This window comes from Drosophila persimilis, unplaced genomic scaffold (assembly GCF_003286085.1).
Source record: "Drosophila persimilis strain 14011-0111.01,24,50 unplaced genomic scaffold, DperRS2 tig00000002-arrow-pilon, whole genome shotgun sequence".
NCBI classification, from domain to species: domain Eukaryota; kingdom Metazoa; phylum Arthropoda; class Insecta; order Diptera; family Drosophilidae; genus Drosophila; species Drosophila persimilis.
The window spans coordinates 6405949-6541083 of record NW_020825289.1 but is presented as its reverse complement, the minus strand read 5'-3'; the positions used below and the strand labels follow the sequence as shown (position 1 = coordinate 6541083).

Here is a 135135-nt window from a genome sequence, read left to right as displayed (position 1 = left end):
ATATAAATACTCCATCGATATTTTGTTATGCGATAGTCACGCACCGACGCGATTCAGACGATACTTTTTGTTTGTTTACAAAAATTTACAATTGAAAATATTAATTATTAACAAAATGCCACTAACTGCAGAGAGTGCAGCTCAGCAGATTCAGGTAAGCCAAGATAATGACAGAAAGTAATAAAATTAACTTGATGCATCTCCCGTAGGATCGCCTGAAAGATATTCAACAACAGATTCACATTGTTGATGAGGAGCGTCGCCGGGCAGAGAACTCCATCTCAACTCTTGTACGTTCCCTTCAGACAAACAATGCAAAGGTGAAACCCCTGCTAAAGGCCAGCATGTTGGAGACCTCGCAGGAGGAGGCCACCATTAGAGCCGCTCTAGCAAAAATCCACGAAATTCGGAGCATTCGCAACGAACGTCGCATTCAGGGTGAGTTCAAGCGGATATGATACCATGTTTCTGGTTCTAAATCATCCGTTCACACAGCTCGGAATGCTGGCAACAAAGAAGCCATTCGTCGCGGAGCACTCATGAAAATGGTGCAGCTCTCTGCCCAAACTTTGCCTTTGTTTGTGAGCAAACCAGGCGAACGGGCTCCAGCCTTATGTGGAGCAATTCCAGCCGAGGGAAACTACGTGGCCAAGGTGAGTTAGTCCTTTATTGAGAAGGGAATGTAATGATTTATAGTCATATTGTCTGATTATTTCCCGAAAGGTGGGCGACAACGTAGCCGCTTTGGCAAAGGGTATCGATGAAGAGGAGAACTGGATACTGGCGGAGGTGGTTCAGTTTTTGCATCGCCAAAATAAGTACGATGTGATTGACATTGATGAAGAGCAAAAGGATCGCCATGTTCTCAGTAAAAGGAAAGTTATTCCGCTGCCACTGATGCGTGCCAATCCAGAGACTGATGGTCACGCTCTGTTTCCCAAGGACACTGTAGTGATGGCGTTGTATCCACAAACAACCTGTTTCTACAAAGCCATTGTCCACCGCCTGCCTGCGACTGCCACAGAAGAGTATGATGTTCTCTTCGAGGACTCGTCCTATATGAACGGCTATGCGGAGCCTCTGCCCGTAGCCCAGCGATATGTCATCGCGTATCGTCCTACGAAGAAAGGCGCTGGCAGCGGCAGCGGTAATCTCTCATCGGCATAAACGTAATTTTTCCGTAGCTTATATACAAATAAATATAAATTAAATGCAAAGATTCTGGAATTTGAATTTCCGTATATTGTGACCAGGTCTTAAAAATACTTGTGTCAATTTCATCAAACTATTAAATTTAACTATTAATCAACGGTATATAGAAATCCAATAAAAGCAAGTACTAAGAATAGGCCAGTCAAGTAGAAAATTGATTCATCAATCTTATAAAATTATATGGGCATGGCTAAATGTTCTATAAAGTTGGGAATATTCGACAGAATATCAAAATTGAGGAATATGTATAATATAACTTGAATTCGTCAGTATATTTAAGGTATATTTTTAAAGTAAGACGGTCTGTTTCGGTATATTTGTGAGGGTCAGACGGTATATTTTATCGGTCACACTGATCAATCTGCAATAAAAAAAAAAACTGTTTAAAATGTCTGAATTTAATGAACCAAACCCGACTCTGTCTGAAAATGACACGGAGGAATCTCTCAATACCGCTAAGGAGACAGCAGAATGCTTCGATATTGATAAGGTGGCCGAGCTGTTCGCCAGCAGTCTCCTGGAAGAAGATGACGTCCTCTTGGATGCCTATCTGGCGGCCTACGAAGAAATTATGAGGTAAGCATAGCCGGGAGGTCCTTAAAGCATCCACTTTTACCTTTATTGGGATGATTGCAGGTTCTTTCAGCTGATGGGCAGCATCTTTGGTTTCGTGAGCAGTGATGTTCGCAGCAAAATAGACATTCTCTACGAGCTACGGAAGACTGATACTGAGGAGCAGAAAAATTTCGAGACCTTTAAAGCAATGCTGGTTTATGAGAGGGACGCTAATCTGCTGACGAAAAAAGGCTATGTGTCGGGTAGCCGCACTCTACTGCGTCTCCATCGTGGCCTTGGTTGGTTGGACAGCTTTTGTTGTTGTAAACATTTGGCACCTTTGCTGATTGTCTTTGTTCCCTTATCTTAGAGTTTTTCTACGAGTTTCTGAAGCGCCTGCAAGACCTGCCGAACGACGAGAAGACTGCTAACGTGTGCAGAACGGCCTATGACGACACTCTTGGTAAGCATCATGCATTTTTAATACGAAAGGGCGCCCGCCTGGCCATGTATGCGATGCCATCTCGTGGGGATCTGCTCACTCGCGTCTGCCAGGATGTGCAAAGTGCGATTGCAAAGCTGCCGGAAATGCTGGCGAACACCCGGAGGGCCTACGACCGCACGGAACAGCTCTACACGCTGCACGATCTCCACAATTTGCCCTAAAGTTTACCCAAATTGTCTGTATATATATCGTAAATTACAAGTATTCGTTGCAGCCTATTTTATTTGTGTGCTTTTAGCATTCCAAGTCCGTATTAACCACTCGTGTGCCTTATCCCCTATGGCCTGTGGAACGCTCTGTGTATCTATTCCCTTTGTTCTTAATTGAAGATCATAAAAATTTTAGTCATGAATGAAGAACCAATCTGGTATTATCTGGGTCTATTGAACTGCTGGCCAAACATCAAGTTTCGTGTTTGGCCCCAAAAATGATAGTAGTAGCATAATAATTGCGCACGATAAGATAAGGATACAGCGCCGCCTCGAGGGAAATGCTCTGTCATAAAGGCCACGTTTGGAGCTATGATACCTGGTTTTATCACACCGTGGGCCAAAACAAAGGCGCATAAAAGGCATTTATCCAGTTTTCTCACAGAATCCCCCGAAGATTTATAGAGGAAGCTAAAAACGACTGCAGACTACATTAATGGCCCCCATCAAAAGCGCAGGCCAACTTAACCATCGATTACGTCTTAGTCACTATCAATCTACGACTATCAAAGAGCTAGCCGGCGGCCGGAGAACTGGCCAAGTGGTTGACTACTTTATCGCTTGTCGCATGTTGTGCCTAGTGCAAAAGCTTATAATATAAGATGGTGGCTCCTCGGGCCAACATTCAGCAGACTGACGTCACAGCTCCCGACACAGTCTGGGAGCATTTAAAAGAGCTGTCATGGCCAGAAGTGGTTCACTTGTAGTCCGTCAACCGTTCTGAGCAATGGATGCCTCCAAGCAGACGAACCTTAAACGGGAGCCAAATCCCTTCCTCAAAGCAAACATCATATCCAAATGGCTTTTCCTGTGAGTTTCCGTGATGTCTCTCTTTTTGTTGTGTGTTCTGTGGGAGAGTGTAAATCCCTAGTCGGAAACAACGAGTATTATATCTGCCAGTCAATCATATACAAGGCCATGGTCAACCAGTGAACGCGTGGATCGTTTGATTTAATTGTTGTGATAGCAGAAGTTGTGTGTTTTTGATAAGCTCTCAAGTGGTATAGTGACTGAATAATTAAGATATTCGGGATGGCCAGCAGCGATAATAACCAACCGAGTGGATTATATATCAGTGCCCCCAAAATTGTGCCGCAGATTTGTTGTCCGATCTTAAAGAATTTCGAGAATATATATTACGAATAGCACTACACACGCATTTCCTAGGCTTATGATGGCCCGTAGATAGGCACGTAGTATTGCTAGGGCTCAGTGTCTGTCATCCTTAAGTCCCCCTTCGAAGATAAATAGATTATATATTTCCCTAGCATATGACATATCGCATCAACTTATGAGTGTGCCTTTCGTCTACTCCTTTCTCAGGTGGATGGGCAATGTGTTCACCAAGGGAAGACGCGAGCAGTTGGATGCCAACGAGTTGTACGAGCATCTGCCCAGCTTCGACAGTGAATCACTAACCAGGCATCTGCAGCCTCACTGGGAGCAGGAGTCGCGGAAAAAAAGCCCCAGCCTTATGCGCCTGATCTTCCGTGTCTATTTCTGGCAGTTTGTGCCCATTTGTGTGCTCTACTCAGCGCTGGAGATAGCCATACAGTGAGTTATATGAATTTATCAAAAAAATATTGCTTTTACAGGGATACTTCTTTGCAGTTCCTTTCAGCCTTTGCTGCTGGGCGGCCTAATCTCGTATTTTGCCCAGGGACAGACGACCATCAGCAAGGAGAGCGCCTATTTGTATGCCATGGGAATCGTTCTGTGCTCGCTAATCACCTCCTTGGTCTTTCACCCCTTCATGTTCTACGTGTTCGCCGTGGGTACACGGATTCGCCTAGCCTGCGCCGGCCTCGTCTACAGGAAGTGCCTGCGCGCCTCGGCCAGCAGTGGTGAGGGGCTGGGCTCCCAGGCCATATCCGTGATGTCCATCGATCTGTCGCAGTTCGATCTTACCTTCTACTTCTTTCACGATCTGTGGAAGGGACCCGTGGAGGCCTGTATCTTTGGGTACATTATGTACCGCCAGATTGGCTGGACATCCCTCATTGGCATTGCCTTCATTGTGGTCTTGATTCCCCTCCAGGCTTGGGCGGCCAAGGCAGCCGCTCACTTCCGATCGCAGTCGGCCAAACATCGGGATGAGCGCGTCCAGTTGATGAACGAGATCATCAGCGCCATTCAGGTGATCAAGATGTATGCCTGGGAGAAGTCATTCGGCAGATTGATTGCCGCCGTGAGGCAGTTGGAGGTGAAGGCTATTCGGGGATCGATGAGCATCTATGCGGCACTGCAGTGCACCAACATGATATCGAAAATATCGCTCTTCCTCAGCCTCATTGCCTATGTCTATGTGGGCGACGTCGTCACCGCCAAGAAGGTGTTCATACTCTCATCCTACTACAGTCTATTGAACGATTCCCTGCTCCACTATTGGCCCATGGCCATTACCACCTGGGCCCAGACTCTGGTAAGTGCTAACCGCGTGGTGGACTTTCTGCAACAGACCGAGAAGCCCACGGAGGAGGGCTGCTGCCAGGACAATCCCGGACTGCAGCTGGAGATGCAGTCGGAGAAGGAGAAACCATTGAAGCGCGGTCGTTTGCATTGCGTAAAGAGCGAGGTGAAATCCCTTAGCTTTAAGAATGTGAGCGCCAGTTGGGAAAAGCCCAGCACCAAACAACGTCGGAGGCCACATATCCACGGCATCACCTTCGATGCCAAGTCTGATCAGTTTGTGGGCATCGTCGGCAACGTGGGATCAGGCAAGAGCACGCTCCTCCACGCCATTCTCGGCGAAATCGAGCTAATGGAGGGACGGGTGGAGATCCACGGACGGATTAGTTATGCCGCCCAGCAGCCGTGGGTTTTCCAGGGCAGCATCCGCGAAAACATCCTCTTTGTAGAGTCTTACGACGAGCAGCGCTATCGTTCGGTGATCCATGCCTGCCAGCTGGAGCGTGACCTGGAGCTGCTGCCACGTGGAGATGCCACCGTTGTGGGGGAGCGTGGCATCAGCCTGAGTGGAGGACAGAAGGCTAGGATTGCCCTGGCAAGGACTGTCTACCGTCAGGCGGACATCTACCTCTTCGACGATCCCCTGGCCGCAGTGGATGCCCAAGTGGGGAAGCTGCTGATGGACAAGTGCTTCAATCGGCTGCTCAGTGGAAAGATGCGCATCCTGGTCACCCACCATGTGCAGCTGCTCAAGCATGTAGACCACCTCCTCCTGCTGGAGTCGGGCGCTCTCACGCAGCAGGGCAGCTACGATCAGCTAAAGGATGTGATCAGCCATCATGCAGCCCTCGATCTGGAAGCCATCGAGGCGGACAAACAGCAGGTGAAGCGAGTACTCAGCCAGGTGGACAGGACCTCGAAGATGTCGACCAAGAGCAAGGAAGATGATCCGAGCAGCGAACAGGTAGAGGATGCGCATGCCGAGCGTCAGCTTCAGGGTGCCGTGAGCTTCGAAACGTACAAGTCGTACTTCCGGGCCCTGGGCGCTCCGTTCCTCGTGTGCCTGGTGCTGGCCATGTTCATACTCGCTCGCGGCTGCCAGGCGGCCATGGATATCTTCATCTCGCGCTGGGCCACTTGGGAGGAGGATCGCACCTACGACTCCGTGGACGAGTACGACGTTACGCGTACCAAAATGGTCACATGGTACACGGTGCTGCTGCTGTGCACACTCGCCCTGTATCTGCTCCGCACCTTTGGATTCTTCTTCATGTGCTTACGCATCTCCTTGCGGCTGCACGATCAGCTCTACCAGGGCATAATTCGCGCCTGGATGCACTTCTTCAATGTGAATCCCTCAGGTCGCGTGCTCAATCGATTCTCCAGCGACATACAGAGTGTGGATGTGACCCTGCCGCAGGCCATGATGGATTCTCTGCAGTTCTTGGTGGATGTGGTGGCCGTTCTGGTGATTGTGGCCATTGCCAACTATTGGCTGCTCATCCCTGCTGCCGTGATGGCGCTGCTCCTGTATCTCTGCCGGGCCCTCTACATAGGAGCCAGTCGCAGCCTGAAACGCATCGAGAGCATGAGTAAGTCGATATTGGATTACGGATCGATTCCCACTAACTCATGATTCTTTTCCTCTGCCAATCCAGCTCGGAGTCCCATCTACTCCCATACGAATCAAACGTTCCATGGCCATACCACCATACGATCGATGGACGCCATGCCGCAGCTGGAGCAGACCTTCTATGGTCACCAAGACACAAACTCCTCGGCCCTGTTCCTCTACGTAAGCGCCAATCGGGCTTTCTCCTTCTGGACCGATCTCATCTGTGTCGTCTACATCCTGGCCGTCACCTTCAGTTTTTTGGTCATAAACCAGAAGTTCTACAGTGGCGATGTGGGCCTGGCCATCACTCAGTCCATGACTCTAGTGATTATGTGCCAGTGGGGCATGCGGCAGACGGCGGAGATGGAGAACAATATGACTAGCGTGGAGCGGGTGCTGGAGTATGCACAGATGCCATCGGAGCCCCCACTGGAGACGCCTGCGAGTGTGAAGCTTCCGGCGGAATGGCCACAGGCGGGCCATCTTCGTTTCCGCGATCTGCGCATGCGTTACGCCCCCGAAGACGAGGACATACTTCGAGGCCTGAACTTTGAATCGCAGCCCATGGAGAAGATCGGCATTGTGGGACGCACAGGAGCGGGAAAGTCCTCCATCATTCAGGCCCTGTTTCGTCTGGCTGTTAATGAGGGCACCATAGAGATCGATGGACAGGACATTGCCCAGTTGGGTCTACATGATCTACGCAGTCGCATATCCATTATACCCCAAGATCCCGTTCTGTTCTCGGGCACACTGCGCTTCAACCTCGATCCGTTCGGCGAGAAGAGCGACGCGGCGATGTGGAGTGCCTTGGAGGACGTGAAGCTGAAGAAATATGTGTCCAGTCTGGATGGAGGTCTGGCCTGTCGCATGCAGGATGGTGGCTCCAATTTCAGCATGGGTCAGAGGCAGCTGGTGTGCCTGGCCCGTGCTATACTCCGGCAGAATCGGGTTCTCGTTATGGATGAGGCAACAGCCAATGTGGACAGCGAGTAAGCTTGTTTTCAGATGTGACCCAGTTAACATAACTAACTTTTATTCCGTTTGCCCTCCTTAGGACGGATGGCTTGATCCAAGAGACCATTCAGACAAAGTTTGCCCAGTGCACAGTCCTAACCATTGCCCACAGACTGCATACGGTGATGGACAACGACAGCGTCCTGGTTATGGATGCTGGACAGATTGTTGAATTCGGGGCACCACACAAGCTTCTACAGCGTCCCGGGGGGGCCCTGCTCAAGCTCGTCAGTCAAAACGATGATGCCACCGTGAAGTACCTGAAGAGGATTGCCGCTGAAAGCTACGTCCGCAGGAACAAAGATGGTTCTCTCACAGAAGTCGATGAAACATTGGTCGAATGAGCATGTGTACTTTCAGGCAAAACAGGAACTCAATCAAACAGCGAGTCCGTCCGGCAGTGACCAGAAAGAGACATAGCGTTCAGAAATTGGACTGCCGTGAGGGGCGGACGGTCCTTCCGGTTTTATTGATGTACGAAAAGTGTACGGATAAACTGTATTTACATAGCAGTATAATTACGCTATTACTAATGATAGTTCGGCACTTAAAACGAAGAGACTCTGACACACGCACACACAAGATTACAAAATATATAAATATATATATCGTATATGTAGTATATAGTATTTGTACGCAATATATCAAAAGTGTAAACTTGAAAGATGGCTTAGGATAATGGTTAACATTCCGGCCTGTTGAACGAATACATTTAAAATAACATTAGTGATATACGACATGTACTAGTATAATGGGTAGGATAAAACTAGAATCAGATCGGCTCTGATACTCGTACGCTCTCGAATGGAAACAATACACTTCTTTATGAATGCTATACAACGCACTATGTACACAAAACGGTTATCAAAATATCTAATTAATAAGGTCAGACTACATCAATCGGCTCGAGGTCCGCCGCCTGTTATTCGATGCGAATACGTGTCGGTGATCTCCGCAGCGAGGCGAACTCTTTGACGACCAGTCGACTCAGCAACAGCATGGCAAGGATGTCGGCTATGATGAGCATGTAAAAGACATTTTGCCAGCCAGTGGTGGAGATCAGGCCGGCCAGCAGCGGCCCCACAGCTGCACCAATCGAGCCAGTGCCATCGATGATGGCCGTCACAGTGGCCAGAGCATTGGCATTGCCCTCCAAGGAGCTGTCCTGGCCGCGCTCTGCACTCACCGAGGTCGTGATCAATGCATACGGGCCGTTCACAAAGATGCCGACCACAATTAGCAGCAGCACACTGATGGACACTGACAATGTGCCGTACTGTTGATACATCAGTAGCTGAATGGAAATGGAAATTAATCTCAATACTCGACTGAATAGGGTTGTTCATGCAGATACTTACAATGGGCGAAGCTATGAAGAGCATGCCCATGCAGATGGTGGCCGACATTCCAGTCAGATCGGATAAGTAGCCCGCAGCTATGGCCCCGAAAATGCCACCCACATCAAAGAGTGTAGACAGATCAGCGGACAAAGTGGGACCCAGTGTGCCTGCCATCGTAAGTACATATATTAGTTAACGTTTCTATTGTTTGGGGACACTGTATGTATACTCACTGGAAGACTGTATGTACAAGGGCAGCCAGTACATGAATGTATAGCTGACCAGCTTGGTGAAGAACAAACATAACGAGAACTCCGCAACGCCAGGTATATATAGAGCATCGATGAGGCTGATGGGACGACCAGCTCCGTGCTCCCTCGGATGGTTCTGCGACTGGGAACGAGCCAAGATTGGTGTGCGTTCCGTTGGCGTCGATCTGTAGCTGATTTCCTGCAAGAGTAGGAAAGATTCGATTTTGATTGATTCGTGGATATTTGTGGGTCAAAGCGCGCAAATATTACAGAAGCCATTAGGGAAAGCAAACACTGAATCATGCACTTACGGTTTCCGAAATGCCATACCCAGGCATGACTACCAACTACAGCCGAGCAAACACGCGAACATGGATACACTTAAGAAATTAAAATCTCCAAAAATAGGGAATTCGGACTATCTGAACATGCGGAGGAGGCTATTGGTTCTCGCTTGAATCAGGATAATTGCCGAAAGGGAATACTTACGGCATCGTTGTGGCGCACTTGCTCCTCGTCGCCATGCTCCTCGTCCGAGTCGTTGGTAACACGACGCTCGTGCGGCACGCTGTCCGGATAGCATCCCACAATCTCCGGCTGATCCACCAGGAACAGGAAGAGTAGAAAACCAATGGCGCCAATGACTATACCAGGCACCACAAAGGACATGGCCCAATCGCTTTCCACATAATGCGCCGCTATTAAGGTGCCCAATATGTTGCCAATGGACGTGTGACTATTCCAGATGCCAAATATGAGGCCGCGCTTTGATTTGCCAAACCAGCGACCCACCAGCGTGACCACGCCTGGCCATCCCGTGGTCTGGAATATGCCGGCACCGATCTGGATAAGGATAAAGTACCAGAGACTGTGTATATTGGAGGTGCGGGCAATGCCAAACATGTACGTGAAGATGCCAGTGAGGATCATTCCCATCGACAGAAAGTAGCGCAGGGAAACGCGCTCTGCCACAAAACCAGACGCAAACATGGCAATGGCATAAGTGAAGAGAAACGCCGAGTCCAGCATGCCGAACAGTTTGGTGGCATCGGGTCCATCTATGGATATCAATTTTTGTTATTTGGGCATAAATGCAATTCAACAAACTCACCAAAAGGAGCATAGCCACAGTCCTGGCCTTCGTGCAGTTGGGCTGCCAGCGCAGAGGAACAGTTTCCCTGGAGAACCGATTTGACCACCGAAATCGGTTTTCGGCACATGTGATAGCAGGCATAGGCAAGAAAAGTCAGCACAAAAATTGATACCTTGTAGCTGGAAAAGATTATCCTTGTGAATACTTGTTCCTCTTCGGACAGTGGAGCATACTTACAGCAGATCTCGGCGGGCGTGCAGGCGGGGGCAGCATTGTCGCGACAATTTCTGCACTATCCGTATGCCGAAGGGTATGTCGTTGTAGTTGTTGCTCATTTTACGCGTTCGTCCGCCTCCCAGTTTTGGTCGCATCGACTGGCACAGGCGTTGTGTGGAGAAGCAGCTGCACACGTCCAGCGAACAGAGCGACGTGATGTCTTCGTTCTAAAATGCTACCTACAAGAACAGAGCGAACAATCGCAGGCTGGCATCAACAGGTAGTTGGGTGACTCAACGGCAACTGTCGGCAGGTAGAGTGGGTTGGACTCGGCTGTCTTTGTGGTTTTCTCCCGGGGCCCATAGAGTTTCGGGTGAAGAGCGAGTTTTATATTACACTTATCGCAAACGGAGCCACATATTAAAATATGTACATGTGTATGTATAGTTTTTCTTGTTTGCGTCGTCGTTTGGCCACCACACCAACAATCGCTCAAACAATGACACCCCGAGTCATTCTGTGTGACGCTCGTATCGCAATTTAAAATGTGTTTCCGTTCGGTATACAAAATTTGCTGAGTTGGCGAATTTCTGAGCGTTGCTAAATTGAGTTCGATTTGTGCGTCTTTCTGGGGTCCCGCAGTCTATTGTGTTTCTAACAGATAACAGACTCTACGAAGTACAAGTACATATGTATATTATCTTCTGCAGCATTAATATCTAAGCGAATGTGTACGCTTGGCAACTGCAGAGATTTATCTTGCACAATGGATGTTCTTTATACGCGTGCAGCAATAGTTTTTGTTATCTTCCGCACTTGAGGGTATCCGTGGGTCGTCGACATGCGGTAGAAGATTTTCGGTTGGTTTGTTGACAGCCCCGGAACAGATTTGAAAGCTAACAAGTTGACATCGGTTGATAAAGCCACGTTCAACATTTACAATTGTCGTTAATATCTACCGTTGAACAAACATTAAACAGTTGAAGTACACATTATGAGAAAATAACAATAACAATAAATAACTTAACCCACTCAGTCCCCCTCTATTTAAACAGTATTCTGTTTTAAACGTTCCTTGAATATCCAGCATTTCTCTTTGTTTACAACAAAAGTGAGTAAGTTAACTTTCACTTGGTCTGCGCTAAAGTTCTTCAAATTTCATAATTTTTGTGGAGTGTATTTTAATACCCACTGGTCTATAATGGGTTAATCGTTCTTTGTTTATTATAAGATAGGAAATCGTATTTCTCGATTTTGATATTCGGTTGAATATTATCAGCTAGTTAGCACCACCAGCCCTAAGCACATAGCTTCATCCGATTTTAGATACTCATTTTTGTTTGTTTATGAAGTAGGATTTAAACAAATAAGCTCAACAAAAATGTATATTTGTTCTACATGGTAACTACATATTTGGTACATATGAACCACATATTTATGGAGACTACATTCACCGAAAAAAACTAGCATCACCACGACTCTCTGCTGGCTTCGGAACCGGTTCATTTACATGGAGCAGGAGTGAAAAAACGAGCTTAAGGAACTTTCTGTAACCTATATTTTAAAAAATATTTAGGAAATTGATTAAATATACCATTAAAAACATACCGTAAACGGTCACCCTGATAGCAATGCTCGATGTCTGTTGCTTCGTTCAGTTAAGTTCAATTTCATTCACTAGTTCTTTAAATGTATTTAAATTTTACATGAAATTTGACATGATTATAATGATTCACAGGGCTGCCTATCGGCGCCTTATTTCAAATTGGCAATCACAGGTTTAGCGAAATTTCACGGATTCATTGCGTTATAATCTGTATAATGAAAACTTTGACGGACAGCATTCTGGATAATCTATTTCAGTGAGGTCTCGATCAGACCGCCGACCTCCTTTAATAGTAAAATTCTTAAATTATTTCCGCAGTTGGGCGAGCACTTGCGATTACCATGAATACTAAGCAGATTTCCCCCTCTTTCACCAGATCTGCCACCCAACCACCCACCGGACATTGCTGCTGCCTCAACCTGCTACAATTATAAAGAATCGAATGGAAAAAATATATTTCTGAGCAATATGATCAGCGCACTTTCGCCGAATAATACTTATTTTGTTACCCATACCACACAGCAATTCCTTCAATTTACAAATGTATATATGTACGTATATACATTTTTCTTGGTATAAGGCGTGAAAGGAAACTGAATGCTCTGATGATGAATCAATCGAGCTGCTTGAAATTATGACCCTTTCCAGCTAGAGCTACCGAATATGTTTCAGTTTCAGGAAAGAACTGAAACAAAAAAATCTACTCATGTGCAACATTTGCTCAGCATGCCCCTCCATTTACTTCATTCTATATATTAGTATAGACTCGAATTATTATATGTAATTGTTATTTTAAATCAAAAGAAAAATACAAAATTCGTAGTATTTAAAACTTCCTGTTAATTATCTCCTAAAATGTGCCCGATACGATTTTCGTCTGTCCATTTTTGCACATTCTGCCTCCTTTTTGGTAAGTACCGGGAGCGGCTGTTATCAATTCTAAACGCAACCTAGCACTGTCCAACTGGAACAATCCCAGGTGATCCACCAGTATACCGTTAGTATCGTCATCCAGGCTCCCACGAGTCGCTCAAGGAGCCCCCCAAGTTGAGTTTCAGGGGGCGAAAGATATCCGAGGATACCATGGACTGTGAACAGACATGGAAATCGGCAACCGTCTCCAGCTTGGGAGAAGCACTCGCTGCTGAGCTTGGCATCTTCGGGATAGTAGTTTACGATTGGCGACGACGCCAAGTGGAGTCGGCTCAGACCCTAGTGCGGGCCGCGTGTCCTTACGAGTATAAATGTAAATTTTTGACGCAAAAAATAGAGCCACCACTGATGATAAATCGCTGCATGTTCTAGTACGGCAGTTACTATACCCTATGTTGTCTAATTTAGCTTACAAAAGGGTAATTGATTCTATAGAGCTGCACCTAGTGATCATATTAGATATTTTCAATAAATCTAAGGACACTAAGAGACGACTTATCAACATCGAGCCAATCACCCAGCATTTTCTATAAAATAGAATTCTAAAATATCTTTCAGTTACTTATTTGTATTTGAAATTCAACGTAATTGTAACATTTCAAAGCTATTTACCAAAAGACGCCACAATATTGATTTTAGATGCAGGAGCCACGTTCTATAATATTTGGAAATCACCGCGCGCCATTTTATTTGCTATTTCAATTGGACGGCCAGTCTGGATGCCGGGAATTACTGTTCCTGAGATCATGAGCTAATTATGCGATGAGACACGCGACCGGATTAGTCAGTGGCGATTTTGTTGACAATAACTCAGCTCAGGAAAAGACGATTGCCCGTGTGCACATGATCCGACTTCCTCTGGTTTCGATTCAGAGCGGAAAATGCTCTTATTTTCAGCGCCAACTCGCTAATTTGTCCCAGGCACACTGCAGCGAGCCTTACATGTGCAAATCGAGGCGATAAATTAGAACCACTCGAGGTGCTAATCAGAACAGACTGAGACTGAACTGGGCAAAACATTTTGCCAATTGTATAAATTGCGATGCCAAGTCCACTGAGGCCAGACTTTACAAGCCACAGTCGTGCTAAAAGCAGTTCAATTGCAATAGAGCAGATTACACCAGCCCTGAGTAGAAAACTCCCACAAAATGCTGTCGAATAAGGTTAGTGGGCCAGAGTAAACCTTCAAGTCGTAACCGTCTAACGGAGATTTACCCCACCAATAGCAAATCTTTCGGTTGATCGCCTGCTTTGCCGCTCTCAATATGGTGTGCGCCTATCCCCAAGAGCGCCTCACCGCCACAGAAAAGATTCAAAGACTGAGTGCTGCCACAGAAGCGGATACCAAAGCCATCATTTCCAGCGAAGCCCTCGACAATCTGTACAGATATGAGCGGACACTGACCCGTCTGAGGAGAGCACTGGACGAGCTTGCCTACGAGGAGGCGGCCGATGACATGGAGCTGGCGGAAATAAATGTGTTCCGCCCGCTCTTCCGCTATCGGTCGCAGGTGGCCAAGCAAGTCGGAAGTACTCAGCAGCAGTTTGGATAAGCCTCACAAGCTCATTTATAATATATAATATAGGTATAGACATTTTCTCACACAGCCTCGTTTCCCTCATTTTCATTATATTTTTGTATAAATCTAAATTAAGAAATAAATGAGTTAGGTAATTTATATTGTTAAACATTTAAATATTTCTTTATTATAGTTTATACTTTATACATGGTAGAACCTATGCCAATATCCACACGTGATTAAGCATATTTACACACACACACACAGATCTCTTTAGCTTCCATTATGTAATGGTAATATTATTATTGTAGTTTTTTTTTCTCCATGCTTCCACATCGAGCACATTTACAAGATTTACTGTCTCAGTGGATGACATTCAAATTCCATACATTGCAATGCATTTTCAGGGAGGATATACATACATACTCGTACATATTTGAATCCCTAACACATAGATACTTACAGACACACACATATTTGACTAAGGAAGACACAAAGAATATTGAATTCTATATCTATATATGATGGACACCCATAAATGGTTACTACTCGTATTATATATATAATCATTTCAAGCGCTCATCGCGACCCTGTAAGACTCCCCTTAAAAAGTAGAAACTCAAATCCTATAGAAAGCATTCGCTTAACATTCATAGCTATTTAAATTTTGGTTTGCGGAGCACTTTCCCCTCATCGTATTCACGTACTCCTTGTAAATAGTACATCTCTGCTAGTCAGCTCTGAAAAATACATATCCCCTCTAACATGCTCATAGCTTAGAAAATTTACTAAAGTTGCTAGTTAAGTACATATAGTGTGTAAGTAGTAAGTATTTTGTTGTTTTTTGGTTGCTGCTTCGCTTGGTTCCATTAAGTTGCTTTGGTTAATCTTCTATCTCCATTGCCGGTCCTTTGATTTTGATTTCGATTTTGATTAGCATTAAATTTGATTTAATTTTTTGATTATCAGGCTTAGGTTATGCATCGGAAATTGTAAATTGCTAATGCGAATTGTGGCTTGTATCTGGTCAGAGGCAGGGGGCGGGACAGAGAGGGTGGTTTGCCTGCTTCGAACTATCGAAACCTGTTTACATATTGGATGCTGAAGCCTTCTGCTTTGGGCTTGGATTACACACATATTCATATATCGATACAGTTAACACATAGACTAACATCGATTTTTGTTTGGTTTTCCCTCGGGCTTACAGCACTTGAAGATTCTCGCAGTGCTTGAACTTGGAGTCCTCCTTGCCCAGTATCCAGGTGAGCATCTGTCGGGCCTTCATGCTGGCCAGCATCACGCTGCGGCTCTTGTACCAGTGCGCCGGAGAGCTGCCGTCCCGATGGCCCTGTAAGTCGATTAAATGTTAGTTATACAATTTCAACTTTATTACTAAGAAGGGAAGGGGAGTGGCAAGCAAGGGGGGACTCGTTCTGAACATGTTTTACATTTTCTTGCCACTCAATTGAAAGGTTTTTGGTTTGGCAGCCATTGCAGAGCTATTCCTTTTCGGGCGCCAATTGAATTTTGCATTTCTCATGTGCTTTGTGCGGACTCTGGCTGGCCAGGGGTTTAGTTCAGGACACAAGATAAAATATTACAAAAAAACAAACAAACAAACCCAAGAGCACACCAGTTTGGCAGTGGTCTAGGCAGTGGTCTACGGAATACTCGTAGGTTTTACACTTGACACATTTCCTTGTTGGCAAATTTGCAAAACTTGTCTGCTGCTAGTGGCTCTTGGCAAGAGATCAGGAACGGGCAGGAAAGGATATTCATATATACACACATAGACAAACATAGACACAGGGAGCTTTCAACCTACATAGACACTATGTATATCATGCTCTACTTGAAATGGGGGGAAGAATAGGAGTTGGGTGGAAGGACATTGATTGCGTTTTGTTGGGGCAGAAGTTGGACTTGAAACGGGGGAAACTGATCGGAGGAGGAGGAGCTTCTGTTTTACTTACCCCATCGTCGGCATTAAGATCAGTCAGAAATTTATCAGTTTCTAGAGTCTCTACGGTCTTGTTATCTTTTATTTTAGATTTATCTTTTGACTTTTTCGGATTCAGCTGCGAAAGCGATCGTTGATGGACATAGATTACATACAGATACAAAGTATTACATAGAACAAACTCTCAGAGGGGATAGTTGGGGATAGTTGGGGGAGAGAAGTAGTCGATGGAGCAGATGAACAACCAACCAGCTAACTTTTACTGCAACCGATACTGGATCTATATAGCTAGTTCTATCCATCAATGGGGGGTTTGTGGGGGGAGGGGGACGCTAAGCAGAGATTCTCCTTCCACACATACCTGCAACATGTTCTGGTCCTTCTTGAGCCGTATCTGGGTGAGGGCCCCGGCCAGCAGCTCGTCGCAATTGTGATTGATGCCCACCGAGACCTCGATAAACTTGGCTCCGAACGCACAGGCCAGACATTTGCCATCTGCGAAACACACACAAATCAAGGACATGGATGAGGACATAAAGGAGCCACTCCATGCATAACCATGATGCCCGGTCACGCCACTTAATTGACGATGCAAATGAATGCAATGGCAATCGCTATCGCTGTGATCCGTGGTCCGTGGTCCGTGGCCCCCGGCCCTTGGCCCTTGGCCGGTGCCACTGGCTGACTAATTGCTACATACCCTGCGCAGAGACGGCGCGTGAGCGGGCCAAATCAATTTTGTTGGCCACCAGAATGATGGGGCGGTGGCGGTGCAGGTCCATGTCCTGCAGTCGCGATAGAATCTGCTTAGCCCTCGTGAAGGACTCCTTGTCAATGCAAGAGTAGACCACTAGAAACGCATCCGCCTCTTCCAGTTCGTCCTGCAAAGCGAATGGAGAAGACAGTGAATCCAAATTAAAACACAGCACTCAACAAGTTTACAACATTCTAAGAGCCCTCCCTGCCCTCCTCTGCCCTGCCCCGCCCTGCCGTGCTGTGGTGCCTTTCCATTCCGGTCGTGACTGCTGAAAATATTTAATGCCGTGTTTTATTGCAGTTAGCCGGAGTGAAATTAAAAGTTCTTAACTGCGCCCCGTCAAGTGCAGGCCGCCTCGGAGAGAAACTCCTCCTTTTCCAGCTGCTCCTTTTGCTCCTTTTGCTCCTTGTTCGCTTTTGTTTGCGTACTTTTGCATTTTATGCTCGTAAAAATTAAAATTATGGCCACTTGCCATCTCTGTAACAAGCTGAGGGCAAAAAAGAAGCCGCCCAGACTTTTAATGATGTTCATTTTATCAGGACCCATACATTAACGGGTCAGCAAGATGGCCCACACTCCGGGCCTGTCTTTGCCGTTTTATCAGGCCCTCGAAACTCCTATTGATATGTACTCCTAAAGGTATGTGGTAATCAGCATCGAAAGCCTCATCGAATGTTAAATCAAGGAAGATTTCTAGTAGTAGTACCTTATCCTTGTTACTCTTTCTTCCTGATCATCATTAAATCACTTTCTGTATTCCTCTTTATCGATCCTTTGGAAGGCTTTCTACAGTTGCCCGTAATTTCCCTAACAAAGATTATGTATTATGCAGAACGAATTACAATATGTTTAGGTCTCTCTTTTTAATCAGCGTCAAAATAGAAAAAGAAATATTTTTCTGCGCCCCATTCTCTTATAGAAATACATATATTTCTTGCTGGAGCTCCCCATATTTTGTGGCCTGATGACGCTGGCAAGTTTCCTTTCTTTTTGGCGCTCTGGTGCCCAACATCCTGGCTTCCGTTTGTGGCTCATAAAGCCACGCCAGGCACATCCGACATTTGTTCATTTTGCACCTCGCCGCTGGCGGCTGCCACGGGGCGTATACGTTTGAAGTATGTTTCCGTAAAGAGTGGGGTCTAAGGTCAAACCTCAAGCAATTTGTTATTTGTTTTTAGCCAACTTTTGGGAGCCATGCACGGGCTTTGGGGCGCCTTTAATTCGCTAGCGACTGTGGCCTCTCGAATTCCAGAATGGATAAATTGTGTCCGCTTCCTTTTGTTTTGTCAACGACTCGACATTGCAATCACCATCACCATCACCATCATCGTGGCAATCGTCATCAGCAATTATAATTATCATCAACGCGTTCATTTATATTGTTAGCCGCCCCGCCGGCAGCCCAGACAGAGTCGGCATTTGGCATTCGGCCAGCAATTTGGCATTTCGATTGCACAGACGCGCACTCATATTGTATTTATATTATGCCTTTCCCTTTGCTGCTATTTCGCCTGCTCTTTCGACTCTTTTTCTTGTTTTTCATGCCGTTGGAAAGGGCTCAGAAATTTGCTGGTGCTGCCCGGCAGGACCTTAAACGAATTCCCTAAATGATTTCAACGAAATAACCATCCTGCAGCATTCCCTGCACTTGTCCGTAACTAGCCGCAGCTCGGAAACTGCACTCCGTGGAAGTGTTCCTACTAGGAGCTAGGTATACAGGGGTATGATGTGTTTTGGCAAATCGATACAACAGGCAAAGACTGTTAGAAATGGAGTAGGGAGTACATAATGGTCGAAACTGAAACGTATTATTTTAACTTGTTTAACAATTTCCTCTTGCAGCCTGGGGGCAAGTGAGCTTAAGCTCCTTCTCGTCTACACGCAATTCACGAACTCATTTTGCATTTTGCATTTCTAATTAATTCACTTTGTGCAGTTTATGCTCGTCCAGTTGGCAAATCATTCTCGGACCGACTCTCGGGCAAATCTCAGCTGTCCGGACGGGCTCATTTGTCTTGCCGTCGGAGGTGACAGCCTTAGCCACAGGCCACAGGGCACATCCCTACTCGGTTTGCGGTCGGAGCCGAGTTAATGGTGAAATATTCACCGACAATTACAAAACACAAATGGCCAAAGCTGTTGACTCTGTGCGTGTTGGACGGGGGTGGGGAGCGTGCTCTGTCCGTTTGACAAATGACTATTCACCTTGCTCTCCGGGCTGCCAGTGAGGAACTTGAGCTCCGACTCGGTGCCATTCAAGATGATGGAGATGTTCTGTTCGCCCTCATCGCACTCTGCAAGGGATAACGTTCACTTAGCTTGGATTTCGATTGAGTAATCGACCTACTGACTACTGACCTGGTCCATCGTAGGCGTTGATGCAGTCCGAGGTGCGGAACTGTGAGACCAGGGCCTGCTTGCCCACGCCCGCCGATCCAAGCATCTCCACGCGATAGAACTCCACCGGCTGGTGGTTTTCCTGGGCGTTCTGTCCGTGCCCGAATCCGTTGCTGCTGCTGCCTCCGCCGTTGTAGCCGGAGCCCAGGCCCTGGCTGCTGCCGCCGCCCGTGTTGCCGCCCAGGCCGCCGACACCGTTGCGGGCGTGCATGGGGCTGGCCGGAGCCAGGCTGTTACTGCGCGACCGTCGACGTCGGAACGAGTCGCCGCGATTAATGATGCCTGATGCGGGCGAGAGGACAAAGAGAAAACGACAGAGAGTCGCACATCAGAATGAGAAACGAGAGGAAAATGTGACAAAAAAAGCGGCGAAACGTCACCCATTTCGTATTCCGAATGCATATTCCGCCATTGTTAGTTCACCTGCTGGAGTCGCGCACGACAGGGCGTATGTGCAACGCGTGCAAAGCCAATGCCACGTTGCGCATACGCCACGTTGCCCAGGCAGAAATTACAGCTTCCTGCCACAAGGGCAGCATCAACAATAGTTAATCTGTCTTTTGTGTCTCGCATCTGTGGCCATGTTAACCCTCTCCCCCCCCACGAAACGTTTCCGTCTGCCACAGTCTGCCCCAGTCTGCCACCAGTTAGGGATTATATTTTTCATTGAACATTTAAAATTAAAGCCAAACATTTCCTGCAGCAAAATTCGAATATTTACAACAGCAAAGAATATACAAAGAATATCTATCGGAAATGTCGGGCGAAAATTGTATTTCCCTTAAAATAAAGCAATTAAAAAGACATTTCAATTTGTGTGGAACAAGGCCGAATGGATACTTTAACCCATGAACGAACAGGTTCGAGCTGTTCAGATAAGCCTCGAGACATCCGCTTACGCATTGCACTGTACTGTATCCCGATTGAAATATGGTATTCCATGTGTAAAAAGTGTAATGAGAAAGGGTACATTGGGTTCAATCAACTCCCTCCCCATTACAGACGAATAAATTCCCGGTAATCTCAACATTAAGCCATACGATGTTCGTGCCCTCGCAGACAATGCCTATGGAAAGGTATTACCCAACGAATGCCAAAAGCCAAAAACCTGCGGTCATTGTCAATTATAATCCCCCAGCCCAGACGGCAATGGGTTAAGGGGATACCCACCTACATGTGTATGTATTTGTATCAATCGGTAGCAATCTATATACGGTATGCTGTTCTGTTCTGTTCTACTCGGATCAGATCTGTGCCTGGCAGTTTATGTAAATGTATATTGTACATTTGAAATGTCATAAATAGATTTATGGCCTGCCTTATTGCGTTCAGCCGTGGCGCGACTCGTTATATGTCAGTATATACACGAAATATATAGATCTTCATCAGAAATCTTTCACTATTCCCTATTCGCTGGCGTTCACTCGTTGCTCATCTGCGGTCGTTAATTGTGCAAATTGCCAAATTAATTGCCAAAATGATTCTAAACATTTACATATTCGTACGAGCGAAATTTTGAATTGATTTTCCCTTCTCTTTCGCTTCTATCTCTGCGGTTTGGACGAGCCGTCATCATTGGAAAGCCATAAAACAGTTTTGGGTGGCCAAATATTGTACAGATTTTCTGGTGGAGGGGAAGGGAAACAATTCGTTTGGAAAAGGTGCAAACGGCCAGCAATAAAAATTGCGATTTAGTTTACTTTTCGCTCAAATATTTGTGCAATGTTCATATTTATTTTTAGCCGACTGTAATTTAATTTGCAATTTTAGATATAATTCCACAATTCCAGCTGACTAATGTGTGCAGTAATGTTCAGCGTTTCTTCTAGCATCCATCATGGGAATGCTGTACTCTCCTTGCTCTTTGATGTTGGTTCCACACGCCTCCACCTCCTGCTTTGCCTGGGAAACTCACTTTGTTTAAACAATGAAATGACCGCTTATGCAAATAAATCGAACGTTTTATTTGTCGATTGATTTAGAGTGGGGCTAGTGTGGCACGATATGCAGCATATGCTGCTGGGATACGTACAATACCTACTCGTGTATGATTAACCGTCTTCAAGGTTGTAAATTGTCTAAACAAAAAACTCTCACTTCTATAAATACACAATCGAATGCTCAGCATTTGGGCAAAGCCATTCGGGAATTGGCATCAGACACATTTGGTTCTTAATCCGTTCCGTGCTGCATTATTCAGTTATGATTCAATTTGCGGGCAAATCCTCACACAGGACCAAAAGGGGCTGGTGGGTGGGAAGTTTTTAATGAACATTTCATTCGTGCCGCTTCATTGGCTGCCATCGGGGACTGACACTCGCTTGGGCGTTTCAATTTATCACACACTCTCCACTATCCACTCTCCACTATCCCTACCCCAGTCGGGGTATCGCCTGTCCAAACATGAAGAGAATCCATGTCCGTCTGTTGGACGGGGCCTTCTCCACTTTGCATTTACCACTCGTCCAAACCGTAAACATAATTGATGGATGATGGCCAGAGCCGGTATATTCGACCTCCTCCCTCCTGCGGCCCGTCATCTCGAGCGTTTTAACTTTAATTAAATGAGCGCACATGACTCGGGTATGACACAACCACAAGACAGCTTCCCTTACAAGGCATTTGGCTTGTATTTGAAAGCAATTTAGCCGAGCAAACACAGACACTTCATTGAATTTTAATATGCAGTGCGTTTCAGAATGTATCCGTCTTCCTTTCCCAGTCTCAGTTCCAGTCCCAGTCTCAGTTCCAGTCCCTGCTCATCCGTGACAGCTGGGAGGGGAGACCCAGCAGAGAGAAACTCTGATACTCTTTGACGGCAATGCACACCGGGGCGAGGGAGAGGGAGAGGCCCACCCACGATCAATGTCAATGGCCGTTCTCTTGGCGTGCATGCAAAATGGGTTTCCCCAAGAATGGCCCCTTTCCGCTGGCCCACTTCAGCTATCATATTTCCAACGTTACTCTCGTGAAACTCCCAGGGATTTGGCTCTGCCTCATGACTAAGTTATGACACCTTCTGTAGCTAAAACTTGGACTTGTCGTCTGTTTGCTGTCATGTCTGTTCAAGTGCTTGCTCAGTTCCCCATTCTGAGCCCTGGCAGTTCGTGTCCTGAGCCTGTATGGGTGGGCTTAAACACGTACTTAGGGTCTGCCCCATGCATTTGTGCATGCAAACACTCGAAGGAGTGGGCCATGGGCTCTGTGGATATAGGACGAACTATTAGGCGAAAGCTCAGCTCAGCTCAGACAGAATTTAAAGGCAATTCCACAACTTTGATGGAAATAACTTGTTTGATATCTGTTTTAATTCTATTACCTAATTTATTGGACAGTAAGTGCATCTATAACTCTATTTATTCAGTAATTGAGTCAATTTTCAAACTTACTTGACCCTTTGAAGGAAACTATTTTAAATAATTCACCTAATTCTCAGGGGAGTGCCCTAAGAGGACTGTTGAAGCGACGAAGAATAGGTAGCATTTCTAAGGAAACTGAAACTTGAAGTTTGCCCAGAGGAAATGTGCCTGCCTTTAAGAGCAAACTTTGCACAATCTTAGACTTTCCTTAGGCCCTGTAGAGAGAGAGCTATCCTGCCACAGTGCGTATGTGTAACAACAACGTGACACAAATATAGAATACAAAAGGCATGCAAAAAGGAAAAACACACACACACAGGGACACACCATAATGGGAAAACTACACATGTGCTATGGGGGGTGTGTTTATGTGTGTGTGTGCCTCCTGGTATTCATATTCTATTTGGAGTGGCATTTAGTGCCACTGATATCTCCTTAACATGATTGTGTAACAGCCTTTTAAGATTTCAATAAGGATTGCCACGCTGCGTGCCTGGGAGCAAAACTAGCAAAACTGTATGCCTCCCAGCATACGCATATCCTGTTCCCTGAGCCTTAAGACCCATCCCAGATGCCCCGTCCGCATTGTTGGGATCATGTGTAATCCCAGTCATCACGGTCCCAAGGCTTTTGTTGACTTTCAATTTCGAAATTAATAAAATGGTCCACCGAGACCTTTGTGGATTGGGGTCCTGCGTTCTACTCACCTCCTTTGGATGCGCTGAATGTGCGCAGTCTGTCCACATCCTCGTCGTCATCGTTGACGCGCAGGTGATGCATGTTCATGGTGGGGACGTCCAGGAAGGCGTTCGATTTTCTGTGTCCTGCAACCGTAAACAGGAGATTAAATTAAGCAAAACTTTTTTCAACTGGCAACTCCATTAAAGGTTGGCGGCTAATTAATTCATTTAGTTTGCAGTTTGGAACAGCTTTCGCGTCGGCAGAGAGCCGAGAGCAAACGGAGAGCACTTAGCATGAGGACACGTTGCTCAGTCGCCGCTCGGAAAAACTGGGTCAACAATGGGGTTCAATGACCGACCAGAGGCGGCGGTCCGCAGCGCTAATCGAATTCATGTTATTGGAAAGCATGTTAGTCATAGCGGAAGTACTGGTGCTGGCCCTGAACCGTGGCTGTAGGCCAAAATTGGCCACGTTAGCGCCTCTTAAACGAACTTAAAGTCCTTTGGCCACCCGCAGGTTGGCCACTAAACCATTTATGGTCAATTTTCCAGCGCCGTGCGGCGAGCAATTTGGTTGAGAGCTTAGTTTATGCCGCATAAAAAACATTGGAGCCCGGCACTTGGCTAATTTGTTGCACAGCTTTTTGATGGCTCTACAACTACCGCAAAATATGTGGCCCTCTCACCGTGTGGCTGTGGCCGACGTTGCGAGAGCTTCCGTCGCTGCGGTGGCGTCTCCGTCTCGCTGAGACGCGGCTCGCTGTTGCAGTAGGATCGCGTCTCCTGGAGCGTATGCTGCTGTTGCTGCTGCTGCTGCTGGGCCTTGGTGCGCTGGCGAACCTGCAAGATGAAAGGGAACTTTGTTAAAGAGCTGAACCACGCTACCATCTGTCTATCCATCAAACCGTCTGTCTATCCATTCACCCAGGGCAATCCATTTGATCTATGGACTGCAGCAAGATGTGACCTTGCCAGAGTGAGTGAGAAAATTGAATTGCACTTCTCGTCTACCCAACACAAATCAAATTGCATTTGCTTGTCCTCGGTAGAGAACATCTCGCAGCCACCGAGCCCTCCGACGCCTTTGCCCCCCCTCCTCAGACCACTTTGCTGGCAAATGCCATAATTTATCGGCTGACTTGCCACTTGGCACAGCCTCGGAGCGACGATTGGCGGCGACTATGCATGTGGTCTGTGATCAAATCCGTTCAAGGGACTCCCACATAAATGTCAAGGTTAAACGCTCTGAATGAGGGCGGTCCGGTACAACGCCACTCGAGTTGCAATCAGCCGAGCACTTGTTTCGCTTGCCTCAAAAGTTTCCCTGCCGCCGCATGTGCGTGGGGGATCCCAAATCCTTCAAGCAATGTCCAAGGGCTTGTCACGTTGACTGCCACGGCAGCGGTCGGAAACGTGCTGACAACGGTCCTCCGCCCTTCGCCCTCCGCCCTCCGCCCTCTAGAAGTGTGTCACTTGTCGGGGTGTGAGCGAAAACTAATTTCAGCACCTGTCCGACAGCTCGACCAGCTTCTTGGCTCTGTTTCTTTGTGGTCCAGTGCGGTGGATGGGGGTGGGCGATATTTATAACAGCATGCAAAATATCCAACTTTGTTAGCGGCTTCCGGTGTTCTTGGCCTACACGTCATGTATCCCCCCTTCCTGCCTTCGCTTTGTACGCTGGAACGTTGAAATGCCGGAAGCGTTTGTTACGTGGCGCTGGCTGTCAAGTGGCCCTGGATTTGGGGCACGTCGAGAGTTTAGTCAGGCGGAGCTGGCAAAAGCCGCCAAATCCACACAGCCAAGAGGGTGCTGGTGGTGGCGGTGGCGGCGGCGGCGGTGGGGGCTGGGCCATTAGACGAGCTGTCAGTGTAAACGTTTCTTGTTTATTTAGTGGCCGCTCTTTGCGCTTTTTATGGTCATGGCGCGGACTGTATGCCACCATACATGTACTTCACTTACATTTCATGGGGCTATCGTGACCAGTAATTGCTCTTCTTTCCCTGCATGGTCTACTTTTCTGGCTTAATCAAATATTACTGCCCTGCCATGCAAACATACGAGTATAAGTTCGAGGACGAAGACGATGACGAGGGCGAGTGTGTGTATGTACATACATACATACATATGTATGTGTATCTTGTGGTCGGTGTCTGCTGATCCATCCGGATGCAGCTTGTCCACGCTCGGATGGTTTCTCGCCTTCTCGTTCGGGGAAATTAATTGCTTCCTGGCTTCATTCGGTTTCGCCCTGCTGTGTGCCCGTCTCGTCCTCAATTTGTCCTAGCTTAATCCCCAATTAGTCCTTCGGAAGCGAACTGATAATTTATTTTCTTAATTGCCGCCATTTGAAGATATTGTGTGTCCAGCATCATTGCGCACTGGCTAAAAATACCAACTACATATATTAAATACCAGCTGAATCTTTAAAAAGTAGGAAGTAGGAGTGATCTCGCGTTAGGCACATTTATTTCTCCACGAACGGAGAACGGAGCAGCATAGCCAGTTATTTTCACTGTCCACTGCACCACATTCTCATCCGCATATGTACATATGTACTATTTATATATTCGCACTCGGCAGCAGCCTATGCAGCCGCTCTCTCTTGTCTTCATCTCGCGTCGTTCTTTCTATGCTTCGCTCTCGCTCTCACGATCGGTCGCGCTCTTATCGAAGCCTTGCTTGTATTAGGGCGCGGGCACTTCGGCCCGCCTGCATTTAGTCTTGATTTGGCACGCTCTTCTCTTCTCTGCTGAAGAAGCTCAACATCTTCTTTTATCGAATATTAATGGTAATTTGCTGTGGCTTTTATTGTGCTATTTTCATCAATATATATCTTTGGGTGCATTTTCTCTGTTGAATATTTTCCATTGGCAATTTGCGGACGATCTTTTGCAAGTGAAAAGTTAGTTTTAAAGCAAAATATTTGCGTTCCTGTGTGGGGCTCATCCGCTTGGCTGAGTTCTTTTGTTATTCTCGTTGGACTATTAGTTTAATACGGATTGTTCCTTCCAAAGTTCATAGCAAATCCGCTGAACAACGAAAAAAGCGCTGTTCGAGTTTTAGTTTGTTGTCGCTTTATCTTCTCATTTAACTTTGTCCGTCTGCAGATGAAAAGCGAGTACTATGCATTGCGATTCCCTCCCAAATTATCAGCATCGACAGAGCTCAAAAGTTGTTCCTTTTTAGTCTGTAGAAATGCTTTCATTTCTCTCTCCCTCTCTCTCCCTCTCTCTCTATCTCTGTGGGTCCTGTGTGTACGTTCTTTTCTTCATAAACAAAAGTCATTTTGGCTCGAGGTCTTTGCTTTTTTTCCTTAGCTGCGAACTCATTACAGCCACACCCACAGTAAACAGGGGAACGCCTTCATGCCATGCCGTGTAAGTTGTGGCAGGAACAGGAGCATCATCAGAACAGTTGCAGGAGCATCCAGCAGCCAGCACCCAGCAGTTGAGGCAGGAGCTGGAGCTGGAGCAGAAGCTGAAAGCTGAAAGCGTGGAGCATGTGTGGCAGCAGCATCATCGCTGACTTGTAAACTTTTTCTATATAAATTACCAGCTTGGGGCGCATCAGAAGCGACACAGACTTTGATGCGATGCTGGCACAGACACACATTGCACAAGCGTTGCTTTTTGTTGCCTCGTTTGCTTACTAATAATGCCAGGGACCAGAGGCAGGACCGGGAACCAGCGCCAAGAAGGGACGTCTGCTTCGCGCCACTCATACGCAACGTATGCCACGCGGCGGCGTCTTTTGTCTGGCAGCAGCAGAAATTGAATTTGGCCACGATATAATTCAATTCACACTTGCGCTAGCTGTCGACACTCGCCTGAAATGTGGAGATGTCGAGCACATGGAGTCGTCAGTAGGAAGGAGCCCTAGGATAAGGAACGATTGAATAGAACATCAAACTGTTCAGTCGTCAACTACTGGAATAGACATACAACAGACCCCATAAGTATAGCAAACAAAAATGGATTGCAACAATAACAATAAGGCTCCGCATGTATCCATTCCGGTGATGCAGGGTGCGGGTTCGCACTTGACAACCACCGAGAGCGCCGTCCAAGTTGCTCTCCACAACCTGGTCGTAATGGATGAGAGCGTGGAGGGAACAGTGCTGGGTGTTTTGCTCTCGGCGGAGAAGAAGTATCGCCTCACCTTCGATACTTTCAAGAAGGAGATGGAGCTGCAGGCAATAGCGGCCTCGACGCTGTGGGAGCTCATCCAGCGGTACAAGATCGCCATGGAGGTGGACGCGGACTGCAAGTGCACGCAGCTGTATGCCGTGGAGCCGAAGGAGGAAACCATCCAGAAGTACTACATACACTACCAGGTCATCGTCAGCTCCAACAAGAGCCTGTGGCGGCAAATTGAATCCTTGCGTTCGTATGTCCTGGCCTTCAGGCGCGAGTGCAAGAAACTGAATCTCGAGGAGCAGACGCCCTTCATCCAGGGCGATGCCTTTCACAAGCCCATCAAGTTCTTCATCGAGCTGGTGGACGAGTTGTTCAACTATTTTTTCAGCTTGCATCTGAAGCTGGACTGCGCCGCCCGCCAACTGGATCCCATGGATCTGGAGAGCCTGGAAGAGTACCAGAAGCTACTGAAACCCAACGAGGACTTTGAGGAGTACTTCTTGTACAATCTCAGCTACTGCCAGTGTCTCCGCATGCCGCCCAAGTGTCCGGAGACCCGTGTGTACACCAACATCGAGAATGCAGCCATGAAAAAGGAGGCCATGGAACAAGCAAAGCGCGCACGTTGTGACCAACGAGTGAACAGGATGACACTCAGGGCCTCTCAGATGAGAGAGTCCGCGGAAAACCCTCCGTCGGTTACCCAGGACACTGAGTTGTCCCCCAATCCCGACGCTCCACCAGAGTCTGGCAACGCGACGTCCGATCCCCTGAGTGCCAAGTTCGAGAGGCAGTTGATCAGCGAGCGTCACACTCGCCAACTGGTCAATCAAGTGCATAATGCCCTCAGTCAATCCTAATACCTGACGACACCACTCAATAACATATTTCTGTATAAGGAGTATGGGCTGGCCAACAACAATCACACTCTAACCCTTAACACTGTAACCTTTCGGGGGACACACTCCACCCCCAAAGGTCAGGGGGCGAACACTTTACTCTAGAAGGTGGTTCAATGAGTTTCATTAAATTGTTTGTATCTTAAGGTCGTAGCTCTTTTTATTTTCCAAGAAATGATTCCAGTCCATCCATATCTGTAGAGCCAATAGCTAAGATACTCCTGTGGCTGCGACTGGGAATATATTCGCCATTCGAGGACAAGACGACAGTGCCCTGTACATATACATACATGGACGTGAAGTGCGAAACGTGCAGCTACTTAAATATTTGTTTAAATATAAAATCAATTCATGTCCTATGCGGCGCAGACATTCTGCAAACAACTGAAGCAAGTGACAGGCAGAAGCAAATGCTAAATTTACATACTCTATGGATATATATAAGAACTACAAATGTACGGCTAGATATATGTATCTGCGACTACTGGTCGTGTACTCACCGATCTGGCACCCGAGGTGATGCGAGCGCTCTGGGAGCGTGTGGCCGGCCGGCGTCGGCGGTAGCCGGGCGTGCCGCCCTCCGGCGTGGCACTGCCGGAGGCGGAGGGCAGGCCATGGATGACCGTCTCAATGCTGGCCCCCGTGGCGCAAATGGAGGCGCTGCGCGTCTTCTTCTGCATGCGATGGTGCATGGGGGAGATGTCGTCCACCATCTTGGCGTTTTGTGGCTATTGTTCGTGGCTCCCCGGTGGCTTTTCTCTGGGGAAATTCTGTGTGCGGCTGCCTCTTTGCTTCGCCTCGAATCGCTTTCGTGAAATGAAATCCTAATTTGCCAAATCTAGAATTTTCTATTTTCGTGCTCTAAGCATTTCGTGGTGGTTCGTGCTGTGGTTCTGCTTGTTGGTCTTGATGGTCTGATGTTCTGATGTTCTGATGTTCTTGATGTTTATTTTTTTCTGTTGCATGTCTCATAATCTGAGATTTGGATGGTTGTGGTTGGTTTTGTGGTGATTATTGTTTGATTTGTTTGTGGTGCTCTGCAAATAAACGGTGGAAAGCGCAAAAACAAATGAACAAAACATTTAAATAAATCATTCAAATCAAAAGTACACATTTCTGAAATAGTTTCTCGCTCGAGACAAATGTTGTTGCTCTTTTACAGAAATAACCCAAAAACCGAAACCGAAAAAGCAAAAGTGGCACTGACTACAGAAATACATAAATACAGAATGTACGGTACGAGTATTTGTAACAACATGCAACATAATTTGCTATGTGATTTTTCATTTCATTTCGCCAGCTCCGCTGCTGGCCATTAAAACATGAGATTTCTCTGTTTTCCGGCCACCGACAGCAGCAGCAGAGTGTGTTATTTTCGTCTCATGGAAAGTGGGTCAGCCATCGCCATAGCCATCCAAACAAAATCCCACTCGCCTTTGCAGTGGACGTGGTGCCCAACAAATCGCCACAAACAAATCTAAAATCCATCAAAGGGGTTCAACCGTTTGGGAATTCGATTTGCTGGGGAGGTTTGCGATTGGGATTGGGGCAAAGGATAATCTGGCAGTGATATATGTGTGACATGAAACACAGGGTATAACGATAAGAGATAACTTTTCGAAAGTATTGTCGTTACTTTAAACATCCCACATAGCGCCCTTTCATAATCATCTGATGGGCTCCGAACTCTTCCACCGCTTGAACCACTCGATGTTGGGGCTTCCACGTAATTCTCATAAACTAAAAATACTTTTATTTAGCCCTTGCATCATCCCCATTTTGATCTTCCACTACGAAATGATTTCCCCATTCGAAACGTAAATAAACTTTGATCTGGAATGCTGCAAGTGTGGCAACTTACGGCGGGCATCTCCTGGGGATGGAGGCGACTCCTTCATTCCGCAGGAGTGACTGCAGTCCCTAATTGACACCAATTTCCATTTGCAAGGGGACAGGGAAGAGAAGCAGAATGCGGATGAGCATTGAGTCCCTTGGCATCGCGTGGGCGAATCAGAATCAACTCTTAGCGGTCCCTAAGCCACAGCTTTGAAGGAAACTGAAATTGAATTTGAATTTGCCAGAAGGTCGGACTAGAGACGCTTTTGAGTGGCGTGGCATCGGATCTGGTGGGACGGCAGGGCATCGGGCCAATCAAAACATATTCGTAATCCATTTAGACTTCCTGCGCGCTACTTAGACATGCATCATTTGCTCCCACCTCCGGCCTGCCCCTGCGGCATTTGTGGCATAATCTAATCTAGCCCTCCCTGCGCTCCCTCCGCCCTCTCTGTGGGCACTTGAGTGCAAGTTTTAAACGAGTTTCCTGGGTCTGCCGCCTGCCGATGACGTGAAGAACTTGCAGTTCCCTCCAGTTGTTTTTGCAGGGCTTTCGATCCATCACTGGAGCGTAATTAACTTTTTTGAATGGAAGGATAAATAATTAATAAACGCGCATTATTTTCCCACAGCCGTTGACACCCTTGAAGCCCGCAAGGATTCCTCTTACGAAAGGGTTAAGAGGCGAACGGCGCTCCTTCTGCCCGAAACAAAGGAATCGGGCCAAGTCCCCCTCGAAAGTAAATAATGCAAAAAGAAGAATAAATACATAAACTGGAAAAATGTTTCCCCCGGCACCGGCACCATATGCGACGGCAGCCTGAGCTGCACTGGCAGAAAAGACTTGGCCCTGAGAGTTTGCCAAGTTGAATGACAAAAAGAGGCTTCATATGAGAGCTGGGAGCGTTCTCAGCCCACCCCAGATGAAGTCCACTCCCCGAAAACGACTGATTACGCAGAAATCCTTCCCCTACTTTGACTCGAACCCGCTTAAAGTCAAGCAAGGATCCTTGGGGAAAGGAAAAGGCAAACTTTCCATGCGACTTCACGCTTGATTTGCCACCGTTTTGTTAACCGATGCATTACCAAAGCACAGCAGACTAGAGACGAGGAGCAAAATCCACCCAAAAAAAAGGGTACTGCTGACCCGTCCAGTCGTGCATGAAGCTTCATGCCACATGATGATGAAGTCGTCGTGGTCCTGGTCCTGGTCCTGGTCCTGGTTCTCTTCATCGTCTCTCAGGGTCTGAGGCCTGTCCTGCCTCGCCTTGTTTGCATTCAATTGATGCCGCAGGGCTTTTACTAACAACAGATTCAGCAGCAGCAGCGGCAGCAATCCAAGGATACCTAGATCCCTGTGTGTGTGTGTGTTTGCTTGCGGTTTCCTACTAATTGGCCACTGGACCTACACACACACACCAACAGGCGAGCAGAAGGAATCCAGTGGCATGTTGGCTTTGGACATTGCAATTAATGTTCGTAGGTATTTTTATGGAGCAAGTACTACTACGAGTATATCTAAAGAGACAGCCAGAGGTCGTTCCGTTTTATGGCCTCATGCATATATGGTGAAGTTTTCCCACAATTTTCCCCCAATTTCCACTGCGTTATCATTGGTGCCGCGCCTGTTGCCAGTTATTAACATAAATTTGACGCCAACTCGAATGTTTTTGCTTGAATTTTTGTCACAGCTTTTGTTTTCCATCGGAAAGCCGGCTAATCACGCCACCCATTGGCTGTGCTCCCGTCCCGTCCATGTCCGCAGATGATGACAGCTGTGCCCGGTTACAGGCAACTTAGGCTATCTATCGGAGAATTGTGGCCTAAAGTGCGCTCCCGACCATGGGTTAACGATAAGCCCCGCCCCACACGGGGACCCAGGCACAGCTAAAAAAAGATCCGATAAAGTGTCAACAGATACCGCATGTATGGCCTGATGGCCCCTGAATGGAGCCTGCACGACAGGGAGCGGATGGAGAGGCCGTGTATTCAATGCTTGAACGTCACCTGAATGGGGGAAAAAGTTGAAGCATTGAGTGGGCACGGGAGAAGAGGCCTTTGAATGGGGAGACTGCAGTCGGAATTGATTTAAAGGGACAGAGCATGGAGCTCGGACCTCTTCAGCTCGGTGTCCGCCAAGTGCTGCTTCTATTGAATGTTTAAAACTCAGCTAACCAAAAACTATAGCTACCATTGAAATGTATGGAAAATAATTTAGAATAATGTAATCTTCTTTCTGCTTAAAGTTAAAGCATTGGCGAAAGCATTTGTTCCCAGGAGTCGTTTTGGTCTCATGTTCTGTTAAATCTGACCTGGGGCCTCGGCCCCGCCTTCAATGTGTTTTCAGTTTGTTTGCTGTGCCAGCGGCTGCCTTTGAACATGTCCTTGACCGTGTACCGGTGTCCATGGACATGTTTCTGCCTCATATCCAAGCCCATCGCGATGACATCGTTGGCTGTCATTGGATGTGGAAGCCGTTTGTTTAAGGTTTCCCTTTGAACATCATCTGCTTGGCCATTTGAATATTTTCATGACCGCCTGACAGCCGCCGCACACACCTGTTGCTGTACGAAAATTAATGTTTGGGGCCCACAGGTGGCCTTAAGGTCAGGGTTAAGCATACTCGCACATATCTGGTTCCCCTTCTCCCCATTTCCCTCGGGAACACTTGCTGCCCAAAGTTCTCGTTGTAGTTCCCATCATAATCATCCTGTTTTACCGCCCCACAACAATCTGAGCGGCGTGTCAACGTAAATGAGCTCTAAATGAAAATGACAGATTTTTATTACGCATACGCCACGTTGTCTTCGAGGCAGCCAAAACATATAATGGGACAGCATTTTGTAGGTGTTTTGTTTTTCTCTTTTCTGTTCTCGAATGAAAACAAATTCAAATGATTAAATAAATTATCTAGCATTTTTCTCAGACAAACGACACTCAGCGTCTCAGGAATTTGTATAGAGAAAATGTTTTTAAATATGTGAGGACCCATGATGAAATCCGCTTGTTGGGGCAGATCAACAATCAACATATACTATATGTATTTTATAGGATTTTAGTTGATCTTTGGGGAAAATCACTCGACAAGTGTCTTAGATTTTCCATATGTTTGCCATAATTTAGCGTCGAATTAATATGAAAAATATTCATTTGCGTGCTGAAAAGATCCCCTGGACTTTTTTTGTCTCTCTAATGTTCAATAAATCGATGATAATATGCTTGCCATAGGGAAGGTGGAGCCAGGGGCTGGAGGAGACAGCCAGAACGTGGCAAATCTGTTGTGGAATTTATTTTTGTGAAAGATTTTCCAAATCGTTGCACAAAACCGAGCTCAAGGGCAGATTATGGGGCTTAATGTTTTCTCTGTCTTTTCCAGTCTCCCCCAATCTCCCCCTTGCTGCCGCCAATGGCGTCCTCTTTCCTTTTGGCTGGAGAAATGGCTGTCTGTTTAGTTTAAACTTCACGTCTCTTACGATGATTATGACACATACATATGGGGGTGGGTGGGTGTATCTGCTGTCTCTCTCTATCTCTGTATTGCCACCTTTGGCGGCTGTTTAGCCCCAGTGCCATACATTGGGGGCCGCTCAATCGCCTCTTATTCTCAATTTAGATTCAAATCAACGCAAAGTCGAGGAGAGTCGAGCGGCAGAGCCTCCGGGCGCAGATGTTTACACAAAAATTCACTTCATTTAGCTAATGCTGTCATTCCTCCGCCTCCGCCGCATCCATTCCCCTGCATTCCGCTTTGATGTGTGACTGCCTCTGTGCCCCATTGGGCCACATCATAATTAACTATCGAAGGAATGTCCTGTGGCATTCGAGTATACACTGTATAGCATTCTATGTACATATGTCTCTCTGGGAGCCTCAGTTGGGCCTCAAAATAAATTGCTGGAATTTACGATTTTCCTTTGTCCTTAAGCTGGTGGTCCTCCCCCTCTGGCTCCACTCCCTAATTGGCCTGCATTTCATTTCACATACTCGTTCCGGGCTTTGTTCGATTTTGTTCGGGAATCCGGGAATTGGTTTTTCTGCTGCTGGGATTGGCTTTTCCTTTTGTAGATCTGGCAGTTAAGTGAGCTGTTAAGTGAGGGAAATTGACTTGAATATAATTATAAGAGGGGAAAAGAGGATATTTATTACAGAGTAGGCTGCGATACGGTTTATTTTTTCCAGACATTACCTCTTCAAGATGCCAATCCACCTCCTTTATGCCCGAATGAAACCCTCTATCTTCCTTCTGCCATTCCTGTGCTTCTGTTTCGATGGAAATTTTGGACCCTCACAGTTGGAACTATTTTCAAAGGAAGGGAAATCCCTGATCTGAAGAGTTCAGCAAACAGAGCTGTGCCCCAAATGTACCAGTGTAGTGGAAATTGGGTAATTGACAAACGACTGCAAAGTTGTGCCAACAGTGAATGTATTTGCATTTGACCAAGTTTGTTTGTGGGTTTCGGTTGCGGTTTGGGTTTCGTTTCGGTATGGCTCGGACTGCTGGAAGCCCTTTAAGTGTATGCATAAATATTTTCGTTAGTTCTGTCTAGTGTGCGGAGTGCTTGGGGCACCGGAAATGTGCTCCACTTGACTCCCATACAGTACTGTACCATCCACACAACTCCACTGCCATCTAGTCCACGCTCCAGCACCAATTGTCACTGGCAGTGGGCTCTGTCACGTTCTGCCTGGTCCCTGTCCCTGTCCTCTCTCCTGGCCAAACATTGTTGGTTCAAAGGAACAGAACACGAGGCTTGTCGTGTTCTACGCGCCCCCAGTCGGTTGCCGGGGGTCGACAGTGTCAGCTACAACAAATTTTTGGGGCTAAGTGGTGGGGTACCTGGTGGCGCGACCTGGCCGGACCGGGCTCAACCTTTTGTCATGTCAGAGCCCCTTCGCTCTGGGTTCAACCCCTCCTCCTGCTCATCCTGGTCCTAGTCTGCTTTTGTTCATCCCATCCCCTTCTCCCGCTGCACTGCAACCCCCAACTCTTCTCTTGACAGTTTTCAGGTACAGCCAACAGCCGGGAAGAGGCTTTTAAGCCTTGTCTCCTGGTGGTCCTCCTTCTGGTCGTTGCAGATTTTAATTGAATTAAGAATTTTCGTTGGATGCATCACAAAGGCAATCTGGCCAATCCATTTCGCTTGAAAGCCTTGAAGCTTCTCCAACTACATTTCCACCATCTTCCAATAGAATAGAATTTTCTGGGAATTTGATTTGCCTTAGGAGCACAGGAGCATTCCCCCTCCCCCCTGTCTGGTCTGCTATACATACATACATATAGAGGGTGCATGCTAGAGTGTGCGTGGGGGAGGCGTGGTCAAACAGTCGCGTGTCAGCCGGGCCCAGACACCACGAGACATTTTAGTTTAATTGGCAAACAGGAAAACAATTGCAGGGACAGATAGACAGAGAGAGCGGGAGCGGTGGAGTCGGAAAAATCAGTGGATTGAAAACCAAGTGCCGCCCTGCAGTAAAAGCATTTTCCCCATTTCCATTTCCATTTACAATGCTGTGGTTCTTGTGGGTGGAATGGAGTGTTGTTAGAGGGGACTCCCATTGTCTGTCTGTGGCATGTCCTCTCCTGATTAGGCACCAGATCGCTGGGGAATTGCTGTGGCGATTTGTATCGCTCCTCCCCCGATTGCCAGCAATGACTGGTTCCCTTTGTGCGATTTTTTGCTTATTTTTGCTGATTGCCAGTGGAAAGTCATTTGATATTATCTGATTTGGTCTTGCCATAATGGTTCGAGCGCGAAATGTCATACGCCGCTGTCCCTGGGAATCGCAGATGGGATTGTTATGGTAATGAGCATTTCAATTTAATCACTAGCTCCATTATTTTTTCAGAAATTAGTAAGACATTTCTTAAATACTTCTTAAGGGCTCCCTATTATTTCTTTGCCTTTGGATTTGGGGAATTTATGTACCTATATGTGGGTTCCCCTCTTTTGAAAGATCATCGAATGGTGACTTCTGATTAAATTGTTCTTTATTTTATAGGTTTGTTGTGCATTTTTGAGATCCATTTATCCTTTGTTACATTCCCCGAATCGATTGTTATTTGCCCATTTCCCGCAGAGAACCCAACGAATGCTTTATGGCACCCTAAAGAATTCGCTCTCAAATAATCCATTGCCAAAACGAGGCCATTTCGCGCGGGGACCCGACCCATCGGGGAATACGGATACAGTGCCATAAACGTTAGGAGGCTGACGACTTACCAGCACTGCATATTTAATGCCCAGGCAATGGGCAATGCGAGAGATCCCGGTCCCGGTCCCGGCTACTGGGGCGAATGAGTGATTTCTGCTCCTTTTACGATGAGTAGCGAGAAAGAAGCGATTTCGAATGATTATCCATCCCCCATCCACATGATAATGAAGGGAAATGGAATTGGGAATTGGGCCGCCAAAGGTGGGGTTACAGTAAACAAATCGAAGTGTGGCAGGAAATGGGGAAAGTGCCAAGGCACACGAGACCGCGCATACGCCGGCAGGCGATGAACGAATTACTCCTTTAAGGGCCTGCGGTTCATACATCATGTTCTGTAGTATCTTTATGGGTCACGACACTGCAATTAGGCGATTAAACTAATCAAAACATACCTTTCTTTCCCCAGTCAACACCTCCACCGACGTATGCCCCTGCTGCCGCCGCGTCCGTGTCCTTTAATGAGCTGCAAATGGCAACGTCCTCGCTTTGTTGGTCAATATTATGGGCACATCCATCCGAGCAATCGCCAAACTAAAAACCCCACAATTAGAAGAGTTTATGCTCTCGCGATATGGTTCTGACGTCGGGGAACTTATGTATTTGATCGATAATTTGTATAAAAAAGGGCGGCACACTTTTTATATATGTAGATACCAGACTAGATACAATATCTATCCATATATACTTCGATAATGAGATAATTTTTGCACTTGTTCACTTTCTTTCTCTCATATGCATGTATTTTGTTGGTTATTTATAGAACACACTGTACTAAATCTTTTAGATATTTTCCACTGGTTGTATTATGAATTTATTAACGGGTCTGCAAGCGTGTATATGGGTATTTCTATAGTTAAATTTTCCAACTTATATTTTTTGGAGGGGGGTTTTCCAAAATCTAACGTTTTCCAAAAACCAAAGTCTCGTCAAACTCTTGCCGTTTCGCGGAAATGTGGCGCAGTTTTCCCGTCCGATCCGTGCCAGAGCAGAGCCGTCGAGTGTTTGATTCGATTCGAATCGTGTCGGCGAAATGTTTTCCTTTCGGCTTTCGTTGCGGTGCTTTCGCCTGTGACGACACGGAAAAGCTCTGCAACGTCACTGAGAGCTTTTACGTGCACTTTGCTCTCTCTCTCTCTCTCTCTCTGGCCTGCTTTCTGGCCATTTGATTTGTTTGAATTTTTTCTTTACGACTTTGCCTTGTTTATCTTTAGTGTCTCTCCCTATCCTCCCCTCCCCCCAGTGTGTGTTTGTTGAGTTCATTTCCTTTCCTTTCGTTTCGTTTCCCACTGCCCAGCCTCAATGGAGCAGAAAAAGGCAAGAGAGAGAGAGCGAGAGAGAGAGAGAGGGTGGGAGGGCGTTTTGTGGGAGGCAATAGAAGGCGCTTTGGGGATTGCATTCCGTTTTTGCGCCTTGTAACAGATATACCCTATTTCCAAAGAGTTGGTTATTTTAGTTGTGCTCCAAAGTTCTGAAAAGCATACGAGTATTCCTGAACAGGATCAAAAGTGTCGATTGATGAATATCTATCTGTAAATCTATGTGGAAATATCCTAAAAAGCCCTTTAATTTGGCACAGAATCTTCCTTTTCCAGGCAGTCGGCTTAGATTTATAGATTTCCTAAATCTGCCATAGAAAAGTCGGTATAACTCAAATATTTATGGGAAAAACTTGAAAGTTTCTGTTAATACAGATAGCCGTTTTTTTTTAGAGTTTCATCGAATCGCTATATCATTAGCTCTTACTAGAAGGGGTATCAAACGGCCCCATACCCAAAGTTATCCTCCCTCTCTGTGTTTTTCTGTTTCCTTTGTTTCGCTGCTGTTTCACTCTCCCTCTCTCCCTCTCCCTCTCTCTCTCGGTCTTTTGTGTTTTGTTGTTTATGGTAGTGTTTCCCCATTCCGTTCCCATTGTCCGTTCTATATGACCCGATTTTATGAGCCCCACTGCTGACAGCAGCCGCCCACAATATCTAGAACTTGTGACGAGCATCATTTAGGCATTTTATTAATGTGTCGATCCGTGCAAATGAATGGAAGGTTTTACCCATTGCTCATGAGCTATGTGGCTACTATGTATGTATGTATATTCGAAAGTGAATCTATCTGCAAGATATGCGCATCTTTGGCATCTGTGGTATTTCTGCTGATGAATGGCTTTGCATTGAGGGTGCTTATTATTCACATGAGAAGATTGCAACTGAGTGTGAGCACTGGGGGGAAAATAATCTCAAGAAAATTCTCTTCGAATGCAAAACCTCCTCCTCTCGGTTCTAGTAGGTGCCACACGAAAGGTGTTCGCTCAAGAGACACATCTGGGGACGGATCCTCACATACTACATTATGTACTTTATAGTTCTTGATTTTTCGAATGGTTTGGCAGGGAATTGCGATATTTCTGGGCACTAGATGATTAGGAAGGGATTCCAGAACCATTTAAAGACTAAAAAACATTCAAAAGGAGTCTTTTAGACATTTATAGGCATTCCATTAGCTCATTTCAGCTGACCTCTGACCTATTTTCGTTATAAGTAGTTTCTTTGCACCTTTAACAGTCTCCTTCCTCATTTCGATTGGTAATTACATCAATGGCCAAACCCATTTGGCAAATGCAACGCGCAACAGCAACAACAACTCGTGATTCTGCAACAACTGCGAAATGCAATTAATCTTCGGTCCCCCCGAAAAACTGTCGGGGTCCGCAAACAATCCCTCGCTCAATGCAAACATCCCCACCACGTCATGGGACATGGGACATGGCCCAAACGTAGCGCAACGCTTTCAAAATACACGGTTTTTTTCCCTCTTCGGTGACGCTACAATATGCCAAGTTTTATGATGATGGAACGAGCAGCGGGAGCAGCAGAGAGTGGCGGCGTCGGAACATCACGAATGTTGTGGTCGACTACCGGATGCCCAGCACCAGGACCTACAGCGCGCATATCCCTACCCTCCTCTAGGTCTGTTGGTCTCCAATGGTCTGCTGTCGTAGCATTTCACTTGCCGAGTATAAGGGCCTCAAAAGAGTGGGTGCAAAAGTCAGAAGCGTATGGGCCCGAAGTATCCTTGAATAAAGTCAAATGCTGTCTGCGACTTGAAGTGTTTTGTGGCTGTTGTTGTTTTTGGTCCTTCTGCGGTTCGTCCTGTATCTAATCAGCATTTGTGTGTCAGTTCCTTTGTGTGCCTGTGTGTGTGTGTGTGGCATATTATCATAAGCAATGATTTATTTATAGAAGCAAACCAGGTGACGGCACACAGATACTCTCCACACACACACACACAAAGATTGGCGTTGTCCTCGCTCAAGTTCGGTTCAGCTGTCAATTGATTTGCTTGACCCACATGGGGCTCGGGCCACGGGCAAAAAAAACTTGAATTTGGATAGACAGCGGCGCACCCACTCAGCGCTCACCGCTCACCGCTCACCTTTCACCGCCCAGCGTCCCCCACCCTGGTGCGGTTTGCCGCCTTTTCACCAATCCGATCAATATTTGGCAGAAGGAAAAAGGGAAACCACTGGGGTAACCCGCCAAAAAGGTTTTTCCGCCGACTTAAAGCTCTGTTTCGGTTTTTTTGGACGCTAAGCTTTTGCCCAATTGTTGCTGCTGTCTGCAAGGCAGGAAGGATGGAAGAAAGGACGCGAAAGGACCCTCAGGTGTTGCTCAATTAAAAGGAAATTCATTTGCACGGATTTCAGCACAAATGAAATTTATGTAAATTAATTTTGAAAAACTTTTTAATTAAGCAAAAATTGTGTTGGATCGAGAGGCGTACAGCTTTTGGTGGCCACCGGCCCAGGAAATCCAAGCTGCCGCCCTAATCTGTCTAATCTATGCAAATGAAATGCGGACACCTGTCCGCCCAGGAGAGTGGGAGGGCCTTCGCTTTCTGCAACTGCCGGCTGCGGTGTTCCTGGTTTCCTTTGAGTCTCTTTTCACGCCGCAGACGCTTAATTACAGCCGAAGGCGGCCTGGGGGCTTAGGAAAAGTACACTAGTTCCACCAAGGAGGCCCGTATAAGTGGGGCATTAGAGGAGGAGGCTACGCCCACTTCTACGTATACTGCTAATGATATTCATGAGTTTGTTTTACCTACTTTCACTACCAAATGAATGTGGTTCAAGAACAGAGAGCGAGATAGGTTTTAAAGGCAGATACATACATGCTCGTATATGGGATGTTGGTTGGATTATGTGGGGCAGAAGGAATATTTAGAGCTACGACTATTTATGTGTGCAAACAATACGATATTCCTCAGCAAATCGCCTCAGGATTGATGGAATGGTGTAAATCCTTAAGAAATTCTTATCCAAATTAAATCTGCCACTCTTTACACTCTTTAAACGTTGGAGCCTCGCCGTCTGCACTGCCATCTGTCTATATCCTTTAACTCTGTCAATTTCTATGACCCAAAACTGAACAAACATCAACTGGCGCAAGCCAAATCCCTCCATGGCACCACTCGACGCGTTTCGTGGCACCGAGAGTGGAAGATAAATTGAGGCTGTAAAAGCAAAACACTTCGCACACAGCCATTGGCCAGGGCAGAGCCAGGGAAAGAGGCCACTTTATCATAAACTCGACTCAACAGGTTCCTACGGTTCCCCCCCCCCCCCCCTCAGGCATCCCGCGTTGAGGCATTTCCCCTTTCAGCCAGTGTCTGTGCTGCCATAAAAGTTGCTGTGCTTTGATTGAATAAAAATTTCATTAAACGCACATTTTCTAGCAGCTTGAAGGCGTTTGCAAGACGCCCCCTCGGCGAGGACTCTCTCTGCGATCCTGGCATCTCTCGGAGGAGAGGAAGAGGAAGCCTGGCCTTGCCTCAGGCAGGATTTCGCTTTGTTGCCGTTTATTTTAATTGCCGGCATTAGACGTTCGTTGATAGGCCATGAAAAAGCCGTTGGCTTTTGGTGTGAGCGCAAAAGTCCACAGAGACAAAATGGCGAGACGGATACCCATACTCCTATTCCCCTAGTCCCCTACTCCCCCCTTGGGGCAGGAAGTACACCCTTCGGAATCCATCAAGCAAAATATAGCCCCCCGATCAGCCAGAGGTATTGCCGGATTCGTTTCGGCCTTAGGATTTCTCGCGTTTTTGTTCCAGCCGCTTCGGCGGCTTCATTTCCGATGCGAAGAAGTGGACCAAGGGCGGGGACTAAAGGGGGCGTAGAGTGGAGAAGTGTACGTGGAAAAGCCAGACGATGTCATTCTGTTTTTGCGGTTGCTTATTCGGTTGTTAAATGGTTTTTACGACGCTTTCTTCGTTGCCGAAAATTTTCGCTTTGCGGTTAACTTTTCCTCCCTCGCCTGCCACCCCACCGCCCCGTGAAAATTTTCAGCATTATCCAACCGACTGCGTTAAGCTCCTCGAGTGTTTGGGTAATTTCACAGATTTATGCAACTTTCTAGAGGCGGAAAAGGGAATTAAGCAGGAGCTTAGTGGCGATGATGATTATGAAGTGAGTTTTCTCTGACCTGAACGGGGTTCCATTCGTGCTTCAAGTTTCGGGGCTTAACCGTTTGCCGTTTAACGATTTTTATGGCCATAGAGCTACCTCCTATCGCCCCCAGATCGCTTGTTGTAATTTGTTGTTGCTGTCATCAGCAACACAGGGAGCCATGTCCCCTTAGTCGGCCAATTAGCACAGACGAATTTCGCTATTATTCCGATGACTATATAGTGGATATTTATGGAATTTAGAACTCACGACACGCACGATGTATGTTGTGGCCTTATCTGATAATACATGCGAATATATCCGCAAATATAAGCAAGGAAATGCTGAAAATGTGCACTGCATTTATCGTTTTGCCCAGGTTATTTTACACAGCTCAGAAAATCGGAATTTGAACTTCGCGCCTATAGCTACTAATGTATGCTACATTTTACAGCGGAGCGCCATCTGTGTAGAGCTTCCCTAAACTCCTGCTAGGGGGCGGCACTCCTGGAATTATTGGCGCCATCTATTGCTTTAAGAGCGAAACTAAATAGCCGCAAATGTATAATTTCTTTGAATTTGTTCAGCCAAAACAAAGTCTTCAGCGGCTGAAAATAATGCTTGCAAAATTAGGGAGGGGAGTGTATGGCAGTGTTTCTTAATGTCATGGCTGCAGTTAGCTTTTTTGTGCAAACACATGCACCATGGCAACACTCCCACACATGCACCCACACACCGACAATCACTCGTATAATTGTCTGGTCGGTAGCAGCTAATTTCGTCTGGACAGAGCGACGGCAGCGGCAAAGAGAGCTGGCGGCGACAGGTAAACAGCGCTCACCCTACTCTCCCAACCAACTTACTCGCTCTTTTACTCTCCCAACTCTCCCAGTTTGGTCCTCTCTCTCTCTTTCTGACTACACTACTCTCTTTAGCTGTAGTGCGCGTCACAGGTAAAATTCAAACGGTGCTTTGTAACGTATTTCTGGTCAATCACCAAGGCCCAATTGCGCAGGTGCAAAAGAGACGTCTGCTACATGACGCTGCCAGAAAGAGACCGCCATACATACGCTGTACAGATAGACGCGATCGTGGCCCAAAGCGAAGCCATGGCCAGAGTCGGTGTCTCAGTTGCTCACGCGGCTTCTTACCTGTCGACCGACGTTTTTTCCGAAGAATAATCCAAGTGCGCGCGTTTGTTCCAGGTGTATCTCTCCGTGTGTGTGTGTGCGTACCCTCTCTTCTACGCGCGCGTTTGTTAGTGTGTGTGTGTGTATTCAATTAATTACAAAAGCAAAAAAAAGAAGCAGCTCTGGGAATTGAATGAAAGAAAGGCAAAACCCCCGTTGAAAAAGAGTGTATGCAAAATAGTAGTTGCGTGATACAAAAGGCCATCAAAAGAGGGAGCAACAAAAGAGGCAGCATGAAAGGTGATTAATTCACTTAAAAGTGCAATTAAACAGCAGCACCAGCAGCAACTTCAAGCAGCAACAACAGCTAAAATCATTGGAGCAGCGCAAGGTGCAGACAAGGTGAGGGCGAACTTGAAGTTTTTTTTTCGGGAAAATTATTCAACAACGAAAATATTTAATGAACGCGTGTGTATGTGCTTGGATATTGCTCTCTGTGTGTGTTGTGTATGTGTGTGAAATAAATGCACAACAGAAATTGCACTTGAAAAACCATGACAAGAAGAGAAAGAGGAGTTGTGGCGGAGAAGGTGAAAGAAGAGGCAGAAAATGATGATGATGATGGGGAAGAGGAAAAAAATCAGTACAAAACGGTATAAACGTGATTCTTTTTCCACACGCCATTACCCAAGCGACCCCGCCTGCTCCGCCGCCTGTCTTTGGCTCTGTGGGAATTTTCTTGGGAAGAGACAGAAGAGCCGGAGGAAGGAGGTGGGGCAGGAGAAGGAGCAGCAGCAGCAGCAGCAGGAGGACTGGCAACCTGGTCTCCAATTTGATGCTGCAACTGTACACGCTGTGCAGCACTCAGTGCTCTAGACTCTCTTGCCCACACCCCACTCTTCTCTTTGAAGTGCTCTTCCCTCCCAACCTCCCTCTCCCATCCTCTCTGACTTCTGCTCTGATCCATTGGCGACATTTTTGGTTGGGAGCGTTGCCTGCCACAGCAATAACAACAACAACAACAACCAGGGCTTGCCTGAAATGAAGCGTGGACTCGATCGGCAGCAGCAGCATAAAAAAAAACGCAAATCTGGCGCAATTGAGCGCGAATGAATGCCAAAACCAGAAAAACAAGCAACAACAACTACCAGAGAGAGGAAGAGAGAGAGAGACAGCCACTGGCAAAGAGAGAAACAACAAAAACGACAGCGCATAGATTGCCGGCCTCAAGTTACGACGTCGTCGACGATGCTGCCCCAAACTTGGCTTTCGATGCTGCTGATCATCATCCAACTTCATGATGATGATCGTTATTATGGTCTTTTCACTGAATGAGCCACATTCCGGTTTAGCATTTCAACAATCCCGAACACACAAAAGCATCCCCAAAAACCCACACACAGACGACAGACAGCAGCGCGCACAGCTCTCCCCAGTGGTCATTCCCCACTCCATTCCGCTTTCCCCCACCCCTCGCACACTCCATTTCCAATTGAAAAGCCAGTCGGCAACTGTCTGTGTCTCCTCTCTACCTCTCCCTCTCCCTCTCCCTCTCTAACTATCGCGCTTAAACATGTTCGGTCCCGCACCCCCACTCCTCGCCCTTCCTTCAACCTTGCTGTAAAAAAGCAACATGGCAAGTTTTTGTTGCTGTAAATGCAAGCCTGTGACGTTGTTGTTGGTGCCTGCATTCCAGCGATCGCTGCTGCCGCCGCTGCTTCGGTTTGCGTTGGCAGCACCTGGAATGCACCCGTAGTCAGCCTCTCTCTCTCTCTCTCTCTCTTGTTCTCTCTTTTGGGTTTCTGTTGGTTTTGTTTGTTTAGAAATTCCAAGAGAGGCACACAACGAAAACGAAAAGTGTGAAAAGTGAAGCCACCAAAGCGGACAAACGACGAACTTTGAGCCCAGCCTGAAAGAGTGTATGTGTGAGATTGTGTGAGTGTGTGAGTGTGGTTGCGGTTCTCCTTTCCCTTTACTTAAGCCTCTGCTGCCGTCTCTCTCTCTCTCTTCCTCCATCTCTGTCCTTCTCGGTGGCGCTTGGACCCCCGAAAAAAGAAGGAGTAAGGCTGAGGGGGAAACCTGCACGTTTTTTACATGTAATGTGAGGTCAGTAACACTTTTGTTTCAAACATTTATCACTCTCCGTTTTGGTGCGAGTGAGTGCGTGTGCACCGTTTATGACGTCAAAAGCGGCGCTTGGAGAGTGAGAGAGAGAGAGGCACGTTTAATGAACTCTCGAGTTGATTGACAGGCAATTTAGTCGTATTGCTGGGGCTTTGAGAGAATGAAATTAGTGGATCCCAGAGCCCACACGTGTGTAGGGGTCCACCTTTAGGTATAGAAATTCTTGAACTCTTCAAATTTCTCTTCTGGAAACTTCGAAAGGAACTCTTTTTTTTTGGATATTGGAATTCGTCTTCTACAATTTCTCACAGCTTTTAATGAAAATTGTACCAAGATAATTGCCTTTCCAAGTTTCATTCAAAACATCTGGATCCGTCGGCACATGCTGAGGCTGCAATCCTTCGTGGAAATGGAAATTTCACACTGGAAAATCCAACTAAAGCGAAACTCTGTTGTGTGCGAGGCGTGGCACGTGCAACCGCCCACAATTTGAGTTTTGAAAACATGTCTCTGGCCGCCAGAAGCGAATGTTGACAAACCTTTTTTTCCAACTTTTTTTCTGAATTTGTTTGGCATTTCACTGAAGCGGCACCGACAGAGATGGGGAGGCAGAAAGAGGGGGGACTAGAGGCAGCTTGTTTTCTCATATCCAAACGAAGCGTGCGAGATTTTATTTAACGCGGTTTGTCCCCCACAGAGAGAGAGAGGGAGAGGGGAAGTGGGAAAGTGGTGACTCCAGTGGGCAGCGGGGTATGTGGGGGGGCACAAACAAGCTGCGTGTTTACACATATTTTTGCCTCTCGCCCGCTCCCAGTCTTGTTTTTTTTGGCCACAACCAAATGAATTGGGTTTGGGCCTGGTCCACAACTAGTTGCTCTTGGGAGCACACAAGCACAGACGCACGTGCAGACAGCCGCACCCAGAGCACCCCAACCGCTGCCCTCCGAAGCCCCTGAGACCACGTCTCGGTTACAGCTCTCCCCAAAAACTACCGCCCCCTCAGCCAGCACTCCCCCCGAAGGGAGGCAGACTATTGTCCACGCACGCATTTTACAAAAAACAAACCGAGTCTCGAATTTCTGTTGGTTTTGTGTGGACGGATCTCCATATTCCCATAGTCCTCCAGTCTCGAATCACCAGATCTGCCACAAATCGTACAACTATATCGTATGGTACCTGCCATACAGGGAAGGTTCTTCCAGGGTATCAAAGTCTTCCATTCCCAAAAGCCTGCGCCCTCACTTCTTGTTTGAGTTGCCAACTTTTGTGGCAGGAGACGGAGTGAGAGAGGGGTTGAGGAGTAATGGGAGGTCATGCATACATCTGTAAGTACAATCATTACGCGGGACTCGGCTAGATATATGTGTACATATATGTATTCCTCCTTTCGTATCTCTTGCCTCAAACAGTGAATCCATTTCCCGCATTTTGCGGCTGCCTGATTGTCATGCAACCCAACCCAAGTCCCCTTTAAGGCCACCCATGTGTGTGTGTGTGTGTGTGTTGGGTTGGGTTGGGTTGGGTGGCTGAAGGCAACCGTTTGGTTTTTATGTCTTTTGTAAAATTTTTATTTAATTTTTGAATCTTTTTTTTCTTCCATGAAAAGTTTAATATTTGTTTTTCATGCTTGCGATTTGCATAATTTCCACAAACACACACACACACAGCGCACACTTTCATAGAGGGTCACACACACACACACACACACACACACACGCACGCACACAGAATCATGACCTCCATTTGTGACTAGCCTGTACCTGAGAGAGAGAATGAGAGAGAGAGAGAGGGAGAAAGAATGCTCTGCTCGCATGCGATATATTTTATGAATGCAAATCCCTGTTCATTCGGATTTGGTTTACTTACTTGCCCCAAACCTGCTCAAGCCTCATCCTCGGCCCCATTTGCCCCATCCGCCCCATCTGCCCCATCTGCACCCTTATTCACTTTCACCTTCTTTGTGCTCTGTTCTCTGTTTCATCGTCTGCCTCCTACACACAGCCACACGTTCGCTGGCTGCAGTTTCCATCTCCATCTCCATTTCCACCCACGCCCACACCTCACATGTGGGGGCAGTCGAAGCGTTTTTCGCCCTGCTTTAGTTTGCTTTTTATCCATTCATATCGCAGTTCCATTCATGCGCTTCTCCTACAAAATGAAAGGGAGCGAATCGACTACAAGAGTACCCTGTAGTGCCTAGTGCCTATTTCCTGGGAATAACATACAGAAAAAATACAGCTAAATGCAGCTCTGATGCATAGCATAGAGACGCCACCACCCCCCTCTATAATCCTACAGGGTATTCTTGAATAGAGAGTACCAAAAAGACTGAAACTGAACTGAATATTTATTATTATTATGTCGTTGCCGGCCCCATACGGCCCCCGCCACTCGCCTGGCCTGGCCCTCCGCCTCATTTACCTGTCTGCCACCCACTGCCCCTTTCTTCCGGCGGCGCCCTCATTCTAAACGAAAATTGTTCCACCTTTTGGTTTCGTAGCTTTTTTGTTCGTCTTTTCCCTTTTATTTATTTTTATTGTGTGGCGCGCGGCTTAAATGCGCTTTGCAGATATTTTATGCCATCCCTTCAAGCCAACCAAGGGGGGATCCAGGGGGGGATGTGGGCCAAATATGTTTATTTGACACACACATCCGTCCTACACCCCTCCGCCCCCTCCAGCTGCAGTCTGTCCGCCTCTAGCCATGCAAATCTCTCTCCCTGCCTCCCTGTCTCCCTCTCTCTCTCTCTTTTCTCTCTGTCTGGCTCTTCGAATTCGGAATCAAAGTTCTGTTGTTGTTGGATTATCCCGTGACACGGCTCATACGCTTACAAAAGAGTTTTGGCTTACAGCCACGCCTACCACCGGGCGCCACCCCTTTTTGGCGGGAAACTCTCTTTAGCCCTGACAAAGCAATTTTTGTTATTTTGCCGCAATTGAATTTGTTTTTCCTTTTTTTTTTGGTTCAACTTTTGGCATTTTTATTATTATTTTACGCCATTTTTGGTTGAACCTTTGAACCTTTTACGTTTTCCATTTTACGTTTGTGCGTTTGGCAGCAAATGAAGTGAAACGAGAGCTTCGATGAACTTTGGAAAACTATAGAATTGTTTGCTTTTCCAAAAATCTACACAGGCCATCGCCTGCTCAGCCAGAGTGGATCCTTTGTATCCTTTTATCAATCCTGCCGCAGTCTGAGGAGGAGCTTTTGAGGAGTTTGCAACTTTTTAGTAGAACTGAAGAGCCCTCATCGGTATAGACTTTGATGTTCAGGAATAAACAAAACTTTTGTTCCCCAAAAACGCAGAGATTTCCACAGATTTAAGGGACATCTTTGGTTCCATAAGTTAAAGCCCTACTTAAAGCCTTTGAATAATTAAACGCATGCGAATATATGGTTTTTGTATGGCCTCCAAGGGCCACACAATGGCCTTGCCCACCACACCGACCCCCCCCCCCCCCCCCCCCCCCACCCTCGGACAGGGAGCAATTCCCTGCTCATTGAATCGTGATTGCGCATCGTTATCAATTATTGAGCGGGCAATTTAAATATCATCAAAATTAAATTGTAATTTAAAATTAAAATCCCTCTAACGGGAAAGGGAGAGGGAGGGCGTGGAATGACCATGGCAAGCGGAAGGAAAGGACATTAAATCCGTTTAGGTTCAGTGTGTGCCCCTCTGTGCCCCTTATAGAGTGCGTTCAGTGATGTTCACATTTGATACCATTGTGTGTCCGACCTAAAGCCCCCAAACTCAACCTTTGCCCCTGCCCCCTGGCACCCACTGGTGGCTAATCTGCACGAGGGGGGCGTGGGCGGTAGGCGTGTGCGTGTGCAGGGTGATGATATGCAAGCGGAATCCTCTTCTGGAAAATTGCCTCCAGAATCCTTCACGCTTCATCAATTCCCATTGTTGTTTCTACCACTGTGTGTGTGTGTGTCACTGCCTCGCTCTCTCTCTCTCTCTCTCTCTGCCCTCTCTGTCTCTCTTGTACATTGAATTGCAAATATTTATGCGTGTGTGAAGGGGAGGAGGGAGCCAGTGGTAGCCCACGACGGAAGCGCCACTGCCAACCCGCTCTCCCTCTCTCTCTCTCCCTCTCTCCCGTTGCGTACTTAAGCGAATTGCGTATTTATGTGTGTAATCGCAACTCATCATTCGTTGGGGCATGGGGGGGTTGGGGGAGGATCGGGGCTTGGGCGGTAGTTTTGTGCGTGTGTGTGTGTGGCAGTGGCAGTGGCAGTGGCGGGTGGGGGAAAATATATACACACAACGGGGCTTTATCGTTATGGACTGATGGATTTCCGTCTGTTACCTTTTCGCATTACGAAAATGTCGCTCGGGGTTTCCCCCCCCGACCCCCTAACTATATCTACCTCCCCCCGCTTTGGTCCCTCCCCCCAACCACCATTTAAACGTCTGTCGTGTCAGAAGTGGCTGCGATTTATTTTGGCAGCCATTTACATATTTTATTGTCAGCTAATGCTGGGATTGTGGGGCTAGGGGGCGTCCTTTTGAGGTGGGTCTACGTCTACTTATCTCCTTGACTATTTCCAGTGTGCGCCATTTAGTGACAAGCCCATTACAGAGGATGATAATTCACCGTCGTTCATCCAGGAGGAGGAATTAAGCAGGAAATCAGCGGGAAAGACGGGAATAAACTATCCTTAAAGTGTATAAAATATATATCAAAGAAGGAAGAGCTCTTTAAAGACCTTCTTATTGATTCCTTTTTTCCGTAGAGACAAGCCTTTCATACGAATCTCATTTCCCTGCCAGAGTATCTATAATTTGTATTTTTTATTGAATTTTGCTGCATTTTAATTGAATTTGAACCAAGAAAATATATCAATATTTTCTCTAGCAAATTCTGCCACAAATTACAAAATTACATATATACTTGTACGTAGTTTTTGTTGCTGTGTGGCTGCCACTGCCACTGGCACACAACACAGATTGATTTTCCCTCTCTCGAGGGAAGTCCGTGCCACCACTATTTTCCCTCATTTTCCCTATGAAAACATTACAAGAATTTAATTTCATTTGGCGCACAATTTTTGCATAATTATTTGCAGATTGCCGGCCACATTTCTGGGGCAACAATCATCATTTCAGCAACCCATCATCATTCAATCCCCCCCCCCACCCCCATTACCACCCCCTAAGTACATAAAAAGTTTAACCAAAAAAAGGAACAACATTTTTGCTGGTTTTGTTTTTGCTTAATTAAATTGAAAATGTTTTTCCGCTGGATTTGCTGGCCCAGCGAAATGAGCCACCCCCTGCACCTCCCCCTCCCCCTCCCCCTCTGCCCGATGACAGGCCAGGCATCGTTGGGTGTTTCTTTTTTTGTTATTTTTAATAAAGCAAATCGATGGCTGGAGTCGGGAGTAATTGAACAAAGTGCCACAAAAATTTCCCGGAAGAAAAGCTGGAAAAGCGTTGAAACAGAAAAGCGTAAAGGGAGGGGGTGCGGGTGCGGGGTGAGGCCACTTAACGGTGACCTTCTTCGAGGTAAGCCAAGCGTTGCGTATACGCCATGATGAGCGGAAAGCAAGAGACAGGGAGGGAGAGTGATGGCGGATGTTCTGAGCGTATGGCTCATTCAATCATCCGCCGATTCATTGACAAGTCTGTCAATGGGCATATTGATTTATGACCCCGCCTGACACCACGTCACCCCCTGCCCTTCTCTGTTGGGACCCAGCCAAAGTGCCAAGCACAAATCGTTTCCACTTTCGAGATAATTACCAATCCATATGGAAGAGTGTCTGTGGTGGCATGCCACAGCCACAAAACACGCCTTTGTTTTGCATTTACCGCCCGCTCAACACGCAAATAATTGCGATGAACCGCAGAGCGATGCAAGCTCTGTATTGTTGTTTGTCCAAGCGTAAGGCAGCAGATAACCAGATAACCAGATACCAGATACCAGAGATAGATACAACTGTTAGATACAGATGCCTGGCAGAGGCAGATACTGTTTTATCTCTGAGTGGGTAAGTAGTTTTATCGGTCGAGTGCATCGAACGTGCTGTTGGCCCACTGATTGGCCCCCACACGCCCCACACTGCTCTCCCAGTGCCATCCACCATCTGGAGGATACACACAAAGAATCTCCTGTTGATGGAACCCGCCAAGATGGACAGCACCTGACTTTGGTCTGTTTGAACAGCTGGCCTTCGAGCCACTCTCTCTGGGAAGCGGAAAAGATGGTCGCTCTGCCACTTCCGCGCTAGAGGGAGGGACCAACAACAGCCGGTGGCAGGGGAGAGGCACAACACCCACTGGGCGCTCGCTTTGGGGGGCTGTCTGCCAACCTGCATTTCTGTGAGCCATGGCCTGGGCACCACAAGGGGCGTGTGCCACCAAAAGCCGAGCGTTTCCCTTGTGGAGTCTGTCTGTCCCCAGGGAACCTCAATATCTTCCGTATCTCTGCCTCGAACTCCGAGCGGGTTTCGAGCGGATCCACTGCCAGAACCATGTTAATTAGTTTACTGCCGGCAGGTGTTGATTTCAAGCTCCTTTTGTGCATACAAACACACACTCTCTCACCCCCCGGGGGGGGCTGCATGTGCACTTTGTTTGCCATCGGCTATGGGGTGGCGAGGGGAGGGGAAAACATCCCCAAAACAACAATAATGGAACAAAAACAAAGGCGACAGCAGGGAAAACATTTTCCCATTCAAATTTCCACACACTTTGATGTTTAACATTAATTTCCACTAAAATGCCATTCGCTTTGGCGCCTTTTTGGGCTAAAACGTGATACAACGGATCCACCCCCGCCCCCCCTTCCATGGAAAAGCGAAACTGAAACCGAAATTGGAAACCCACAGAGAAAATAAACTGCAGGAATAATAATAAACACCGCAGTGCGGCTTACGAGTAGATTTCCCCATCGAATCGGATCGGAAATTGTTTACTGGAGCGGAGCGGATCGGATTCCGCCAATCCCCAATCCACAATCCCCGATCCCGGGACAAATAATTAAAACAATTGTAAATTACGAATTTAATGAGAATTTCCATTGATTTGCCCCGTCCGTGGATATCCTGGGGATTTACATGCGATATCTCCCTACCCCCTCCCCACCAAGGGAAGGGATATTCAGGTGGCTACGGAAGCGATGGCCAATCCGGTCAATCATTCCATTTAAATCTCGGCTTTTGTGGGGCACATTCAAGGCTGGTATTGGTATTTTGATGGTAAATATTTGCGCAGATTTTCTGTGCAATAATTATTCATAATTGATGTGTATTTGGCTTTTGGCCGGTGAAAATTAGTCGCCTAATTGTTGGAATATATATTTGGATATGTTCCGAACAAATGGTGAATGATTGAAGGCAATACTGGTGGCAATTGGCTTTAGCTTTTGCTGCCCCTCTCCAGGGAAATGTATATCCACGGTATATACTGTATGGATATTTGGATTTTTGTGCATTTGACACGTCTGGCACGGCCACGTTCAGTTTAGTGGCACGAAGGTGTCAGAAAGAGGGCGAGGGCGAGGGAGAGAGGGCGAGAGGCAGAGGTGTTGCCAAAAGAGTCGGTTTTTTTTATAGTATTTTGTGGGTGGCGATACAGAGGGATGCCGAACCGTTTGGAGCTGTCATCAAACATGCAAACTGCATTCGAGTAAATTGCCAAGTGAATGGCATGCCTCTGGCCTCCACTCCCCCGCTGTGGCAGCCACCACACTGTGCCACTGAAGTATTTGCCTCGCAAACTCAATCTCTAAACGGAGTGGAGGGGAGGACGAGCAAAAAATCAATCAAATGCCTTTAAGCAATAGACAGAACTTTCGTTCGACCGAAGAGTAACTTTTGGAGCAAGAGGGGGAGGGGAGATTGCATCCCTGGCGGTGCTCCGAGGAGCAACAAAATGCGGGTAATATTATCAGGATATCAACATAAGGGCCATGGGGATTGCCTCCTGAGATTTCCAGCCAACAAACTGGGAAACTGGGAAACCCCCCCACCCCCTGCCAGGCTGTAGTTTATTTGTTGTATGTGCAACATCCCGAATAACTTGTTCCACACAAATCCATAAATGCCTGCCTACCGCTCAGCATGGGGGGAGGGGGAGGGGGGATCGGGCCTGGCTGTAAAGTTTTTCCCCACACACACACACACACACACACACACACATGCATGAAAAGTGGAAAGTGAAAGCCCGGCGAGAGGGGCCGGGGGCGGGGTTGGGGGAGGGAAAGAAAGCGAAATTGCTGACAGGAAACTTCCAATCAGAAATGAATTACTTTGAAGTGAAGTTGAAGTTGCCACAAGGAGGAGTGGCACAGTGGATGCCGCCGCAGTGTCAGGTTTAAGCAGCCATGAAATAACATTAATTTGTTGCAAATTCGTTTGCCACAAAGTTTTTCTAAGTTGAATTAATTCGATTAGCTTATCGGCGGTTCAAAGTTGCGACTACGTCTACGTCAGGGAGGGTATTGGGACGGGGAGGGGGTCGGGGACGTAGAGGGGGACGTAGAGGGGGCGACACGACGACGACAATTCAAATTTTATTAGATTACATGAAATTTATGTGGCAATCAACTTAAAAAAACAGAACAACGGAACGGAAGAGCACACCAAATGTCTAGGCAGGAAGTAGGGAGGGGTAGGGGGTGGGGGAAAGGGGGGGGAATGCAAATGATATAGGGTCTAGAACAGGGACTGCCTGCCACTGCCACTGGCACTGTGTGTGTCCTCATTTTAATAAGAATGAACTTCTCTCGGCGCTCTCTCTCTCCCCCCCCCCCCCCCCCCCCCCCACCCTCTCTCGCTCTCTTTCTCTTTGTTGAACTAAATAAGTCAAATAAAAAGAGTGTATTACTGCCTCTGTTTAGGGGGTTTAGTGGGCCTGGGGGGGTAGGGGGGGTTCTCCCTGAATCTCTCATTTCATTTCATAAAGCAAGGCCAAATAATTTTCGTTTATTTTGTGAATATTTTTACGGCAAAAATGCTTGAAATTGATAAGGCTGCCTTTTGTATGGGACCCACACATGTGTGTGTGTGTGTGTGGAGTCCTCTTTGCTGTGGGGGGGAGGGGTGTGTGTGGGTGGTCTCTGTGGGTTTGCTTTGTTAGCAGCCGCAACCGCAGGGAGACAGAGGGACTTCCTTTTGGGACCAATTCTATAGAAGGATCCCTCCGCCATGGAGCGACGATTGGAACACGCTGTGACAAGTTTAAGGAAAACCTATAATTCTTTACAGAAATACTGAATGAATGGGCAGATAAAGAAAGATATCACCAGCAGGCTTTAACTTTAAGGAAGAGTATTGAAAAAGGCCTCTTTAAGCGACAAAAAAGAAGCCTCAAGAGTGGAGTCTTTGATGGGCCCTAAAATTGGAAAAGCGGAAAGGAATGGAGTATAATTTGCCATTCGAAATGATTAGAAAAAGACGAAAAAGATGGCTAAATGGAGGATATATGTAGAAGCATTAAGTTTAGGGATCTCTTGTATGGAATACTCCCCAAAATACTGATACCCCCCTTCAAAGGGTAGTATCTAAAGGGAGAAAACCAAAGCCAAAAACCAGAAGGAAGCCAAACAAAAATTTGTTGAAAATGCAAAATTTAAATTGTGTTTGTTTTCTGTAAAAAACACACGCACACTGGCACGGTGGGGGGGGTACCTGCCTCCCCCCCTCTGAGGCATATCTATATCTAATGATTGCTTGTTTGTTCCGCCTTCTCTCAACATTTGTTTGCCTTCTTCTTTCTCCGCAGATTGGATGAGAGTCTCCAACGACATGGTATGAAGGAGCCGACGAACACTTTGGATGAAATTGTAAGTGCTTTGGCTAATCAGTGGGGTACTACACGGTCGGTGGATTAATTTAGAGTCAAGTGGCAGCACATCCCCACATCCCCACATCGCACACTTGCAGAATGTCCTTCAAGCACAAGCCTTTGCCCCCCAGACTGCAAGACGCAGACCGTAGCCACCTCTGAGCCCCATCTGAAGTGTCGCATAATCTACCGGAACCGCATCCACAAGCATTAAAATCCATGTACGAGTGCATCTGCGAGTGCGAAAAAGTCACGACAATGCAACGGACACATAATGAAAGTGAAGTGGGGGGCCACAGAAGGGAGGGGGGGGCCACAGAAGGGTTGGGTCTGGCCACTGATGTTGCAAGAGTGTTTTTTGTGTAGTTGCACGCAGTTGGCGCTTGTTGAAACGAGAGAGAGGGAGAGCGAGAGAGCGACAGATAAAGTTGGAAATGCAAAGCAATCTAAATAAAATGTCAGTCCCGCAAGTGGCGGCAGGTGGCGTCGCCCAAGAGGGGTACAAAGAGAGGGCATGGAGACAGGCATAATGAAGGAGAGGCAGCAGAGACGGACAGAAAGAGGGAGAGGGAGAGGGAGAGAGGATCCGATCTCCAAAGCAACGACAAACAATAGTTGGGTGGTGCGATGTGCGATGTGTGGTGTGCGGTGAGTGGGGGGAGTGGGGAGGGGGGTGGTGTTGGACTTCAAAGAGGAGTTTTGTGCTCAGTTCGAGACCAGAGGAGTGGCTGTGGCTGTGGCTGTGCTGGCCAAGGAGAAGGTCCAAATGCTGTCGAGCGTTTGTCAGACCATCGTCGCGGCGAGTAATTGTTATGTAAATGAGTTTTACAGTTTTTACTTGGCCCAAAAAGGTCACCCAAAGAAGCGCAGAGGGAGACAGAGAGAGAGCGGGGGAGCGGGAGAGAAATAGGCCAAAAATATTTCACAGTCACGTCAAGACTGTCTCCTGCCGCTGCCGATGATGAGCAGAGGATTTCCCGGACAACAAAAAAAACTTTTGTTTGGCTTTTGTTTCGATGTCGTTGTCGTTGTCGTTGCCTGTCGGTGCATGCCCCTCCCCTCTGCCCACCTTTCAGGGGCCCTGTGTGCAGGCAAAGCTCTTTATAAAATTGCAAATCAGTTTGTAAGTCGTTGTTGCTGTTGTTTTGTGGCACTTTATAGCCATCTTTGGCCGTAACATTTTTGTGGTGTAAACATACGAACGGCTATGACTGTATTTCCGTAATAAAGTTGCTACATTCTGCGGGGGCGGGACATAGGATACAGGGGGAAGGCGGCATGAGGCATGAGGCATGGGGCATGAGCCAGGCAAACACATTGCAAAGTTAATAACCGTTTAGGAAAGTTTAAAGCGGAATGGAATTTACTCCCTCTTCTCTCTCTCTCTCTCTCACTCTCTTTGGGAAAAGACCTTTTTGCTGGGGAGGTGCGGCTTTTCGTTGGGAGATTATCTAATTTGTGTGGAAATCTCACCCTCTTTTGCAGGGGAAGAGGGGGAGGGAAGGCCCTATTCAATCTATCATTAAACTATTAATTTCCTGTGGGTAGCCCCGAGACAGAGGAAACCAAGTTGGGGGCTCCACTTGTCCACAGATGCATCTCCACGATCTGACCATTATGCCATCTCCATCCATTTCCCCAATCAGCAATTTAATCAATTATAACCTTGAAGTTCTCTATCTCGCTCTCTCTCTCTCTCTCTCTCGCTGTCTGTCTCTTGGCCCATGTGGCAAGCGTTGCCTTCTGCTGCGGGCGTCTCATATCGCATATTGCCAATTACTAGACGAATCTATGGCGTGGCGTGGCGTCCCTAGACGAAGGACGAACAGCCGCAGGATGTCCCAGACCCTCAGCCATATTTGTGTTGGCCCATTTTCTTAAGTGCAACGTCAGCTTGGCATTTCGCAACATTTTGTTGCTGCTCGAAGGAAACACAGATGAATGCCAGGACAGGCCAGGGGCAGAGCACACAGACACAGACACACAGACACAGAGACACAGAGAGCAGTGAGCAGGGTGGAACAGATGCGACTCCGAGTGGGACTTGAATTTTTAATGCAAGAGGCAGAGGGGAGTGGCAGAGGGGAGTGGCAGAGGGGAGAGCGGCAGTCGCTGGCTTCATATGCCATTGCCATTCGCAGTGGAATATTTACATTTCGGCTCAATGTCAATTGCGTTTATAAATTAATTTGCAAAAAGACAAATGTACCCCCACACACAGGCACACACACACACACACACACACACACTCGCACACGTACATGTGGCTGTACAATGGGAGCACGCTCTTGGCCAAAGGAAAAAACCAACAAGCACGCCTTTTGTTTAGAGGCCATTACCGTGGTCCTCTGTTTAACTGCCAGTGTCAGGTCATGTGGAGCTCCTGCTGACCTGCCTGCCGCCTGCCGCCTGCTGCCCGCCTCCGTCTCTGCAGGAGGGTACACATTGTTAGGAGGCAGTCCTCAATGGATGCCCGTGTCCGTACCCGTACCCGTACCCGTACCTCAGCTGGCGTGACAGGTTGTTGTCGTCGTTAGACGTTAGACGTTTTTTGTGTGCCTTTTGTATCTCGGGGCAAGGGGAAGCCGGCAGCAGCAGGCAGCAGCAGCTGCCAGTTGTCGTAAATATTTGCGCACAAAAGTCGGCAATGATTTGCTGCACACACATACGGCCAGAGCCTGGGCGAAACACATCCACGCACCCACGCATAATGAGAGAAAAAAAGACTGACTAGCCCTGGTGCGGGGACCCGGCTGGAAGAGGTATTATGGCGGCTAATTTGGGCAGCCGAATGACAAGTCAAACCATGTGATGCGCTGCGATGCCGCGGCGGGCACAGTGGGATTCGAAGGCCTCGAGCGGGGACCAACGCAATGCCATTAGGAATGCAAATACTTAGACTGAAATTCAATTAAGAAGTGTTTCAGTTTTGAGAAGTGCAGCTGCAGCTGCCACAAGCATTTCCAATTTAAATACATTTGTACGTGCATTTATAACATCGTTATGGGCGTGATAATAACAGACGAGGGACATTATTTGCATTCTATTCCCACATACGGCAGAGGCACGCTGCGTGCATCGTCTTTCAGGAGATGGAGCGGGACGGGGCGATATAGAACGGCACTTTCGTCTGGTGCGACTGCAAGTCGTGCCGAAACTCACGACGACCCATGACTAACGCATAACCAGCCGCCACCCACCACCCACCACACACACGACGGCTGCATTGCCTCGGCTCTGCCTTCGCTTCGTTCCTTGGCCTCGGCTTCGGCTTCGTTTGCCGCCAACCGAACTTCGTTAGCGCTGGTTCGTTTCGTTCGGCTTGGACATTCGAAGCAGCAGCAATTCTGCTTTTGCTTCTGCTGCTGCCGCTGCTGCTGTCTCTGCGTTCTTTGGTGTTGCTGCTGCTGCCACCGTCACTGCTGCTGCTGCTTCTGCTTCTGCTGCTGCTTTTCGGTTTCCATTTCAGTTGTGCATTGGCTGGCGGACGCGACAGTTCGACAGTTTGCGGTGAAAGCAACGCAAATCTAGCGCCAGATTTTACGTAACGTAACGTAACGTAACGAAACGACACGTAACGGCGTGTTCTTGTGAGGCCTCCCTCGAATTTTTGGCGCATTTTTGTATCGTGAGTTATTAAAATGCGATAAAAGCCAGTGAATCGGTATTAAAGTGCTTATCTGTGGCCGCAATTACGACAAAAAAAAGGAGAAATAAGGATGAGAGAGAGAGAGAGGGGGAACCCTTGAACGTTCAACATTTGGCGGTTTTTTTTTTTTGGGTGACAGTCGACAGCCGGCAACCCGGACCCGCTGACTGTTTCTCCAATTACTTGTCGGGGGGGAGGGAGCGGGGCAACTGGCGGAGTCAATTGTGTGGCTGGCCCCCGCATCTGTTACAAATGACAAGGGAGCCACTGCGGCCCCCCTCTCCACTCCTCGCCAGGCCTGCCCTGCCATCAGTAGCGCCTATAAGGTGTGTGTGTGTGTGTGTCTCTTTTAGTTAATAGTTGTCTACGTGTGTGGCATATTACACACACAACTACACACAGAGTGACATTAATGTGAGACCCAAACACACGCACACGACCACGGCGGAGGCACTGGAGGAGGAGGAGGGGGAGGGGCACACAGGTGGCTGCGAAGGGATCGTGTTTGTTTTTCTTGGCTTTTAGCTTCCGCTGCGGGCTATCTCAAAGAGCATTCAAAGTACCTTTCGGATGTGCCACTTGCCGTGTTTCGATGTGTCTCATTCTCCGTGTCTCTTTCTCTCTCTCTCTCTCTATCTCTGTGTGTGTGCTACTTTTGGGTGTTTATGACATTTAAATCAATAATGTCGCATGACGGCAGCCCCTTCCCCCCCTTCCCATCTCCCCTTCTCTGCCTTCTTTTTACTCCTCCCCCTCTGCATTGATCACCCGCTGCGATTTGTGCAATTTGTGCGGATTTGTTGCATCTTGCAACATCAGCCTGAAGTGCCGCCCACCGCCTACTGTCGGGGAAAAAAGGTGACTGCTCCCAGTAGTGTGCCACCTGCCATTGCCCTCGCCCCTGCCTCCATTCCGCCATTCCTGTCTGCCCTGAATTCGCTTAATGAGCGCCGCCTGGCCGCAGATACTTATTTAACGCTCATACGCCCCGTTGCGCGCCCCTCTAGACGCTTTCTTTGCCTCGTGGGTGGCAGCGAGGGGTTGGTGGCTAAAGCCAAGGCCAGGCGGCTTTTGTTTGTTAGGAGTGGAGCGGAGCAGAGGGGAGGAGCAGGGCAGCAGGGCAGATACGGTGCGGATGAAGTAGTTCACGTAACTGCAACTGCAACCGCTCTCCCTCTCTCTCCCTCTCGTTGTGCCCCTTGAATTATGATTCTGTGCGGCTTAATCCCATTTACAACTCGGAGCCCAAATTGTAATGAAGATGTCAGATGCCCCAGGCTGCCCCCAGCTCCCGCCCCCACCCCCTTCTCCGCCTGGATGGGAAGCCCCAGTTCTGTCACAAATAGTTTGTGGCACTTTAATTTGTTAAGTGTGCAACATCCGTGCGTGTGTCCAAGGGTCCGGCTAAGCTGCCACAAACTCGATTTAAACGTCCACAAGTGCCAGAGAAAAGCAGAAAAGCCAGGACCAAGAGGACCAAGAGGACCGACAGGACAACATTTTAATCAAATGTGTAAAAACTATTACGACTCCGCCGGCACCCTTCCGCCGCCGCCCTGAAGAGGAGGAGCAACCCAAAGTTTGCGGGCCATCATCGTGATGCTCTTGGCCATGGCCAGCACATCCACACATCCAGCGTGTCTCCCCTTCCATGAATTTGTTAATTAAGCTTAATGTGCAATTAAAGCTTCTAGGAATGTGAGCCCCCGAAAAGCTGATTTAATTTGCATTTCGGTCAAGGGATACACGAGCAGGCGGCAGGCGGTAGGGGGCATGGGGCATGGGGCATGGGGCACCTCCCGAGTGCGGGTAAGGTGCCAGAAATTAGGCTAAACGCCTGCCACATTCGCTGGCTTTTCTTCCTTTTTTCTTTTTGGGGCCCAACATTATCTTTCGGTCGTAAATTCAACCCATTTCTTGCGGGCGGGGAGCCGCCCTAAGAAAAGCCTATTAGGGGCCCAGGTAAATTTCCCAGAAGGGTCGTCAGGCGCAGAGAGGGGAAGGGGCGGGGGCGAGAAAAGATTATCCTGGATCAAAGATGGATGCAGCGTAATGGAGTCGTCTGTATCGCATTTCACTAAACGATGTATCGATTACTGCTCGATGTCCAGTCGTTCGATAAATGCTTTAGAATCCGATGTATCGGTAAGAGATGAAATTTTATCAGTTCCGAGGGATTTATATGGTTTTGATCCTCTAATAATCCGATTTATCTGTCCATTCTTGTCCCTCTGTCTCGTGCGAGTACCCATGCTGTATTATCATCCACTTATCGTATGACAAATCCTATATCCATTCGCTTTTCCCTTTCCTAATTGAATTACATCACAGATCTTGGTCTTTTCCTTTGTCCTCGAACTTGTCCAATCATGAAATCCCATTGCTGGACCACAGATTTCCATCATGCAACATTAGTGTGCCTCGCTTCACTCTTTGCCTGCCTATGCATCCTGGGGGATTACTTCTGTCGTCTCCCCCAGTCGCTGGGATCTGTTGCTGTTCCTCCACTGCTCTCCATTTGCACTGCTCCGAGCACTCTTCACTAATCTGTCCATTGTGAGACATTGAAAGTGGGCGTAGAGTCACGGCCTAGCCACGCCCCATTGTCCCCGAACGGCAGTTCATAACTGAGGCAGGGGGGGATGGGCAGAATGGGGGCAGAATGGGGGCAGAATGGGAATTTACGACCTCAGTCAACACTCACGGCTAACTCTTGGACAATGAGCAGCAGGCGGCTGCGGCGGGTTCATGAACTTCCATGGCAAATGCCACACAGGTTGTCGTGCAGCAGGGGAGGGGGAGTGGGGCATGGGGCAAGGGCCTGCGAGTGGACACTGAGGTGCGGCATCAGTACGTATTACACGCCAGAGAGCAGCTCCATCCTATCCTTCACGATTACTTAATATTAATGATATCCAGGCTCGGTCCCACACCCCTCTCCCCTCTCCCCTCTCCCTCCCTGCCTCCCTGCCTCCAGTCTCCAGCCGATGTCGCAAATCTCTGATGCTCTTCGTCGATGGAAAACTTTTCTCGCTTTGGTCTTTTGTAATAAATGCCCTTTTCATCTGTATTAGTCGTCCAGTGTCTCTGTGTGTGTGTATGTGTGTGTGTGTGTGTGCGAAAGTAGTTGGCAAGAAAGAGGAGGGCCAGAGGGGGGCAGAGATGGCTTCAAGGCCCTATCGGGCTCCATTGTGTTGGACGGCAGGCCGCTGCTTCGGGGAGTTGGCGAATATTTGCTTAAGCTGATTTAACTACATTAACCTGATTAAATAAGTATTAAACAGTTAGTCCCGGACGGGGGTGGCAGAGGGGAACCAGGCGCAGGGGACTGTCTAGATGCGGGCCTGCGGGTCCTGCCCCAAAGCGAGTATTGATTGATTGCAAACTCCAGTAAAAGATACTGTGTTGCTGGTGCCACCGAAAGAGTTCCCTGCCCCCAATCTGCCCCTCCCCCTCCCCCTCACCCTCCTCGGCATGTTCGATGTGGCTCCAATTAAAACGCTTGCAACAACAAAACAACAGCAGCCACGATGTTGTGTGTGTGTTGTGCGGTGGCATATCGTGTTCTCTGATTGTCTGACGGCAGACACACACACACACATGCACCCCCCACCCCCCCTGCCGCCACACGGAGAGTGCTGGAGCGGGAGTGGAGATGGGCCCAGTAATTAGCATACCACCGCCCCCTCCCCCCCCTGCGTTCAAGGTCATGCGAATGCAAGAAACATTTGCCACAAATTTCGGTTTGCTGCAACGATTGCCTCGATGGGAAACAGAGGGGAAATGGGAATGGGAATGGAAAATGGAAAATGTAGCTTTTATAACTTTTCTGCCGCTCAGCTTTGTGGCATCTCTGACTTCTTTCTCCCTCTCCCTCCCTCCCTCCCTGTCTCTATCTCTTTCTCTATTTATGTGTTTGTCAGGGAAATGGAATGCGGAAAAGCGTAATTCAATGAAAAGTCATCAAAGCCCGGCTCCTGCAAAGAGATGGCAAATCTGAAACTTTTCGATTTAATTAACAAGAATATAGAAAATAGAGCGGGACAGAAAGAGATGAGGCGAGCAGGAGAGAGGGAGAGAGAGAGAGGTAGAGCGTGGAGAGAGTGAGAGAAATGTGCGTAATCATTCGACCAATAAATGTTGCTTAATTTATGCAAAATGAAAATCTGTTTGGCTCGTTATGCCCCCCACCCCCTCTCTACTCCTTCTCCTCCCCTCCCCCCTTCCAGACCAATAAATAAAATCGAGAAATATAAATATTATTGCACACTCGTATTATTCTGCTTTGGGGCACATAAATGTCAACATCTGATGAAGGACATTTGAATAATTGCTAGGGGGTGGTGTCCGGGGGGGGGGGGGGGTCCATGTGTGTGTGTGTGGCAGAGACATGTGTCCAGCCACCAGCCTTTCGCCGGAAAACCTTCGCCTCCACTGGTGCTCCGTGATGGCCGTCGGACAGCTCTGGAAATGAGCAAATTTTTGTGGGTCGTCAACAAAACAGACACAGGACTCAGGACACAAGACACAGAAGGACATTTGAACAAGGAGTGGGGGGGGGAGAGGTGGGGCCGGCAGACTGCCACCAAATTGCGCTTCATTTATTTATAATAATTACAACAGTAAAAAGTTTTAAAAGTCATTTCAATGGCAGGCCACGGAGCACGGCACAGGCCGGGCCCCACTTCAAAATGGAGGCTAATAGGACCGTCCCGTCCCTTCCCCTCCTCGTCTGCCCCGAAGGAAGGACGCAAACTATGCCCAGAATGGTAGGGGGTGGGTGGTGGGGGGTGGGCCCCTGAATAATTGATGCGCTGAGAAATTGAACTATTATTTGGCAGCCGGTCAAAGGGAGCGTCCGCCCCGGTTACTTTTGGCACTGGAAATACTTTGTTTGTTGCGGCGGAAATTTAAATTTAATTCTCTGAATTACGGCCACAATTTGCGCCGAGACGAAGGGCGGGGGGGAGGCGGGGGAAGGCATGGCAAGGATGGGTTGGCGCTGACCATTCCGGCCATAATCAGCGCCTAAAAAAATGAGCGTACATTTTTAATGCTCTCTCCCCATGGCTCCACCTCCCCTCCTCCCCTCCTTCCCTCCTCCCCTCCTTCGCTCTTAATCCGCTCTTCCATCTCTTATTTATTTATTCTGTTATTCCTTTATTGTGTTTGTTTTTCTTGTTGGGCCTGCGTCTGCTTTTTTTATGCCTGCATTAAATCAATTCCATAAAAAAGCGGAGAGCCCGGCAAGCGTGTAAATTTGATGTTTCAATTTGGCTTTTTATTTATTTATTGCATGATTTTCTCATCGACTATTATTGAGCAGGGTGGGGCGGAGGGTGGCGGAGGGGGACGGAGGAATTTAAGTTTAAAATTCAATCTGCAAATGCAATTAAATTTGCCAAACAGTGAGGTCCATTAAACGCGACAATCTCCAATTAACCGAATTAATAGAACACTCCATTTAGCCCCGCTCGGCCCCACTCCCCGACACCCACCTTGCCACACACACACACACACACACGTAGCTGTCTGCCGCCTTTTTGAGTGGCATTTTTTCCAGTGCCACACTTAATAAACGCAAATTACTCTCAATGCCAATAAGCTGATTGTATTTATTAGGCATCGAGGCAATCCAATGAAAATGTTGAATATTTCATGCCGCCGGAGAGCAGGGGGCAGCCCAAGGGGCAGCCCAGAAGTGCGCGAGTAATTTATGCTTCACCCCAAAAACCATTGCAATTTTCAGCCCCCCGTTTTTTTTGTGCATTTTGCAACAGCTTTAGGGACAGGAAGCGCCGAGAGGGGAGCAGAAGGGAGAGTGAATAAATATTTGATTGGATATTCTCGGTTTCTGCATAGGATATTGAAGTATTTAATTGATTTTATATTTCTAAATTTATTTATTATTATTATTCGAGGCCATTCCTTCAATTGTGCCTCCTTTCGAAGGTCGTCCTGTGCTCCTGCCTTCTGGTCCTTCTGCTTTCCGCCTTAAAGAGCATCCTCTGCTCGAATACCCCTATCGATTTCGTATTCAATTGCCCGACCTTGAACGTACGCGTTTTTTTTTCTCCTCTGCGGATTACGTAGCTTTCGGTCATTTGAAGCAGGTCAGAGGGGGGGCGAGGGGTGTCCTGGTGTTCCCCCACGCCGGCTGCTTTAATTATTCTTGCGGAAAATTGCTTCAACTCTCAACTTTGTTGAGTGTTAAGCATTTGCCACCAAACGGCAGACTCGACACGGACGCTGGCACTCCCTCGCTGTCGCTCTCCCCCTAGCTTTTGCTCTCTTTCTCAATGAGGGTCAATGGGTATTACAGTGCGTGAGGCTGCTCCCCCACTCCCCATCCCCCCGTCCTGCCCGGAAACCAAAGACCCAAAAACGAACCGAAAGTCAGGGAACCGCAACCGCAGCAGCAGAGGCAGAGGCAGCGAAAGCGGCAGCGACAGACCGCCACAGTATCCGGACACACAGACATCATTCTGCCGGACATCAGCAGAACGTCAAAATGTTTCCCCCACCGCCCGCAAATCAGCGGAGGCGCCACCAGAGTGGGAAGAGTGGAGCCTCGCGTGAGCGACGACTTGAGCCGCATTTTGTTGTGGAGACGAGACCCTGGCCCTTGGCCACAGCACCTCCGCGTCCTCCTGCCGCTGTCCGGACATGAGTGGTGCAAAACTTTTTGCAGAACCAAAAGCCACTCGCAACTGAAACCACTTGGAACAAGCCGTTTGACGGAGGCAGTCGTCCTGCTGTGTGCTGTGTGCTGTGTGGTGTGCTGTGGTGTGGTGTGGCAGGACCCGCAGAGAGTGCCACTAATGTCTGCTCCAGTAACTGTATCACGAAAGTGGGGCTTGATTTTTGGCCAGCAAAAGCAGAAGGATCCTTGTCGCACTTACCATCAGGCGCGTACATGTGTGTGTGTGTGTGTCCTGTGTGTGTGGGACTGCAGGTGTGTCCTTGTACCGTTGTCGCCAGCATCCTGTGCTCTCCCCCTCGTCTCTCATCGCTGCACACAAATTGCCAAAGTTGCGGACATTCTCGTAGGCAAAACTTTCAGGAATTAATTAAAATACAAAATGGCCACAAAAGGCGATGGCGATGGCGATGGTGATGGCGACGCAGGGCAATCCAATCCGTGACAGAATCAGAAACAGGATGTGTGGCCATGACGGCGAGTGGACGGATGGGTCGGGGGGGACGGATGGGGCCTCCCTTTCTAATCGTTGTGTGTGGCAGCCACCGCCATCAAACAGGCTTCCGCAGTGCATATCCTGTTTGTAATCGATTTGAAAATGTGCAGCAAGGACACGGCCAAAGGACCAAAGTCCAAGGGCCATGGCGACGAAAAAAGCAGCTACAAAGAGGGGGAGGGAGAGGAAGAAAAAGCCAGAGCAGGAGCGGAAGGAGCGGAAGGAGGCGCCACCGACAAAGTGGAACAAAGCAAAAAGAAAAGACGAAGAAAAAATTAGCAATAAACGTGCCCGCACGCAATGTCCGTTGTCCGCAGGACGAGTGCCACTGCCGCCCCTCGACAAGCAGTACAAAAAAAAGGCTAAAATCAATAATACGCTTGTTGCTCCGCCACAAAACCAGGGGCAGGGGCAGCAGCAACAAGAGGCGGGAGGCAGGAGGCAGGAAGCAACAGAAATCTTCGCAGTACAATGGAAACGCGCCACGCCTCCCCCGGATATCTTTCAATGTACAATTATATTGGCTGCCACCTACCACGTAGCACCCCCCCACCCCCGCACCCCCTGGCAGCAGCACTCTTCTGCAACATAAATAGTTTCGTTCTTGCCACCCAGCCCCTCTTTTACCCCCTCCCCTTTTACCCCCCTTTTTTCCCTTTGTTGCGCCAGCGAAAATGCTTGAAATTCCAATAGAAGGTCGTGGTCCTGCTGGAGCTGCTGCTTAGCTCCCTGGCAGCTCCACAAATGGCTGGAAAAATCTAAATAGAAAGGGTATAGACGGGGCATGGAGGGGGGGGCTGCATGGTTTCGGTGGGAGGAGAGCGGGAGCTGAGCCACATTGCTGCTGCTACATGCTGAAGATTCCATCGCTGGCGAGTTATTATGACAAACTTTGTTAATTGGAAAATATTCCCTGAAAATGTTGTCCTCCTCGTCCTTCGTCCTGGATGGATACATACATGGCGCCAGGCAGCAGGCTCCTCCTTTGGTTTTCGGCATTCTGTGGTCCCAATGCACATTCGACAAGTTTCTCTTCCCCCCCCCCCCCCTGCGTTCTGGAAAGTTAACTTTTTTTTGAGCAAATATTTCCACAGATGGCATCGTTAGCGGCAAGTGGATTAATTCATTAACGAAGGACCAACTATGCGATGCGATGCGATGCGATGCTGGAAAATAGAGCAACTTTTGCCGAAAGTTGGGGAGTTCATAAATAAGTTTTATGCCGAAGCCTTGACTTGAAGGCTCCCAAGGGATACTACGATGGTGGGAATAACTGCCAGTATATCTGACAAATGAAGTCGCCAAGTTTGGGAGAATGGATCCGACTCTGCAGGCTGTTGGATCTGCCATCGGATGCATCTTTGGGATACATTTGGGGGCACTAGTTGCCCTTTTCTTTGGTGCAACGCGAAGCACAAAATGGGGCAATAAATTCCCAAGTGGCAGGGGGTGAGGGGGGGGGGGGGACGGGCGAGAGAGCATTAGTCTTTCTCCGCCTCTGTATCCCTGATCAGCTTTTGAGCTTAAAAATTGTATGTCCTTTGTCCAAGGCAATCCATGGCAGGCGCCTCCCACAACGCCCCTCCCCCTGCGCATTATCCCCATCATCGCCATCATCATCAACAGTGGACGGTGATGACGGGGCGTCCGAAAGCCAATTGTACTCCGTACTCCGTACTCCGTGGCCATCGAAACGAGTTGTTGGTCATGGAAGTGGACAGATGCTACACGTACAGTCGAACAGTCGAACAGTGGGACACTCGTAGAGGGACATGGACAAGGACCTCGTCATGGACATGGCCGGAGCTAGCACTCATCGTGGCGCTTTATTGTCTGCTTTAGCGGCACTGCTAGAGATCTCTGGGCCAGTCGTCCATGGCTTCTGGCACTCTCTCTGCTCTCTCGAGTGGTTTATGTAATGGCAAGTGCCGGCGATTAAGCACACGCAAACTATGACTTTAACTGGGGGGTTGGGGTGTCCCCCAGCCCCCTGCTACTCCGCCCTCCTCCTCCTCCTCCTCCTCCTCCCCGTCTATGCATTGCATGTCGAGCACTGCTATTGTCACGGCTGTTTGGGACACGGCACGGCACGGCACGGGTGGGCACGGGTCTGCCCCTGTTGCCAATGACAACCCAACAACGACAACACACTGGTGGCTCTGTAAACACAGTGCCGTACATACGTACAGTGTACGCCGTACAAAGTATGCTTTCAATCAGGCACTGAATTGAAAATCCATTAACGTGTACGACGATGGGCGCCAAGCAAGGCCCTACGCGAGGGGTGGGTCCACCCCATCGTTATAAATTTACTTGAACAATAAATGAAACACCAACACCCATACACGTTCCCTTTTTTTGTTGGCCCTCTGCCGTGCAGTCAAGGACTGCTGTGAATGCAATTTCCAAGTAAAAGCCAGAAGCGAAAGAAGCGAAAGAAACGAAAGAAACGAAAGTAAAAACTGTAATATAAACCGGGGAAAAATCGCAACGAAAAATTGCAATAAATCAAATTCAGAGAAGTGAAAATCAAGACAGAAAAGCCATCAAGAATGCTGACCTGCGTGTGTCGGCCCGTGTCCGGGAATCTGCCTAAGATGCCGCCCGTCTCCCTGATGCCCGGCCCAAGGCCGACGGGCAGGAGCGGCGCCCCCAGCCCCACGCGGGTGGTGACCAGCGAGCCCAAAATGAAAGCCAACGTGAACGTGAACGTGAGTATTCGCCAAGGACCAAAGGACCAAAGGACCGAAGAGTGACCCGGGCCCAAATCCAATAAAAAGCCGAAAATTAGCTTAAAGCATAACTTGATTTATGGCCTACAAGGGCGTTGACAACATTCAGTTTTGGTTTTACTTTTGCGGCCGCTCGATTATAAATTGTGTGAATTTCATTTGCCACATGCCACATGCCCCACATGCCCCACATGGTGCCTTTAATGGTGATCTTTAATCTATGATCTCTTTGATTCCAGGTGCCCAGCAGGCTGACGTCAGCCGAACTGAGGGCGATGGCCTTGAGACAGCAGCAGCAAATCGACAGCCAGCACCAGCTGCTGGCCACCAAGGAGCAGCGGCTGCGCTTCCTCAAGTCCCAGGAGGTGCGCAGTGCCGTCGCCAGCGCGGAGGGGGAGCGCCTGCGACGCCTGAGGGAGCGCGTGGAGGCGCAGGAGTCCAAGCTGCGGCGCCTACGCGCGCTGCGGGGCCAAGTGGACTTGCAGAAGACCTACAACGTGACCCTCAGTGAGTAATCCAGGGGTGAAAAGGGGTGAAATATCATTCGAATATCAGCCAGGGGGTCGCTGGATTAACATGTGCTCAGACCGTGTTGAGTGGCGGCATGCACCGTCTTTCACCCTTCCAGTAGGTGCCACTCCACCACTCCACCACTCCACTCCGATTCACTCTGTCCTGGGTCGCGTGTGTGTGCGGCATTTAATTTATGTATGTGTGCCACTTTGTTGTCCTTTATGATTGCCAGTGGGAGCGGCGGGGCCGCACAGCAACGCCTCTTGAGCATGGCCAAGAAGATGTTGGCATTGGCATGAGCCCACAAGCACACACCACACGAAGAGGCACACACAGAGGCACTCACAGAGGCACACACAGAGGCACTCACAGAGGCACACATGAGCACTATGTTAATGAGGTTTCGCCCAGTTGTGGCTCTAATTAGTTTAGACAGCGAACAGAGGCCCCAAAAGGATAACAGGCGGCGGCAAGCGATTATAAAATAGTTAAGGATTAGCAGGGGGAACGTTGATACGTTGATTCGAGAGGAGCGTCCTTTAACAGCCCCAAAACGTTTACGGCTTTCCATTCAGGCAACGACCTGGACTCGATTCGGGCCCTGTTCAGCGAGAAGGAGAAGGAACTGAGCCTGGCCGTGGCCAAAGTGGAGGCCCTGACGCGGCAGCTGGAGGAGCTGAGGCGGGACCGCCGCTGTCCGGTGAATCTGCTGGCGGCCACGACGGGCAATGGCGTCGGACAGGCCCTGCCCCCGCAGGCATCCCGCGAGCTGGAGAAACTACGCAGGGAGCTGATGGTGAGTATTGGATGAGATTCGAGCCGAAACGGAACTCATTTCGCTGCTCTTTTTCCGCAGTATCGCAATCAGTTGTCCCTCCAACAGGACGCCCGGCTGCACATGCAACGCGAGGCCCTGCAGCAGCGCCAGGCGGAGCTGCGGTCCGTGGATCAGCGAATCTACGAGCTGCAGACGCGCCTCCAGCGCAAAAAGCAGGCGAACACCCATCACCAGCAGCAACAGCATCTGCAACAGCATCAGCAGCAGCATCAACAGTTGCAACAGCAACAGCAACAACAGCAGCAGCAACAACAACAGCAGCAGCAGCAACAGCAACAGCAGAAGCAGCAGCATCCACAGCAGCAGAAACACCAGCAGCCGAATCATGCCCCTGGGCCCGTTGCGAGCCTGTCCGCCAAGCACGGCGGAGTCGCAGCCCTCAAGCAGCAGCTGCTGCAGAAGCAGGTCAATCAGCTGGCTGCAGCCGCGGCCGCTGCCGCCGCTGGCCGAGCCCGCGGCAATGTGGCCGCCGTCGAGCCCTTCATCCACACGCCCCAGAAGTCCACCATCACGAGCACCGCCAGCTATCTGAGCGGCGGCAGTATGCTGAAGCACGCAGCGGCCACGGCCAACACCAACCAGCAGAACCAGCTCATCCAGGACCTCACCCACATGAAGATGAAAATGGGCCAGGGCACCGGTGGGGGGTTCTTTGGGGGTTCCGTGCCAGTGCCAGTGCCCGTTCCAGTGGCAGTGTCCGTGGCTGGCGCCAGCTCCAGCAGCGAGAGCGATGAGTCGAAGCTGGCCAAGAAGCTGCTGACTGCAGCGCCAGCCCCAGTCACGGTTCAGGCCAAGACGGGGGCAGAGCTGCGGAAGCAGGCCCAAACGGAGGCCATGGACAGCACCACGCACATCTATGCGGAGGTGGGTCCCAAGAAGCGGGACAGGGAGGCGGCAGCCGCTGCCGCCGCTGCAGCTGCTCAAGCGCAAGCACAAGCTGCGGCCGAAGCAGCAGCATCCACAGCCACCACAGAAGCCCCTCCTGCCCCAGCGAATGCCAGCAAAATACCGAAGAGCATCTCCAGCAGTGGAAGCACCAGCTCCGCCTCGGCGCTGATCAACAAACTCAACCAGCAGGCCACCAAGGACACCCAGGGGGACACGGGACACCAGCAGCACCAGCAGCAGCAGCAGCAGAAGAAGAACGAGATCGCGGTGACGAGCGAGACGCTCTCGGAGCGCAGCAACCAGCAGCAGTTGACGGTGCACAGCATGCCCCTCGGTGCCATCAGCAAGTCGGTGGCCCTGGCCGTGTCCAATGCCGCCAAGCCGCTCCTGGTGCAGGTCACCAACCTCGCCGTGCCGCCCCGCAAGCCCCTCAGCAGCGTGGCTCCAACGTCGGTGAGCGGCAGCGGCAGCAGCAGCAGTGGCAGTGGCACTGGCAGTGGCAGCTCCATTCCCAAGATGATCACCTACAGTCCGAAGGTGAACCGCGTGGCGCCCAATGTGGTGCTGGCGGATCCACGCCCGGCCCTGCCACCCAAGCCCAGCAAGATGTCGCCCACGGAGCAGTCATCGTCATCCCCAGCGGAGGCGAGTTCCAGCTCGACTTCTGCCCCTCCCCCGACCATGGCCAAGTCCCAGGGACACGGGCAAGGGCAAGGGCAAGCACCGGCACACCAGGCACCACAGGTGCAGGCCACCTTCGGCCTGCAGTCGCTGAACATCAACGACAACCTGCCCATCAAGGCCAAGCCCCTGACCATCCGCAAGCAGCCGCTGTTCGAGCAGCCGCGCCTCAAGTCCAGCCAGACGGCGACGGGGAGCAGCGCCGGCCAGCCCAAGCAGCCGCTGCAGCAGCAGCATCAGCAGCTGCAGTCCCAGCGGAAGTCGGAGCCAGCCAGACCGCCACCGGAAGCGGCCAAATCATCGCCCGACCCCTCGCCCCCGCACTCGCCCAGCAGCGAGTCCAGCGCGGATGAGCCGGATCGTGTTGCCCCCACGAAGGAGGAGCAGGAGACACCTGTGGCCACGCCCCCCACCGCAACCACCAGCAACATCAAGGAGCGGACGGGAGGCAAGCCGAAGCTGGGACGACGCGTGAGCTTCGATCCGTTGGCCCTGCTGCTGGACGCCAGCCTCGAGGGCGAGCTGGAGCTGGTGAAGAAGACCGCAATGCAGGTGGCCAATCCCAGTGCGGCCAACGACGAGGGAATCACCGCCCTGCACAACGCCATCTGTGCCGGGCACTTTGATATCGTCAAGTAAGTGGAAACCTTCGGCCGCCGCCTGCTGGTCCCCCCATTAATCTGTCGTCCTTCATCTGTTCAGGTTTCTGGTGGAGTTTGGCTGCGACGTGAATGCCCAGGACTCGGATGGCTGGACGCCGCTGCATTGTGCGGCCAGCTGCAACAACCTGTCGATGGTCAAGTTCCTGGTGGAGAGCGGAGCCTGCCTGTTTGCCTCGACCCTGTCCGACCACGAGACGCCGGCGGAGAAGTGCGAGGAGGATGAAGAGGGCTTCGATGGATGCTCGGAGTATCTGTACAGTAAGCAACAGGCTGCAAATGGTTGTCCACGAGGCAGACGTAACTCCCTTTATCTTGCAGGCATCCAGGAGAAGCTGGGCATCCTGCACAACGGCGACGTCTATGCCGTGTTCTCCTACGAGGCCCAGAACGGGGACGAGCTCTCCTTCCGCGTCAACGAGCCCCTGATCGTGCTGCGGAAGGGCGACGATGCGGAGAACGAGTGGTGGTGGGCCCGGAACGCCAGTGGCGAGGAGGGATACGTGCCACGCAACCTCCTGGGTGTAAGTACAAATGGATAAAGACCCCGAAATTATGAAAGCAACTTATCTCCCTCCCCATCCACAGCTGTACCCACGTGTGCCGCCGCAGTCGCCGCACTACGGCGATTAGCAGTTAATACGCTTCACCATACTGAAGCGCAAGGCTGGCCGACTCATACAGAAGCGCTACATCTCCAAGTACATCTAGGGGAGCAGCAGCGCATCAGCGGCACCGATTCTGAGCACGTGCCACCGCAGAGAGTCAGCTGGGGAATTATTTATCAGAGCTCCATGTTTCTTTTTGTTAACTTTTTTGTTTGGGAAAAGCAACACAAAGGATGAGGAGAAGATTAAGAGGAAAGGAACGAGAACGATAAGGAGGAAGAGAAGGAGAAGGGGAAGAAGGAGCAACCACTCAGCCATATGGTCATCCATATGGCATGGTCCATGTGTGTGTTCGTGCAACATTTGCCACCGACTGCAGTCCCATTCCAGCACCAATCTCCAATCTCCGCCGACGACTATTTATCACGACGACTGGCCCCAATTAGCCCGGCTTTGGCGCCCTCCCACCCTGCATACGTACAACAGCAAATTGAAATTCACTTAAGCCCGCCGCTCCCGCGCCACACCCCTCCTTTAGCTTTAAGGCCTAGACTAATGGATGCCCCCAGCCTCCACAGCCTCCACAGCCTCCACAGCCGCCCGCTAGCCTGGCCACCAGAACTTTCTCCATAAAGTTCAAATTGAAAATGGAAATGAAAACTCATAAAATTTCTTGCCACACACACAAAATGTTTCATCTTCGTCCTTGGGAAGGAGCCGAAGCAGTTGCCCAATTGCATATGTATATCAAGCTAGTACTTAAACATTTAATTGGACTTGAACAAAGTTCGCACAAAAAGAGCAACATTTTGCATAGATAACGTAGATAACGTAGATAACCTAGATAACCACAAGGAGGATAACGAATACGAGTACGAGCATATAACGAATCGAATGTGATTTTTGTATAGTGACAAGAATTTTAATTTAATCCATTTTTATCGAATACTAAATGCCGATGTAAATTATATAAAACTGATTCGTTGTCGCGTAATCGCATTATAGATATACAAATTAATTAATGTAGCTTATCTTAATTATACATACATACATACATACATATACAATATTTAATACTACATTTAACGGTTGCCTAATTAGCATTAACAGCAAGAAACATCAAACCCACAGATTGGAATGCAAATACGTTTGAATATTGAAAATAAAACGATTGAGCAAGCTTAAATGCACATGTGCATATGTGGAATGTGTTGTATATTTTATGGGCAGATGAAATTTATTATTTCAAACGTTCGAAACTCGATGTTCATTCTGCAGGAGGCGGCCAAGAGTATGCCACAAAAATATTTCTTTTGCCGGATTTATTTCGAAATTATTGCATACTTTCAGGCTGAACGGATAATATAACCAGTATTTTCTTTAATGGCACATATCTCGGCCAACTAGGACTATGTCGACCAAGGACCTACTTCCCCAGGATCAGGGAAGTCCAGACTGTTGATCGTCATCAAAATCTGGACACAGGAATCCGGGAATACACAGGATAATACAGGAAAAAAACCCAGTATTTTGATTATTTGCACAGTCAATTGGGCCAGATCGGCGAAGGCCCTGTCTAGTATCCAGACTTTGTATTTGCATTTTTTTATAAATATTTTGTGGCGTGAAATATCTAGATGAGATTGTTTTTGACAAGTATTTCGCATGCCAATATTAATCGACGTAGACATCTTATTCCAAGTGATTTATTACTGCGTTTCAAAGCGCTGCCTCCCCCTAATAGACACAATAGGAACCCGGATAAAACTAAGAAAATAAGAGTTGAGAATAAATTGATTGGCGCAGGCATACGTATCTTCTATACCCGAACGAAACCCGTTTCGTAGAGCAGTCGGGACATCAGCCACAATCGGTGCGGATCGCAGACTCAGTCGTCGCTCAGACTTTCGCATAGCTAATTCGTGAAACGGTCAAAAACATCTGTCCGCCTCAGATTTGCTCTTTGCAAGCACGCAACACATAAATTAAGCACGCTGATACGAACAGAGTGTCTATAATCATCGCTCATTAAGTAGAGATTACCTATTATAATAAACAGAGGTACTACAAGCCTTGCAAGTCGTACGGCAATACGAGTATGTTGGAGAAGATTACTGAGTCTTATCAGAAGTAAACAATTAGTGTCTAACAAACGCTTGCACTTAAACGACGACAGCCTTCCACAGTCAATTAATAGACGAATTCCCATTCGAATATTAGCGATGCAATTTGTGTTGCTCTGCTGTTTGCTGCTGGCTCTCCTCCCGCAGCCCAGGCCTGTGGAGGGAGCCAAGATACTGGCAGTCTATGCATTTCCAGGTAAGCCAAATACCGAAGGAGGTACTGCTTGTTGACTCCATATTTTGGGTGGCAGGAAAGTCGCATTTCATGATGCACACGGCCCTCATGAGGGAGCTCGTCGAGAGCGGCCACCAGGTGACCATGATCACCGCGTTTTCGCTGGAGAAGGAGCAGCTGGGCAGCAACTACACGGAGATTCTGATAGAGCCCGTCTACGACTTCTGGCACGATGGTAAGTGCAGATTTGCCCATCGCCCATCATCCTGCTTTTTCTATCCCTCATCTGTCCGCAGTCAAGCTGAGCTTTGGAGCCCAGCACTTGTTCGAGCTGACGCGCATGACCAACTATGATTTCCTGAAGATGCTGGAGATCATCGGGCTGAAAACCACCGAGCACGCCCTCCGGCAGCCCAAGGTTCAGGCCGTGATTCATGCCAAGAAGACGGAAGGAGTCTTCGATCTCCTGCTGGCCGAGCAGTTCTACCAGGAGGCATTCCTGGCCCTTTCACGCATCTACAAGATACCCGTGGTCACGACCAGCACGCTAGGCTACGAGAACCACATGAGCCAGATGATGGGTCTGATCACGCCCTGGTCCTTTGTGCCGCACGGCTTTATGCCGTTCACCGATCGCATGAGCTTCCTGGAGCGCGTTAAGAACTCGTACGCCTCGCTCTACGAGGACCTGGACCGCCTACTCAGCTACTTCCCCAAAATGGATGCCGTCGCGAGGGAGTTCTTTGGCCCCGTCCTGGGTGAGTGGGGGTTCCAGTATATGAGAAATGGGAAACCAATTTGTCTGTGCTTGCAGGCGAGGTGCCAAAGGTCAGGGAGATGGAGAGAGAGATCTCTGTGATGCTGCTCAACAGTCACGCACCGCTGACCACGGCCCGCCCCACTGTAGATGCCATGGTGCCCGTGGGCGGGATGCACATCTATCCCCCCAAGGCCCTGCCCGCGGACATGCAAGCGTTCTTGGATGGAGCCAGCGAGGGCGCCATCTTCTTCAGCCTGGGCAGCAACGTCCAGAGCAAGGATATGCCCCAGGAGATGCTGCAGCTGTTTCTACAGGTATTTGGCTCTCTGAAGCAACGAGTGCTTTGGAAGTTCGAGGACGAAAGCCTCCGCCAGCTGCCGTCCAACGTGATGGTCCGCAAATGGCTGCCGCAGGCGGACATCTTGGCCCATCCCCAGGTGAAGGTGTTCATCACCCACGGGGGGCTGTTTGGCACCCAGGAAGGAGTGCACTACGCCGTACCCATGCTGGGCATCCCCTTCTACTGCGATCAGGTAGGGACTTGCCCACGAAGTGGCTAGAACATGCCTAATCTTCATCTTTCCACTGACAGCATCTAAACATGAACAAAGCCGTGCTGGGCGGCTATGCCATTAGCCTGCACTTTCAGTCGATCACAAGTGAGGTCCTTGAGCACTCCCTGCTGCAGCTGATCCACAATGCCACCTACAAGGAGAGCGTCCAGCGCGTTTCGAGCATTTTCCGGGATCGCCCCCAGGAGCCGCGCAAGAGCGCCGTCTATTGGATCGAGTACGTCATCCGCCACAGGGGAGCACCACACATGCGATCCGCAGGATTGGATCTCAACTGGTTCCAGTTCTATCTGCTGGACGTGATTGCCTTTGTGGTGGCCATTGCCTTGGCCGCTCTGTTGGCCGCCCTTCTTGCCATCCGCCTGCTGATGGGGAGCGACAAGCAGCACAGAAAATCCAAGACACACTGAAAGAGTGGAGCATTATTAATAAATTTAAAATATGACATTTCGAATTTTTCCATTAGTCTGTTATAATAGTTTTTTGTTGCTCATCAATTAAACCGATCGGTTGCCGCACGAACAGAGATCGGATTCGTCTAGAGACGAGCACAGGGCTCCATAGCCTGTCTCCGTGACACGCAGCACGAACAAATAAACTAATGTTACAGTAGATGAGCCCTAAACTGTTTGCCATCCCTAGTGGTCAGACCCAACCAGCCCACCCAGAACACGTTCTCAGTCTTCGGAGAATCGCCGAGTGAATCGGTTGTGAATTGTTGATAGCGCAGCAAAGTGTAGAGACCCGGGAACTCAAAATGGTTTGTTGTTTGGAAGCAATGAAAGATCTTTCAAGTCTTTTGCAAACTATTTCACCAGAACGGTCAATTTCGAATTTTGCTGTCTGGGGAAAGTTTCGGTGGTTGGCAGGTGGTTTGCCCTTATCAGTAGCCCACTAAAAATTGGAAATAGGCGGGCTATCAGTGGCACTTTCCGACGTACAGATGCGGTTAACAGATAAGATAATGATGCTTGTTAACCGATCTAGTGCTAAGCAAACTATACGAGTAGTTATTTTAAAGTAGGTCATTGACTTTGCTGAATTGTGGCACTTGTGTTCTCCTTTCCAGCAACTGAAATGTATCCTGCTCCTCACGCTGGTAGCTCTTCAGCAGCTGTACCTGGGCGAGGGGTCCCGCATCCTGGCGGCCTTCTTCTTTCCCGGAAAAAGCCACTTCATGATGACGAACGCCATTGTTCGGGAGCTGGTGAAACGCGGACACGAAGTCACCTTTATCACGCCTTTCTCCCTAGAGAAGGAGAACCTGGGACCGAACTACAAGGAGGTGCTGATTGCGCAGTACGATTTCTGGCCAGAAAGTAGGTCGACCCGACCCAACATGGGCATGAACAGAAATAATAGTGCTCTTATCATATAGTTAAGGAGATGACCAAAACCAGTACCATTTTGGAGATGACCGATGTGCCAAACCTGACGTTCGTCAGGCTGTTGACGGTGATGGGTGCCCACAGCACGGACTTTGCCTTTGACCAGCCGGAGATACAGGAGATAGTGAATGCCGAGGACAAAGTCGGGAAGTACGATCTGCTGCTGGCGGAGCAGTTCTTTAACGAGGGCGCCCTCATTCTGGGGCATCTCTACCAGATCCCCATCATCACCGTCTCGACCTTCGGGTACGCCAACTACCTCAGCCAGCTGGCGGGCATCGTCTCGCCCTGGTCCTATGTGCCCCATGCTTTCATGCCGTACACGGACCGCATGACGCTGTGGGAGCGCATCGGGAATGTGGCCATCTCTGGAACCGAAGATCTCATCAGGGAGTTCTCCTACTATCCCAAGCACGATGCGATTCTGAGGAAGCACTTCTCTCGACTGCTGGACAGGGTTCCGACCATCAAGGAACTGGAGCGGAACATATCCGCCATCCTGCTGAACAACTACATGCCGCTGACCACGACCAGACCCACCTCCTTCAACATGATTCCCGTGGGGGGACTGCACATTCAGCCACCAAAACCGTTGCCCCAGCATCTGCAGCAGTTCCTCGATGGGGCCACGGACGGAGTCATCTACTTCAGTCTGGGTAAGTGGGCGGTGCAATCATTTTCAGGAGCTCAAGCTGATGGTTCTGCTTCGATCTCCGACTAGGTTCCCAGGTTCGCAGTGCCGATCTCCCGCCCGAGAAGCTAAAGATCTTCCTCAACGTCTTCGGAAGCCTCAAGCAGCGGGTTCTGTGGAAGTTCGAGGATGAGTCGCTGCCCAATCTGCCGGCCAACGTGAAGGTGCAAAACTGGCTGCCGCAGGGGGATATCCTAGCACATCCCAATGTCAAGGTCTTCATCGCCCACGGCGGACTCTTCGGCACGCAGGAAGCAGTTTACAACGGGGTCCCGATGCTGGGAATGCCCGTCTATTGCGACCAGCATCTGAACATCAACCAAGGCAAACAGGCCGGCTATGCGCTGGGCCTGGACTATCGTACTGTCTCCGAGGATCAGCTGCGATCCTCGCTCACCGAACTCCTCCAGAATCCCAAGTATAGAACCAAAATGCAACAGGCCTCGCGAATCTTCAGGGATCGCCCTCTGAGTGCAATGGACACTGCCATGTACTGGATCGAGTACGTGATCGAGCATCGCGGAGCCCCGCATCTGGTGGCCTCTGGCGTGGAGCTGCCCTGGTACCAGTTCTACCTCCTGGATATCGTAGCCCTGGCCCTGGCTATCGTTCTCCTGCCCATCGTGGCCCTCTGCTGTCTGTGCCGCAGCTCCAAATCGAAGAGGGAGTCAAGGAAGAAGGCCAAGCGCAACTAATTGGAACCAAAACTTGATTTATTTTATTTTTAGAAACAGACGGGATTACAATTATGTTAGATATTTCGCAATTATTAAATTAATAGTAAATTTTGAATAATAATAATTTCGTAATACATTTCTAGGGCAACAGATGGCTGGCAAAATAATTGAGAAGGAAGCTGGCGAGAAGCGTACAAAGACCGCTCCCAACTAACTGAACCGGATGCTGAAATATGTCACGAGAATTAGCTTGGGATCATGGGATCGGGGGATCTGGTCGGGGCTTCGATCGGAGCAGCCTTGGGTTAGGGATCATACAGAAGCATCTTTGTGTAAGTGTGGGTGTGGGTGTGTATTGTGTTTGTGTTTGTGCGCGATCTCTAATGGCTTATGACCATGGACTTCTTTACCTTCTTCTCTTTCTTCTCGTGGGTGATAGTCACTTCCTCTGCCAAAGAAAGAAGAATGTGAAATTAGGGATTCTCTGGATTAGGGATTAACCTGGATTAGGGATGTACCTTCGAACTTGGTGGGCAACTGCCGGACCGTCTCGATGGTCTTGACATTCTTCTCTCCAGGCTCGATGATCTCCTCCTCGTACTCCTCGATGATCTCCTCTTCGTCGGTGTCATCGGGATTCACTTTAGCGCTGGGCACGGGATCGAACACCGTCTTTACGGCCTTCTTAACGATGCCCTCAGCGGTGACGGTGGTATAGTGGTATTCGGTGCCGCCCTCGATCTTGATCGTCTCAACGGTGGTGACATCCCCGGGATTCTCTGAGGGCACAATCTTCTTGGTGCCCGACTCGGACTTGAGCTTCTTGGTGGAGGTCACGTTCTTGTGCTTCTCGGCATCCTTGAGCGTCTTCTTGTACTGCCTGATCTCCTCCTCGGTCAGCTCCACTTCCTCTTCCTCGTAGACGGTCTTCGATGTAGTGATGGTCTTTCCGGACTCCAGCTGCGTGTTATAGGTGTACTCCACGCCGCCGGGCACGCGCTTGGAGGCCACGGTCGTGCTGTCGTTCTGCACAAAGTCCGCCGGCGGTGGGGGGGCCGAGGACTTGGGCTTCTTCTTCTGCTTCTTGTCGCTGGAAGAGGTGGAGGAGGTAATGGCCTTGATGTTCTGCTCCTGCAACGAGTTCTTGCGCACCGTGCGGTTGTTCTCCGTGATCTCGATGTTCTGAGTCACGGAGACACGCCTCTCGATGGTTGTGTCCTCGCGGTAGTTGGACTGCTGGTCGCTGGAGTTCTGCACCACGTTCTTCTGCTGCTGCTGCACCTTCTGGACGACGCGGCGAGAGGACTCCGTGGAATCGGTTGAGTCAACCGACGACTTGCGGGTCACGTTCTTCTTGGTCTTGTTCACCTTCGTGGTGGTGTTCTCGTTCACCTCCGTGGGCACTGAATCGTAGAAGGTCTTGGTGCGCATGCTCCTGGTGCCGTCCTCGTTGATGGTGGTGTACACTTCCTCGTAGCCGCCCTCGATGGCGCGGGTCAGCATCGTGGTGCGTTCGTCGATGCGGATCTCCTTGCCCAGCCGCTTCTGGATGAGCTTCTTGTTCTGCTGCTCCTTCAACAGGTCCTCCTGGCTGACCGGCTTGGGGTCCCAGAAGGTCCGCACCTGCGTCTTCACGGTACCATTCGGCTGGGGCGTGGTGGTGATCATCTCGTATCCGCCCTCGATCAGCTTGTACTGGGTGCTGGCGCCAGTCGCCCTGTCGAACTCCACCTTACCATCCTGGATGTCCGCGGAAGTCAGTTGCTCTGTGATGGGGGTTTCATGTGGATGGATTAGTGGGTGTGGACCAGTGTCTGGGTGTAGTGTCTACGCAACCATTGATTCATTCATTCCATTCCTAACATCGAGCGTGTGTGTGTGGTGGGGGTTAATAGTCGTGTCTAGTGTTAGGGTTAGTTTCGCTGCATCTGCGTATCCGCAGCACTTGAGGCCTTACGTCTATTATTAGTTCTCCTATCACTAAGTTTTCCTAGGGTAAGTCTACGATATTGCAATTGGTTTCCTCCTTAAGGCAGCCTGGCGGTTAGTAAGCGATTTATACAGCATTCCATTCAATTCGATTCGATTCAATTCCATTTAGTTATCCGTTCCTTTTCGTTGGGGTGGGCCCTCTTTTCAGCTCTGTTTCCTGCTTAGACGTGCACGGGTTGGGGCTCGGGATCCAAATGCAGTTGCAACCGCCTGGGCCGACACGCCAGGTGTGGCAGGCAGCTGTAGTGCATCAGCAGGTTCAGTAATTGCTATTTAAACTTACGCACCGCCCGCTGGCGGCTGGCCTTGTTACTGGAGCTGCCACTGTTGCCCGGCTGCTGCTGCATGGTGATGTGCTGCTGGCTCGACGTCTCTGCTGTCTGGGATGCCTGTGGCTGCGGCTGCGGCTGGGGCTGGGGCTGGGCCTGGGCCTTGGCCTGGGACTGTGGCTGTTGTCGCATCTGTGGCTGGGGATGCTGTGTGGAAACAGTGACCGAGCCGGAAGCAGGTCTCTCAGCGTTAGTTGCAAGTTTGTTAGTTGCGGCTTTTGTGCGGGGACTGGGGCGAGGCGGTTGGTCAGGCTCCGGCTCCGGCTCTGGCACCGGCACAGGCACCGGCTGCAGACCAGGACGAGAGCTGGGCTTCCCTTGAGGCTTGTCGGAGGTCCTTTGCGGCTCAGTTGGATGCTGCACCAGTTTGATTGCGGTTTCGATTATCAATTGATTTAGGCTTAGTGTGTTAGCATTATCGCTATCATTATCTGTGTCAGTATCGTTATCTGGAAAATGTGGTTAGTGTTAGGGCGACATTCGAAATCATTTTCATGTGATTTATCTACAGCAACAGTGAGATGCAATGAGAGTGGATGGTGGCGCATGGATCTGCTGAGATGCTGGCTCTTACAGCTAAGATTCTATGGTGGATGGATGGATGGTTGGTGGCATAGATGCATGTGGTGCAGTGGTGCACTTCCCAAAGGCTTAAAAGTAAACAACTGAAAAGTGACAAATGCAGAAAAATAAACTCTCAGTTGCGAACCGATTGATTGACTGATCGACTGACTGTCTGACTGACTGACGAAGGGATACAACTTAGGACTAAAATAAAAATGCACATTTAAAAACAAAATTTCACAAATGTCACAAAGTGTTTGTGTTGTAGTTTTTGTTGTTGGGGTTTCTTTGTGGTTCTTGAATAAATATTAAGACAATATTCCAAAGTAAATTATAACATAAATGGTACGAGTATATATATATATATGTAGATAGAAAATATATTAGCATTCCACTGCAAAATAAAAACACTCGAAACAAACATCTGAAGATGTGGCAATGGAAGGGGTTGACGGGGCAAGGCACACACACAAAGATACAGATACAGATACAGATACAGACAGAGACACAACTGCCACAAGAGTTCAGTTTTGGAGATTTATTTTATTCTAGATTTATTTTATACACACTTTTGCTTGGATTTTACTCATATTGAAAACATATCTATCTACATATGTTTAGGGGGACGATGGCGATGGCGATGGAGGATAGGGAACACGTGGAGTGGGAGAGGGCTGCTGGAGAGGGTATTTATGCTCCAATGAATTTGTGGATGCAGATGAACAGTCATCGCCATAAATCGGTAAACACACGTACGAGTACGAGTACGAGTACGTGTACGAGTACGAGTACTGGCAAAAGTACAACATTTTCAATTAAAATACAATGAAGTGTAAAAGTTTGTGGCGGGGCCAAGTTTTGTGGGCGTGTTTATGTGTATGTGTGAGAGCTGATGCAGAGAGGTGGCAACTGTGCCAAGTGCCACATGGCTGCTGTCGAGAGCAGCAGCCACACGAGTGAGTGAAAAAAGTTTAATTTGAAAACTTAATTAAAATTTCTGTGCGTATTTTTCATTTTTTCCGCCTCACTTTCCCTAACAAGATGGCCTGCCTGCTGCCACGAGGAGCGTGTTTGAGTGTGAGTGGTTGTGGGTGGGTGTGCGCGTGTGTGTGTTGGTGGGGAGCAAATAAAAATTGCATTTATGACACTCGGAAGTATTCGCTCGACAACATTTTTGGCACAGAAGGGCGCTTCAGCATGCTCATGAAACCTTAAATTTCAATTAGAGTTTTGGTCCTTGAAATTGACAGCACTCTGCCGCTGTCGCTGCCTCTCTTTAAGTGTGTGTGTGTGTGTGTGGTGAGGGGGTATCTCTGTGTGTGTTTGATTGTGTGCGTAACAAAAAAGTGGCAACAAAACGACGAAAAACGAACGGTTTATGCGTTTCTTCTGCTGTGTTTTGTTCTGTTCTGTTCTACGTGTAGGTTCGATTCTATTTTATTGTGTTGTGTCTATGATGAACTACCGGTTTGGTCGGTCTCCGGCTCGGGCTTCTTGTCCAGCGTCTGCGAGATCTTCTTCCAGATGTTGTCGAACGAGTCGGCGCCTGAGTAGTCGATCTGTCCCGACTCCCAGCACTGGCGCCGCATCAGACTCTCGTAGGCCTCCTGTTCGGGCGTACGCTGCACACCGATCTGCAGCTGCGACAGGGCTCCAGCCAGACCAGCCTGAAAGTAGGCAATGGAAGGTGAGTGGGGGCTCTAGAACTATTTTCGGTTGGGCGGGTAGGTGTTCAAGGGGTGGGGGTTGCTGGAGTGCTGGGGCATACATGCATTGTGTGCGGTTACAAATTAAACATTTATTAGCCAGGCGACAACATTGAAATGTTAGTTGGGGACACGCTACGGTACACAGGACGTATGATTAATATGACAACAGAATGCTACTCGAGGCATAAATCATGATGCATTGCGGGTGCGGCTCCTGCTGCTGCTGTTTCTGCTGCTGCTTACGGTTGCAACTCATGTCCGGGCGACCTTGTGGTAGATTACTATGCGGAATGGAGGCGATACGAGAGGGAGAGAGCTGGAAATGGCATGCAACACAAGGATGAGATGGCTTCTACTCCTTCTACTGATGATGATGACGATGGCGGCCGTATGAATTGCTGTTCACGTTCAACCGGGCGAGTGCAAACTAATAAATCAACAGATGCACTCATCCCCAGGCGGAGGACAGCCACCACATGAACCATTCAATAGCTAACAATGGACAGAGGACGGTGGGAAAAGGACGCAGGACAATGACAATGACAATGACAATTCGTATGCAAAACAGTGACTGGTCAGCACGAAACCATGAGATTACATTATCACTATCACTAGCACTAGCACTAGGACAGGCACTAGGACACCACTATCCAATGCAGGGGTCTGGAGGTTGGTGGTTGGTGTTTGGAGGGTGTTCAGGTGCGGGTGCGGGTGCGGGTTCGGGTCGGAGGCCAGAGAGATTGATTGCCTTTACCTCAGGCTGCACTCCGGCTGCGACTTCTGGCTGCTCTTTTTTCGAACTCTTTCTTACTCTCTGACTACGCGCGGAATGAGGCGAGGGCGTGGCAGTGGTTGTGGCTGTGGCAGTGGCAGTGGGCGAGGGCTTGGCATGTTCTGGTGGGATTGGGTGTGCGTTCAGTTCATTGGAATTCACATCCTTGGACGTGAGCTTCTCGGCAGTTGCATAGCCATTCGGTTTGGCATTTTCATTGCCAAAGGCAGTGCTGGCAGTGGGTGTAGGAGTAGGAGTGGTGGGTGGTGACGGTGGTTGTGGTTGTGGGCATGCGTCGGGGGCTGTCCACTCGTCATCGTTTGCATGCTCATTGTCCTGCTCGTGGTCGCTATGGTGACTCTCATGCTCCGGCTCTGGGCTCTCTTGCCTCCGCTCCAGATTCTCGTAGTAATCTGCCCAAGGATCGCGGAACTCGCGGACGTGCAACAGGTGGTGCAGCTGCTGCTGCTGCTGGTAGTACTCGTGCTGCCCATCCGATGGCCGGTGGTCCGCCTCGGAGCGGCCTTGCAAGTGCCTTAGGTTTAAGCAAAGGCACTGGCGAAAGCGATGTTAGAGATACGATACGGGTTTATAGAGTATAGCGATCCGGGTATTATTTATGGCAATTTACAGAATTTACAGAATGCGCAAAACATAGGAAAGTAAGAGTTGGAAAATAAAAGTAAATGAAAAGTAATCAATTTGCAAAAATAAAGAAAACAAACACAAGGGAAATACACAGACACAGTCACAGTCACAGACACAGACACAAGGGAAAAGAAAGAGTGAAAGGAAAACAAAAAGAAAAACTGTGTGCGTGTGTATGCTTGTGTGTGGTGTGTGTGTGTGTGTGTGGATGGGATATAGGAGGATCTAGAATGATTCAAGAGAGATTTCTGGCACCCACATCCCCAAACACGACACGACACCAGCACAGCACCCACCCATCCCTGAATCATTTCCATCTATCGATGGCGTAGTCCGAAACATTTCCCTGGCTTTCGGCCAAATTGATGCAAATTAGAAAAACAGAAACGAAAAGAGCACACTAAGACAATGACACACACACACACACACACACACAGAGAGATAGAACAGTGGGACAAATATTACAAAAAAAATATATGCAATATGTGAAAAGAAATCCAATTCGCGAGTCTGTCTGTCTGTCTGAAAAAGAGGTTACTATGGGGCGTGGCTGCTAATTGAATGAAAATCAACAGAAAACCGAAAATCGAAAACCGAAAGTAAACCCCAAACCGAAGAAAAGACATACGTACATACAACAGATCTTTAAAGTGGAACAAAGGAGGAACGAGAGATGATACAGAGAGGAAAACGAGGTCAGCTATCGGCAAGAAATAGCAAATAATAGATCGAATCTGAGAAATATTTGGCGGGTTATTTACAATGCTATGCTTCGTGAATAGATAGAGATGTATCAATAAATAAATATTGGCAAAGTAAATAAAGAGATAATTGATATTTACACTTGGATTGGTGCTCTTTGGGGGCTCTACAGATCTACGAATCTTGTGGGTGAGGAGTGCCATCGGCTATTACAGATCTTCTTACCTCTGGATTGAACCCTTGGACTGCTTGGGCTGCTTCAGGCTTATCACTAGCAACAGCTCCTTGCGTTTTCTTGCGGTTAGCGGATTGTGATACGAAGCAAAGTGGGGTAGGGGCAATACATTGGGTTAGAACAATACAAATTCTGGTGTTAGCTTTGGGTTTTAGTTATCATTTGATACATTTCAAACAAGAGATAAGATACGTAGAGTCGGAGCAAGGAAGCTGGAAATCGATCGAGCGCGGCGGGGAGTATCCAGATATGCAGATAAAGAGAGTCCATAGAGATCGCTTACCATTTCGCTGGACAGGGACTGGATCACAGTATCACAGAAGATGTTCCACCAGAGCTGGATAAGGTCCTGTGCGTGGGCATAGTCCGAGGACACGGCGGCCGTCTTCGTCTCAGAGTTGAACTGGATCAGCCAAGGCTTCAGCTTGCCGGCGAAATGCAAAATCTTAATCTTATCTCTGAACCTGCAAGGAGGAACGGCGAAGGATTAGCCACTGTCCCACTGGAGGGGGTTGGGATGGTCGACTTACTGTTTGAAGGCGGGCAGATAGCAGTAGGAGGCATAGGCCGTCACATTGTAGACGAATGGCAAATGCTTCTTGATGTCCGCCGTCGCCCAGTCCGCGAAGAACTGATTCAGCAGGCCCTGGTCACCGCCGTCGAAGCTGCCGTTCTTTATGGCGAACTCTGTGATCTTGCCGAAGGTATCCAGGCTGGGTCTGAACACGAACACGCCGGAGTTGAAGCAATCGGGCCAGCTGACATCCGGAGCAGCCGAGAGTTCCTCGCGCTCGAAGAGCTCATCGACATTTTGCAGGACCTTCAGCGAAGAGGAGACTGTTAAGGAGTGCTGCACTAGGAGTAGACTGTGCATCTTACCAAGGTATCTGCATCGAGGAAGACGCACTTCTCGAACTGCACCAGACGCCAGCAGTGCAGCTTTGTGAACGTCACGCCCAGCTCCGGGCGGGAGAGCAGGGCCAAGTTCGCCGCATCCTGTGAGTCCAGCACATTCACCTCTTGTACAACATTGTACACGTCCTTAAGTCTGTCGCGCATCGCCTCCGACACGGTGGGCGTCACCAGCACGGCCAGCTGGTGGGCGGTCCCGGCCCGCTTCAGGGAGTGGGCCAGCACCAGGGCACCCAGGGAGTACGTGTCATTTGTCGTCAGCGTCACCCAAGCGAACTCTGTGGAGGAGAGGGACGAATCGAATGGAAATGTTTTAGATACAGATAGCCGGCTTGGAGGGAGATACATGTGTAAATATTGCCACGATTGCAGTTACAAGGCACGTTTCAGAGCAGCAGCTTCACTTTTTAGCGGTTTGCATATTTCGGGTTCGGCAAATAAAACAACGGGGAGCATCCACGGTATAGACTATAAATAAATAAGCATTCTTTTGCCATATGGAAAAGCACAGAGATCCCATTCAGATAGATATGTATGGTATCTGCGGACGTGTGCGAATCCCAATCTGCGTCAGCAGTGGGCGGGGCACGCGGCATCCACATGCAGCGAATTTTCATTTGCTTTTGTTAGAGAAGCAACAACTGCAAAGCGCAAAATAAAAAGCAAAGACCTATAGAACAAATCATAAAGAATTGGCCAAAATCGAGCAGAACATATTTCAGGCGCATCGGCAACGGCAACGGCAACAGCAACGTTGGACGAGCAATTAGAATTTTGCGTAGTTGGCGTTTAGTTGGGCGAAAGCTATAGATAGAATATAATATATGATAATTTATCTCCGAGATGTACATCAGTGTGGGGCGCTGGCGAATATGCGGTTTCCTAGATACATATATTCCCTTCCTCACTTGTTGTTGAATTAGTTTCTACGGTTAGATTTTCGGTGTATTTTTACAAATCTGTGGGTTTGTGGGGTTGATCAACTAGTTGATCTCTTCCGGTTTGGTTAGTCAAGGATTATTCATTCCCCAACTTCTTGTTCTCCTGAAGTACCTTCCATTTCTCCTGGTTATCCCCCAGAAATGGTGTTAAAATTAATGGCAATTAATCCATGCATTCTTGTTGTGTTGAAAATTAAAAATTCATTAGAGTTAAAATAGAGATACAAATTAATTATAGTTTTATTTCCAATTTTGATTATTGACAAGTTGAATTTCGAACATTATTGTTTGGTATCAAGTGCTACAAAATCAGAGATAATTTGTAGATATATCAGTGATGTAGTATATATAATCTTTGTACATTTGGTTGGACTAACTTTAGTGGGGTTAAGTGTCAGATTAGATTAGAGAGTTCTGTATTCATTGGATTTAGAAGCGCACTAGAAAGGAGCGGGGAAAGCGTGGAGTACAAAAAGTGGATGGATTACAAAAACTACCTTCTCGCTGCTACGGACACACATCCGTACGAGTACGGGTACGGATGCGGACACGGATGAGGATGCAGATGCGGATACGGATACGGTTGGATAACATTGCATTCGTTTGCTTTTGAGCAGCAGCTGGAGATGAGGTTCGATCGTGGTTTCTGCCTGGCCCTCCATCTATATCTTCTTCTATATACAACTTATGTGTTTGCTTGTGTGTGCGTGTGTGTATGCGGTGTGTGTATGTGTATAAGTGTGAAGCTTATGCTTTCTTTTCTCATGATTCGTAGTGCCTAAAATAAAAATGAAATCATTTACTCTGGGCCGAAACGAGAATGGTTTTTAATAACTTCTGACTTACCGGATGTGACCAGATACGAAAAAAACCACAATGACAAAAAAGATTCACAAGACAATAAGAGAAAACGATCAAGAGGAATTTCACTCCGCCCCATAAAACGGGCGATTTAGATAAAATAAAATAAACAACACTTGGTCTAAATTTAGACCTCCACAACTGTTGAGAATGTTGAAACCTGTCAAACGGAATGGCGACGCGACACTTTCCTTAAAAATATGCTTAAACGTAAACTTAGAAATACTCGTATATAAATTAGCACGTTCTTTGACAGCTAATTGCGGGAAAATCCTTCAAATTGTTTCCAGTGTAGAAAGCTTAAGCTTCGCTCTTGCCGGAAGCTCGCTCTCTCTTCCAACAGACTCTGCGAGTGTCTGCGCTCTTTTATCATGCGCGGTAGTACGTATGACAGTAGCACAATAAAGCTGATAAACGACCCGTCAAAAGCGAGAGCGTGAAGGGGTCGCCTTCTGAGTCTAGGTCTAGGTTGAGTGAGTGCTCATTGGGGCACGATGGGGGCTATCATCTATCAGATTGGGGAAAGGCTCATCTCATCCGTGAATGGTGTCGGAAATTATGTGAATGACAGACCCGAGGCCTTGAGTGGCCCAGACCTGCTCCGCCCATTCCCATGCCCACACATCCCAGCCCCGAAACCCGTTTGCCAATCCTCAGATATGCCACATGGGGTGCAGTGGGGGAATGAGGGATGGGCGACCGGCGAGGCGACACCAACGCACAAATTGGCGAGTGCAAGGCGAGAAACAAGTTCTGCGGGAAGACATGGATGCGGTGTGTATCTGCTAGACGGCGAATGTATCTGTGTGTGCGCCGGTGCCGAAAGAGCAGACAGACCACTAAAAATAGCCGGGTAAATGTGAAATGAAATGAAATTGTAGCGCGACAACAACAGCCTCATAGTATAGTCATCTTCAGCCCCTGCGGCATCTGCTGGTAGCGATGCAGTGGTACAGGCACCTCAGCGGTGGCTGCTTCTGCTGGAGATCCCTATTAAGTCCCCCATGGGCAAAAACCCAAACACACACAGCTGCAGAGGCCGATGATTAATGCGGGCATAAACTCATGCAGATTTTATGGATCGTGGAAATTTGTGGAATATATAGTGGGCGTCTTTTGGTCCGAAACAAGGAATTTTTCATTTTCGTGTGAAAAGATTTTTCGAGAATTACATACATATAGATATTTTCGAGCGAACAAAACTTGTTAGCGCCTGTCGCCAGCCATAATTCCGAGCGATATATGTATATGTGTAGTAGCGTTATAAATAGAAAAACATCTATGAAATGAATATATATAGACGTATAGGATCATGTGCATATATAGTGTGTTTAGTGCATCTTCAAACATGCCAAGGAGAATCTCAATGGGATTTTGATTTGGATTTGGGATGTGAGAGATGCGGAAATTACGCTGATAAAGCTGATTTGATGCTGCCCGGCGCTACTGGGTCAGAGAGCAGAAAGCAGAGCTAAAAGTGGAGCAACAAAAAATCAATATGCGGCGACAATCAAGTCACAACAAATCCCCTTAGCACCCATCCCCTCTCCTTCAGCGATTAGCAGAAGCAGCTCAAAGCATAACTGTCAAGCGCTTCTCTCTTTTGGTCTCTCCTTCTCTTCCTCTCTCTCTCTCTCACTCTTGGAGGTGGTTTCTACCTTCCCCTGCCTGCCATAACATAACGCTTATCAGTTGTCAGCAGTTATGTAAAAAACTGTGAAAAAATTGAGATTTGATATCAAACGGATCAGATCAGGAATTCTATACAGACCGCTTCTAAAAAATATTGGAAAAAATATGAAAGTATACAAGGAGTCTGAGCAAGGTGAGACAAGGTGGCTAGCATTAATCGATCAAATATATTAATTTATAATTAATTAATTAATTATTAATAATTTTAAAAAATCTAGCGTAATTCGAGTAAAATGTATTCTGACAATGCTATCTTGTTTGTTGTCCAAAAAAGTATAAACAAAGCGTGTTTTGATAAGAATATGTGATAAAAAATGATTGGTTTGATTAAATTAAAAAAAATTTAATTAAGACGCAGGTCAAATCAAGGTCATTTTGGTGTGCTGCAACGCGGGGTCAAATTAAGGTCATGTCGCAAACTGACGTGTATGTAAGAAAAATGTAAAGTAAAGTAAATGTGAATGTAAAGTGAAGTTACGTGTGTGCGAATTCGCGAATGCGGTGGAAGAAAAAAATGAAAACAAAACAAAAAAAGACTCGTTATCGATCTCGTTGCACGTTTTTGCTATCGACTTTTTGCCACTCTAATCTCTAATATTTACATCCATCAATTATATCATTTTATCAATAAAATAAGGATTTTCGACATCCTCCGTTTGTGTTATGTGTTATGTCGGTTCCAGCAACAAAACAAACTTTTTGTGGAGCCTCGCCTCCACAAGTGTTTGGATCCATTTGCATGTGAGTGACGTGACTGACGAGCACATCAAGACACCGGCTCAGAGCCCAGCAGATCATGTTTAAAAGGAACGCACGCACAAAAGTGACAAAGTTTTCAAAACTAAAATGCTTAGCTAAATCGAATTCTTCCAAGCGAAATGTTATGAAACTTGAGAGTTGCAGCGGGGCGAGGCTTAACGGTAGTTTGTGGAATTAATAAAAACAAGTGCAGGAAAGAGCAAGGAGCATCCACTTGGGGCAGGTTCCTTCTGAAGTTGGCGTTTGAGTTGGAGCTACTGCCATGCCATGCATATAAACACACACACACACACACACACACTTTTTCTTTTCTTTATTCGCATTTGCCTTTTGCTGGTGGCTGCTGCACTCTGCGTCCGAATCAACGGTTGCGGGGGAGTAGTGCATTTTGAAACTTACGGCTCATTTTGTTAGGTTTTCTTTTTGTTTAAATTCGTTAAATTAAAGCACACGCGGCGGCGAGTCCTTTTTACTTCTGTACGGGGGTGGGTGGGGCGTGCCCGTTAAGCTTTCACACGGCGGCCGAGAGCGAGTCAGAGTCGAACTAGGGGGAGCGTTTGCGTTCCGTTTGGGGCGAGCGATGGCGAGAGAATGAAACGGCCGTGGCGCTGCGGTGGGCAATAAATGCTATGTAGTGATGAAAACGGGGACGCAGCCGACGGCAGGCAGAAGGCAACCGCAAAAGCCGGCGGGAGATCTGTTTGCAAAAGTGTGTGTGTGTGTGCGAGCATGAGAAGAGGGAGGGTGCGTTCGCCGCCAGTTGAAGAGGAAGGCGCCAAGAGAAAATTTATTTAGCATTACACTCGCTTGGATTTCATTTCTGCTTCTTCTTTGGCTCTTGGCTGTGACACGCCGGCTATATATTTCTAAACTTGCTGGAGGAGAGGAGAGAGCGAATATGTGCGAATATCACAGGAAAAGAAAATCACGATTGGTGCTCAGCTAAGAGCTGATGGGAATTCAACACTTACCAGCACTGTTTTGTGCGCACATGTGAGCGCGCACATTTAAAATCGAAAACAGCTGATGAGCGGAAAATCCCGAACAAACACCTACAAACAGTGGAATCATCCGCATCTGGTGTCTGTCTGGTGTTCAAATAGTCTTTATTTTTGACGACCCGTATGTCGCTAAAACGCTGTACGTCTTGGTATATCTGTTATTGGAGTAAATATTGCTCTGGGACAGATTGATTTTTGTGTTCCTTTCAGACCCGCTCACTGTGCTTAGCCTTATATAGGTCATACTTACCTCAGCATGAACCCTTTAGAATTCTATGTAATAAATTTTATAACCTCCTATATTTCTCTTTATTGTTAATATATTAACCCTTAGTTAGCAGTTAATTCTTAATTAAATAAATAAATCAAACGGCACTTACCAGCACTGTTTTGTTGAATCTAGTTGCAACAAAAATACGCGAGGTGGCGCTACGTTCGTTAAGAAAAATACTTTTGCAGCCCTGGTTATTTAAATTTGTTTTATCGCTTGTTACAAAAAGTCGTTTCTTTTGAAAGCTTAAATGTTCTATGTTATTAATAATATCTAAAAACTACTTTGGTGGCATTTGAGAAAGGCACTTTTCTCAGATATGTGTGTGTTTTGGTGGTTTTTGGTTTTTCGTTTCATGGCAATTCGAGGAGTAGTCTGTTTTCTACGGTCCTATAACTACCCTAAAGGCTAGGTGTAATAAATAACTGGCCACTAAAACTAGCTAACTAACTAATGAACTATTATGCTGGGTTTGGCAGTATCACAGTGAAGAGGCTCGTCCTCCGGCTGACGGTTAGTGGCATTTCTGGGCGAGATCACGAAAGGCTTTCGCTTTTGGGCCTGGCTCATCCGTCGCTTGGCCCGTTTTTTGCGGCACCTGCTCACGCACCAGATAACAACTGTACGGAAAGAAGAGGATGGAATTAGAATTAGATTCACTCTCGATTGACTATCCCTATCTACTCACTCAGTAGCACAAAACAGACGCCGCCAAAGCAGCCGGCCGCAAAGAGCCACAGGCTACGCGACACGGCCAGGTCCACAGTCGACAGGCAACTGCGGAATGTCTCCGAGTGTATCGTCCGATTGTAGGGCAGTGGACACGCGTCTATGCTGAGAGCCTCTGAAAATGGAAATGGAAATGTGAAATAGAAGTTGGTCATGTGCCAAAATTAGCAGCTGCGACTGCGACTGCAGCTGCACCGCCTTACCCATGCAAACGGGGACGAACTTTGGATTGGCGCCGAGCATCATGATGTGATTGGTGACTTGCTGGCAGCTGCACGGACTGAGCTGCGTCTTGGCCAGATCTATGACCCGCAGATGGCACATGTTGGCCAGGCCGTCGATTTGGAAGTTGGTCAAAGGATTCATGGAGGCGTTGAGCTGCCAAAGTTCTGCAGGGAGAAGAATTGGGTTGTTATTTCGTATGCTGTATTGGGGGACTCTGGTTGACTCACTTGGCAGTACGCCCAGATCGGGGAGGTCTTGCAGCTCACAATTGGCCACGTTTAGATACTCCAGGGGAGCAGTGATGGGCTTCTGCAGCGTCTCCAGACCCAGATGTGTCAGTTCGTTGCTGTCTATATAAAGATTTCTCAGCTTGGGCAGTGTGAACAGCTCCATGGGAATCGTAGTGAGTCCATTATTTGAGAGATCCACTTCCTGAGATCAATAGGAGATATCGGTGGTAATGGCATTTCGCTGATTAATTGGATGGCGTTGTTACCTGGAGCGAGGTGAGCGGCTCGAAGGTGCCCGGCTCCACCGATAAGATCATATTCTCATAGAGCATCAGAAACCTGATGTCTGTGTACCTCTGGAACGAGCCACTTTTCAGCTTCCTAATGCGATTGTACGATAGATCCAGAACCTACACAAATTGTCAAATCATTTAATCATAGTCGAAAGTTATGAATGGGAATCGGAATGGGAATCTAGATGGAACGGGAGCTAGGGATGTTCCCATGGATACAAATACTATATGCAGAAGCATGTGTATAATATGGTTATGTTTGTGCAGCCCCAACTTCTTTATGCTTTAATTAAGCTCAATTGAGGCTAAATGGGCGGGGGACCGAAGCGAGGTCGATGCCGATGACGAGTTAAGTTACGGATCGCAGTTCGATTGACCCCCGAGAGACTGTTACTCACCTCCACCGAGGTCTTGAGGTTCTGGGGTACCTCTTTGAGGTCCATGTCGTAGCAGCGGATGCGCAGCAGCTTCTCGATCCGCGCGTACTTGCACTTCCGCTCATCCTGAATGACGAATCCGGAAGCCGGCAGGGGCAGGGCCCTCAGACTATAAAGGCAGACGATCAGCGGCAGCAGCCAGTGCAGTTCCATGCTCTGAAAAAGGAAGAACGTTTGTATATAGATCGATCGGAACTGGAGCCATTAAAGAGGTCACTTCCTAGCCTCCCCCATGACCCATTGCCTATGGCCCATTCCATTTATAGATTTCGGCGCTAACTTGTTTATTTTCTTGATTGAAACTAAAACAGTAAATTCATCCCAATGCGAAAACGAATGTACAATCGGACTTGGGCGCGTCAAAGCGTTTATTTTCGAATTAACGAATTACAAGATCATTGCCGTACCGGGGGTCTGGGTCTGGGTCTGGGTTGGTGTTTGCTTTTGGGTTTGGATTAGTTTCGTTTGGTTGGGGGACTGAAAGCATTCAATCAAGCGCATCTCCCGCACCTGGCAAATGTAAGCCACCCACCCACAGATACGTGGATACAGCAGCACAACAAAGCACAGATCTGAGGCGTAGGTCAGCTGCTGTCTCCCGCCGTATGTGTGATATGGATATTACGTATACGCCACGGCCAGGCCTGCAATCAGTGTCGTTTTGGGGGCCTGCATTCAAGCTCGATTGCAGCTGGGACAAAAGATGATTCCGCATTCGGCGGCGGAAACAGCTGAAAACTGTAATCATGTTAGCCAATTCGAAATTAGAACTGACTCACACGGCCATAGATAGATACATCAGAGCTGGAAGAGTCTTCGGAACGTGCCTGCGGTGTCTATTTTCTTGTATCTTATCATGGGGGTGTACAGTGTATATTCGTGCGTCTATATCTTTTAATTCAACATCAAACAGAACAAGGGTAACCATAAATCATATAGACATTCCATTAGAATGCTTTTATGCCCAGGCCATAATGTGTCGGAAACAACATCACACAGCCACAAAAACAACCACAACCATCCGATCCGCGGCACTTGCCTTCAATTTGCCAAAAGGAAAAGTGGCAAACAATAATTGATTAATGGCCAGAACAGAATCGGCGTAGCGTGATGTATGCCCAAATATATGGGTAAACTATGATATGATCTGGGCATGTAAGCCCACTCGGAATGAGCATTCGGCCCATTGTGGATGTTTCTGTCACGCCCCATTGAAATGCACTTGGAAAATCGCACGTTTCGGACCCCAACTCCAGCCATCCATCGGGCCCCGTATCACTTGCAGTTGCGTGATTTACTTTGTGAAAATTTGAAATGATATCCGAGCCTTATGAGTAATGTCTTGAGTATTGTAATTTTGCAGGGACTGAGGCAGAGACTGAGGCTGGGGCTGAGGCTGAGGCTGTCGAGGGTCGGAAGGCGGCGCCTTGTGACATTCGGGCTAATTGCGCTGCTTCAGCTGGAGCTGGGAGTAGTATTACATGGAAAAGCGAAGGTCTGTCAACGTTTGCAAAAGCCATAAGCCTTCACTTGAAGTTCAGTTTGTTCAGGCCAATAAATGATGAATGACCATGTTATCCATCCATTTATATTGGCAAATCACCAAGTGGCAGAAGTAAGCCAACAAAGCCCCATCTGGCCGATAACATCGGGGTGTTTTCGCCATTTACAGAAGGAAACAAAGGCAGGCCAATCAATTTTAAAGTTAGTTAGATTGTGTTGGGTCATACTAAGGGTGTTCACCACTCTTTAACAATGATTCATGGGCCACATATAGTTCAAGACAGTCATAATTCCCCATTATTTCCCATTTCCCATTTTTCGTTTGATGACTTGGGTGTTGGCCTTTGACCAAAAATTCTTGCGCTCCACTTGAGAGCAATATGGCTCCGAACAGTGCTGGCCGAAAGTCTGCTGCGCCGCCATTTGGAGGCACACTTTTCCCACCCAGTGCGCGCGTGTGCGAGTGCGGGGGGTACCTCTGTCATTAGAGCCCGTCGAATCGCCAAAAAGAAGAAGCTGAAAATATGAACAGAAATATTGAAGCTATTTCCACACTTTTTGGGACTGACAGCAACCGCAACAATGGCTATAAATATATTTCATATATTTAAATTAAAATTAAGCAGAAAGAAACCCCAAAAGATACAACAGCACCAGCGGCAAGAGGAAGATACAGATATAAACAGTGGGAGCCAACTGCAAACTTATGGCACAGGCGATGGAATGGGATGGACTCAAATCCAACAACTTTTATGCCCTTACTTTTCCGTGTCGGTTTTTAATATCACATTCTTGTGGGGGGCTCGAAATCGAATTCAAATTCAAAGGAATTGGCCATAAAAAGGGCTAATGCCAACGATGATCTAGGGGCAGCAAATGGAGATCCACTTCACTCCAGGCATACGCCATAAAAGAGGTCTCCCCCTTTAATCAACGCATCTGAATGAATCCCTAGCCCTACGGCTACGGCTAGCATTGTTGTATTTGGTGTGGGTCAGAATTTATGCTTTCCACTTTGGCCGCATTTGTTCCCATATTTATTTATATATTAGGCTCAATCAAGGGGCTGCTGCCACAAACAGCAGACAAACAATAGGAAATGCGAATGGGGTGGCAGAAATGGGTTACGTATCGGATCGAGTCGGATCGGATCGGATCGGTCCAAGACAGCTTCCACCTCCCGACAACTGTCGGCCAACGGATTGCAGCCTGTCCCGATGCTCGTTTGATAAATATGAAACCGGGAAAATTATTTATCTGCTTAGAGCACGATGCCCAAGCGATTATGGGAATAACGAAGGCAACAAGAAATCGAGAATCCCCTAAAAAATGGGAGGCACGAAAACACTCGAAATTAGTCTCAAATATTTTAATAACATTCTAAACATTTGTGAATGGATTTATGTGCTCTTCTGATAGTCCCTGTCACACATTGTGGGCGTCGCACGATGATACATATGTATATGGCATATCTATATCTCTGCTCAGACGCTTCTTTATCTCTCTGCAGGGCGCCGCCGTCCTCCCCTCAACAGGTGTGTGCCGGAGGGGCGAAGATTTATTCTCGTTTCTCAGGCCAGCGATAAAGATTTATCTGTTTGGACTTTTCCCTGATGCTGTGATGAAACATCATCCGAGTGTGTGTCATGTCCGGAGTACTCAAACTTGCTCTGTTACCTCCTGCGTTCTCCGGAAAGAGCATTGAGTAATAAGTGTACTGGCGGAATAAAAAGTGAATCTTATCGGAGCACTTGACGTGCTCCTCTTATCGGCTGACTTGGCTGTAAAGGTCTTTCCAAATTATAACAGCGATGCCAAGAACAACAAAAAAAAATAAGACTTAATTGAAACGGCACCAACAACAAAAACAACAGCCACAAGAATGGTGGAGCAATAAAAAAGAGCGTTGTTCATTTATTTCAATTAAATACAATCAAGACAACATTCGCCCGAGACGGAAAATACCGATCCGAACAGAAACAAAACAGTCCATGCGGTTCCATCGCTTATTGAAAACTGAGTGGAGCGGAGCCCTATGCAAGTGGAGGGCAGTAACTCTCCCAGTAGCTGGCTGGCTGGCTGGCTGGCGAGGGCACTTTGGGCGGGGTTTCGGAATACTAAAGGAAAAGATCGTCTTACCTTAAGGGAAGGTAGAAGATGGGCTCAAGTTTTTGTTGATACTGGACTTGCCTTTCTCATAGGTAATAATTCCTGGAAAATATTGTTTCATTGTCAGATTACATATTTTTGTTCTACAATTTAATGTTTATAAGAGGGCGGTCTGAAAGCACTAGGTTCATCAACTGATATTCTACCTCTTTCTGTTTGTAGAACTCTGATTGTTGAACAAGATTCCCCTTGTTGATAAGCAGGTGTTTTTGGTCTTTGTGCTTACAGAGAGTTAATGACTGTATAAACAGACGCACTCTGGTTCTCTCTAGAGCATTTCTTTCTGTGCGGAGTCTGCAGTCTCCCCAGCGTAATCTGCTTATTCTCCCCTAATTGAAACCAATTTAACTGCGGTTCTATCGCATTATGCTGCCTGGGAGACGGACTCTCTTCGTGGAACTCAGAAAAAGCAGAGCCGGGACTACTCTGTTGCTGTGTCAATGCTAAGTTTCCTGATTAGAAAATCTAATGTACCCCAAGTGCTTGGCGCAGCTGTTGTGCAATCTACGAGAGCCGAACACTATTATGTAGTTGCTGTAGTAGTAAATGATAACCCGTAGCCAGACCTCCATTTCGAGTGGAACACAACACAAATGTACAGGAACCTAAGTACTATACGGTTCTTACTTACTTTTCTTCAGTTTAGGTAATCCAATTTTTGAGGTATAGTAATCCCATTTAATGCGTTCGAGGATTATCCTTGAGCAGGATCATTGTTTCACTTCACTCATTGCCGTATCTTTCCACACATAATCAGTTTTTGTACACAGATTTCGTTTCGTTTAATTTGTGATGATTTTCAATTAGCACAAAATATGATATTATTTACGTGGGGACAAGAGAGTGGAGAAAAAAGATATCGTAGCGACCGTTACGGAGCAACAGAGTCAACCGGAACCGTTCAATTCAACCGCAGACATGGAATTGAAACGATCGCAGCGAAGAGAACAGAACCGAGAACAGTACGGCGGGACGAGCACACGAGCCACAGCGAAAACTCTGATAAAGCACGCACACAGAGACCGTAATGCACGGGAAAACTCAAGAGAGCAGTGATCACTCTCTCCCTCTCTCGGTCTCTCTCTCTCTCTGAATGCGTTTTCTGATAACGCTGATTGAAATGTTTTCGGGGCTTTGACAGCCTGATATTATTGTTGTATATTCTGTTGATACGTACATTAGCAATAAAACGCTAATCTCATCGCTAAAACGGGAGGAGGGACCCCTTTCTTAATGAAGCATCCACGTTGGCCAGCAGGAAATATATACATATGTATGTAAATAGTAGTCATATTTCATATACGATACTCGGTATCTTGATGAATGATAACGAAAATGAGAGCTTAAGCCATGTCATAAATGGTTGCAGACAGACACCTTACCATAATTCCGTTCTTATCAAGGCGCGACTCCCTCTGACAGGCTGATGTCTTGGCCGCATGATCGGGACATGTGAAAAACGCACTGATATTCCACAAATGCATTTCCATGGAACCACAAATCCTATCTGGAGGAAGAACCAAACCTCCCTGCCAAACCGCCAATTGCTACCTGAGAGATCAGGGCAGGTAAGAAATACACAGGTAATGCACCAACACTATTGCTTTCAATCGCGATTTATTTTCTTGCTTTTAATATTTGTTTGTTCACAACATGAAAAAGAAATGGTAGAAAAATATGACATGTGATTAAAGGTTTTAATACATAAACCCACATTCCATTAGTTTTGTATTTTTTTTTTATTTTGTTTACTCTGGTTACCAGTAGATTTTTTTAGTCTTCGATTTTCATGATGCTATCATTTGAATAGATGAAAAGTATAATCCAAAAGCAATATTTGGAAATGAAATCAGGCGATTCTTGAGTTGGTTAATTGAGTAAAGAATAGAGAATAAAGTCCCCCAAGCTGGGGTTTAAATAGTTTTAAAGGAAAAAAAATAAATAATTCCCAGGGGAATGTCCTTCTCCGTGCTCCACTCCAATTCCCCTTTCGTTGATAATGTAAAATGTGTTTACAAAAGGTTGAGCAATTTAAATTAAATCGTTCTGCATTCACCATGCGGCTAACATTCTTTCGTTAGTTCAAATTGTTTCTAAATTTCAATTTTTTTTCAGTTTTTTTAAACATTTTTCGTTTGTTTTTATACGTTTTCTGAGGGTTTTTTCGTTTTTTTTTGTTCGTTTTCTTTCGTTTTTTGTTGGATAACTTTTTTATGTGTTGTTGGTTGATTCATATTCAAATATTTGAAACAAAATTAGCATTCATTTTGGTTTTCCATGAAAAATCAATGAAGCTTCTTGGCTAAACAAAATCGTGAGCTCTCCCTCTAATTGAATAAGTTGGACTCGTTCATCTAAATTAGGTAATACATTGCATTAGATCGGATGCTTTAGCACAACAAATAAATATTTTGTTTTTATACCCGTCCGACTGGGGCTCACTGACTCTCCTGTAGACGGAGCTTCTCGCTGATGCTGGTGCTCTGGTAGAACAGCCTCACGACATGGGTGCAGCTGTCGGCGACTTGGCCCTTGGTGGCCAGAATCTCCACCTGGAATGTCTCGGAGAAGCGAGTGTCGATGAAGCTCTGCAGATCGGCCACATTGCACTTGGCAATGGTGGCGCTCTCCAGCTCGCAGTGCTTGCTGTAGCGCGGCGGCTTTGCCAGTTCCTCGGGCAGCTGGCGGAACTGGTCGGTGACCGCGTTGTTGCCAAAGTCGATGAAGTGCACCTCGCACTTGCCCTCGTCCAGGACCTTGACGATTTGGGCACGATAGAAGACCTCGTCCTCGGGAAACTGGGCCACGCAGACGGCTCCCACTTTCAGGTCGGTAAAGGCGGGCAACTCCTGTTCTGTGTCGAGCAGCTTGTCGGTCATCTGCTCCAGAGCCGGCACATCCACCTCCATTTGCACGTAGAAGGAGGTGGGATCATCGTACTGCACGACAACGCAGTTGTGCAGCTCCACCTGGAGCGGTTTCTGTACACCGGCCACTGTGTTGGTTAGCTCCTGGGCAAAGTCTTTATAGTTGATGCGCAGCTTGGCCAAATGTGGCTTTGTATCGTCCTCGTTCGGCTGTGTGGTTATCTCGTAGACCTCGCCAAAGTGTTGCTCCAGCAGGGCGGCGAATGCCTCTTCTAGCTTGGGATCGGGCACATCCTCAGGTATCTCACTCAGCTGGCAGTGCAGGGCCAGCGGCGGCACATCAACCAGCTGCCGGGGAAGTTGGAAGATCTCCGTGGCTGCCATAGTAATACCGTAGTCAACGAGGAACACCACAAATTCCTTTTCTTTCAGTACGGACTTGATCAAGCATCGATAAAAGCAGGTATCCTCCTCCGAGTATGCCACTCCCATCGCCGCCTCCGCCGCCTCTGCCGCAATATCCAGACTCTTCAGGTTAACTTTGTCCAGGCCCTGCAACGACTTCACAACCAGATCCAGAAGCTGCGAGTTTTTCTTCAGCTGAACGTAGAAGCTCCTGGGCGAGTGGCCGTGCGAGATGATGCACTCGGAGTTCTCGTTGTCCTTCTGGATGAGTTTCAGCTTCGCCTCCACGAGCTTTTGCAGCTGCTCGAAAATGTTCATTCCGTTCTTGTCTTTGATAGTCAATCGGACAATAGGCGGACTAGCTGTCTTGTCGAGTATCTCTGCCACCACAGCACCATCGCAGCTTTCCAAGATATCGTGCAGAGATTCTGTGGTCAAGGATTTGTTCTTTTCAAAGTCGGCGCAAGGCTCGAGGCTATACACCTCGGCCAGGGGCAGAATCGTGGTGAACTCATCGGGCGTCTCGTACAGCGCATCATCGACCTCTATAACCATGCCAAAGTCGATTAGGAAGACGCGATACTTGTTGTCCAGCAGTTCCAGGATTCGCCCGCGATAGAAGTCCTTATCATCTTTACACTGAACCACGCACAGTTCGCCCAAGTGTCCCTTGTCCTTCTTTGGCTGCAATTTGCCTGCGTTGAGCTTTGTGCAGATGCTATCTGCCAGGGCATGCTTCTCGGCCAACTGCAGGTATATTTGGGAAGCGCTTTTCACTTGGGTGATGGTGGCTTTGGTTGTGGCAGTAGAACCGGAACTAAAACCTGCCAGGGATGACGTTGGCTCCCTTTTCGGGCACAGCGGTAGCAGACGGTCAATGATGTTCTCCTCGTCGAGCATCAGATTGATGGTGACATGATCCGCGCCTGGCTTCAGCAGCTGCGTAGTGAAGACCAGCTCCCCCTCGCCAGTGAGCTCGGCAAACTTGGCTTCAGCCTCCTCGGACCAGGCAGTGTGCGTCAAGGGCAGCTGCAGCGAACACTTCTTGGAGAGGCTGGGCAGTTTGGCGATCTCCTCGGAGACCTTCAGGCACTTGGTGGTGGTCGAGGTGTTGCCGTAGTCAATGAACAGCACTTCGTAGCGGGAGTCGGGCAGCTGCTTGAGCAGCTCGGCACGATACCACAGCTCATCGTCCTCGAAGAGAGCTGCAACGATGGCTCCCTTCTCGAAGCGCTCCAGGGGCTCGAGGGTCTTCTCATTGTCGCGCAAATACATCTCGATCAGCTCCAGGGCCTTCGAGTCGCGCTCCAGCTGGATGTAGAAGTCACGGATGGCGTTCACGTGCGAGATGTAGCAAGTGCAGCCGCTGGCCACATACTCGAGGGGCTTGGCGTAGCCGTCGGCAATCAGCTTCTTGGCCACGTCCTCGTCATCGATGTACAGCCGAACATAGCTGATCGTCTTGTAGTCTCCCCGGGAGAGATACTCGTAGCGCAGTATCTTGGAGTAGGACTCGTTGAATATACCATTCGCCGCATCCACCCAATCGCGTGTGTTCTTGGGGGCAATGGGCAGGGCACAGGGCAAGCAGAAAGGATCCATGTGGCCAAACATGCTCTGCTTTATGTCCGTGGTGTCCGAGACGCAATCCGTGTTACCGAAATCTATGAACAGCAGGACCATTAGCTCGGCATCAAGGATCTTGGCGCGATACCAGCACTTATCGACGGAGTAGAGGGAAACGCAATCGGTTCCGTCGACGACATTCTCCAGCGGTGGCAGCGAGGGCGACACAATCTGCAGGTTCTCCTGCATACGATTCAGCTTCTCCAGCTGATCGACGGGATGCACAAAGAAGTGGGCAGGATTGTCGCAATGGCTGAGCACAACCGTTTCCATACCCTTGTAGGGGTCCTCCTCTGGCTGTGCAGGTGGCTGTGGCGGCTCCTCGGCTTGCACTATCGTATTGACTGGCTCCTTTGCTTTGCTTACAGACGGAGCTGGTTCTGGGGAGCTTGGCTTGGATGGTTCTGCCACTGCAACTGGTTCAACAGCTACAATTTGTGCCACAGGAACGGGAGGCACGGCTGCAGACGGCTCCTTCTTCCTTGGCTCTTTGTCGTTTTGTGGCTTTTTGGCCTTTGGCGAGGCATTTGCCGAGCTTGACTTGCTGCGGCTCTCCTTGCTGCGCTTGTCCTCCTCATCGTCCATGGTCAGGTCCACGGTTTCGATGTACTCGTAGGTGGGACTCTTGCCCTTATCCAACTGCTTGCGCATGTAGTCCAGATCCAGATGGGAGGCCACAAGTTTTTCTGCCTTCAGCCGCTCCGACACGTTCTGATTGTCGCCCGTGATGACATTGCCAATGAGGTGATTGCGGCGAACCTCGATTGGCTGAATGGTGACCACCTGCTCCTCCAGCAACTCTGCAAGACGGCTCTTTAGTTTTGCCTCATTGCTCGGTCGGCCCAGGGGTAAATTGATCTCTACAGCGAATCCACTGGGGTTCGCATAGAATCTGTCGTCCAATGCCTTGATATCCTGGCGATTCAGCTCCTCCGTGTTGCCGTAATCAACGTAGAACACCTCAGTGCGAGGCGCATTCAAATCGTTGGCCACAATACGTGCTCTATACCAGTTCCCATCCGATCCCCGGGCGGCACAGATCTGCCCCTGTTTGAACTTGATTAGCGAGTCACCTAGAGAGAAGGGCCAAAGTTGAGGGATTATGTTCGAGTTCCTTATGGGGATTACTTGCCTTTGGCCTCGTAAAACTCGTACATTTCGTCGAGCAGCGTCTGCACTGCCGATTCGATGGCCAGGGGCTGTACAAACACGCGGTATGGCTTGGCAGCGTAGACAACTAGCGCCTTGAAGCTGCTGAGAACCACGGGATAGCTGCAGACGAAGGCTTTGCGGTCTTCCTTGAATAGCGGCATTACGGGGCGCAGATGAATACTGCACAAAAGAATGGAATAGGTTAGATCCTGACTCGACAATTGATTGGCCACAATTTACATATTGTTCTCACAGACGTGCTTCACATTTAAGGCATAGGATTTGCCCTCGTAGTACTCCTTGAAGCGCCGGGCCATATCGGGGTTTGACTTGACGAACTTGGTATCATCGTAACTGCAGAGGAAACTCACATCGTGGCAGTAGTCCAGCTGTATCTTGAAGTTGGTCATATCCCGAACGGAGGTAAACTTTCCGCGCACCTGCTGACCAGCTAGCAGACTCACACGCACCTCTGCAATAGAGAGGAATCGGAGAGGAAGGTTCAGTAGCACTTGACGGGGAAAAAGTAGTCCCTACCTGGCGCCACTTCGGTGAGGAACTTCTCCTTGACCAGCGTATCCCTCAGCGAAGAGCCATTGACATACATGTTGACGGTGTAGGAGCAGCTGCTGTTTGAGTTGCTGATCTGCTGCTTGGACAAGAACTCGCACTCGACTCTGGCATTGACCGGCACAAACTTCTCCATGCGATCCACAATGTACAAGTTATCGTAGTTGGTCACCACGCTATGGAAACTGCAGCGATGGACCAGGCAGGGGGCATTGGCGAACCGCTGCTCCAGCTGCCAGACATCCTCGGAGGTGACGGTGATCAGGCTGCCCGTGTCCACGCAGAAGACACGATACTTGCGCATCATATGGTTGCAAGCGGTGACCGTGCCCCGGAGGATGGCATTGTCTCTGCGCTGACGCACCACCACTGTGGAGCCGACCTTCAGCTGGAGTGGCTGGTGTGACTTTTGACGATAGAATTGTCTCATTTCGCGCAGCAGACCGTCGTATTTGGCTGCCGCCGACTTTGTCACAACATAAAACTGGAATGGCGATACCCACCAGGACAAGCTGACGGCCTCCTTTCCAGTGGTTTTCATGTCCTGCAGGGAGTATGCCCTGTCCAGGGGCACATACTTTTCAGACTTGCCGGCCACTGCCGATTCGCTGGCAGAGCTCGCGCCACTCTCCACGCCGCTGGAGCGCTTGGAGGAGATGCTGCCGCCATCCAAAGTGGACTTCTGTCTTTGAGGATTCTGTGCAAAGCCCTGGGGGGCATTCTGTGAACGCTGATTGGGCTGATTACGTTGCTGCTGCGAAGACTGTGCCTCCTTGCGCGGCGACTGACTGTTGCTGAAGCGTCTGCCAAAGACCGAATGCACCGAATTAATAATGCGACGACGAGTCATGAAAACCAAGCACCTACTCACCTGTTTTTATTTGCCTCTGAGTTTCCATTCAGCAGCCGCGGCGACTGTGTCTGACTGCGTCCGTTCTGTCGGCTGCCCTTGCGTGGCGAACTTCCGGCACTGTTGTGGCTGCCTGTGCTCTGGCTGTCAAAGTTGGAGTCCAAGTTACGCTCGATTTTCTGCAGCTGCTGGGGATGCTTGCTATCCTTCGAGTTGGCCGACGTTGAGCTGCGTTTGTCCCAGTCACTGGAACTCTTGCCTCGGACTGTCTGCTGCTGCTGCTGCAGTAGTTGTGGCAATGGCTGTTTCTGCTGCTGATGCTGTTGGCGTTCCTCGCTCTCCACGATACTGGTGGAGTTGAGAATTAGGTCCTTGTCCAATTCGGAGGAGACCACAGACTCGGCCCGCGTGGTATTGCCATTGAATTGACCCTTCTCCAGCGATAGGTACTTGTCAAAGGGCATGGACAGCTTGTACAGCTTCTTCATGACGTTCAAGTTCTTGGCGAGAAGATTTACAACATTCAGGCCGTCTGGCTCGATGCGAAAGACGCGCACATTGAAGGTGCGACGTCGGATGTTCGACTCTTCGGCCAGCATTTCGAACTGGTCGGTGATTTTATCCTGGCCCAGCTCGCTTTGCTCGAAGCCCTTCAGGCAGCACTTGATAGCCTGGCGGGGCATCTTCAGATGCTCCTTGGCAATGTGCCCGATCAGATGGCGCTTCACCGTCTGCTCGTAGCCGAAGTCCACGTGCCGCACAATTACAGAGTCATCGACACGCAGGATCTCTGCACGATACCACTCCTGATCGCATTTGACGATGCAGGGGGCACCCAGGGTGAGTTTGTCGGGTACCTTCTGGTTGATGTTGTAGTACGTGAACATATTATCCATCAGCACTTGAAACTGCGCGATGTTGGCCACCTTCTGCACGTAGAAGTTGCTGGGCGAGTCAATATAGCGGATTTCCACCTCGTCGTCGTTTACCAGATGGTCCGCCTTTTCGTATTCCTGAAGCGAGCTCTTCTGCTGCTTCAGCTCTGCCAGTATATTCCTGCCCTGAAATGGAGAAACTCCTTAACGTTAGTTGTGGTTCATTGAAATGGCACACTCATTCGTTCCGACTCACTCTAAAGCTGTCTAAGAGATGACAGGTCTGCATCGAACCCACACTCTCAGGCTGCTGCACCGTCAATTGGAAGTCCTTATACAGAGCCGAGTTCTTGAAGATCTGCTTCATGCTCTCGTCAATGGGTTCGATCTCCTTGATTCCGGCCAGGGCGAAGCGGTAGGCAAATGGCTTGATCTGCAGCAGCTCCGTGGGTATTTGGTAGACATCTTTCGATGGCAGCACTTCCGAGTTTCCGTAGTCCACGTAGACAACCCGGAAGCGCTGCTCCTTGATGGAGCTGACCAAGGCACGATAGAAATTGCCATCCTGAGAGAAGCGTGCCACGCAGGCAGAGCCCACCTCAGGTGATTGGGGTAGCGGCTGCAGGCGCATCCTCTCAATCTGCTCCATCATGGCATCCAGCTCTTTGGCGGTGCTCTTCAGCTGCACCCAGAACAGATGCGGTCCGTTCTCCACATAGCTTACGTGCACATCGTAGGTCAGGCCCAGTGTCAGGCTGGTGGTCCTGAAGGCCGGAATGGTGCGCTGCTGTGCTGATGGCCGCTGTACGCTCGCCTGTGGCGGTGGTGGTGTGAAGCGTGCCGGTGCATAAGCCATCGGGGCGTAGCTGCCTGTCGGGTTTTGTGCCTGCATAAACGGCTGCAGCATCACGGCCTTGGGCGCCGGCTTGTTCATACGAACATTATAGTAATTATAGACCTGCTGTTTGGCGTCGACTTTGGGCACATAAGAATCGTTAAAGGAATGGGTCGCCTCATAGTTGGGCTTTTGAGTATTGGCCAGGGATTGAGGTGGCATCTGGCCAAGCGGCGCCATCACATTTGTCTGCAAAGGTCGTGAACATATTCAGATCGGAGATTGGGGGAATAATCTTTAAGTCGTTACCAAATTTGCTAAAGGTTGCTGCTGCTTGGGAGAGTAGTCAGCGGCGGCTGGATTCAGCACACTCAAGGGGGTCGCGGAAACGACGCGTTGCATCTCTAAGCGAGCGGACAGGGAACGCCGAGCAGCCAGCTGCTCACGTGCCACATCCGTGGGAGTTTTAAAGGCACTGCTCGAACTTATTATGTTGTTGTTGTTGTACTCCGTAACTGGCGACTGTGGAGCATCCCTCCACAGCTTTTTGCAGTGATCGAGCATCAGTTGAGTGGCCACCGGAGCTCCAATTTGTTTCTGTTGCACCAGAAACTCAGTCAAATCGAAGTCCTTCCAGCGCACACTGGCAAAGGACTGGCCACAGATCTGGGTGGGATCGATGGTAAGCTGCACGGTCTGGTTTACAATCAATTGATGCACAGTTTCCAGGTCACTCCTGTCCCATTCGGCGCAAATACCGAGCACAATGTACTGTGAGCAGAGAATGGGGATGTTCAGAAGAAGCTTCGGCTGCTTAAGGAACATTAACTGGAAAAGAAAGAACACACGTTAGATATTCTGCTGATACTCGGAGAGGTTCTGGTCGATCGGTGGTACTCACGTCGTGGCTGCTCACAGTACGTCTGAAACCGTAATCGAGATACTCTATCTCGACGTGCATACGCTTGTTTCCATCCGGAGTGGCGCTCAACACACGCACTCGCATGTACTCCGTGTCCCCGGGAGCTGCCCCGTTTGTCTGCTTCAACACGGACACTGTGCCGGGGGTGAGCAGGGCCTGCACCCGCTCGATGGACCATGTGGGCTCGATGGCAAAGCATGTGGGCAGCACATTCTCAATGCGTTTGGTAATCAATAATGCAGCATCGCGATTGATCTGGCCATAGACCTTCAGATAGGGGCCAACGTGATCGAGATGCGTAATGTGCAGGTTCAATATCGAGCTGCTACCTCCGCCAAAATGTGGCTGCCCGTTCATTGTGGCTTCTGTTGGTTTTGTTCGCTGGAAAATATAGTTTCAAGAAATGCAGCTGAGTTAAACAATTTTTTAAAATCTGTGTGTGTTTGCACACAGTCACAATTTTGCAAAAAGTATGCTTTTATAGAAAACATGAAGGGAATGCACCGTTATGTCAAATTTGGCACGGCTTGGCAGCTCTAAAACCTAACTGTGTGTTCAGCTGTGCGTGTGTGAGTCGCCAATTTTTCGGCAAATATATGCAAAAAAAAGAAACTGTTGTTAACAATTAACTTACGTCTTGTCGTCGTCGTTGTCCAAAGCGAAACTATGAAATAACGCCCTGCCCTATGCCGACCGCCAGCCAGGTGGCCAGAGGTACCTCTCCTCCCCACTTCTCTCTCTTTGGAAGTTAATATAGCAAGTCTGCTGCTCTGGTTATTTAATTGGACGGCGTTTAGGGTTTAACAGTTTTCCGTATATGTATGGCTGCGGTTACTGTTGCTTTGCGGTTCGCGGGCGCTGGCGCTCTTCTGGCTGCTTAGTGTGGAAGAAAGTCTCTTGCGAGTGATTAGAAATCGCGATGCACACCCGTTCACGTCTGTGTACAGGTGCAGCGATTGAATGGTTTCAGTCTTTTGAATTTCTTTTAGTCCTCGTAAAATGCCTGCTCTGCAAGCGCAAACTATGTTTAGTGTGATTCGTTGTAGTTATATCATTAGAAAAAAGCAATTAATCAACGCGAAATATTAAATCAAAAAGAAATTATCAACCAACTTTTCCACTTGACAACGACGACCGACAGGGTTGCCACATGACCGCGGATTTAAAATATACCGTCCGACCCTCAGAAATATACCAAAATATACCGTCTCATTTAGAAAATATACCGCAAATATACTGACTTCTATTTTACATATTCCTCGTTTTTGATATTCCGTCGAATATTACTAGCTAGAAAAAGCGCCCAGCTATGCGCACATAATTTTATACAATTAATGAATCTATTTTCCACTTGACTGATCTATTCTAAACACTTGCTTTTATTGGATTTCTAAATACCGTTGAAAATTAAATTTAATAGATTGATGAAATTTACAAAATATACCATTATATACCGATATACCGTAAATATACCGCCTGTAGAATTTTCACCTAAAAAATACTGTAAACGGTCACCCTTTTGCCACAGCACTCAATTCCCAAGAAAAAATACTACTTGTCAGCAGTCAGTGTGACCATCCACTTTTCGCGACAATACCAACTGGCAGTTTAAATTCATATTCAAGCAAGTCACAAAATGAATCCTGCATTAATTCCAATTTGTTCAATGAAAACCAATTATTTACTTTCGTGGTATATGTATGTATTTATAGCCAAGCCATTTCTATATTTCTTACACGTTTGATTACAGTTTACAGTTACAACTAAAAATGATTGCATTTGAAATTGTTTCGTTTACATTTTTTGTGTATGTGTAGTTTGTATATATTTTGCTAAGAATCTCTTTTAAATATTAATAAGATTTGTTAATTGTGGTCACATGCATATAGTACTATGCAGCATATACACAAATTATATTATCATTTTTCGTTTTTACGTTCAGATCCATTACTAAGGCGCGTCCCAAAGGGTCCTCACATCCGAACTCACTCTTGAATCTAATTGAAGAGAGAGATTATTTGAGATACATACAACAAGCAATGTCGGCACTCATCGCAATTGCTAATCTAATTGAGTTATAAATAATTGGGTGCTGTGCTGCATGGATTATCAGTATCGATTATAATTACAGCCAAATACAATTAACTCAACGATTAAATTCAAACAAAAGTAAGCGGGAGTAGAGCAGAACCACAATCAAGTGGAAATTATATGCGAAGGGTAGCAGGGGTGTGGGGTGGCACTGCAAATGGTAACGACGATTAACACATGCACCAACATTGACATCTGCCATTGGCAACTGTCCATGACGTTTCTTTCAACTACTTGCGTAACAACTAAACACTAAATTAAGCTTTAATATCTAACCAGAGCCCAGCACCCCGTGGCATCGTCGCGCCGAAAGTAGCGCGGTCGATTGTCCCTGAAGACGGTGACAGCGGGAAACTGGTTCTCCTGTATGAATTTGATGGTGGCACGCGTCTGAAATGAAATGAGTAAAGCAATTAGATCGCCTCACTCCCTGCGGGGGGCAACACACGCAAGCACGCACCTGGGGCGCAAAGTGTGGCGGCTCCACATCGGGGCTGGAGGACAAATGCTGCAGCAGAAACTCATCCGTCTGGGATAGCCACAAGTCGGCGCCGCGCAGCGGATCATAGTTGAAGGGGCCGATGCGCAGCATTCCCAGCGTGGAGTCGTACACATCCAGAACCTGAAATGCCAGTGGAGGAGAGTAGTTGTAGTGTTGGTCAGGTGACAACTCCGTGGCGATTTTGTATTCCGATTCGAATCGCTTACCGACTGCGCACCCATGAAGATGCGAGCATCGCGCAGCTCCCGGTCGGGGCCTCGGTCTGGGAAGCTGGCCGGAAAGATCTCACCAGTCTTGATGTTCACGCCCACGCCATAAATGATGGGGCAATTGATCTCGCCACGCAGCATGGTATTCAGCTCGCCCACGCAGGCCTGCGTCAAATCGATCTCGAGGTGATGATTGTGGAATGATTCTGGAAGAAGATTGCATTTAGAGCCTGCCACCTGCTGCTGCTGCCACTGCCACTCACGCATAATGCTATAGAAGACATCCTCGCCGTAACCCTTCGAGTCCCGATAGCCACCAATCAGCTGCAACTCGATGCGTCCTTCGGGATAGCCAAGGGCCAGCTCCTGCACCCGGGAGACCATGGTGCAGACAGCCTCGTCCACACCGCTTCCATCAAAGTGGGCCAAAGCCACGGCCCCAGATCCTGCAATGGAATGAGATGCGTTAGGGCAGATGCGAAGGTAAGCAGGGTTAACGAGGCAAACGAAGCCAATTTATGGGTGCAACATACCCGAGTGCCTCACGACAACAATAATACAGGTTGTGGCATCGTCGGCGCCAATGATGTTGACGTTCTTGTCGTGCGGGGCAGAGGCGGCTAGCTCCCGCTGCCCGACATAGAGCAGACCCACGGGACCCACGGACTTGGCCTGTATCGAGTGCAACTGCTGGGCATAATCTCGGTAGACGGGATGCTGCAGGAACAGGCTGTTGGTGTCCATCGGGCAATCATCCTGCAGCACGCCATTCAGCACTAGGACCATCCTGGCTCCGCTGTCTCTATCTCTCTCTCTCTCTCACTCTCTCCTGTTCCTCCCGAGCTTTGGTCGGTCTTCAATTTCAATTACTTGGCGGCGTTTGTCTTCAACAAGACAAGTAGCAGGCGACTGCAACGGCAGACAGAACAAAATGTAGAATGGAATGATGTGAAACAGAATATTTTGACTGAGAACCCAACGGAAGAATGGACTCCTACTACTACTAGGGATGGGCAGGGGCAGGGGCAGACGCAGAGGCAAAGGAAAAGGCTCTGACCATCTCGGACTACAACAGAAGCAGCATAAAAATCAATTTACGATGCCCGCAACCACACAGAGCAAGAGCACCGAGCAGGAGGAGAAGATTTGCATGTTTGATAATAATTTCATGCGGCGGTGCTAAAAAATATGGTTACTGTGGTGCTCCTCCACCAATCCTTCCTCGATCACACCTCGTCGCCCTTCGTTGGCTCGTAAATTTTACAAGTTCTTTGGCACACAAATAAAAATGTCAAAAGTCTGGGGCCCTGCGGCTGAGTGTTTGTATATCTGCTGATTCGATTTCCTCCCTTTCGGCCGTGCTGGTGCGTGCAACAATGGACTCCCTGAAAGTGGTTCTCTGGCCAGGGCAGAGGCGTTGCCCCAAAAAGGGATTCATTCCGGCAAGAACAAAACAGCGACTTGATGCTGCTGGCTCGTGGCCTGTGGAAATCTAATAAAACAATTAGAAGGCCATTTTGGGTCATCAATTTACGAGTGATACGACACCACCCCACATGGGCGTCAATTGAGGCAAACACTTTGTGGAGCGGCGTTGGGAGAAGTCACAGATGTCACACGAAAGTTAATAACAATTAAGTGGCAACGACAGCGACAGCGAATTAACCACCAAATGAACAACGAATTTCATATAATTTAATAATACTTAAACGAGCCCAGAGGCACCCTGTGGCTACGCGCCTCACTGCAACTGCATTCTCCTTGGGCATGGAGAATGGGGCACGGAATGGCGGGGGCTTCGATCTGAGTCAGAGCCTCGTGTGTAATTGAATTATTTACCTACAGAGTCTACAGGGTCTGGCTAGTTTCAATTAAGTAAAATAAAGACAAAGCTAAAGTTCAAGTACGAGTATGCCCATATACGAGTACGAGTACGAGAACGGGTACGAGTATCACTGAATCAACAAATGCACAGCCGAGAGACATAAGCGATTACATGGGCGAAAAGTTGTCTCGAACAATTGTCGTAGCTAATTTCTGATGCAGAATTCGTTGCTGTCTTCCTACCCAAAAAAAAAATACAAAATAAAAGCCTTTTGAAATCCGCAGCCAGAAAACAACACTATTAACCTGCTCGGGGCGGAAAACAATGGAAAAGTTGGTGGAAAAAGGAAAAATCAAACAGCAAAAGGCTGGAGAAGCGAGCAGCCTCCTCTGTGCAAATGTTGTGCCCGTTCCCTGGTGGATGTTGGATTGCCTAGACCCTAGACCTGGACCACAACCAAAACTAAAACCAAAAACAAAACCAAACCAGGACCAGGTTCAGGGTCCCCGTTACCGTCCACCGGCAATTGTTATGCTGTGGCCGTCTATGTGTCTTGGTCTTGCCTGGAAGCAATTTAGCCGCGATCATGCATGAATCTTGATTAGATATTCAACGAGAAATAATTTGAAAATGATGACAGTTGGCGATAGGCGCAGGCACAGGCACAGGCAAAGGCACAGACACAACAGCCCCAGCAACAGAGCTCTCTACTAAGCGAAGCCAAAGGAGAACGAACGAGAATGGAAATGGTTTGTGGAGCCAGAAGATCTCAAAGGAGATCCCTGTACTATATAGGTGAGACTGCGGATGACCGAGTTTCCCTACTGATTACTAATCAAAAGACCTAAAACTATTCGCTGACTCTGGCTTTACGGGCGGTCCTGCCAGTCAGTCATTCAGTCACATCGTGCGAGATTCTCTCCAATTGATAGGCCCAAAAACCTGATGGACTGATGGAGGTACTACTCTCGTGGTTCGTCAGCGAAGAGAATATATGTATTGCTGGGGGGAACCAGAACAGAACCAAAGTGCAGTCCCCACAGTGATGTGATCGATGGCAGCCTGCGACGTGGACGTGGACGTGGACGTGGACGTAGACGTGGCCAACAAGGCCATCAGAAACGTTTCAATTCATTAGGCTGGCGACGAGTCTATTAAGAGAACGACTGGCTCTCGGACCTCGTTACGGTTTGGTTCGGTTCGCTACAGGCCGTGTAACAATCACAAATTATGGGTTTGTAGGGAAAATGATCTTGTAGATTTAACACTGATAGCCAGTGCCTGGCCAAACAGGTTCCATTTTTCTACTTGTCCGGCATTCTTGGGGCCAGAAACAGCGGCAGCGGCAGCGGCTGCGGCAGAATGATTGATGGCAATTTTGACGAGTGCAACTGGCTGCTGCAGCTTCCACTTTGAACGGGCAGAGAGACACTACCAGTCAAAGAAACTCGTCTCGGCTTCTCGGCTTCTCGGCTCTCCTTGTAATGTAATTTACACCCTGGAGTCCATCGTTTGGCTGCCGTTGGCCCGGCTCTAAAGTGTCCATGTCCAGGTCTTTGTCTCTTCGTTGCGGTTGCTGTCCATTTCTGGCTGCAACACGCTTGCTGCACATTTCAAATTCTTTTGGCAGTCGGTCGTCGGCCGGTCGAGGGCAGCCCTTACACGACACAATTGTCAACAAGCGCGAACAAATTTCAGCACGAAAACAAGAAATGAAGCCAAGATCTCGCAATCCAAAGCATTGGATGCTCTTTCCATGGGATATTTTGGTATATCTTAAAAGGATTGCGGAAGGCAATGATACAATAAACGGATCAAGAAGCTTACAGTGGATTTCTTTCTTCTTTCGTTTAAATATGAGTTGATTTTACATTTACAGAATCGCTATTTCGCTTCGATGGATCGTTAGAGTAATCCAGATCTAAAAGGTTTCGGGCGAAGCTTCTGGCCAGAGATAAAATGCCCTCTAAAAGGGTATGATAACAGCAACAATGACGACCGGTTCTGGGTTGATCTTCAACAGAAATTTCGGCTTCGGTGGGCGGCCGAAATGAAGAAATTGCAGGCAGTAAAGCTACGGCAAACGGCAACAGCAACAAGCAGCAAGCAACAGCAACAGCAACATGTGACACAGAAGAGGTGCAGGGAGCGGGAGACAGTTGGATCTGGGTATAACTGAAGCCTCCTCCGACGTTAAAGCCCTCTTCCGGGTTCGTGATTTTCGTTTGGTCCTCCTCCAGTTGCTGTTGTTGCTGTCAGTGGTTGTGGCTGCTGCTGCTGCTGTGGTTGTGACTCCAATTGTGGCAGTTGTTGCAGTTGTCATTGTTTTCCACACATTTCATGGCCGACGGGGGATGCGGAAATATTGGAAAATTAATTTCAATCGTTTGTTAATCGAAAGATAACTCTATGAGGCTAGTTGTTCCTTCAGCCACAGATACAGCCACAGCCACAGCCATTGCCATTGCCAATGGCTTCTCTTGCCTGTACTGACAATTTAATTTGGCCCGAATGGAGAGGAAGTTTGGCTGTGGACCAGGTCCAGGGCCACTGAACGTGACTGCCAATTGACTTCCACACAATTTCGCTCTGGCACGCAAATATCGTGAGTCTGTGGGCTACCTTCAGCGCTCCATCACATCACCCCTCTTACGGGCCTCACCTCCCCAAAAATGGTCACAAAAAGCAAAAAACGAAAGTTTACATCGCGAGAGAGGGATGGGATCTCCAGACCCTGGTCCCCTGTCCCCGATCCCCAGTCGGATTCGTGTTCCTCTCTGGCGGTTACAACGTTTTGGGATGCCAAAATCAGCCAGAAGAAACAAACCGAATGGAAGTTGACATTTTTACGGCCATGTTTGTCGTGTTGTATTACTTTTTTCTGGGTCTAGACCAGTCTCCATCCAGCGGTAGATGGCATACTCGTATATGGTCCAGAGACCACAGATGACCAAAGACCGAGTCTGAAGTTGGAGATCTGTTGAATAGCTCTAATTAGAATTGCTGCTCGGCTCGTCGTGCTCCCTGCGGTTCGGTGTTTTCAAATCAGCAATTCCATTCTGCTTCCACTTCTCCGCTTCTCTCCTGTTCTTCGCATAATTCCATTTCATCCAGTTAATGATTAATGATGCTGGCGGCCGCATATAGTGGGGTTCATTATACACGTACTGTCATCGCCTTATTCAATTAGAAATCCAGAGAAATAACTTGAACTACTTTGCTGTCAATCATTTGACGGAGTGTCAGATGGTGGAAACGGTAAAGAACTTTGAGGAGAATAATGATCGTAGAGGAAGAACTACACAGCAAACAATCCTTTGATATATCAAGAGATTCTAAGAGAAAAAGAAGCGTTCCCCACTGACAATGACTTCATCTCTACATACTTGTATTGAATAAGATCTACGATCTGGGTAGTTCCCATATCACGGGGTTAGCTATTACAACAGCCAGGACATGCATATTAACCATTTAATGATCCTTGAGTTTCACATTGAAATAATTCACAGATCCCGCCAAAAAGGAAATTTCTCTTCACACCAAAGAGACACAGCTCAGACACCAAGAAAGGGGAATTCTCACTGAGTCGTAGGTCCCATAGCAGAGTCCCCGGATCGGCTGTTGCTGTCGTGTAGTATCTGCTAAGTTGCCTCCGACTCTGCCTCCGACTGTTCCTCTGACTGTTCGTTTTCCCCTATTTTTGTTTTGTTTTTATGGCTGCTTATGCAAATGCAAATGCGAGTCCGGACTGCGACTGTGACTGAAACTTCGACTGCGAGTGTGCGTAAACGTTTGCGCCTTTTGTTCACATGGATGGGATGGGATTCCAAAAGCGTTGCGCTGCCGTCATGTCCAGTAATTAGCATAGCACAGAGCCAGAGCCAGAGCCAAAGTCAGAGTCGGAGACGGAGACGGGTATCTTTCTGTAGTACGAGTAGTTGTTTCTGTTTACGGTGCCTCTGCCTCTGCCTCTGGCTCTGCCTCCGCCTCTGAAGCTTGACAACTGCGGCACTTTGTTTGTCCTCTCCTCCGGCACCGCGTGGGCTGTGTCGGCCCGCAGTTGCGCCTCTCGCTCATCAAATAAACTCGCAGTCGGCGGGGCATTGCATTTGCGAAAAGCCAAAGTCTGAGCTACTCTGCGTTAAACTTGTTTGACTTTTACGAGCCCACTAGTCGAGCTGCGAAATTAACCCTTAATCCAATGTTGATTTCTGTGAAAAGTGCGCTGAGACTTTTGATACATATATCATTTTTTTACTTATACGAGCTGAATCAGCCGATATTATATAGAGCCGGAATATATCGGAATCGAAATTAGATTTTTACGCTGAATCAGCATCGGTGGAGGCATGACACTGGTACAATCTAATTCAGTGGTGGGATCGCTTTTTTAATTTGATAGTAGTCCAATAAACAACTACACCCTAGTGGCGAGACTATAGTCACGCAAGCGACATGTAATTTGTTTTTGCATCTTTTTGAGTCGCTTATCGAAGAATATATCGGAATAATAGAAGCAGTGGGTAACAAGAACAAGCCATAAAAGAATTTATTTAATTTATTTATTAAATTTAAGGCTAATATAAAATAATACAAGAATTTAAATAGTTGCTGTACAACGATTTCAAGGTAATTCTTGAAAGGAAAACTCTCAAAAGTCTCTTGAATCAGTAACATAATGAAAGTGCTTAAGTGGAAATTTCAAGGAGGCTTGTAATTTCTTGCTCTTCAATTATTCTCCATGCCACAGTAACTCTTTTCTACAATGAATTTATATATAACTTATAGAGTTTTTAACAAATCATAAGGACCTTCCTTTTCACTGACGACCGATCTTACTAAAATATTGTGTATGATTCAAATATTCCCTAAACCTAATTTCTTGAGAGTTAGAGCCAAAAAATTATCCACTGTGGTCGGGTGTCTGATGCGCCGACAGTGGACTCTTTCAGCTAGCGCAATTCGCCATGTTTTCTGTGGGCTCATTTCTGTTTTTATGGCCAAAAGACACACACAAACACAAACAGAGCAACTGCCACAAACAACAGCCTGAAACGACAAAAGTCCACAGCAATCGGCTGGCATTTACAACATGCCTACAACGTGGTAATGGTAATGGCAGTATAACCACTGCATCGCTGCACCGCTGCACCACTGCAACGCCGGAGCAAGGCAGCGGCTGTGCTGGTGGTGGTGGCGGCATCTTGGTCCCGTCTCGGAATACCAAATTTTATAGCGGTACACTGTTAAATATTTTGTGGCACTGGCACCGCGCAACAGGCAACGAGCCACAGCCAGAACTGGCTACGTGCGGGGGCGGAGGTTTGTTTTTATAGCCGCCCAGCCGCCCAATCGGCCCTGCTCCCCACCCCCACCGCCGCCTTCCACCCGCCCGCGTGCGCGTGTGTGCCCACCGGTTTGATCTTGGGCATTCATTCCGCATGCGGCACTATAATTTATAACAACTGCTGAAGGCGCTCGCCGAATGTGCGACTCCAGCTCCAGCTCCAGCCGCAGCCTCTGTCCCCGACTCTGCTCGGAGCCCGGCTCCGATCCGACTCCACACTGCTCCGCATACGCGCTGCGTTCATCCTTTGTGGCCAGAAATTGCAGCGCATTGTTTGGCTTTGCCTTTTGTATACCCTACAATGGGTGGGGTAGAATGGGAGTTGTGGAGAGCCTGAGGTCTCCATTTTCAAGAAGATTCGAGCACCTGAAACTGTCTCCTCTTCAATCTGTGCTAGCAGCTACTATGATCAGAGTTCTCACATCTTGAAGATTAATGTATGATCAAGTATTCGGTACTAGGAACCATTTAGCAATGGAATACTCTACTTCGAATAGCCAGCATATAGTTTTCCATAGAGTATTTATCCTTCGCTATGGACTAATCCCTCCGCGATGCTGTGGAGTTGGAGTGGCAGGCACGCCTCTATCTGCAATGTGCGATCTATTGCGACGGGCGCTTTCCTTTGAGCGGCGGGCCTGGAACTGGCTGGGATTGGATGGCATGGCATGGCTGGCTGGCTGGCTGGCTGGCTGGCTAGGCTGGCTTGGCTTGGCTGGAGCACAGGGTATGCTGTGACTGGGTTTGGGATCATCTAATGGCTGGCGGACGGACGCAGCTCCATTTCACCTGAGATTGATAGCAGTTGACGTCGCTGCAGCTCTCTTTGGCTTGCTATTGGGTGCACAAGGCGATGGAGTCTGACAAAAGAACTTTTATGATTCGGCCAGGTGAAATATATATATATATAGTTTGGCATTCATCGCTCGGGCTCGGAGGTTCGCTCCCCCCTTCTCTCTGATGGGATCTGAATAGATTTCCGCAGAGAGCTCTCTCCCTCTCTCTCTCTCTCTCTCTGTGTGTGTGTCTCTGCCTTTAGGAAGGAAGATTTATAGGAAGCGATTGCACATTTTGCAAATTACGATGTCTCAGCAGCTCAGAATAATCCATTCGTTGTTCGTTATTATTATTAATACCTGAATGAAGCCACCAGCAACATCATCATCCAGCTGGCACCGGCTGCTCCTTGGACTCCTCAGAGTCCCCTTTCCGTTGATTGAATCTTTTATGTGTGGATTTAAGAGCCAACCGGGGGCAGGAGCAGCAGCAGGAGCAGGAGCAGGAGCAGGAGTGGCAGCACCAGGAGTCAGACAGGCAGAGTTGAAATTAAATATTTATTAAATCGACAGCAGCCACACACACAAGCTGCCACAATAGCATATAAATCAGCTTAAAAACTATTCAATGAATATTCCAATCAATAGACAGAACCACAATGTGCTTGGGGTTGGGGATGGGGAGGGGAGCGCTCGGAAGCTTTAGAACATCTCTGACCTCCCCTACCAACGGAGGAGCGGAGCTGCAGGAGGAAATTAAAATGCTGGGCAAATGAGATGGCTATGAAATTGAAATAGATTAGTGAACACGGCATTTCCAAGCGACTGCACACACAACTCCACTGTGTGTGGCTTCTCCCTCGTAGGATTCCCCTGTGGCTCAAGTCCTCTGCGAAGGTCTTTTCTGTGGCTGCAACCTTTCAACTCCTCCCGAGAATCTATGGCAGCAATTATGTCCTTTTCTTGTGCTTGTGCATAGGGACAACTGACGAGAGAGGCCAGGGCCAAAGACAGGGCCAGTGCTGGCCGGTCGGTCCAAGTCATTGTCCTCAGGTTACACTGACCAATTTCAAAGAGTACACGTACAAATTGAGGTGCACTCCCCCTCCCCACAGCAGCTGTCTGTCAGTCAGTGGGGGCCCCCTATAACCCTCTAAAACAGAGCCAGTGCAGTGCCTCCCAGAGTTAGTTTAATTAATTCAGCATCGACGGCTGTAAACATGGTTGGGCAACAGAGTCTACACTTTGACAGTTTACTCGAAAGAGGTGTAGGCACTTGTCGTCAGTCAGAGCCAGCCACAGCAGCAGCCACAGCCCCAACTGTGGATCCATCTGTATCTCCATCTCCATCTTTTGCCTGACTATTAACAAAATCACACACAAAACTAAGAGAACTTTAACCCTTGACTTGGATGAAGAGGCAGCTTGAGTCCCAGCCTCAGCCGCCGCTCTGGCTGGCTGCTGTGAGAGCCGGAGTCAGAGCCGGAGTTGCCTTCAATTAGCACTTTGGACACACATATTAGTGGGGGAAAAAACAGTTACTCTAATTTTTAATGACATCTTCTTGTTTTTGGGATGTAAAATGGTGCAAAGAGAGAGAGTTGGATGTGGCAAGAGATAGACGTCTGGTCTGTAAGCGCCATAAAAGATCTTCGAAAGAAAAACTAATTACACAAGTCGTAAAATCCTAACCGACCAAAAAGCCAAGCCGAATGCGATGTTCAGACAGCCCCGGACTCTACAGAAACCCAACAGATCTGACAGAACTGACTCATACTGCGACTGTATACATATATGCACACGGGAATTATCAGTTTTGATATACTATACATGATTATATACATTTCATTTGTACGAAAAAACCAAAACAAAGGCGAATAAAGTTCGCTATTATCAGTTTTATAAATTTAAAATTTCATCTGCCACAAGCAATCGAATCCTCCCTCCTTCCAGCGATTCTCAATCAACGATAAAGATAGTCGAGGGCTCATATTATTTTTAGACCGGCTAATATTGATCATCTTCCAGCAGGGCTTGATTGATCGCCAAGGATAGTAAAAGAGCCCGAGACCCAGACCAGCACAGACCCAAGCGCTGCCATGATCTTCGATTCGTTGGGATCGATGCATTGACCAAAGAAATAAATTGTTGCTACACGTATAAGACATCGTGTACGACAAGTTAAGACAACGATCTGCTCGCCTCTGCAGAACCATCGACCGATCCACCGATCCACCGATCCAACGATCCAACGATCCGCATCATGTGGCGTTGCTCGCTGCAGGACCCACAGACTGCAGGCGGCAGGCGGCAGACGGCAGACGGCGGATCCTCCTTCTGCGGCCTTCGGTTGCGTGGACACTATTGCGCAGTGTCTATATCATTAATTAATTTAATCACTCGAACATGATTTCGCTGTGCCAACGCTCTCTGTGCTTTCTGCCAACTCTTTCGACTAAAGTTATTAATTTCGAGGCACTTGGGCAAGAAAATCGGGAAAGAAAATCGCCGCAGATAAGATGGGAAAGCCCCCGGCCGGGTGCAGCCAGCGATTGCTGCCTCCCCTGCTGAATGGGTATTCAGCAGAATATAGAATATAGATTTCTGATATGTACATATTTCTAAAGAATAATCATTTTCTTATCAGTTCGCCGCGCTGCTCGGATCTGTTCAGTTCTGTTCAGATCAGTTCTGTTCGGTTCCTCAAGCAGCACATAAATTTTAACGATCCCCGAGCATTCCTCCGTGCGATAAGGAGGATGACTTTTTAGACGCGCTACAGAGCAGAGTGTTTTCGAAATCAGATCATAGAATGGACAAGAACAAGGACGGCAATAGACTCTCAACTCACTTTCGTTTTAGTTGCTATATTGGGAGGAAGGGGTCTGTGCCATATCTGGGGGATGGTGTTCTATGGGGAGAGTGTGTTATCTTTTAAAGAACTTACACTGAATCGTAATCGTTCACTGCACTTGGAATTCGGATCTTGCGTTGATATTTATTTCTCAAATTGTTAATATTCCCACACAATATTCACTTGGCCGTCGGCTACTTTTGGCTTTTGTTTTTAGAGTGGAATTATTTTTGTGTAATATAATTTCTCCTTTTTTTGTTGTCGTGCGTGTTTTATTGTAGTTTTCTCATAAATACACTCTCGAGATATATTTTTCTAAAGGGGAACACACACCAAAAACTGCACTGAAAATAGCGCGAAGCGGTACGCGCTGTACGTCGTTCCCCTGAAAAACCGGACTTGAGAATGAGACTGAGACTGAGATGGGGTCTGAGCCCGAGTCCAAGTCGAAGTCGAAGACTCGAGTGGACGGGCGTCGTCAGAGGCGAAACAGAGGAGAGCAGCGCCAGCGCCAGGGCCTTAGGACAGCCTGTTGAGGCGAGACAGAGAGCGCATGATTTGCTGCCGGCCACCTAATTGGACCCCGTTGCGACGCTGCAGCGATGCGACGACGACGATGTGGTCTCGTGTCGTGGTTGCCACATCGTGTTTTTCGCTTTGGCTTCGGCTTCGGCTCTTTTGAGTTTGTTTTGGGCCCGCATTCTCTGGCAACTCCTTGGGGCCCCGCAGGGCCCCAGCACCAGGCGGTGCGACCGAGATGGCGAATGAAGCAACACGTGTTCTTATCAATTGAGTGGAGGAGTCGAGTCAACCCCACTTGAGTGGAGTGCAAGTGCGAAGCAGTCCGAGTCGAGTCTCGAGTGGGGATTGAGTGAAAGCCGTCTGATGATTATTTGATTTTAGTTTAATTCTATTACATGCAGGTCCACTGTTGCTTGTGTCCCCGTTTGTTGTTGCAGCTGGTGGTCACTCGCCTCCGTTGGCTGGACTCGGTTGCTCCTCTAATTGGTCAGTGGCCAGCGTTTTATGTACAACAAATGCAGCCAGTGCTTGCCCCTATGTTGAGCGCCACTCAAATGCTGGATACTTGAGGGTCTCTATAGAAATAGTGGATAAAAAGGGACACAGGGTGTTCAGATGGCGCTAGTTTTAAGGGTTACTATCTCTGAAAGTTACCAAATTAGTGGGAATTATTGATGAAATCATTTTGGTTAATCATTCTGGAACTATTTTTAATAAAATATGACAATTCAGTAGTCAATTAGTTATTCTTTTGCTGCATTTCAGGAAGATATTCATGAAAATCATGAAGTTTCTTAAAGTGGTTCCTTGGTATCCCTAACTGGATTACACTAATAGGATCTCGAAATAGTACGCATCAAACTGGAGCAATCCTTTACCCGGAATCTCTATCTGGCTCTCTCTGTCGTTCTATCAATTTCCCACAAATTGCAACCTCCCATCCGGTTTCCCCACCATCCCTCCCCCTGCAAGCACAAAAGCCATTACGCACCGCTGTGAGATTGTAATCTAAGCTCTCGTTATTGGAGCAGGCAGGGATTTAATTAGACAAATGTCCCCCAATTTGTAATGTCATTTTTCTTGGCAGTTGCGGAAAATCCGAATGTAAAACTTTTTGGTGTTGAAAATGCAAAAGGTGAACCGAAGGAGCCACACAGAGAGTGATGGTGGGGTGGGGGGCGGGAGTGGGGTAAGCTGAGGGATGCTGCGATGCCCCCAAGTAAGAAGAAAATATGTCTAATTTTGCACCATGTGGACACTGGTCATTATTTTGGCCAGGGAGGTGGACAGGGGGCGGGGATGAACGTTTGCAGGTACAAGAGATGTTTGCCAAACCCGACTATCTTTCTCTCTCTTTCGAACGCTCTATAGCTCTCTCTCTCTCTCTCTTACTGCTAGTGTGTGTGTGTGTGAGCCAGCATGCGGTCTCTTGGCGTCCAAGCGACGAAAAAAAATGAGATTTGCTGACCGGTGGTCATTAAAGCACATTTACAATGAGCAAAGCCATGTTGGCTTGTGGCTAACATGGTCTCTCCTCCTCCTCCTCCTCCTCCTCCACCTCCCCCCCCTCTGAGAATCCCCCCATCCAGCAGCTGGTCCATGGTCCATGCAAAATGACCAGAGACAAGCGATCAAATCGATGCCGAAATTAATTTATCTTGGCAACGGCTACCAAAATTTGACAAATTGCAAATGTATTTGAAATTGACTGCACGCTGTTATATCAAATGGAGAGTTTAGGAGAGTCCGCTGACAGGGGGGAGGGTTGCGATTAGGGGGTTGGGTAAGCCAATCGATAGATAGATGGATAGTTTATTAAATCCCAACTTGGCTTTCGAAATAATTGAACTGCATTCACTGGAACACTTTAAACGAGCGGTGGGCAGGCTTCTGGAATTTGGGAGCACTCCAAAAACAATAACTACAACATTAAACCCATATCAGCGAAACCTCGAGTCGGGCATCAATTATTACGTAATATTCCCGTGGTTGAAATAGGTTTTTTTATATACTTTTACGTATTACTGCCTTTGATAAATCCCATTCTAAAGAACTTGCTTAAGTCTCAGTTCTTCTACATATCATATCATATACGAGTATGTATATACCACCTCCATTGTAAGCTCACAAATCTAAGAGGGGAAGTTCCTTGATCGAAGGGAGACCCAGTCAATTAATCTTATCATGTTTTGTGAACTCTGTAAGATTTCCATAGCAATTGTCTAGGCCGAGGCCTGAGCAAACCCAACCCCATGGCACCCTATCCATCCATCGCTGCTTCCAGTTGATTGCACTAATTGGCCATGAGCGTGACGATCGCCAGCGATGGACAGAGGTCGGGTTGCGGGAGCGGGTCCTCGATGCGACAAGATTTTCATTCATAAAACATTCGCCGAATGGACCGGAAGTTCTTATTGGATTGCAAATTATGATACACTTGAGGAAAGGGTAACGTGAATAAGAGATCGGTGGGGATGGAAGCCTATTGATTGATCCATTCTAAAAACCATAACTTTTAATGGTGGGAATAGTTTCCCCACTCTTTCCATTCCATTACTGGTTCTTTTCACTATTCCTAACCGATCAGGAAGTGTTCTCCCCAAAAGATCATCGTATTTGTTGAAAGTGTATCGCATCTTCGAGTTTCAGAAGACACTTCCCTTTTCTGTTCCTATAAACAGCCATTGCTCGAGTTCAAAAGTGTTAATTAAAGCAAAAAGCCTTAATTATAGTTGCTTGTTGTTTGCTTTTCTTCGTCACAGGGGAAGTATTTCCGTTTGGTGCACAGCTGCCTCGTGATTCCACAGCCACTACTACTGCTAGTACTGGGGCTGTTTCTGTTTCTGTTACGGATCCCGTTCAGGTATGGTTCGGTTTGGATCGGATCGGATCGGATCGGCTTCCCCTGGCCACCAGATCAGAGTTCAAATGCAGGCAAAAATATGTAAATGCAGGGCGCTTGCGTGGAGCGATAAAAAACAAATGGAAAAGGGAACCCACCGCTAACCGATTTCAACTTCAATTTCGAGCTCAGTCATAAACTTGCCAGCAGATTGGGAGGGTTCTTTCTGGCTGTGGCTCTGGCTCTGACTTTTGTGCTGGGACTGAGACTGGGACTGGGGCTGGGAGCGAGGCGGCGGGTCACGAGCTTGTCGGCCCAAGCTAAATGCTTGTTAAAGGGCGTGCTCGAAATTGTAGTTGGAGTTTCTGTTGTGAGTGGTTGTGGTTCGTGGCAACCACAGAAACAAATCAGCCAGCAGAGAGGCATCCCAGCAATTGGCAAATTCGATTTGCAATTTTTACAAACGCTGCTGAAGCTGAGAGATGGAGCCTGAGATGTGGCTGCTGGGTTGAGTAAACAATTTAGAATGAAATGCAATCGGGAGTCAGAAAGTTGATTTGCAATTTCATGGCAGCAGCAATTTGCACCTCATCATCATCATTATCCTGCTCGCAGTCTCTCTCGGGATCGCTTCTCGGGTGATGATCTTTCAATCGTTCAATCAGGCAGGCCCTGGCCACGGCCACAGCAGGTCAGGCCCGGAGCGGAGTGGTGCGGAGTGGAGCCAGGCACGTGCAGGTTGCAGGTTGCAGGTTACAGCCTCCAAGCCCCCGGGTAAGGCTAAAGATGTCCCAAATATTTCCCCCTTTCTCTATCGCCCGACAGAAACAAACTATTCGTATCATTTTGGGAATTTCGCTATCATGGATGGATGTAGCTATGATGCAGCTGTGGCCAGGCAACCAGGAAGTGGCCGTTGGATCCAGCTCCTCCAGCAACAAGTTGCCCAAGCAATGAGAAAAATTTCGCTAGATAAATAATGCATATCTCACGCACTCGCTCCCCGGACAAGAGCCAGACCCATACACAGGCACAGACACAGGCCCAGTCCATACCACATCCACATCCACAGCTACAGCTACAGTTGCTGCCCCAGCCGTTTAATGAAGGCCTAGATCCGATCCCGGGCCATAATAAGCAATGGGCAACAATGAAATCTTTTGGCTCGGCGCAGGCCAATTTATGCGATGGCTTTGCTTGACTATTGGGGCCTCTATCCTGCCTCCGCCAGCCCCCTCCTAGACTGGCTGCCTGCGTGTCGAGTCAAGTTTCGATTTGGCGCGATGGCTGGGCTTAATTTAAGCCCTGGGCCTGGGTCCGGGCAAAGATTCATTAAGTTTTGATTTTGGTGCTTTTCTATTTACTTTTTCCCAAGATCAAGCGAGATTTACACCGAATTGCCTGGAGTCTTTGGCGGTTGCTTAGTAATGGTGCACTCTTCGGCCGCCTCCGAGTCCTACTTTTACTGCATCTCCTCCTGGCTGCTCTGTGGATTACCGTTTCTGATGCCGCTCTGATAGACACTGCAAAATTGGTTCATTAAATTCAACTGTTTGTTTGTTTTGTGGAGGCCCAGTGCCCCTGCTGCCACTACTGCAGATCCAGCTCCTGCTCTGCCCCAACTTCCTCTGCAGTTGCAACTCTCACCCACATCCCGAGTACAGGGGAAACTGGTTTGCTCAACAGTAGCACGACTCGACTGTGACAGCCCTTCATCATCAACGGGGGCGATGGGCAGTTCCTAATTAGCAGTTCATCCAGCACAAATTACAGACACACACGGAATGTGGGACCAATAATTCGATAATGTGCATGTCCACAGCTGTAAATTACAATATTTGCTGCCACTCATCACATCATAACATCCACCACACCAGAGACCGCCTCATGTGAATAGAGGGATTGGGATTCATTCCTATGCAGCCAGCCGGAATATCTCTTTTGCGGCTGTTTAAAGATTATTTATTGCTTGACAGCAGCTACCACCCAACAATTCGTCTCGTTAGGCCATCATTAAAGATTCATAAACGGGTAATAAAAAAACAATTGGACAGCATGGCCAGGCCCGCTCTTTTTGTTGCTCGTTATAATTGGACTTTAAAGAGAGAAATACTTACATTTACATAGCACCAAAGGGTTAGCTGATTTGTACACACTATCTATTTGTTCACAATTTGTTGTTAAAGCTCATTTTTACCATGATTTTGGCTAATTTTTATTTGTTAGCTGCAATTTTGTTGTTTATTTTTGCACTTAGTGTGACTGTAAGCAACTCGGCTGAAAATACCACAAAAAATACTGGTAAGCCGAAAGATACCAAAAACAGCTGTTGGAATAAATCTTGCAAGGGCGGTTCATTTGAAAGTGTGTCTATATTTGACTTTGAATAATAAATTTGAAAGCAATAAATAACAAGAGCTTGATAAAGTATATAAGTTAGGGTAAAACTCAAAGGCTGCCGCTTAATGATCAATTGAAGACGATGTTTCTACATGGACTGAACCAGCATGAAGAGCTCCTCTTTCAGGTAGTTGACGTCCCCGGCATTCCCATCGGATGAGGACGTTTCGGGGCAGAACAACAGCAGAGAATTAGGAATGAGTCTGAAATACAAGTATATTTTAATTATTTCACCATGTAAGTGACAAAATGGAACAAGAGCACTCACTTGCAGTCGAATAAGGTCTTATCCATGTCTTCTTCACCGAACTTGCCCTCGCTGGTGGCCACCAGATTAAATTCAAGTGACTCATCCGCCAGGCAAGATTGCACGAATTCAAAAATATCCGAAATTTTCTCGTACACATTAAAAGTGCCCTGGAAACGATACATGAGATTGCATTAGCCGTTCACTCGATTTCATCAGCATCTTAATCACTCACTTGTATGACGAGGCCATTGGGAAATTTTACCCTAACCAGTGCGTAGCGGTACATGCGCAAAGTGCGTTGCTCCTCGCGTTCCCGCATGGCCTTCGTCCTCAGCATCTGGGCCTGTTGGATAGCTTCGGAGCGCAGTTGCTGCTCCTTCTTGATCTCCTCTGGGGCGAGGCGATAGAAATCATTGGGTAGAACAACGCGTCGTGCCTGTGATGGCAACAGCACTTTCAAGTTGCGGTCCAGCTCCAGGGGAATGCACTCTGAGTTTTTCAGACCATCAACCAGGGTGGGCAAGTCCAGATCTTGTTCAGTCTGTTCCCTAGTCCAGAGGAGGAATGGCTCATCGTCGATTTGGACCTCACTAAAACCAGCAGCATGCAAAACATCCAATGCACCCTCCACGTAACGCACTTTCTCGCTGAAGATCTTGTTCGACATGCGTATTTTCAAGAACTTTTCATCGGTCGGGTTCGTGATAAGGTTCTCCAGATACCGAACCAGAGTTGCTATGCAGTCGTCAGCCTTCTCTTTCACATTGCAATTGTGGATGATCAGGCAAGCTGTTAGACCGCGATCTCCTTCCTCCAACTGCTGGTATAGGAACTCCCTGATCTTCACCTTCCAATCCTTCTTCGGTAGAATCTCATCGCTGACCATCGGGCAGCGGAAGAAGACACCTTCACACGCCATGTTCCTGTTGTCAACGCCGGATAAGGTGCTGGCTGTGGATGCAGACACCTCTACATTGGCAGACGCTTCTTCCTTCTGCCGACGCTCTGCCTCGAGTTCTCGCTTGGCCTGAGCCTTGACTGCCGACAGTGAGGTGTTGAACTCCCGTGAGGTCTTCTTGTCGATGCGCGAGAGTGCGGCATTCGCTGCGGCACGGGCCTCATTGCTGAGCTCGTTGCGCTTGGGTGGGACATAAGCCTCGTACTTACGACCCCGAGAGTTGCTGCTAGAAGGTGCATCCGGCTTGGGGGTGTTTAATTTATGGCCTTCGCCCATCGAGCTGCCCATTAGTTTAACCTGGAGAGTAAATCATTTTCTGTTAGGTTTCTTATTGGGCTTGATGGAACATACTTTAAACGCCGCCGCCTCCTCCTTCTTCTTCGAAAAGAACTTCTTGATCTTCGACATGTCTATATTCGGGGAGAGTGTTCCTTGGGCAACTTCAATTTGGCGACAGACAATTTAAGCTCTTCGATTTCCTTGAGCGTACCTTAAGCGTAGCCAAGAAGATTATCTATTAAAGCGGCATGTGTCAAAATTTAGTTGCTTTTTTCATACTTGGCCTGACAAATTTCTCGGTGATGACTTCGCCGTAGACTGACCAGGACCCGGCGTTCAGGATACACGTTCCCGCCAACAGCACCAGCAATACCTTCAGCAACGTGGCCTGCAAGTCGGTAAACTCGATTAGGCTGTTCTGCCAGTGCCAGTCCTCGGTCAGACTCTCCAGCTCCCTGCGAACGTTGACGGCTGCTTTCAGGGCAACGCCAGCGAATACCTCCACTTGTGTTGCGATGGTCTGCAGAGTCGTGTTCAGGGTTTGTATATATAAGTTGATACTCATTGGCTTGCCGAACCTTGAACGTATCTCAATTTTATTTAAGTAAATTCTTTCTTTGTTTATACTGGAGTTATCGACGATTCGAAAAGCCCATTAAAACCCCTTTCTTTAAACTGGATAATCACTTGAGTTAAACCGCCGAAAATAATGCAAATAATCATACAAATAATAATAACTCTTTTCCATCATCTTTGGATAAAAAAAGATCACGATATCTTTCCCCTGAACTGCGCTAAAATTATTATTAATTTTGTATTAATTCGTTGGATCATTAAAATACCCCATTGGCTTACAATGGGTTAATTGTTCTCCGTCGAGGATTGGAAACCATATTCCCCGAATTTGGTATTCGACTGAATAATACTGAGCAAATTGGACCCTCAGTCCCAAATATATAATTTTACCTTATTGATAAAATACTTTCCTATAAGACTGGCTAATTTTAAATTATATTCTTTCATGGACTTTTTATAAAATAAGGTTTAAACAAAAAAGGTCCGAAGTATTTTTAATAATTAATTTTTGTACATGACAAATACACGAAAACTACACAAGTGCTACATATTAACTACATTTTTATGTAAATTTCAAAAGCGATACTTGACCGTGGAAGCGCCAGTGTGAAAAACGCCTTTTTCCGCCTTTATTTTTGCGCCATCTCTAAATAAGTGCGGCCCATACAACAATTGATTAGCAGCACTGGCCACGTTCTAGTGTTGAAAAATGACCAAGCACACAACTTGCCGCCAAAGTTGAGTTTAAATGTCGCTGGCGAGGGAGTAAGTCTAATAAAACACCTTCAGGGTTGACCTCATTCACGGTGCCCTTGCTGGACCCTCGCTTCCTCTCATAAATCTACGCATTTTTGACTAACCTTATTGAATTCCGCTTAATCCGGCCTCGTTGCGTAATTATTGGGAAGGACCCGCCCATTATTTATGCAGGGCCAGCTGTCGCCCGTCCGCTTCTGGGCGTAATTGAATGATTTTCGGTCATTTCGGCAAGTGCTTTTGCTTCCTGTAATTTTGGTCGATTTCTTGTCGGTTTCCTCTTCGTTGTCGTTTCGCATCTCCTCTTTGCGCATGGCGATTGATTATTGATCGCATCCTTGAGCACGTTTTGGGGCAAGGCAAGGCAAGTGATTTGTCCGCAGACTGGATGACTGCCTGGGAGCCAGATCCAGAGCCAGGTCAGATCACGCTCCAGTGGTGCGGCGGGTTCAACAGCCAGCAGAAGTGCCGAAACACGAGCAGGGGCCAAAGAGAAATCTCTTGCAGCTTATGGCTTCCGTATGCCGCCATGCCTCGCGCTCCACTGGCCACGCGAAGACCTCAAGATACTTTTCTTATTCTGTTTTGGTTTTCTTTCTGCAACTTCAATTACACCACCACCCCAAAAGGGGGAGGCCGTGGGGAGTGGAAGACACAAAAACTGATACAAATGTCTATTCTATTTCGCTTTGGTTTATTTATGCTGGCTCATTTTTCTGTGTGCGCTTCTACTCGGAGTACGAGTATGTACGTATCTCTGTGGCAAGTACAAAATGTCGACGACTTATAATTCGAGCAGCGTGTAAGATATACTCTCCCCTGATCCCTCTGGAATGTGCTGTTCTGCTCTGCTCCGTTGGTTTTTGTTTGCCATCCCCATCATTATCATCATCATCATCATCATCTCATCATCATCATCATCATCATCTTGTTCTCGTCGCAATCAGCGATCCCAAGGCGTGGCTGGTGAATGTGCTAGAGTTGGGCATTGCAGACGTCCCCGTATTATGGTTATGGTTATGCTATCGGGCCCATGATCTGCTCCCAGCTCTGCTCCATCGCCATTATATCTATCACAATCACGCGATATGTTCTCACTTCTCACTCGGCCAGCTCCTTCCCCTCCTTCTTCCTGCCTCCCGCCTCCCGCCTAACCTCTTCAAGCCATCATTCAACGTCATGTCCCATCCCCCTTCCCTGGCATCAGTTGCAATTGCCGTCTGCTTCTCGATTTTTTGCGCAATTAAAATTCCGCAAATGTTTCTTAAGAGCGAACACAAGACGGGCGGTGCGGAGCAGGAGGTCTGTGCACCCAAGAAGCCAAAGTATGCGCAAGGCTTGTGCGCATGCGCCACCACGTCGCTGCTGCCACAGCAATGCAATTGTTGTTATCAGCCGAGAATGGTCGCTGGCCTGGCCGTGCGCCGAACCTGAAAAACTAGTTTCGATTGCCAGCTGAATGCAGTAAGAGGCAATGTGTGTGTGTGTGGCCACTGGCCGGCCAGCATTATCGTAGAGAGACAGCGCCACAGAGAGAGTCCCCTAGTGAGAGTCCTAGACTTCCTTCGGGTATATTGGGTTGCAGGAGTAGGAAGGAAGTCAAATCAAGTCAGTCCATTCGCAATTATTGCAAGTTACTTCTTGACCTGGTTACTTCTAATTCTCCACAAGAAAGTAGCACTTGCATGCACTCTACGTGCATCTTTTTGGAAATCTGTCCTACGGTATTTAAGCTTTTACACAATAGTCTAAGAAAATTGTATTAAAGCTCTGTTTGATCCCACACACAGACTTACTAATCCGCATAGGGTAAACCCCTGTCGAGCAATTTCGCTTCACCCCACATTCCTCCTCGCGTGTTTTTTTCGCGAATTTCATGGTTGGGAAAGCCAGTAAAAGCCTCATCCAACCGTTTGGCTGTTGCCTCGACTTTTCTTTTGTTTTCTCCTTTCGGCCAAACTGGTTAATGGTTGGCCAACATAGCCGTGACTTTGTACATGTGTAGGCCCCTCTCGAAAGTCAAGGTAAGAGACATTGAAATCGACTCTCAAAGGGTTTTTTGCTGTTTTTTCTTTCCTCTGGTATCTTTAATTGATAGCGTTTTGATTGGAGGGGCAGGAAGAGGGAGGCGAATGGACTGGGGGAAGAACCTGCTCTTCCCATTAAAATTTATGCGCAGGAAACGGAAGCGAGGCAGACGCCGTTGCAGACAACGACCAGACACAAAGTGGCTTCTTCTAGGTTTCCTTGGCAGCTAGCCTGCTGCCCCTACCACGCCACTGTCCTCCATGCCTGGGGCTACGCAAGCGGCGTGACAAACAGGCAGAAAGTGTCACTCAAATTGGCCACAAAATTGAAAGTGATGACACGCCCACACAGCTATGCGTTGCCTTGCATAAGTAAGTAATTGGAGTTGAGATTGGGATGGGGATTGGGGGAAATAAGCAGGAATGGGCTGCCGGAGAAGAGGGACGGGAGCGGGTATGAGTGCAGTTTTATGAATGGAGCAACTCTTTAATTGTCGCATTCATGGGAGGGATGGCTTGTGGTACTACGATATCTTCTACAAAGCAGAACTCTATTAGATGGCTGCACTTGTTTGGGGCCCACGCTGTAATCCCATACCATCCCTGCTCTTTCCATTCCATTCTCATGGAGGAGGTGCCTCTGTGCCCTCACTCCCTTCACACTTGACTTACGGCTGAGTGGCCGCAAAGTTCGTTCCCATGAACTTCTTCTAGTGTGTGGCAATCAGACCACACTCGCCATGCACAACATTCTCCCATGTATCCGTATCTCTTTATGTATCTGTATCTGTGTGTGGGTCTGCTGGCAATGACAGTTTTGTCTTTGTCTCCGCCTCTGCCCTCTCGGCATTTCCCTCAAAAAACAAAACAAGAAATACACTTTTCACACAGCTTTTCCTACTCTCATGGCCAAAGCCGGGTTTCCAGAGCGTGGGAGTGAGAACCAAGTCGTGGAGGCCCCCGAAAAAACAAAACGCAAACGCAGAAATCCAATGCGCGGAACCTCAAGTGCTCTTGAATTCGCTGCCATCACAGACTGCCAAGATTCCACCGCCTCCTAACGCTGGGCGGAAGTTACCAAGATGTGTGCCTCATGGGTGGGCCCGCCATGGAGCCCCATGGCTCCCTATCCCCAAAACCTCTTGGAATTGAAATTGAAATCGAAATAATGAATTTCGTAGACGAAGCACAATTATGGTTCGCCTGCTGTGGACCGCCTGAAGTTCGGCAATAGCTGGAGGTATTCCTTATGGGTCATTCTCCTGCTGGGCGCTTCGGTCTCCTACCTCTACGTATCTTCTAATGGTGTCGCCTGGAATAGTTTATGGCATCCGCTCTAGTGAGTCACCATTCGGGTGATAAGCGTGGGTCGTAATGGGGGCTTTTGGTGGCGCATTAGTCCCATCTTAGAGCTCGAATTCGACCTGCTCCGGTGCAGGGTCCATTCTAATGTTGATCCACCAACATGTTTAGAATTTCTATTCGGATACAGAACAAACAAACAAACAACAAACCAGAAATCCAACTCCCCAGACAACCAACAACAAGTGGCATTCCCCCATCCCCATCCCCCCGTTCCCCCAGACATATACCCAGCCCAAGGCATTGTGTGTGGCTCTGGAAACTCTTTCAATATTTTGTTGATTCAGTGGTTCATTTGTTTACCCCATCGCCCATGGTATCCAGACTTTCGTGGGAAATATCGCGCCCTGCCACTGCAGCCAATGAACTAATTAAAAAATACAAAAAAAAAAGAGAACGAAGCCAAAGTTCTTTCCGTTGCTCTGGAGTGTTTCAATTGCACCATCGAACCCCAGCCCATTTGATAAGTTGGGGCCTCCCGCGAGTCATAGCACTTGAGGAGAGTGAAAGATTTTTGGTTTAGTCATTTCCTTCGAAACGAAATTCAATTACGGGAAGCCGCAAGACAACAAGCCGGAAAAGCGGAAAAGCATTTCGACAAATTGGCAAAGGCCACAAAAGGCAGGGCACAGGGCATGGCAGGGCAGGGCAGGCCAGAAGCAGAAGCTGAAGCCCGGTAGCTGGAACCGTTGTGTGTGCAGCGTGCGGTTGAGAAAGCCGCAGAGCGATCGACGGAACCGTCAGCCCCGCTCTCCGCTCTCCGTTCGCTTCCGTCCGCTTCCGCGTCCACTTCCGTTCCGTCCGTGTTTTATTGTTTTCGCACCTCGTCTTCCGTTCGTCGGCTTTGGGTCGCTCGGGTCGCCGGTCTCCGGTCGCCGGTCGCCGATCGCCGATCGCCAGTCGTCGTCTGTCAGCGGATATTCTACTTTACATAAGCGGCATTTCCTCAATTTTCCCGGTCTTTATATGATTTATTTGATTTGCCGGTTTGTTTTGCTTAGACTATTCGCCGCTGCCCTGCCCCTGGCATCGGCCACAGAAAGATAGAGAGATTATGAATCAATATTTGATTACGGGCCGGAGTGGGGCGAATGATTGATCATAATTTGACATCGAAGATAGTAGTTT

At 48.1% G+C, this 135135-nt stretch overlaps 16 protein-coding genes across 25 annotated transcripts; 8 read left to right on the top strand and 8 right to left on the bottom strand.

Annotated features, from left to right (window-relative positions):
• Nucleotides 1-89: 89 nt before the first annotated feature.
• On the top strand, nucleotides 90-1217 carry LOC6590556 (SAGA-associated factor 29). Its single transcript, XM_026986098.1, has 4 exons — nucleotides 90-154; nucleotides 210-438; nucleotides 496-653; nucleotides 724-1217. The coding sequence occupies exons 1-4, from the start codon at nucleotides 116-118 to the stop codon at nucleotides 1165-1167; spliced, it is 870 nt and encodes a 289-aa protein (XP_026841899.1). The 5' UTR covers nucleotides 90-115; the 3' UTR covers nucleotides 1168-1217.
• A 364-nt stretch (nucleotides 1218-1581) lies between these two features.
• Nucleotides 1582-2628, top strand: LOC6590667 (ceramide-1-phosphate transfer protein). The gene is made up of 3 exons (XM_002015906.2): nucleotides 1582-1788; nucleotides 1849-2066; nucleotides 2138-2628. The coding sequence occupies exons 1-3, from the start codon at nucleotides 1601-1603 to the stop codon at nucleotides 2431-2433; spliced, it is 702 nt and encodes a 233-aa protein (XP_002015942.1). The 5' UTR covers nucleotides 1582-1600; the 3' UTR covers nucleotides 2434-2628.
• Nucleotides 2189-8224, top strand: LOC6590666 (probable multidrug resistance-associated protein lethal(2)03659). Of its 2 annotated transcripts, none has more exons than XM_026986204.1 (5): nucleotides 2189-2230; nucleotides 3805-4035; nucleotides 4093-6482; nucleotides 6549-7497; nucleotides 7563-8224. In XM_026986204.1, exons 2-5 carry the CDS (start codon nucleotides 3809-3811, stop codon nucleotides 7864-7866), a joined length of 3870 nt encoding a protein of 1289 aa, XP_026842005.1. In that variant the 5' UTR covers nucleotides 2189-2230; nucleotides 3805-3808; the 3' UTR covers nucleotides 7867-8224. The 2 variants fall into 2 exon arrangements, with proteins under 2 accessions (XP_026842005.1, XP_002015941.1); XM_002015905.2 differs by lacking the exon at nucleotides 2189-2230 and adding an exon at nucleotides 3086-3291.
• A 220-nt stretch (nucleotides 8225-8444) lies between these two features.
• LOC6590665 (glucose-6-phosphate exchanger SLC37A2) lies at nucleotides 8445-11358 on the bottom strand. Its single transcript, XM_026985237.1, has 6 exons — nucleotides 10444-11358; nucleotides 10225-10385; nucleotides 9603-10171; nucleotides 9096-9312; nucleotides 8881-9029; nucleotides 8445-8816 (listed from the first exon to the last, which is right to left on the bottom strand). Exons 1-6 carry the CDS (start codon nucleotides 10575-10577, stop codon nucleotides 8445-8447), a joined length of 1602 nt encoding a protein of 533 aa, XP_026841038.1. The 5' UTR covers nucleotides 10578-11358.
• A 2251-nt stretch (nucleotides 11359-13609) lies between these two features.
• On the top strand, nucleotides 13610-14624 carry LOC6590664. Its single transcript, XM_002015903.2, has 2 exons — nucleotides 13610-14124; nucleotides 14188-14624. The coding sequence occupies exons 1-2, from the start codon at nucleotides 14110-14112 to the stop codon at nucleotides 14512-14514; spliced, it is 342 nt and encodes a 113-aa protein (XP_002015939.1). The 5' UTR covers nucleotides 13610-14109; the 3' UTR covers nucleotides 14515-14624.
• A 12-nt stretch (nucleotides 14625-14636) lies between these two features.
• Nucleotides 14637-37355, bottom strand: LOC6590662 (GTP-binding protein RAD). 3 transcript variants are annotated; one of them, XM_026985753.1, is made up of 10 exons: nucleotides 37111-37355; nucleotides 29170-29706; nucleotides 24321-24474; nucleotides 23662-23778; nucleotides 19557-19877; nucleotides 19404-19492; nucleotides 17142-17322; nucleotides 16803-16936; nucleotides 16455-16559; nucleotides 14637-15829 (listed from the first exon to the last, which is right to left on the bottom strand). In XM_026985753.1, the coding sequence occupies exons 2-10, from the start codon at nucleotides 29380-29382 to the stop codon at nucleotides 15683-15685; spliced, it is 1461 nt and encodes a 486-aa protein (XP_026841554.1). In that variant the 5' UTR covers nucleotides 29383-29706; nucleotides 37111-37355; the 3' UTR covers nucleotides 14637-15682. The 3 variants fall into 3 exon arrangements, with proteins under 3 accessions (XP_026841554.1, XP_026841555.1, XP_026841556.1); XM_026985754.1 differs by lacking the exon at nucleotides 16455-16559 and having other exon boundaries at nucleotides 37111-37354; XM_026985755.1 differs by lacking the exon at nucleotides 29170-29706 and having other exon boundaries at nucleotides 37111-37154.
• LOC6590661 lies at nucleotides 27281-28815 on the top strand. Its single transcript, XM_002015900.2, has one exon. The coding sequence runs from the start codon at nucleotides 27605-27607 to the stop codon at nucleotides 28628-28630; it is 1026 nt and encodes a 341-aa protein (XP_002015936.1). The 5' UTR covers nucleotides 27281-27604; the 3' UTR covers nucleotides 28631-28815.
• A 31088-nt stretch (nucleotides 37356-68443) lies between the features above and the next one.
• On the top strand, nucleotides 68444-74121 carry LOC6591139 (apoptosis-stimulating of p53 protein 2). The gene is made up of 7 exons (XM_002015897.2): nucleotides 68444-68761; nucleotides 69022-69289; nucleotides 69871-70091; nucleotides 70152-72337; nucleotides 72405-72622; nucleotides 72683-72885; nucleotides 72950-74121. The coding sequence occupies exons 1-7, from the start codon at nucleotides 68603-68605 to the stop codon at nucleotides 72992-72994; spliced, it is 3300 nt and encodes a 1099-aa protein (XP_002015933.2). The 5' UTR covers nucleotides 68444-68602; the 3' UTR covers nucleotides 72995-74121.
• A 738-nt stretch (nucleotides 74122-74859) lies between these two features.
• Nucleotides 74860-77064, top strand: LOC6591138 (UDP-glucuronosyltransferase 2B13). The gene is made up of 5 exons (XM_026985545.1): nucleotides 74860-75288; nucleotides 75344-75502; nucleotides 75564-76025; nucleotides 76082-76560; nucleotides 76620-77064. Exons 1-5 carry the CDS (start codon nucleotides 75192-75194, stop codon nucleotides 77007-77009), a joined length of 1587 nt encoding a protein of 528 aa, XP_026841346.1. The 5' UTR covers nucleotides 74860-75191; the 3' UTR covers nucleotides 77010-77064.
• Nucleotides 77065-77287: 223 nt separating this feature from the next.
• LOC6591137 (UDP-glucuronosyltransferase 2C1) lies at nucleotides 77288-79476 on the top strand. Its single transcript, XM_002015895.2, has 4 exons — nucleotides 77288-77359; nucleotides 77669-77918; nucleotides 77978-78643; nucleotides 78709-79476. Exons 1-4 carry the CDS (start codon nucleotides 77357-77359, stop codon nucleotides 79371-79373), a joined length of 1584 nt encoding a protein of 527 aa, XP_002015931.1. The 5' UTR covers nucleotides 77288-77356; the 3' UTR covers nucleotides 79374-79476.
• LOC6591135 (glycogenin-1) lies at nucleotides 79369-92065 on the bottom strand. 4 transcript variants are annotated; one of them, XM_026986145.1, is made up of 6 exons: nucleotides 91871-92065; nucleotides 87186-87496; nucleotides 86837-87126; nucleotides 86590-86770; nucleotides 83706-83907; nucleotides 81110-82125 (listed from the first exon to the last, which is right to left on the bottom strand). In XM_026986145.1, exons 1-6 carry the CDS (start codon nucleotides 91875-91877, stop codon nucleotides 81617-81619), a joined length of 1500 nt encoding a protein of 499 aa, XP_026841946.1. In that variant the 5' UTR covers nucleotides 91878-92065; the 3' UTR covers nucleotides 81110-81616. The 4 variants fall into 4 exon arrangements, with proteins under 4 accessions (XP_026841948.1, XP_026841946.1, XP_026841945.1 ...); XM_026986144.1 differs by lacking the exons at nucleotides 81110-82125; nucleotides 83706-83907 and adding exons at nucleotides 84581-85276; nucleotides 86297-86365; XM_002015893.2 differs by lacking the exons at nucleotides 81110-82125; nucleotides 83706-83907 and adding an exon at nucleotides 84581-85276.
• An 867-nt stretch (nucleotides 92066-92932) lies between these two features.
• LOC6591134 (asporin) lies at nucleotides 92933-99233 on the bottom strand. 2 transcript variants are annotated; one of them, XM_026985514.1, is made up of 8 exons: nucleotides 98961-99233; nucleotides 98300-98371; nucleotides 94619-94813; nucleotides 94194-94337; nucleotides 93925-94129; nucleotides 93676-93861; nucleotides 93432-93587; nucleotides 92933-93363 (listed from the first exon to the last, which is right to left on the bottom strand). In XM_026985514.1, exons 3-8 carry the CDS (start codon nucleotides 94808-94810, stop codon nucleotides 93194-93196), a joined length of 1053 nt encoding a protein of 350 aa, XP_026841315.1. In that variant the 5' UTR covers nucleotides 94811-94813; nucleotides 98300-98371; nucleotides 98961-99233; the 3' UTR covers nucleotides 92933-93193. The 2 variants fall into 2 exon arrangements, with proteins under 2 accessions (XP_026841315.1, XP_002015928.1); XM_002015892.2 differs by lacking the exon at nucleotides 98300-98371.
• Nucleotides 99234-100493: 1260 nt separating this feature from the next.
• On the bottom strand, nucleotides 100494-109514 carry LOC6591133 (maternal protein tudor). Of its 2 annotated transcripts, XM_026985942.1 has the most exons (10): nucleotides 109066-109514; nucleotides 108411-108812; nucleotides 107819-108337; nucleotides 106931-107758; nucleotides 105821-106860; nucleotides 104917-105752; nucleotides 104620-104851; nucleotides 104360-104559; nucleotides 100753-104300; nucleotides 100494-100683 (listed from the first exon to the last, which is right to left on the bottom strand). In XM_026985942.1, the coding sequence occupies exons 2-9, from the start codon at nucleotides 108786-108788 to the stop codon at nucleotides 100768-100770; spliced, it is 7566 nt and encodes a 2521-aa protein (XP_026841743.1). In that variant the 5' UTR covers nucleotides 108789-108812; nucleotides 109066-109514; the 3' UTR covers nucleotides 100494-100683; nucleotides 100753-100767. The 2 variants fall into 2 exon arrangements, with proteins under 2 accessions (XP_026841743.1, XP_026841742.1); XM_026985941.1 differs by having other exon boundaries at nucleotides 100494-104300.
• Nucleotides 109515-110133: 619 nt separating this feature from the next.
• On the bottom strand, nucleotides 110134-127551 carry LOC6591132 (protein N-terminal asparagine amidohydrolase). 2 transcript variants are annotated; one of them, XM_002015890.2, is made up of 7 exons: nucleotides 122129-122424; nucleotides 111767-112142; nucleotides 111497-111679; nucleotides 111231-111439; nucleotides 110983-111144; nucleotides 110799-110912; nucleotides 110134-110428 (listed from the first exon to the last, which is right to left on the bottom strand). In XM_002015890.2, exons 2-7 carry the CDS (start codon nucleotides 112017-112019, stop codon nucleotides 110417-110419), a joined length of 933 nt encoding a protein of 310 aa, XP_002015926.2. In that variant the 5' UTR covers nucleotides 112020-112142; nucleotides 122129-122424; the 3' UTR covers nucleotides 110134-110416. The 2 variants fall into 2 exon arrangements, with proteins under 2 accessions (XP_002015926.2, XP_026841810.1); XM_026986009.1 differs by lacking the exons at nucleotides 110134-110428; nucleotides 122129-122424 and adding an exon at nucleotides 127517-127551 and having other exon boundaries at nucleotides 110534-110912.
• Nucleotides 127552-127752: 201 nt separating this feature from the next.
• On the bottom strand, nucleotides 127753-129427 carry LOC6591156 (UBX domain-containing protein 6). Its single transcript, XM_002015889.2, has 4 exons — nucleotides 129359-129427; nucleotides 128282-129304; nucleotides 128068-128216; nucleotides 127753-128002 (listed from the first exon to the last, which is right to left on the bottom strand). The coding sequence occupies exons 1-4, from the start codon at nucleotides 129413-129415 to the stop codon at nucleotides 127888-127890; spliced, it is 1344 nt and encodes a 447-aa protein (XP_002015925.1). The 5' UTR covers nucleotides 129416-129427; the 3' UTR covers nucleotides 127753-127887.
• Nucleotides 129400-129876, bottom strand: LOC6591155. Its single transcript, XM_026985168.1, has 2 exons — nucleotides 129566-129876; nucleotides 129400-129497 (listed from the first exon to the last, which is right to left on the bottom strand). Exons 1-2 carry the CDS (start codon nucleotides 129849-129851, stop codon nucleotides 129418-129420), a joined length of 366 nt encoding a protein of 121 aa, XP_026840969.1. The 5' UTR covers nucleotides 129852-129876; the 3' UTR covers nucleotides 129400-129417.
• Nucleotides 129877-135135: the final 5259 nt, after the last annotated feature.

Excerpts from the sequence above, each read along its gene's own strand:
- LOC6590556 (XM_026986098.1), top strand. The coding sequence starts at position 116 with ATGCCACTAACTGCAGAGAGTGCAGCTCAGCAGATTCAG. Across the intron at positions 155-209 it reads GTGCAGCTCAGCAGATTCAG|GATCGCCTGAAAGATATTCA; the intron begins GTAAGCCAAGAT and ends CATCTCCCGTAG. Across the intron at positions 654-723 it reads AGGGAAACTACGTGGCCAAG|GTGGGCGACAACGTAGCCGC; the intron begins GTGAGTTAGTCC and ends ATTTCCCGAAAG.
- LOC6590667 (XM_002015906.2), top strand. The coding sequence starts at position 1,601 with ATGTCTGAATTTAATGAACCAAACCCGACTCTGTCTGAAAATGACACG. Across the intron at positions 1,789-1,848 it reads GCCTACGAAGAAATTATGAG|GTTCTTTCAGCTGATGGGCA; the intron begins GTAAGCATAGCC and ends GGATGATTGCAG. Across the intron at positions 2,067-2,137 it reads GCGTCTCCATCGTGGCCTTG|AGTTTTTCTACGAGTTTCTG; the intron begins GTTGGTTGGACA and ends CCCTTATCTTAG.
- LOC6590666 (XM_002015905.2), top strand. The coding sequence starts at position 3,209 with ATGGATGCCTCCAAGCAGACGAACCTTAAACGGGAGCCAAATCCCTTC. Across the intron at positions 3,292-3,804 it reads ATATCCAAATGGCTTTTCCT|GTGGATGGGCAATGTGTTCA; the intron begins GTGAGTTTCCGT and ends CTCCTTTCTCAG. Across the intron at positions 7,498-7,562 it reads ACAGCCAATGTGGACAGCGA|GACGGATGGCTTGATCCAAG; the intron begins GTAAGCTTGTTT and ends TGCCCTCCTTAG.
- LOC6590665 (XM_026985237.1), bottom strand. The coding sequence starts at position 10,577 with ATGCGACCAAAACTGGGAGGCGGACGAACGCGTAAAATGAGCAACAAC. Across the intron at positions 10,386-10,443 it reads CACGCCCGCCGAGATCTGCT|CTACAAGGTATCAATTTTTG; the intron begins GTAAGTATGCTC and ends AATCTTTTCCAG. Across the intron at positions 10,172-10,224 it reads CTGTGGCTATGCTCCTTTTG|ATGGACCCGATGCCACCAAA; the intron begins GTGAGTTTGTTG and ends TGATATCCATAG.
- LOC6590661 (XM_002015900.2), top strand. The coding sequence starts at position 27,605 with ATGGATTGCAACAATAACAATAAGGCTCCGCATGTATCCATTCCGGTG.
- LOC6590662 (XM_026985753.1), bottom strand. The coding sequence starts at position 29,382 with ATGGTGGACGACATCTCCCCCATGCACCATCGCATGCAGAAGAAGACG. Across the intron at positions 24,475-29,169 it reads TCACCTCGGGTGCCAGATCG|GTTCGCCAGCGCACCAAGGC; the intron begins GTGAGTACACGA and ends TTCATCTTGCAG. Across the intron at positions 17,323-19,403 it reads CTGGCAGCCCGGAGAGCAAG|GACGAACTGGAAGAGGCGGA; the intron begins GTGAATAGTCAT and ends TTCGCTTTGCAG.
- LOC6591139 (XM_002015897.2), top strand. The coding sequence starts at position 68,603 with ATGCTGACCTGCGTGTGTCGGCCCGTGTCCGGGAATCTGCCTAAGATG. Across the intron at positions 68,762-69,021 it reads AAGCCAACGTGAACGTGAAC|GTGCCCAGCAGGCTGACGTC; the intron begins GTGAGTATTCGC and ends CTTTGATTCCAG. Across the intron at positions 70,092-70,151 it reads AACTACGCAGGGAGCTGATG|TATCGCAATCAGTTGTCCCT; the intron begins GTGAGTATTGGA and ends CTTTTTCCGCAG.
- LOC6591138 (XM_026985545.1), top strand. The coding sequence starts at position 75,192 with ATGCAATTTGTGTTGCTCTGCTGTTTGCTGCTGGCTCTCCTCCCGCAG. Across the intron at positions 75,289-75,343 it reads GGCAGTCTATGCATTTCCAG|GAAAGTCGCATTTCATGATG; the intron begins GTAAGCCAAATA and ends TTTGGGTGGCAG. Across the intron at positions 76,561-76,619 it reads TCCCCTTCTACTGCGATCAG|CATCTAAACATGAACAAAGC; the intron begins GTAGGGACTTGC and ends TTCCACTGACAG.
- LOC6591137 (XM_002015895.2), top strand. Across the intron at positions 77,919-77,977 it reads GTACGATTTCTGGCCAGAAA|TTAAGGAGATGACCAAAACC; the intron begins GTAGGTCGACCC and ends CTTATCATATAG. Across the intron at positions 78,644-78,708 it reads AGTCATCTACTTCAGTCTGG|GTTCCCAGGTTCGCAGTGCC; the intron begins GTAAGTGGGCGG and ends ATCTCCGACTAG.
- LOC6591135 (XM_026986144.1), bottom strand. Across the intron at positions 86,771-86,836 it reads TATCTGCCCGCCTTCAAACA|GTTCAGAGATAAGATTAAGA; the intron begins GTAAGTCGACCA and ends TCCTCCTTGCAG. Across the intron at positions 85,277-86,296 it reads TCCAAGGGTTCAATCCAGAG|TGCCTTTGCTTAAACCTAAG; the intron begins GTAAGAAGATCT and ends CGCTTTCGCCAG.
- LOC6591134 (XM_026985514.1), bottom strand. The coding sequence starts at position 94,810 with ATGGAACTGCACTGGCTGCTGCCGCTGATCGTCTGCCTTTATAGTCTG. Across the intron at positions 94,338-94,618 it reads ACCTCAAGACCTCGGTGGAG|GTTCTGGATCTATCGTACAA; the intron begins GTGAGTAACAGT and ends CAATTTGTGTAG. Across the intron at positions 93,862-93,924 it reads CGATCTGGGCGTACTGCCAA|AACTTTGGCAGCTCAACGCC; the intron begins GTGAGTCAACCA and ends TTCTCCCTGCAG.
- LOC6591133 (XM_026985941.1), bottom strand. The coding sequence starts at position 108,788 with ATGAACGGGCAGCCACATTTTGGCGGAGGTAGCAGCTCGATATTGAAC. Across the intron at positions 106,861-106,930 it reads ATCTCTTAGACAGCTTTAGA|GGCAGGAATATACTGGCAGA; the intron begins GTGAGTCGGAAC and ends TCTCCATTTCAG. Across the intron at positions 105,753-105,820 it reads TCAGAGGCAAATAAAAACAG|ACGCTTCAGCAACAGTCAGT; the intron begins GTGAGTAGGTGC and ends GGTCTTTGGCAG.
- LOC6591132 (XM_026986009.1), bottom strand. The coding sequence starts at position 112,019 with ATGGTCCTAGTGCTGAATGGCGTGCTGCAGGATGATTGCCCGATGGAC. Across the intron at positions 111,440-111,496 it reads TGTCTTCTATAGCATTATGC|AATCATTCCACAATCATCAC; the intron begins GTGAGTGGCAGT and ends ATCTTCTTCCAG. Across the intron at positions 110,913-110,982 it reads CGCCACACTTTGCGCCCCAG|ACGCGTGCCACCATCAAATT; the intron begins GTGCGTGCTTGC and ends ATTTCATTTCAG.
- LOC6591156 (XM_002015889.2), bottom strand. The coding sequence starts at position 129,415 with ATGTCGAAGATCAAGAAGTTCTTTTCGAAGAAGAAGGAGGAGGCGGCG. Across the intron at positions 129,305-129,358 it reads AGGAGGCGGCGGCGTTTAAA|GTTAAACTAATGGGCAGCTC; the intron begins GTATGTTCCATC and ends TTTACTCTCCAG. Across the intron at positions 128,003-128,067 it reads AAGACCTTATTCGACTGCAA|ACTCATTCCTAATTCTCTGC; the intron begins GTGAGTGCTCTT and ends CTTGTATTTCAG.
- LOC6591155 (XM_026985168.1), bottom strand. The coding sequence starts at position 129,851 with ATGAGTATCAACTTATATATACAAACCCTGAACACGACTCTGCAGACC. Across the intron at positions 129,498-129,565 it reads CGAGAAATTTGTCAGGCCAA|GTACGCTCAAGGAAATCGAA; the intron begins GTATGAAAAAAG and ends GCTACGCTTAAG.